Source organism: Sprattus sprattus (assembly GCF_963457725.1).
Source record: "Sprattus sprattus genome assembly, chromosome: 10".
NCBI classification, from domain to species: Eukaryota; Metazoa; Chordata; class Actinopteri; order Clupeiformes; family Clupeidae; genus Sprattus; species Sprattus sprattus.
The window spans coordinates 10390187-10533718 of NC_137908.1; the positions used below are offsets into that span (position 1 = coordinate 10390187).

The window sequence follows — 143532 nt, forward strand, 5'->3', positions numbered from 1 at the left end:
AGGAAGCTTAGGAGATGGCTCTGATTTCATCCAGCCATTGATGCCCATCTGTACCCATCTCCTGGGTTAGAACCCCATGGAACTGAGGGACCAGGATGTAATGGCTGTTGTGAGTTGCTCCTATTTACCCGTAGAGAGTAACTCCCCATCTGCTGATCAGGTCAAACTCAAGCTGTTCATCTTAACAGATAGAGCTTTTGCACCTGGGCTCATTTGATGGTCTGTGAATTCCCTTGGCAAGTCTGACGGTGACCATATGCAGCTGGTATTTATCTAGAAAACTCAAGTAATGAAGATTTAATTTGGTCTCGTAGAACGGCTGTGTCTCAGTTTCACAAGGCCAAACAGCATAAAACTTAAACTGTTAGTGGCTGTAAAGAAAAAAGTTAACTAGGCCAGATGGTATGGTGGCATAGACATTTACAAGAGTATAGTATTAACCAAATATATATGTATTAATGTTTATATGATCTACGTTTTTGGCTATAGAATAATACATATATATCCGTCAAACAATTATGATAAAATAGTGCAAGTGAATTGAGAAACTGTAATAAAGGGCAATGAAGTACCACCATGAGTGAAGCTACAGTGCTGAGATGTCAAAATAATATGTTGAGGAAAGTTGTTCTGTTGCTAATGACGTCTAAAGATGATCTTCAATATGCAGCATCTTGACCTGAAGCAAAAAATCTGACCCTTAACCCCAGAAGTAATGATGAAACAACTATCACCACTGGGTAAATTAGATTTTGGATAAATAAATAAATAACTACATAATGCTATTTATTATGACCACCGCATCAAAAAAAACATCCCTATTTTTTTCTAATGTTTTTTGGTCGACAATATCATATACTAAGACTTCACTAATCCACATGAAACCTGGCATGATTGTAGCCCCCCTGATGGCTCAATGTAAGGTGTGTGTCCCTAGGTGGGTGGGTCCTTTTGTGCTAGCTTCCCCTGAGGGGTAGGCTCAGAGCACTTTTTGGGGAATAGCTCAACACCAATAATTTGTAATGTAAAGGTTTGGAGGTCATGGAATTTGACACACTGCATCACTACCACGTACTTCACAAACTGCATGTCTCATTTCTGTCGGTGAAGACGCATTTTGCATATTGAATTTTCCAGCATGTTCAATTGTGTTCCCAAAGGGTTAGGGTTAGGGTTAGGGTCAAAATTCATTAGATGTGCATCCAGTGTCCTCTCTTGCACCAAGTGCTGTAACAAAATAATATCTCAGATGACATTATACATTCACAACCATCCTGTGTCCTCATCTTTGGACAAAACAAATATCTTTGAGATTTACTTCACATACACAGTGTTCTGAAATTCTTTATCTGCAACTGATTCAAATATTTCTCATAGTCAATACCACCAGTATGTATTCTCCCGCCAAATTGCTCTTTTCCACCCATTTTTCAAATTCTACTTTATGTGACTATACTTGTGTCAGCACTAAGTGTGCTAATTTTCAAGTAAGTGCTGGCACTGTGGTTGAATAACTCCATTAAATTAAGAAAAATTATGTAATTTGCCATGTCAATTCTATCACTTAATACAATTGAGAACCATCCATCATACTTTGAAAGGCCATTAGATAGTGTTCAGAATCTTTGTTTATTCAAAGTTAAAGTTACATTGAAGTCCATCAACCATTAGTTCATTTTTTTTCAGATTCTGAAAAGTTTCTGCTTCTATACAATGTCAAAGTTGGAATTTGTTCAAATTCAATGTGGCTGCCATGGAAACTGACATTTTGCAATGGTTAGTCGTAGTAGGCTACAGGGCTTCAGAAAAGATTTAGAAAAAAACATCCCTAAATGCTGTAAGAATGCTGACCAGCTCCATGTCTCAGTCTCTTAATGCGAAGCGGGTGGAGCTGCAAGTATTAATAAACCACCACTGTCTTTGAAGTGGAAGATATGAAGCGTCTTTTAAGTTGTATTATTATATTGGCTATCCTTTGATGTCCACATCTAAGTTCATGAGAATAAATATTGCTATTTATACATCTCTTTGAGCAAAAATAATGAAATTCTGCATACTAGCCTGCCCTTTTAACCAAATGCATGATGCAAGAATCTTCCTATTGTTTCATTATCTTTGCACAGTTTTGTCATACTTCTTTTGTGATGTTATAACGTATCACATGTAAGCATTCTTAAAAATGTTAAGGAAAGATCAATGAGTGCAAGCGATTGTTGTATTGTATATAAGGAATACCACATGAGGTATATGCCATTTACTATTATGATCTATATCTAAAGTATCTTTATAAAGGCCTGCCAGACACCTTACAAATCTATTGCAGGCTTTTAAAATAGACTATGTATACACAGTATGTGGTTCAAGTGTTATGTCTTCTAATGTATATCTATATATAATGTATATCTAATGTGTTTCTTTGGTTTGGCACATACTGTGATGGAGTTGGTTGGAGTCATTTAGCAGATGGGAGGATCATCACACCAGTGTATGAATCTACAGAAAAACTGTGGGGAAGTTGTACAATACCTTTTCTAAGGTAAAAAAAAAAAACAGAAAGAAGAGAAAATGTGCAGGCGTGAAACACAGAGAGACATCTGGTTTGATGTCTGGGAAATCAATGTGTCTTTTTTCACACTGCTATACAATGCTCAATAACACCTCAATGACAGTTTAGTTACTTTATCCGTACTGCAGTTTCTCTCTCTGACAGACACAGACGCCAAAGAGAATAATCAGAGACGTTCAGCGAAGCCTACTGTAGCGTGCTTGTATGAAACATGACAGGTATGAGTTCCCTTTTTTCCCTTTAAAATACAAATGTCTTCTCCTGTTGCAAGTTAGTATTGCTGGTGAGAACCTAGCCTAGAGCTAGTATGTGATAATGAAGATTACTGTTGCAAGTTAGTATTGCTGGTGAGGACCTAGCCTAGAGCTAGTATGTGATCATGAAGATTACTTTTGCAAGTTAGTATTGCTGGTGAGGACCTAGCCTAGAGCTAGTATGTGATCATGAAGATTAAAAAGTTTAATTTCATCTCATTAGTTTAGTTGGATTATCCATACAGAGTGAACAGTGCCAATAGCCCTGCTATCAGCACCAAAGTCATCGTTCAAACATCTATTTGCTTTCATTGTTCCGGTGTTTTCGTACATTTCCCAAAAGTATAGGAGGCCTCTTTGATGCTTTGTAAATATATTTAATAGTGTGGTCACTGGTCACTGGGTGGGGAAAATAAACTTGTGCAGGCTGTGTGGGCTGCTCTCACTGTCCAAGGTTCAGTGAGGCAGTAGATGGCGTGTTCGCTGTGCTCTACTGACCGGGTATGAAAGGCACTTGATGTGAAGACACTTTCAAACTGAAAGTGATATCAGAAAGGATCGAGGTAGACTGTATGCACACAATGACAGGCCTTGCAAAGCTTTGCACTGACCTTCGACTGAAGTGTCCAAAGAGAGCCTTCTCACTTGAGTCTCAAGTTTTAAACTTGTGTTTTAGATTGGGACTAAGATTAAGAAACTGGTCTTAATCTTTGAGAATTTGAGAAACCAGTCATTGATTTCTCTGTTAGTATCCCTCTGTTTGAAGTTATCCCCTCATCTAAATGCTAATGAGCGCAGATGGAGCTAGATGCTTGTGATCTTCCAAGCACCCATTATTTCACTGTAACATGAGAGAGAGAGACTACTGTAAAAGTTCCATATTCATAGAGTTCGCCATGACCCAAATAGCTAATTGTTGCATAATCCCCTGGGTGAATGTGAGGGGGTGGTGGCACAAGTATGGGACAGGAAGTCCTTTCAATTTATGACTGTACATTTTTTCATAACGACTTACAGTAGGAGTGCCTTGATTTACAGCATCCTCTCACAGCATCCACACATGCATGAAAGATGTCTGACTTTAGCAAAAGTGTGTGTATTCTGACATGTTTAGTTTCTCATCCCGGCTCTCTTATTAAAATGAGTCAACCTCTCAATATTGTAAGAGTTAGCAAAACACCCAATTAAAGCGTGCTCATAAATCATGTCAGACATGCTGTGTCAGCACATTACCTTCAGTAAAGCTTTAGTGTCTGAAATTAGATTAAGCTTGGTACCCTGAGTGAAAGGACATCTCAAAGAGCTCGGCGAAGATTAGACATGGGCTAAGATAAAGAAGAACAGTCTATCTCAGAAAAAAGCTTGTTTCCTTACTGATAAGCCAGACTCAACCCTCTAGACATGTTCATGTAGACTTGCTTTTGCAGGTCCAGAGGTCAGACAGTTGATTCAAATGAAGAACGCAAATGCAGAAATAAAGGTCAAGCGTTTATTTTTTGTTCGCACACATTCAGAGGCATTTCTGTTTCTCAGGATATACTATAGAAGATATTTAGAGCACTCTGCATCTATGCCCTAAGCTTGAATCCAGTCTTTGAAGTTGAACTGTCCTAGACATTCATCTTCTGCTTTCAATGAATCGGGCAAACAGACTGGCAAAATATTTACACAAAGCATACTAAAACACACACAAACACACATCTCACTATTCCAAACCACATATGTTTATGATGATATCATACCCAGTAGCAATGAAATTACAACATAGTATGCAGCAAAAGTCCAAGGATGCTGATACCAGGAAAAAAATATTGTCGTATTAATTAATCAGCATTAAAACTTCAGCAATAAAAAAGACAGCTGAAATGTTGTCTGACAACACTTAAGTAGTAGAGTTAAACCTACATATTCTGCCAAACGTCATAAAATAATTGATGAGGATGTTTTGCTGGCTGGAAGACTGACAATGAAGTGCTAATTGCTAATTGTTTTGAAGCTGCCTTGTGAAGGCCGAATTTTTCTCATCCTGGTATTAAGAAATGAGTCGTTGGTTGGCAAACAACCATAACAACAACAAAACTGTTGATTAGGTCCCACTGTTTGACATGCCGAAAGGGAGAAGTAGCCTATTGTTCTTTTCAGGCAATAATTGTTGTATTTAGAATGGATGACTGTCTTGTTGATTCAAAGGAAACGTAAATGTTTTTTTTTACTCTAGTAAACATACTATCTGGTATGTATCTGGTGACGGTTGCATCCTACAAACGATGCCACAACTGTAAATCAAACTGAAATGTTATCATCTGTCCAAACATGCTAGTTTGCTTGCTATCTTTTGTATGTATATATAACATCCACTCCCAGTAGGTGTGATCTTTGGCTGTAAGTGATGCCCCTCCACCAGTATCACATAGCAAAAAGGAGATAACAAAGACGTAGCAGCACTTGCTCTGGAGCAGAATGTGTTAAGTCTAAGCCTAAGTGTTATGGCCTTCAAACATGTCACAGAACTATTCTTACATGATTTACCATTATTTCACCTAACCCTACCCCAAGCTAGTGAGCACACTGTCACTACATCCATTTTTCCATCTTTAAATTACTCTGAAACTCATACTGCTTTACTTATCCCAAGTGGTTGGTAAGGAAACACATACACAAAAATAAGCAAGAACTCTTTCTTGTGTATGCTATGCATGGTGGACGTTTTTTTTTTTTTTTAACCACCTGTGAATATTCACTGTTAGTGACTGTCTGCCCCAAAGCGATCTCACTCTCTTATTTATGAATGAGGTGTTAATAGTTGTTATTGCTTTCATCATCCAGATGGGACACCTAACTTAGGTTCAGAATCCATTATTCTGAACCAGTTTTCCATTTTAAATCAAGCAACATGAGACAAGAGCAATGTCAATTTTAATACTGCAAACATCTTTTAAGCCTCACATTTTAATTTGGAAGACCGAAGCCAAAGCACCATTTTGGTCCAGCTTCAATAGAAATGTATTAGCTTTTAATATTTCTGGAGTGATTTTGACTTGTGTCCTCATGTCCAACATCTTCAGATAATATTACTACTACCCAAGTATTATTTCATGAACCTTGATATAACAGATTGTTGGTGTATGGCACAGTTTCACCAAACACAAACTCAACTGAGGCAACTGAGCTTGACACAATGCATTCCACTGGACTCATCAGCTGCCTGCCAAGTCAAAGCCATCCTCATGCCATTATATTGATGGGAGGCATATTCTGTGGCCTAAAATTATGGTTTGGAGAAAGTGCTCCATGGCTGAGGCAATACATATGGATGAGGCCAGGGGGATGTCCCTGACGAGCACCAAATCAAGGATAAGTGGATCCTCAGGTGCAGATTTTGGAGGCCAGTCTGATGGTCAGCCCAGGAATAACTCTTACTTTGCTCGAGGAATCTGTAAGTAGAAGAGAACATGCACCAGAAAATTCAAAAGTGGAATGCACCGTTGCTGTCCTTGGCGGAGATGAAAACCTTCCGGAAATATCCAGAAAGCCTTGGGCTGATTGGCTAGATTAAGCTCTCGCCTGTACTGTGGGCTAGACTCCAGCTACTCACACACACTGAGGGGAATGTGCTGCACATCAGGCTTCATTTAAATGGCCACTATCAATATCCTGTTGGACATTATGCTTCTCCTCACAAATACCAGACAGGTATGCCAGATTTAGAGTCAATGAAAAAGATTATTTTAGGGAGGTCCAGGTAAGGGTGCGGAAGAGTGCAAGCATACTATAAGAGACTACCAAATGTGCCCCAGCCACTGCATCACTTTCTATCCACCTCTCCCATTTGTCAATACCAATAACCATCTCTACTTTCAAGGGCATGTAAAAAGGAGGGTCATACACAGCCGTTGAACCTAATTATGCTGATGGTTGCGGGACGCTAAAAGCTGTGGGTCGTTAGCTTCCAGAAAGGCCACTGCACTGTCCCCTTGAGTGATGTGCTGTGGGCAATGAGATTGCATCTTGTGCATTTTTATCATATCAGGCTCAGAATGTAAGCATCCCATATGGAGAGAGAGAGAGAGAGAGAGAGAGAGAGAGAGATAGAGAGACGGTGAGCACATTAATTACATCTATCATTGCTTCATTGAAACACACAATATTTCCTTCTCCTGCAAACTGAGAGTTGGCTTTGCCTTCCAGGTTTATTTTCATGACATTGTTCCTTCGTTAAAATGCTTCTTCGTTTTTCCTACCATCACTTGTGCGCTTTGCGATGACATTTCCATCCGTATGTCGCTGTGAAGTTTTCTATTTGAGTGGATGCAAATAACTTTAATTGGTCTCATTGTCCTCACACAAACCATAAAGCTCCACAGTGGCATTAAAATTCTGCTCCCACTCAAGTGCTAACTGTTAGTCTATATGTTTTCTGCTTTACCCTGATTGGGGGCTGGCCCATCTCCTTGCACAGAGATAAAAAGCTGTTGTTTTATTTTCAGCCTTGGCTTTAGGAATGGCTTAACGAGATTCAAACTAGGATGCTGGCTCCCTTTCTTTGTTATCTGCTCAGGATTTTACAATTTTTTTCCCAAGTGCTCTAAAAAAAACCTGAGTAAGCTTCTGGTTGGCTTGTTTCCACCACAATGGGGAACCAGAGGAAGTAATCCAAGCATACAGTATACTGCATATAGTCACATGGGAACTGGTATAATCTTGCATGACTTACGCTAAGACAATATCAAACTTGGATGCTCAATATTGTCTGCTCAAGGTACAGTAGATGTGTGAGAGGAAAAAGGTACTATTTTAATATTATGGCAACAGACTGACACAATACTCCCAGCCTTCAAAATCTATGTGCACTGGATTGAAAGAGGACCCTGAATTGGCATCAATTAATCAAATATTCTCCATGAGGAAGCTGGAGAAATAAAGGGGTAATGTCTGCATGTTCCATGTGTTCTTTTGATATTTAATTTGCCATTGTCCTTAAGTACGTTGTCTCACCACCTCATAAATAAGGTATTGCTTCAGCAATGTGGCCTGAATTGGATTGCAGAGGACAAAGTGTCTTTTGAGTTGGGCTCTGTGGAATGTTGCAGTGTTTGACATGCATTCAGATTGGTTCTGGTTCCAGATATTCTGAGATTCCATGAATTGTGATTATCCAGAACACACCTGAGATAGCAATAAACAGCTGCGGGGTGAAAATGTGTAACTCTCTAAGGCCTATGCTGTGACCTTTCTGTATAGGAAATCAGCAAGTGTTTGAGGTCTAGAGAGAAGTGTGAAACTGTGAAAATTCATAGGAATAGAAAAAGGTCATCCAAGCCCATTTTAACAGAGAGAGGAAACGTAGACTACAAAATAACTACAATCGATTGAAAAAAAGATGTGGCTTCAATTAAAAAAATAAAGTCAAATGGTATGAATACTTACACATCATGTCAACGTGATGGTAGAGTTTTTATAATTAGTACTGTATGTCTTTTAAACAACGAGTGTCCTAAAATTCCAGAATAAATGGTTGGGGTAGGCTAAACAATCAACAAGAGTTATTTTACAGATTGCCACTTGTTTGTGTGCATTACCAGTCTGTGCACATATTTAGAGACATTTGAGGCTGGTTTTATTTTTGATAAGGCCGTGGGGGCACTGCAGATTCAAACTGTTTGAAACCTAGAAATCTAATTGTCTAATGCATCAAGAACATTGACCTTGCTGCTCATGTAAGCAAATCTGTGTCATCAGGCTCACTGAGGCACACAAACAAAATTATCAGATGTATATTTTTAGCGATGTTTTGTGGTAGACTGTGGGTTGAGCATGGTGCAGTGCATTAATTTGTTAAGACAGCGTGGAGATCATTCTGAATCTGTCAGATAGATCATCAGAGTAAATATAGAACACACATTCCTCTGCGCAAATGTATCCCCAGCTGTAGATGGGTCCATCCATTCATGATGGCTTATAAATGTGGCTTCTAAGGTTCATTAATTTCCAATTATCGATGGTTGTGAAAACCACATCATGTTCCCCATCAAATCATGCAGATGAACAATGAGACAGAGACACTGCCCTCTCATGTTCCTGGTCAGCTATGTAATCTCATAGCATTTTAAAGGGATCTTTGAGGGATTTTATTTGACTGTGGGGCCATTGTTGTGTAGTTATCTCTACAGTGTGACTTTCATAATTATTTGCAGTATTTCATTTTGATTCATCTCACTTTCAATCCCATAAATGTGTAAATCACCGTAGATATTCTTGCACTCTCTAGAAAATTGAAACTACTGAAAAACGTGAGCTTTTTAACTTCTATTTAACCAGGTCAGCACAAAAAAAAAAATGTTTTTTTGCCTTTTTAGAAGTTGTACTCACAGCAGCATTACGACCCTTGTCTCCACAAATGGGCCTCACCACTCCCACAGCCCACAGGTCAAATCTACTTAATAGTCTTCCCAAATGCACTGGAGCACATTACCAGAGCCTGTTTCAGCACTTTGCTTCTCCTAAAGGGCCTGGGAGGTCTGTGGTGTTAATGAATCAAGTGATCAAGGAATTCATTACAAAGGTGCATAGGACCTGAATTACACTGCATCAAATCCCCTCCGATGTTTTCTTATGGACTCTGCTGAGCGTGGAAATGTGCAGTTGAATGTGAACGGTAATGGTACAGTGACTGGATGTGTGGTGCTGTGTTTGTATGATCTCTCATGTGTTCAAGTCAAAAGGGGATACAATTAAGGATATACAAGATGTGTTCCCAAAGACAGTTATTAACTAGGAGTTTCTGCTGATTTTGAGAACTGGCTTTTTCACAGTTGTGGTCTGCGCCCTGCAGGATCACTTCATGGACTGCAGCCATGGTAACACCTTCAGCTGTAGGGTCTTCACCCTAGGACTGCAGCCATGGTAACACCTTCAGCTGTAGGGTCTTCACCCTAGGACTGCAGCCATGGTAACACCTTCAGCTGTAGGGTCTTCACCCTAGGACTGCAGCCATGGTAACACCTTCAGCTGTGGAGTCTTCACCCTAGGACTGCAGCCATGGTAACACCTTCAGCTGTAGGGTCTTCACCCTAGGACTGCAGCCATGGTAACACCTTCAGCTGTGGGGTCTTCACCCTAGGACTGCAGCCATGGTAACACCTTCAGCTGTGGAGTCTTCACCCTAGGACTGCAGCCAGGGTAACACTATCAGCTGTAGGGTCTTCACCCTAGGACTGCAGCCAGGGTAACACTATCAGCTGTGGGGTCTTCACCCTAGGAAGCAGCACTTGGTGTTTGAGCATGGTTATCCTAGGATGGAGTTCTAAGAATCATCCTTAGACCAGACACCATCCATCGCATCTTCAATGTTGAATTCACCTCCCCATCCTCCAAAAAAACTCTTCCCACTGGCCACTGGGGTATGTGTTCCTGCATATTTATCTGTTTGGTTAATTATGTATCAATTACTAATCAAACATTTAGTCAAGCAGTCACCGTCTTCCTCCTATGGGTGAGGGCATGATCATTTGACTGCATATGGGCCTCAGCTTCTCCGGCGAAGGGCTGATGTGAATTCTAGCTATACTCGTGCTCCAGCTTAAGTACCCAATAGTGGCCAAATCCCCCCGCAAAAAGCCAGAGCCAAAGTTGGTACTGCTTTTAAATATGTCTCAAAAAGGTCTTTCTCGACTGCCCTGTCAATCGCTTGTCTCTACATGAGCATCGTGGAGTGGATGGGTGCACTTTGAAGGATACAATTCAGATGGAAACCTGTCAAATACCTGAGTTTGAGTTAGACTGAAACCTACCCCAACACCACCAACCAATAACCCCACCACCCAACCCCACCCCCACCCGCATACACACTGAAAATGAATCTGTTCAGAACTCTACTGGACAGTAAGTCTGTAAAAATGAAAGACTTATAAAAGGCCATCATTGATGGTCTGAGGGAAGTGACTGAGTGGTGGAGTGAAATGGTAAATTGCTCTCAGCCTTGGCAGCCGACTCAATTCAGCCAAAAAATGTCAAAATATGGTCTTGCTTTATTGTTTCGCAAATAGAAAATGGAGCCCTTGGCTTTAGTCCAGTCATGACTTTTCTGTACAATCCAGAAAGACATTCAGTGCTCATATACTGTAATTGTGGCTGAATGTTCACCAGATTGCTTCTAGCATCTGCCAACTTAAAAGCTACACCTAAAGCTTCATAAAGCACTGTCTTTTAATACTGTATATGTGCAGCTCAGTGATAACACTGCACACAGGGCTGAGCCTATGAAAAACAATGAGACAGACAATGTGCATATGATCACATGTTATGCGTGGATAGGTTATCTTTGTCTTTCCTCAAAATAGATTATCATTAAATGGATCACTCGTGCCTGTACCATGGATGATTACTGCCCTTACCATTGTTTTCATCTCGTGCTTCTACTTCATGTTGCCTTTTGCTCCCACATACTCCTTACTGAAGGTGCCGGAATGCGCATGCTCCGTTTCATGAACATCATTGCTTGTGGATAATTTACCATTAGCACCAGCTCGTAACGTGGAATGACAGATGCAGTCGTGCTGATTATTCTGACAGATATCTATTAGGATATGAGATAATACCTGAATATTGATGAAAACACCATAACGTTTCGACACCTGCTTACTCAAAATGCTACGTGGGTTTCCTCATTGCCATGGCTACTGAGGCTAAGAGGGCTGTGTTTTCAAATAACAATGTCTCTTGAGAGGCATGCCTTACTAAAGTTGCTTACTTTTCTACACTTATCACTTTTCTACACTTATCGTGTTCTACAGTTTCTTTACAGTGTCTGAGGTAAACAGACAGTGATCTATCTCTGTAAGATCCTGCTTATGTTGTCAGACACTTATAATATAAACATTGCCTTCCATTGGCGAAAAGAACCAGTTTCCTTTCATGTCCTGCAGTGTCCTCTCTATTTCGTTTTTCTATTTCTTATGTAAAGTCGTATTTATTGTTACACTAGGTCTTTATTACTCGTAGCTTGTCTGTACGTCACTTTGGACAAAAACTTCTGCTAAATGACTAAATGTACATGTAAAATGTAAATAGAAGCTTGCATTTGCCAGTTGTACTGTTCAAACTCAATACTGGACCGATTTTGATTGTTAATTGTCCTTAAAAGTTTGTCCCCAAAAAGGTGTTAATATAGGGCCCAGGTTGAAAAATCACGAAGTTTTGAAATAGGATACTGTTGGAGCGTGTGTGTTGGAGAGTTGCAACCTAGCTACTTTTACCGTAGGGGAGACAGGTATCAGATAGTGGTTGGCTATTTTTTGTGTATTAGTGTAAGGAGCCCCACAACAGAAACAACTTTGAGGATTTCAAAGTTACATAACAGTATTGCACACAATGATTGAAGAATGTCTACTCATTCTAAAATCTGATTTATCTGCCAGGCCTGTCTGCATGTGTGGGATTGTCAGTGGTTCAGGGTTATGTTGTGATCAGTAATTTAGTTTACACTTAGTCTGAAGCTCACCTTTCTTTGGTAGCTTTTTCATGTTCATCAAACAAGTTCATCATGGGTGTAATGGCATTGTTAGATTGTGCTGAATTTCATATACTGAAATTTCATAAACTATTTCATATACTGTATATACCAAACCATATCAGACAGACCCCCACTCTCAGTTTGAATAACACCAAAGTTGGAGCCAGAGCCATTAGACTTGATTATTGACTTTTGCCTACAGCCATGACAAGATGGTTGGAGCCAAACATATTGGCATTTAAATGGCCCTGGTTAAACTAGAACCACCTTACCTGGCTAGATATTCAGATAGTCCTTGGTCAAGATAGACCTCCCCCTTGCCCAGCATTCACACCTACCTTGACCCCCAAACACACCCATCCCCCTTCCATATGCTTGTCATTGTTTAATATGTTAATTCTACCCTATTTGTACTTCAGTACAGTCATTTATGCGTGATTGCCTGTACAATCATGCGACTGTGCTTTCCAAGGTTACTGTGCTATGCGTCGGAATAAACTGATTCTTTCGCTAAAGCTGCCTTCCCAAGTGCCTTACTCTCTCCAAGCTTACTTGAACCAACTTTGGTGTTTCATTAAGGATTTACTTATGGTATTATTCTTATGGTAATGGAGTTGTCCCTATATTGTCCTAGGGTATCATAAGGTCTTGTCTGATTAGTTGGGTGTTACAGCTACCAATGTGATCATTTAAAATCTAACATCAACCCGAAGACAAATTACGAATTGCATACAATCTACGCCCATTGTACCAGCAGACTCACTGAGCAGACTTTGAGGAAGTCAATCTAAGTATCGTTGACATTCTTTACATTTAAAACATGGAGGATGGGTAGAATTCCAGAACACTTTAATTCAATTCAATTCAATTCAATTCAATTCAATTCAATTCAATTCAATTCAATTCAATTCAATTCAATTCAATTCAATTCCATTCAATTCCATTCAATTTATTTATATAGCGCCATAACAATACAATTGCCTCTTGGCGCTTAACAGAGCCAGAGCCTTGAGTGTAAATGAACAGATGATAAAATATTTGCCTTGATCTGGATACATTATGTAGCTTCCTGCTCACAGTAAATGAAGACTGTCAAGTCATTTTGAGTATTGTTTTATTAATCATGAGGCTGTATGATGTGCTGTATGATTCCATATTCACAGAGCTGTATAATCTAGAGTAATTTGCTGGGCAAAGGTAAGCGATCCACTACCGCTGCTGCGCAATCACGCATTTGTCGCTAGTTCTCTAGTTTACCCTTGCTGGTTTCTCCAACATTGCAAACCCAACCTTTAACTGTTGTTGTGTTAACTGAAGTGTTTTCAATGAAAACATTGGAAGAGGTATCAGCAGTAACATTACAAATGTGCTTATCATCATAACTTTGTATCTTTTCAATGTATCTTATCTGTGTTTGTAAAGGCCGCCATACTACAGAGCACAGAGATGCATGTATTGCAAAGGCCCAGACATCTCTTTGATTAGAGAAGAATAAATCAAATCTGTCATTGATTTGTATCAGTAGCAAGGCAGGCAGGGTGAGATTATAGTGCTGTATGCATTAGAGCACCTGCTTCCTTCACCCCGACCTCCCTCAGATAAAAGAGCACATTTGAAAGGGCCATTCACCATTCTAATAACTCATCACTACAGTCTACTTTATATGATAACCTCGACCACTTCAAACATCTCAGAGGGCCTTTAAAAAGAATATAATCCACCAGAAAAACCATTGCCTTTTGTCATTCAACTTAAACACCTTTCAAGTGTAGAAATAAACTGCTGATAAAAAGAATTAAAATAACAGCCCGCCAAGATTTACCAGACACTTTTCATATGTGTTCCCTTTAATCATGCTTTTAAACTTTTCTTTTACGTGGAACCTGGAGAGGAAATTGGTTTGAAAATCTTACCATTTCATAGGCTAATAAGAACCTGTGGACTTTAAATTATTATCTGCATGTAGCAATTAATTTAGAATTATGATGTCTTATCTGATTACCTGTCTCCCGCGCTGTTTACAGATTTGAAGTTCAAATCATCCATTTTTCTGATCTCAATGTGCTTCATCCTGGTAGTGTTATTGAAATAATGTTCTTTCATGTATCATGTTTTATATAAGTGATAGTATTACTGGAATCTTTATATTTAAAAAAAGTTTTAGCCCCATCGATGAGTAATAAAGGTATGACAGACCAGACTGCTTACACTGTTTGGTAAGGGGTGACAGGGGTGGAGTAGGTGAAAGAGTTATTGCCATTATATTAGAATGATACTGTCAGGAACTAGCAGTGAATGAATAATCAGTGTCGAAAAGGTATTTTTTATAGAATTTACCTCACTATAAGCAATAAAGCAAAACAAATATAGAAACACTTCACTTAAGAGAAACCAGGATGGCAGACTTCACTGGTAGGCCGCTGTTTGGTTTTGTCCAGATTGCTTAAACCCAATCCTTAATGTGAACACACTGTACTCCCAGAGAGAAACATAGATTGGTATACTGTATATATCCATGATTGATTAGATTAGTTTAGACTGTCATTTCACCTTGACAAGCAATTAGTTACCATGAATAAGTAATGTGATAATGATCTCTTACCTTGTTGGAGGAAAAGCTATTCAAGATAAATACAAATGACACTTTCAGAACCCATAGCCAGACGCATCTAATTAGTGAGTCCATCACCCCTCCCAGACAAGCACATAATGTCTGATTTGATATTGGAAAAGTTTAGATCAAAGTCAAACATGCCAACAACGTCATCACTTTCTTCTACAATTCTTAGAGAGTATTGCAGATGGCAGAATCGGTAATATATCTACAACTTAGCTCACCAACACTGAGCATGTTCCTTGTGTGCTCTTTTTCACACATTGACTTAGAGTATAGGTATTTCGACAGTGTGTGTATTCCCAGGGAACTGAACCCCTGAACTTGATGGCACTTTGCTGCACTGCTTGAGCTGAAAATAGCTCATTCTCTCTGGTTACATTCAGGCACTCTCAACAATGAAACAATTGACTTTGACAGGGTGCTCAATTAGTAGAAGTATTATGGTACAAAATTATCATTGGTTGGAAGATGTGGAAAGACCTGACATACAATCACAAAGAACACCAAACCTTTTGTAATCCTTATTTCCGTCTTCCATATATAAAAACATAAGCCTTATATTCTAAAGCTTAGCAACATTTTATATATGTTAATGGCTTGCCAATAGTCTTATGATTAAATATGTAGTCTTAAATATGTAATTCATTTCTGGACTTGGTGAGTATGGTGAGTATCTATGATGCTATATCAATTATATATCACTGTGACTTAAATTGATGCTACATAATTGATGTACACTATTATAGTCACCAGCAGTCAATATGTGAATTAAATGAAAGAAAATAACCCTTGTAACAGAATATGTGGTATGTTTGGGTGCACTGGTGGTGATGCATGTGTTGCTTTTTTAGCATTATCCATTTTGTTTCCTGGCCATGGATTTGTCCAAACTGATCAGAATTCCAATACTGTCCACAACAGACACTGCTGAAATCATGACCCCAGTAACACTGGGGCAAATCCACTTTTAAAGGGAGGTGAACTCACACTTGGAGAAGATATCTCTGCTGGTTATCTAAAGGATCATTCCGTACTGTGACTGATTTGGATGAATGGTATGAATTACCGAGAACTAAATTGCTTACTGAGTCACAGAGTGGGATAAGATTAAGGGTGGGATAGCTCACTAAATCACAGAGGATGGAGGTTGGATACGATATCCTCTCAGGAGAGTTCTAAACCAAATCAGAGAAACAGAATGGCTCATTGAATCATAAAACTCACCCCGGATCACAAGGCAGTGCTTTGAACATCACAAAGTGGCTGTCAGGGCACACATACAAAAATCACACGACTTGTCTGGAGGCTGAAAATGCTGGATGAGTGTTCTGGCTTTTTCATAGAAAATGTGCAGGTCATTGCATCTGCTTCTCTGGATGCCTCCCAGGAGGACTCCAGGGCATAAGCTCTGGATATGAGTAGGTGGACCTCATGTGTGTGTGTGTGTGTGTGTGTGTGTGTGTGTGTGTGTGTGTGTGTGTGTGTGTGTGTGTGTGTGTGTGTGTGTGTGTGTGTGTGTATGTGTGTTTGTGGGTGACTGAACGCATGGGTGTGTGTGTGTGTGTGTGTGTTTATGTGTGTGTGTGTGTGTGTGTGTGTGTGTGTGTGGGTGTGTGTGTGTGTGTGTCTGTCTGTGTGTGTGTGTGTGTGAGTGTGTGTGTGTGTGTGTGTGTGTGTGTGTGTTTGTGGGTGAGTGAACGCATGTGTGTTTGTGTGTGTGTGTGTGTGTGCGTGTGTGTGTGTGTGCGTGTGTGTGTGTGTGTGTGTGTGTGTGTGTGTGTGTGTGTGTGTGTGTGTGTGTGAAAGCATGTGTGTGTAAGTGTGTGTCTGTGTAGGAAGGGGGGGGGGGGCAGTGAAAGAAAGAGAAAGACAACGAAGGCCTGAGAAAGATGCAAGAGGCAGATGGCCAAACACACACTCAAAGAGACTACATGCATGCAGCAATCCTCAACAGCCCCACTGAGAACAGAGTAATTAAATGAGGAATTTAATCAGATTGCTCAAATTAAAGTCCAGCTGGGTGACTCTTCCACAGCCTCCTGCTGCTGGTGGTCCCCATGTTCCCATCCCTGGCTGTCACTGCTGTCAAGAGTGGCCTGTGTGCCGAACTCTCCACCAGGCTCTCAGCCACACAACCTGCTGCTGCCGATACCTGGGGGTGATAATTAGCGTTAAAGTATTCAGATCACAGCTTTGTCAGAGGGAGATGGAGGCAGCCATCTCGCCATTTAACTGTACTAAATCTTGAGGGGGGGATTATGTGACACAGTGGTCTTATGGGTTTTGTCTAACGCTGAGGTGTAAAGCTTGATTTACCACAGCAAAGGTGGAGGAGGTATGTGGCTGTCAAAGAAGTGATGCCTTCCAAAGATCTGATTAGCTGTCACGACATAAGGTTTTGTTTTTCTTTGTCAGGCTTTAGTACAAATGCAAATCATGTGCTGGCATAGCAACTGCAAATTCCATATAGGACAGTGATTTAAAAAGTCAGATTTGTGCTAACCATTGCTACTCACAGTACATTTATGACTGAATCTAACTATGCGTGCCATGTGTTGCCTCTTCACCCCAGTAATAGGGCAACAAAACCACACCCAGCCCCACTGTGTACTTGTGTGCATGAGTGATAAAAACGAGAGGGATTCACTATCATTGAGATGCTCATCGTTGATGAAACAGTGGTTGCATGAAATAGACAGTGACTACGTCACACTACTTGGGCATTAGGCTACTGTTACATGCAGACCACAACCACAATGGCTAACTAACTCTGTACAGGACCACGGACAGCTCCTGAAATTACCTGCTGTGTACCTAAAATGTCGACACAGACGTCAAGCAGTGGCTGGGGAGAAGAGGGACACCTGGGTGGTAGAGATATAATCTATTATTACACCTCTTTTACACTTATAATTACTCTACATGATGATGGTGGTTTTGTGACATTTGTGTGTTCCAGAAGAAAATAACTATAAGAAATAGATGACATTGTATGCAACAAAGCAGATGATTATTTGTCAGTCAACTCAACAAACTGCTCAAATGACATGCTTGAAATGAAGGCATGCAGGATATCAACACCTATGAGACATCAAGTCGAAATGGCATGCAAGCCAGTCAGTGGAAATATGGGAAAAGGTCAGTAAGGTCAGGCTACTGTTCGTTATTAGAGTCCAGGACTGTAATTTGTTCTGCCGATTGAACGGCGTGATTGAATGTTTTCTTGTCTTTCTCGGCGCTAGGATCCAGCGGGCTCTGAATCTCCTCCCATCTCGTGCTCTCTGTATTCCTAATTTTGCCACCAGAGCCCTAGCTCACATGTCGGTTACTTCCTGGCGGAGAAGCACTGTCAATGCAGGGTCCGCGACTCGCCGGCTGGGAGGACAGAGAACCTGCTCTATGTTTACCCATAGAACAGTGACAAGAAGCGAGTCAGTTGACCCTAACGGTCAGGAATATCTTGGGGTAATGTTAGAAAATCTAGTTTGCAAGGCAACACCAAGGGCTTAGTGTGTGCGTGGTGTACACTGAATGTCCCTCAGACTACAAGGCAGAATGAGTTGCGGCTCACCCCGCTAACAACTGATGCCGAGCCCGCTACAGCCGTGACAATTTCTCGGTCAAGTGCTTATATTTTTTGTTGACGTTAAATCTCACTTGTCAATGGCTTTTGCGCGCGGTGCTTATTCAGATATGCGAAGACCACTGGCATCCTGCCGATGCGGGATCTTGTGTTCGATTCTGTCGGCTCTCCTCGTTCTATCGGGCAATTGTGATCCCGGTAAGTCATCTTCTCCATGCTAAACAGTCCACATTAACTTTTCCATTTTCATGTCTTTACGTTGGTTTATTTCTTACAGTTATAATGAAAGACGTATACTTTTCTGTGAAATGAGTGAATAAAGACGTGTCATTATAGTTCGATTTTAACACTCCGGTCAAGGGAGGTGTCACCCTTTTTATGAATGAACAACCTATCTGACATATTTATGTTTGAGTCAAAGGGAACCGGACGGTTTTGTGACAGTTTAGGAGTTGTAAATGTGCTTAATATTTAAGATATCAGCGCCAATGAACTGAGACGTGAGCCTACATTCACAGAGAACGCAGTGTTACTAAAGAGTATTGGCGAAACGTGGTTCATCCACCAGTTTTGTAGATGTGGCTTAACCTGCCGGCTTGAGACGATCGAGATGAATGTCTGCTCGAAAGTAATTTTGGAACCAGATTCGAGGCACTGTGATAACAGGTGTCTCAACGATAGTCCTGACATCGAATTTCCTATAACGACTGGCCATTTTTAGACTCTTTAAAACCAACAGGACAACTGGGCTATGCATGATATTTGTTCTTGTTCATTTAAAAAAAAAAATCAGTCTGACCACAGCATCTCTGTGAAAATAACTAAATGGATTAAAAAATATCTACATAATGACATTTTTAACCATCAGTTACTCGGCAAAAGAGGGTTGGCCCAGGCAGCTATATTTCATGTAAATGACCTTGGGGGAAGAATTCTTACAGTTTTACAAATTAAATTCACTTCAGAGAAACAGGATGGCAGACTTTACTGATAGGCTGCTGTGGCTTTTTAAGTGTATTTTATCAATACTAATTATCCATACTAATACTAATTATCCATATTTTATGTTTTATAGGCTAAGACAGCTTGGTTGATTTAAACTATGTAGCTGATGATACAATCTTATGATTAATTATGCAACAACCAGGACAATGCCATACAAAAGAATAGCACATCCTTTGATTACTTTTCATGTATTCATTGTTTGCTATTCCCTTGTATGTATTCCCCAGTATGTTGATCAGAGGTGTACCTAGTTGTTGTTTAGATTACTGGTTTTACCTTTTCTGTCTTCCTTCCCTCTGGTTTAAAATCTCTGGTTGATATGTGCCGCTTGCCAGCTCCTCTTTGAGCTGATGGTTTGATACTGACAGAGGCTGTCAATCAAGTATGTGCGTCCTACTCTGGTTTTATTTTGATTCTGTCAACTGAATGGAGGTGCCTGTCTTAGTTTAAAGTCTGACAATACAGTTGCCTTCCTGGTTTTATTTTATTGAACAGATCGACTATAGATTTGAATGGCTTAGGTAAGAATGCATTGTCAAAGCTTTTACTTTGTCCTTATCTTAAATGGATGTTGGTAGTTAGTAATATTAATCAGTAACATAGCCCACTGGATAGGGTTTTCACATGCTAGCCATGTGTCAATAATAAACAGGTACTTGTATGATGGCTGGTATGATGAATGATGGGAATTAGTAACTTGCAAAGAGAGAAGTGCCACTCTCCCCCTTTCCCTTTTAGTAGATCTGTTTGCTTTATTTGATTTCTATTTATGATTATAGTGGTTCTGATAAATGGTATGTTCACCACTCAGGATGGGAGAGTGGAGCTGAGGTTGCAGGAGCACATGCATAAATCCAGTTATGATTTGGCCCAGGCTTTCATAAATGATGAGAAGTCTTAAGACTCCAGACTGTTTTTCCAGGACTGGACTCCTGGCCAAGCAGTGTAGTGTGGTGATGGTAATCTGTGCTGCTTTAGAATATTTTCCCATTGTTTTATCACAGGGCAACAAAATGAAGGCATGCTGAATTATTTACTTTAGGAAGGGCTGGGATTTCCCATGATATAAGTCTCTTTGTTTATGGAATTTTGTGTTTCAGTGTCAGCTTTGTGTGTGTGTGTGTGTGTGTGTGTGTGTGTGTGTGTGTGTATGGGTGTGTGTGTGTGTGTGTGTGTGTGTGTGTGTGTGTGTGTGTGTTTCCGTGTGTGTGTGTGTGTTTGCTTTTTTAAGTGCAGAAACCATATGTAGCTCCTTCACGTGATTCATGGCCAATGTAAATGTGCATGCATGTAAATGTAAATGAATTTCCACTATGTAAATGAGTGTGCATGTTTGTCCGTTCGTGTGTGTTTTTGAGTTTCTTGTTATGTGTGCGTGTGTGTGTGTGTGTATGTGTATGTCTGTGCCTGTATGTGTGTTTAGAATTTAATGAGAACGGCAGACCATGTTGTCTCATTCACCAGATACTCACAATGGTGGCATTGAATGCAACCCAAAGCAACCCTATCGGCCTTGCAAACAAACTGGAATCATTTGAAATAAGTGTCATGGATTTTATACCTCTATAAGTCAGTGCCAGTAGTATTAGACATAACATTATTTCTACTGTATGTCACAATGACTCTCAGTATCTCATCCCATGTATTTCCTAAGCAGTAATTTCATAGGGAGCAATTACTGTCTGGAAGTGCCGTGATCTATTTTCAACAGGTTAAGTGTGAAGTTAGACACTGTCTCCTATGTCTCTCTCTCTTAAATGGTTACGGATATTTCCAAACCCTGTTATATCGTTAATGAATGTTGCTCATTATGAATGGATTTAAATCTCAATTAGCTCTATTGTCTGCAACAAAAAGAGCATGTTGAAATTATATTATATAACCTGTTTTAAATCATTATTACAGGAAATTGAAATGCAATAGTAGTAGTAGAAGTAACAGAAGAGGCTGTAAGAGAAGTAGTCGCCTTTCAAGTAGCAGTAGCTTGCGAGAATAATGATCTACGAAAAATAAACTTTGTAAGACACTAACAGAACTGCTTGCTCTGCAGCTCCCCTGTCATCTTAGTGACAAGCTTCACTCTGGTTTTTGAACGAAACTGAAAGCTTGCCTTGGAGGAAAACACCATGGTGCAGGTTTATTTCTGGTCCTGCATATTCTCATCTCTGTTTACTCAGTCATCAGTTATTCTCTTCCATATGCATCACTAATCATTCGCATACAATCCAATCCACAATTTTATGGCAGAAATACAAATGTGTGAATGTGTGTGTCTGTGTGTGTGTGTATATTTAAGTGTGGGGTTATATATGCTTCTGTGTGTGTGTGTGTGTGTGTGTGTGTGTGTGTGTGTGTGTGTGTGTGTGTGTGTGTGTGTGTGTGTGTGTGGAGCTTGGGTATTTGTTCTACTGCCGTGTGCAAAAGCGTGATTCATGAGCTCCATGTGAACACACATACACATGCTTGTAGAGATCTAATAATGAGCGCAGGGTTCTGAGCTAGCTCGCTGACGACCAGGGTGCTGTGTGCATTGCGGGCCTGGGACAGCAACCTTCAACCTGACAGGTGATGAGCTTAGCAGGAAAGGGAAGGCCGACACAAAATGCATCTAGGGCCCCTTGTCAGAAGTTGTTGTGATTTTAATACTTTACTGTTCCTCATGCTCTCCAGTGGTCTCCCCAGTCATTCCTAATGAGGTCTGTGCTGCCGAGTGATTGAGAGGCCAGAGGTATAATGAAATCAGAGAGGGATCCCTCACCTATACCGCTTCTTCTCGGGCCGTCGGAAGAATCTGGCCTGAATACAAAGAGGCAGTAAATCATTTAATTGCAGCTAGAGAGAAAATCAATAACATGGAAGCATTAAAAGTAATGGAATGCATTGATCCGAATCCATATTTTAGATTGTAGATCAGGCTGTCTTTTTCCCCCTCTGCTATTCTTGAGTCATTGGGGTATGTGGAGGTTTTTCTTTTTGAAAGAGAGAGAGAGAAAACAAAGATTCTTCTATTGGAGAAGGATTTGACAGGCTCTGTCAGGAGAGCAAGTATGGTCTGGGGACGGTGGCTCACAGCGTGGTGTTGTTCAGCAGGACTTAATTCGATTCCAATGATCAGAGCCTGATTCCACTTAGCTCGTTGCTGTAGCTGAGGGCATGTTCGCATGATCCCTAATCCAACACCTGTGGAGCTTGTGTAGAGATCAGAACATTTTGGAGGAATAATGTTAGATACACGCAAGCTACTACAAGCATCCTCTAACCCAGTGGTTCTTAACCTGGGTTCGGTCGAACCCCAGGGGTTCGTTGAGTCACTCTCAGGGGTCAAGACACACACACAGTATAGCCCGGTTCACACTAGCAATGTCGGGCCGTGTTTATACATAACTACGTTTGAAGAAATCATATTTTATTTTTCAAATTACGAAGGGTTCGGTGAATGCACTGATGAAGCTTGCAGGGTTCAGTACCTTCAATAAGGTTAAGAACCACTGCTCTAACCTGTAGTCACAGAATTGAATGTGTTCAAATAGTCTTACGTTTAATATGAAGAGTGCCCACCCAGTGTCCTTCACCCAGTGCTGTACCTGACTGATTGACATTAGTCTCAGCGAGTTTAACATCCCAGGGTTTTGCAGAATAAAGTAACCTACTTTTACAGTTCAGTTTTACGGACAGCATATTTGCAAGCTTTTAGATGTGTTAATGCCCTGATCAGACACCCTTCAACCCAGATTAGCAGATATATAAATATATATAGCAGTATATGAGCAGGAAGAAAATGAGAGTTCATTTCACTCTGTTCACGTAGCATGCGTTCTCTCTCCACACTAGTGTAGAAAGAAGGTAATTCTTTCTCTACCACCGTCTCTGACGCCTCTAGGGAGCCACCACTGAAACCTAACAGAACATATTTTATACCCCCTGTTGTGAATCGCTTAAAAAATTAAACATATTTCCCCTTGTCCTGAAACTCTTCAGTCTGTCCGATTCTGTCATGCTTCATAATTTAATTCTCCCAGCCACCTTAGAGAGAGAGAGAAAGGGAGAGAGAAAGAGAGAGATAAAGATAGAGATAGAGGGAGAGAGAGGGGGGGGGGTCCTTTGTTTGTGTTGAATCTGGCACTGGACACTGTTGGTCAGGATTAGCAGTTGGTTACGTATGCTTGCATGAGTCACAGAGCAGGCCACCTCACTATTGAGGTGATCACCTTAGAAGCTCAGAAATCTGCCACCCCAGCAGCTTGGGAGCACCAGGAGACCAGGCAGGAAATGTGGACAGTCCATTTTGTTCACGCAGTAGGCCACCATGTAATCTGCCAGGGCTGGGCCCAGTATCCCGCGGCAAAGGCCATATGTGGGTCTGTTTTTATAAAAACTGTGATGACACAAGAGAGTATCTTTAAATGTGAGAGGTGTCTAATTATGTTCACCGGATCAGATGTCAGACACGAACAGCATGCACTTAATTTGTAGCTGGTGGGGAAAAAAAGATGATAATAGGTATCACATCACTCGCGACACTCCTTAAACATTTCAAACTACCCGTCATACGTAGGCACTCTGTGGAAGTATAACACCGCTTCAAGTTTCTGCTTTCTCTATTTAGACCTTAATGATGTATCAGCTTGCATCTGTCTGTCATCCGAGCATATCATACCTTAAGACCAGTCTAAACTACAAAAAAAAAAAAGGATTCTGAGAAACGTTTTAATGAGGTGCAGTCAATACGCTTATCGTCATAGGACACCTCAAGATGTGGCTGTGTGCTCTGATAAGGCATACCTGAAGACTAGCGTACCAAAGCATATGCTGACTTTGAGGGAGCCCACTGAGGTGTAGTTACTTACTCACATTTCTTCGCGGTGACCACTGCACCGTGTTTCCTGTCGTGCCTTGACACATTTTCAATAACCTGTCCAACAGAAAATCTAATTATTGTGAGACCAGGATTAATTACTTAATTCCATTATTGACTCAAGTGCCCACTGCATATAAGCAAATAAAGGTGGATATCAGTGAAACCTGTATTACAGTAAGAGCAACATGGATAAACCTGGTCTTGTGCTTGGATAAGCTTAATCCTGTATTCTGTGTTATGATTAAAGTTGGCAACATTACTCTGTGGTTACCCTATAAACACAGATGTGTTCATCAATTAAATCAATTAAAATGGCAGATGTTTTGCATTTTGCGTATTGCAAGTATGTCTAAAGTTTAGCTTCTTTTAAAAAAAACTAAAAAATAAATATGTGATTAATTTTTCAAACTTTTTCAGTTTTCCACAGACATGATTAATATTGGACTCTATTTGAGCTTCTTTGTGCAGTGTTATGCTTGATCTCTTGACCAGTGGAGATGAGAGTGGGCGCTGCATTGGTCCAGTGCCAGCCAGGTCTGCGCTGCATCACGTACTCTGTGTAGCGCTCACTTTATTTGGATGGTCCCCTATAGAGTCCGCAGATGCTCAGATTAAAAAGAATCTGTTCAAACTCTGTTAACTACAATGTATGGTTAGGGTTAGGGGTTGGGTTAAGGTGAGGTTTAGTGAACAATAAGAAAGACTGAACTTAAATGTTTCTAGGCGGACTATCCAAATAAATTGTTACCTTGTAATCCACATTCTTTTTTGTCTTTTCTACATGGATGATATTTTGTTTCATTTGGACAGTTGAAAAAAAAACGTTACCTCGCGAATTGCTACACTGGTATAAAGTGTTACAAATCTGCCGGATTAGACCCAAGAGATCCCCTCAAACAAGTACGCCGTTGAAGTGTCTTTAAACCTCTCAGCAAATGTTCTGTTCAGGGCACTTCGATGCTCAAGAAAGAGCAGCCTTGCATGTCTTTTCATTTCTGAGTAGAGGGAGGTAAATGCATGTGTCGTCACTTTCAGGGGACCAATTATAGAGGGCTCTTTGGGTGAGTTTTCCCACACTCTCTTTCACTGTAAACAAGTGTGAAAGGAGGAAGAGTCTCACTTCCCTGATTGCATTTTGCTTTGTGACAAATTGTGATTATTCTCCCTTGTGAGGGACACAATACATTCAATAACTGAATCCTGCCTTCTCACAAAGGATCTCTCTCGCTTACAACAAAAAATGCTGTGAATAGAATCGCTTGGATAAATAAGCATATTGATCAGAAACGCTGTTTTTTTTGTCATCAGCACAACAGTCTTTTTGTGTCTTTGAACCATGGGAGTGAGAGAGAGAGAGTGCTGAAGCTCTGAGAATGGAGCATGGAGTGCTGCTGTGATTTTATTTATAGCACGCATTTATTGCGGTTAAAGGTGGGAATTACTGATGTCAGAGTTATCACTGCAGCAAGCAGCAGCTCTCAGCCACTCCCCTTTAATATCTCAACTCTTACCTTTGTGTACAGTGTAGCAGCTCCGTGCACCAAACCTTTGGTCACAGCTCACACACACACACACACACACACACACACACACACACACACACACACACACACACACACACACACACACACGCATAATCACTCAGTCCTTCATAACCTGAAATTAACTCACAAGGAAAACAAGCCCTTCCTAAGGTGTAATAAAAACATAACAGATCTTATTAAATGTGTTATTCATATAGATAATAATTAATAGTGGAATAGCCGTGGTAATGTGGAGCTGTAGAATGTGAGAGCTAGGGAATTGCAATGCAATAGGCCTGAAGTAATTGGCAAGCGGTAGGAAATTGGACATAAACAGGGAGTGGTTGTGATTGGCAGTGATGGTTCACATTAGTGCCACATTCCATTGGAATATAAAACCACATGAATTATTACTCATTGTTATTTCATATACTAAAGAACCCAGTTCCATCATACACTGTCAATTTGCTCTAGCCCTCTCCTCCCACACAGCTGCCATGCGTACCATTCACCTATGTATAGGTAATTAGTGTGATCAAATGTGGAGTGTCTTCTGTTGTCCATGTATGTACTGTGCTGCAGAGTTTAACACACTGTACCGAAAACAAATACTATCTATCTATCAAAAACAATCTATCTATCTATTTATCTATCTATCTTTATATCTATCTATCTATCTATCTATCTATCTATATATCTCTCTATCTATCTATCTATCTATCAATCTATCTATCTGTCTATCTATGTGAAATGCTATGTAGAGCGCTGTGCACTGCACTGTGTGTGCATACTTCTGAGGACCCTCCTGCTGCTATTACAGATCTTTTGAGACTGAGAGAACAGTGAAAAAGCCCTCACTTAATGATGGTGCAAAGTCCCTGACAGTTGTTGTGGCATTAAGGCCATCAAAATGAAGCTCGTGCTGCTCTGATCATAATCACCTTAATTAAGAGACGACTCATTGTGACGTGCACATCCATTATTGAGCCGAGCCGTGTTATTTTAAGATGGAGAGGATAATATCTTAAGCTGTGATGATTGATAGGCAGGCTGATTGTGTGTGTGGGTGTGTGTGTGTGTGTGTGTGTGGGGGGGGGGGGGTAAAGCTCTGTTTCAAGTGCTCCTATCATCTTCAGCTTCACTCCCCTTTCAGGACTATCAAAGACACAACTCTACTCATGCATGAGAAAAAAAACTCGAGGCTCAATCTCTGTCTCTCTCGCTCACTCCTTCCCTTCCTCTCATTTTTCCTCTCTCTCTATCTTTCCATGGTAAATAAGAAAGGGAGAGGAGATTTCACACAGCCTCAAAATCATAGTTAGATGATGGATTCACGCATGAAACCCTATCAGTACTGAATCGTTTTCGCTGTCTTGGCATGGTTGTTTTGAATTGCATTTGTTCTGAAAACTGCTATCACAATTACACGTTCAATTCAGCTGTCATATTAAGGACAAAAAAATCGTACATATGTTCTCTTCTTACTTTACGTTTTATTTTAATGATCACATCTTCAAATTCAGACATATTCTTAACATAAATAGCATAGCACAGATTTACCTTGTTCTTTGTGTGGCCTAAGTACAGACAAGCTGCCCAAAGTACTGTGTGCTCTTTAATCAAACTTTGATTCATTATTTTGAATGGATTTACCTTAGCCCTTGATTGACTTAATCAGTGTTTTGGTAGACCATTAAGCTTTGTGAATCTGCTGAGTAGATTCACTGCAGTATACATAATGGCTGTGAGTCTCGGTGAGTCGTTTCGAGGCTGGGGGGGGGGGGGGTCCCTAATTGTAGCGTTGTAATGTATATGTGTAATAGAACATACATAGTCAGACATGCGCGCCAGGCTGAGTGACTCTTTCACCAGGCAGGAAGCTGATGGTTCCTGTGGAGCTTAAATAGAGTGCCGTGCCTCATTCAGCATTGACTTTCCCTCAGGAAGTCTTACAGTGAGGGGGGGGGGGGGGGGGGGGGGCATCTAAAATAGGTTAGATCTGTCGGCAGACAATGAAACAATGGGTCATCACTATTTCCATAAATACAGGATAAAGCCAGGATGTTAGTGTTTGGCGCACACAATGAATCTGGACTGCATACAGTGCTGAGCTCAGAGCAATTGTGTTGAAGGTTGAGGGCGTTGCCCCGGACAACCATCTTGTATATATAGTCTACTGAGCAATGCTGGCTGTACATTAATCAATTCTAGACTCTTAAGTGTTTACTGTTGGTTATGTATCAGAACTAACTCCTAATATCTAAGTACTTAATACCAGTTATTCTTTATTGTCATGATATTGGAAACACACTTAAAATAAACATGAGGAAGTAAGAGTTATCTCTAATAGTGAGTGACCTCTTTTGATCAGATTACTGTATATCTAAGTCATCAGTGTTACAGTTGCAGCAAGCAGATTCAACAGAGCTGAGCATCATGGCTTACTTCAGCTTTATTTATTTTTCTCCCAGATCCCAGAATCGTCTTTTCAAAAGCCACACGTGCTTTCTTGTGATCCTCTCATGTCGGACTTAAAAATCCATCCTGGTCTTATCTGTTTGCTGTTTGTCTCTGATTGGAAGATATGAGGGGTCAGTGTAAGGTCGTCCTTGTCTGTTAACAGCAGTTGTTCTGGATGCACTCCAGCACATGCCAGGAAGATGAGTCATTCTAACCAGCTCTTCTAGTCCATCCTTAATAATATTGTAGGATTGCTTCACAACAAAACAAAAATATTGAACTGTAAATATGGCCCTTGAAATATCTTACCCGATAAAATATTCAGTCTGAACAGTATTTAATGACAACACCATAATTTGCGGCTGCTTAGGAAGGATGCATGTCGCACACAGATGTGTATCGATCCTTCTCTAAGGCACGGATGACAATGGGAAAGTCTCCAGAAACATATGGCTTGAGTGTACCCATTGCAATTGGACAGATGCTAGTTTACCACATTGCCTGAATTGGTTCCACTTCATCTCCATATCATGTGCTTAAAATGCCCCCCCCCCCCCCCCCAGGTAATCAGTTCTCATGACAACTGCCTTGTATAAGTGAAAAGAAGTGAGGGAAGCCATCTGACCACTTCCCCCTTACTTACTGAGATCTGCAGGGCTTATCAAGCAGTGTGATACGACTGGAGGAGACAGCTATCCACTCCACCCCGTCCACCTGGCTGACAGCGGGTGTCACTGTGGAGTGACGGGTACCTGCAAGCTGTCTGAGCCACTGAGCACAATCATTTGTATCCTGGCTACAGAAGACTAATGTAGCCCATCAGGTACAGAAACCATGTCGGCTCCGTCTCTGCTTTCTTGAACATTGCGTTACAGTTCAAGAGACGAAATGTAAGAGAGAACTCACTCAGGCAACATTTTGTTTTGGTCAAGATACATATTTTTAGTAAGGTCAAGTTGCTGTGATATAGGCTGTCCTGAAAACCGGTCGTCCAGTCAGAACTTTCTGTATGCTCATTGAGTCCTCTCCATTTGACCTGTGCAGTATGAATGCAACAGATAAAGACTGTCTTTTTGTTTACTCCTGGAGACAAATTCCGATGTACAGGAAATCAGATTTTGGCCTTTCCTGTTTGTTACTAATCTATATCCCGGCATGCTGTCAAATCAAGAAGTCGCATGCTGCCTGAAGAGCAACAGCATCCTCTGCGTCCTGTACACAGCCCGCAACGCCAGACTCTCTGACCTTTTCTGATCGAATGTCTGCAAATGTGGTGAATGCCCTTTCAAACGGTGTGCTCTCGAACGCCGTGTAAATGTCTGCCTTGCTATTTGGGGATGTTTGTGCAGCGAATTTAGTACCTCTATCCGCGAAAGGGAGCGCAGAGCGCAGAGAGGCGAGCGATCATAAATGGGATGAGCGATGGGGGCTGTGTATGCATGGCTGGGCCGAGCTCTGAGCCCCTGTCCACTGTCGTTCACTCAACACGAGTTATAATACAGTGCAAGGTCAAATGGCCAGCAATGGCCAAAAATATGTTTACATATACAGAATCTATATCCTAATATCCAGATACACACACACACTTAAACACACAGACAGATATGCATGCATAGAATGCACATATTCACAGCTGCAACCTGACAAGAGTGAGATGTAATAGTTTATGCACAACAGGTAACAAACTGTTTACAGCCCCCTAATTTTTGTGTTAGCATGTTGTCCGTGTGCCGGTTGAATGTGTGAGTGTGTACCACTGTCAGTGGTGTGTTTGACTTTCACGCCATTGGAGGCTGTTTGTGAGGATGTTCGCACCATGGAGACCTCTAGCTTAATTAAAGCCATGACCTCCCCTGGTCATGTGAAAAGTGCTATTTTGAGGCTCCAGTCAGCAATACTGCTTGTTTGCAGGTGTTGCTGGATGCATAAGGCTGGCGGTGGAGGATCACATTTAGAGAGAATTCAGGGGTTTCGTATGGAACGGTTTTCAGTTGAGCCGCACAGGTAGATGCCTGGCTGGAATTTCTGTGATTCTCTCTTTATTTTCACGTTTATAGAACCTGTGTCCAGTGTGCTTATTAAATGCCAGCACAAAGCCCCTATGTAGCTGAAATGCACAGGCAGCTCTGCTGGCATTGCTTTGCGTTGTGTTCTGTGTGATCCGTGTCCACAGGTAGTCTCACCTGATCCTTTGTGTTGTGCTCAGTGTGGCTTTACAGGATCTAACCTAATCCCCCGGCTGCAGGGGGAGTGGTGACAGGACTGTAGACCATTACCATGCCGCTGTCTACTGCCCACTTTCATCAAAGTAACAGGGTTCTTCCAGTCACTCAAACTGTCTGTTAGAATCCCTCTAAACCCCCTTCATCTCCTATTCGCTCTCTCCAATCTCTGTCCCTCTCGTTCCCTCTCCCTGACCCTCTTTCCTCTCTCTTTCTCCCTCTACTTTTCTCTCCATCATTGTAAGAGAGATGGCAGTGCTTTTATTCTATATAACGCCAGCAAACAGACCTTCTCGAAGATTGGAAGGTTCCAGTCCATGTGGTTGTTTTGAATTAAAAGTCAGCTGTTTGTGTTGATGTGTGTTAAATCATATGCAAAGGTGGTTTGGTCGTCTATTTCGCATATGTATCTGGTGTGTACGTATGTGTGTGCGTGGGGGGAGATATGCACATTAATTAATTTCTCTCCTTTTGTTGTCACTGATTTGTACATAATTACTGAACGTGCATTTAATCTAAATAACTAATATTAGACCCAATGAAATGAAAGTGAATTAAAACAGGCACTCATTCACTCTAGTCACACGAGCCCATTATTTACCCTTACTCTTGACCGATGGATAAATTGCCATTGATGTTGGAGCTGCTCGCTGGCATTATCGAAAGGTCTAATAATTATTCTCATTTCAATAACGCTGTGCCTATGGCCACTGCAGTGCTGTCCTTAAACCTTTCAGTGTTAATGACTCAGGACAGGCAGCAGACAAATGGGAGTACTCTTAATTGTGGAGCTCGAATGAATCGACTTAGTGCGGCTGCTAATTAATCCCGCGCGTAATGATGCAACGGCTGGTAATTGCTGAGCAGATGATAGGAAAATGTGTTTGTGCAAGCATCTCATTCTTGTGTCCCTTAGCCCCAGCATGAGTACCTCAAGATGTGGACGCACCACACTAAAGAAGGAGACGACAAAAAAAAAAAAAAAAAAAAAAAACAGAAGAAATAAAAGGAGGAAACTCCCCTAGGCTTTGAAGAAAGTTCAAATTAATTTCCCACTGTTATCTGGAGTGGGGCGGCAGGGAAGCGGAGTCATGAATGTGCTCTCTCTCTCCGGGACGGGTGTACCGTTGCGTTACAAGCAGTCTTTGATTGAAGGTCCTTTTCTTCTGTTTTGGCGTCGCCCCCCTTTATTAGACACTTCTTGTTGAGTCCCGTCAAATGAATAGAAAAGCATATACTTCAAAAAGCGCCTGCCTGTGATTTCACAGAGCTAAATTGAGACACTGAGACTGGTGCCTCATAACGAAGCTTGAGTGATGGCTCCGGAAATTTCCTTGTGTGCCTTGAGTGTTGAGCTGTAAACAGCCATCATTACATCTGATTACCCCACTAGACAAAACACTGAGCCTTCCTCTACAACAGGGGTCTCAAACTCAGACCCGCGGGCCAATTCCGCCCCCCCCAGCGATTTTATCCGGCCCACAAAGTTCCATTGATTTTAAACAAAAAATACAGAAGTTCCATTGATTTAAATGGGCCACCCCAACGTTTACCGTTACAAATTTGGCCCCCCAATGACCAGAGTGGATTCTCATCGGCCCCGGGTAATTTGAGTTTGAGACCCCTTCTCTACAGCATCTTTATCTACAACAGCTCTCCAGCCAGCTCTGTGGTGCTCAGTTCAGTCCTTTCATCTAAATTCAGTTTTTCTGTATTTGGGGATATGCTGGACACGTGCACTAAAAGTGACTTAAGATAAATGTGAGTTTCTATGAATGTGCCAGTTGGTAATGAAACCAAATTATATACTGTGTGAGCTTATGTGCACAGATCACCAGACCTCTACATTTATTTATTTTTTTGTCCGCAGTACCGCCGGGACTAGGGCATCGTGGGAGTGTGGCAGAGCCCAGAGAAAGGAGGGCAGCAGGAGAGCCTTACTGGGCATACTCGGGTAAGTGTGAGTTGGCTCCTCAACCTGCCAGACATATCCGCAACTGTGTTCTCATACTTGACTCGCAAACACAGGTGAGGTGAAAAATGTCTGACATGAGAATCTTTTTTACTTTTATCTTTGTTTTCATCAGTCACCTGTGATTGTTTTATTCTGTTGTGGATGTGGATCTCAGTAGTGTTGTCTATAGTTAGGGGTCTGTTGAATTTTCGGTTTATTTAATGTTATTTCCTGACTGCTCGTTGGTCCACCAGTGAGTCATTGACTTGAATCACAACTTGCATAGATGAGTTGTAAAAGTTTTAATATTTTCTTTCTAACTGTGGCAGTGCCAAAGCAGAATGCTTGCATGAACACCACACACACACTTCTGAGAAACTAGCAGATGGAGACAGATGATATGGACTCTTTTAGCTCAGCCTGTTCCTTTGAAAGTTGGAAGCCTGGGTGTGCGGGTATTATGGCAGAATCTGTAGCAGTGAAGTCTAATCACTCGGATTTAAAATAGAGAGTCCCCTCGCCACATGTTAGTTTCGTGAAGGTGACAGAGAAGACATCCTTGTACTCTGCCTGAATGTTAATAGCCTCCTCACTATTCGTCCAAGCATCGTGTTTGGTTTGGTTTCGGGAATGGTTTTCCCCTCAAACCATGTGGGCTCACAACAGATGTGCCTCCTGTTCACTGCAGGCCACGGAGACCCAGACTATACCCAGACCGACCATTGTGTGGGCTGGTCAATAGCGCTTTTAGTTAAAGCGTTGGCGGGCCCAGCTAATTTGGTGACATTTGATGCATCCAAATTGGCAAGACTGTGGGTGTGTTTTGTGTATGAGCATACATGTGACTCTGTGAGTGTGTGTGAGTATGTCTATCTTTCCTGTTTTGGGGGAGTGTGCATGCGTTTTCCTTTCCATTACCATCTTCCATTGCAGGCGAGCCAGAGCGTGTTTGTACATTCTGAATTTCCGTAATCATTTCTGGCTTGGAGTGGCTCCACAGGCCATCTCTCTCTCTCTCCCTTTCTCTCCCTCTCCCTCTCTCTCTTTTTCTCTCTCTCTCATCTGGCCATTTAGCCATTATCTCTGGCTCCTGCCTCAGAGTGAGGAGGGTGGATTTGTTAGAGACATCAGGGACATGGCACAAACTGTGTGGTCTGTGCTGGGAAAACTCTATTGAAGCCCCACTCGGGAGGCCACTCTCCTCCTCCTCAAACTCTCTCTCTTTCTCTCTCCATCCCCACTCCGTCTGTTCCCTCTATCTCTCTGGCTCCATCTTTATATATTTCTCTCTCTCTCTCTCTCGCTCTCTCAGTCTCAGACTGTGTCCATCTCTCTGTTCCTGCTTCTTTCAGTTCTTATACTCCCAATCCCTCTCCACTCCCTCAATTTGCTCTCCAATTTTTTACTTATTTTCTGTCATTTGTTTCCAATTTTGGTTATTTCATTTCCAATTTTTTGTTATTCTCTCCCTCTCTGTCTCCCTCTATTTTCCTCTCTCTCTCTCTCTCTCACCACCATTCACGGGCCCATTCTCAGTGTTTCCCCACCCTTCCATCTTCCTAATTTGAGCTTTGATCTTAACTGCAAATTGAGATGGTTTCATCGCAGTCGGGGTCCCGCCTCCTCCACCGTGTTTAGTTTATGGTGTTTAAAGCGGCATTGTGTGTTGGTGCGTGGTAATAACACTCCAGGAGGAGACTCTGAATGGGCCTCTCTGAAGTAATGACTCTCTGCATCACCCTCCATGCAGATTTGATGTGTTTAGCAGGATATGGACCTTTTTTGGGGCGCCGGATGAGTTTGCAGCAGTTAAGTAGTCATAAACTGCACAGCAACGTCAAGCCAAATCCCACATTCTCCAAATCTAATTCAATTTTTATTTATTTTTTTAAATGTGGAGGCAGGCTATCTCTCATAAGAGGCAACTGATATTGCACCGCTGAGGCTCTGTGGGAGGTTTCCCCACGTACTGTTATTGCATCTCACTTTCTCATTTCACAGGATTTTCATTTTTCTTTACCGCTACATTGTTGTTGTCCTTCACTGTATGCAGTACATTCTCATTATTATTTGTGTGTTCTACCTTTCTCTACAGCTCAGCATGTCAGTAAATATTTATTTCACACTGACATGAAATGTCTCCTCTTTTAACAGTCTCCAGCATGGAGAGAGGATCCAAGAACATCAGTCATCTTACATTACTTTTTAAATATCCTGCCTATACACAAAAACATCTTCTTGAAAACAAAAGATAACTTTAATGGAAGCAGGTGTACAGTTCACAAGGTTTTTCTTCATGGCGTTTTTCTTTATAGTGTTGCTTGTATCCTGCACAGTGAACCACACTTATCGTGGAGGAGCTTTCAGATCAAATTTAGGTTACGATTTACAAAATGCCGCACGTCACACCGTTGAATGAGCTGAGTGTGCTCAAGTGTGACAGGAACACTGTGCACAGGACCTTCCATCATTACAAAAAAAAAGGAATTTCTTTTTCTTTTATGAAGTTTTTTTTTAAAAACATTTTAAGATTTGTTTTTGGCCTTTTATGCCTTTTAATGGATAGATTAGTGCAGAGTTGGACAGGAAATGAGAGGGAGAAGAGGTGGCGAGTGGACAGGAGAAATGGCATCGGGCCGGATTCAAACCCGTGACCTCCTTGAGCTTCAAGCCCAAATGTGGTCGAGGCTACTGTGTGAGATACAGTGCCCCCCCCCAAAAAGGAATTTCTTTAGCGTAATATTTGCTAATCTTGCCACATTGGGTGTAATGGCCACATGTCTGATTAGAGCCACAGGGGCATTGAAATGGCCAGAGCAACATACACAGCACTGCCAGGGCAGCCATCGCTGTACCCTACTGAGGTGACTGTGGCTGTTTATATGCTCTGAGGCATTAAGACATGGCATGAGTTATAGCTGTGCCAATGCCCGTGGAAGTCATATCTAGCATTATGATCCGCCACTTACTCTCTCCATCTGCCTCATTATTATTGACTCACTCACTGGTCATGGGTGTCGCTGAGCACAACACCTCAACTTTAGCCAATCAGGAGTGGCAGTCTCCAGTAGAGCCGGCGTTCAGTTTATGGACATTTTTGACTGGGCAAAAAAAATGCATACTATTCTGCATCAGTTTATACGAGGCTTGGTGAGACGCAAAATCTATCTTGGCTATCAGTTAAGGGTTTGATAGTGTGCTGGTGTGCTCTGATTGGCCTATTAATCACTGTCTTGAGCTACGACCTGATGGATGTGTCAAGATGGCCATGGCCAGGTAGGGTGGGAGGGAGAAGCCACCTCATAATTTGCTATGATGAATTGTTTTGGCAGGAACCAATTTGTGTGAGGAATTGAGTTCTTAATCATGGCTCTGGCTCCTTAATTCTGACAATATGTCCCCTTTCTCGCAGAAAACTAAACACATTAACTATGTAAATAAATTAGAGAGACAAGGGAATTTGGCTTGTAATCATTCTCTTTCATGGTCCAAAAAAGTCCCCTCAAAAAGCAAAATCCACACTTGGACAACTTTCACTGAGTCTGGCCAACCTGATTCAGATGAAAATCTAGAACTATACTTCTATATATAATTACATATATTATAAACTAATTATACGATACAAAACTAAACTTCTGATTCAACGGTTAAATGTTTTGTATATATCATATGTGATACAGTTAAGTATTGTGACTTTTCGCCAAACATGCGCCAAACAAACCATACGCACACAGCCCATGCATTTCCCCCTGTCTTCAAGCAGCGGTCAAAATAATGAAATCAAATCAGCATCAAACCTAACATGGTGTGATGCTGTTTCCAAGCAATAAGGAGAAGGAAAAACTGGAGGAGAGGGTGGTGAGGCTCCAGGCAATACCCCCCCCCCCCCCACCACCACCCCCCGCCGCCTTCTTGAGACCAGCAAAAGCTGGCCTCCCTCTATATTTCAGTGCATAATCAAACATGATATCCCTGTGAGGCATTAAGCATGCTTCTGTTTTATCTCTCTCTGGATTCTGCTCTTACTGAGATTACATAACACACTCAACTGCTACCATCAACACACAGCACAGCAACAGCACCTTTACGATTTTATGGAAACATCAAACGCAAGTATGTCAGCGACAGCCTCAGCCTCTGAGCGCAATGGAGGTCGCACTAAAGTAGGTTTATGAGATGAATGAAGTATGCACGGATAAATAGTTCTTGAGAATGCGATGTAGTAGAGCAATGGCCGCACCCCACAGCCACTGGACAATTTAATGGCACCAGAGATTTCAAAGCCCATTCTATTCACTGATCCACTTAGTTCCTTCACCCACCTCCTCCCTCCGCTACATAACTGCCTTCTTTCGGCTGGCTATCAATGAGACTAAACAAGAACGTCCTCACCCAGCTGCTTAGAACATTTGAGGTGGGGCTGCTTTCCTGTGGCAGCCATTAAAGTGCCTTTGGTCTGAATACATAGTGAACGTTATTTTGGAAGATTGTATCACGCCGTTTTGAGTCAGGAAGGGGAAATGTCTGTCTGGGGCTATGCCGTGAAACATGTATGTAGCATACATAGATTGGATAAAGAAGACTTCACAGGAATGCAGTGCTGCTATATGGGGCCCTGTTGTTTGTACTCCCCATTTAATGAAGGAATAAAAGCTCAGACAATCTATAACCTCTGATCAATATGGACAAAAGGTGTTATGGTTTTGGTTCGTCTTATTAAGTTCTGGATAAGTTACTGTCGCAAATCAGTACATCTAGGCAAACTTCTTTTTTTTTAAACTTGGTCAAATGGGCCAATGTATTTGTTCTCATTAGTATTGCGATGGTGGTCATCTCCGTGAGAAACACATTACTTGTTTTCCCACCTCCCCAGCCACCCATATATAAATGTATTGCTGAAAATAAATTGCTGTTTTGTCGCAGGCAAATATCTGTTCTCATCCGCACGGTATTGGTGCTTTTATCCGTGCCTTTCGCTTCGGGTTGTGTCCAAACAGAGAGCATGGAAAAGCCTTGTGTGCCGGTCTCACTGATGTGCCATATGTGCAACAAAGGTGTATCAAATGGATCTGTCAGCCCATCTGTTTGCTGGGCTCCCCACATGCTCACCAGAGTCCACCTGACCTTATACTGTTGAGAAAAGAACACTTGATGAAAGGATCATTTAAGGTTTGAAGTTACCGTCTGACATTGATGGAAGCATTTTCTTGTCTCATGGCTGAAATTGCGAGAAACACCAATCTTCTCAGTTTTTATAAAATGCCGCTCGTCATATTTCTTTAAATTAGCTGCGCACGTTTTAAAATGTACACACAAACTTAACCTCCTCCATTCATTCAGTGGAGTTTACACAACCTCCTGACCCAACATCCACCAACCCAAACTCTTTTAACCCCAAGCAAGGAAGTCACGTCACCCACTCAACATCCACCCCGCATTATCTCAGAGGCCTGTTTGAAGAACTCAGCAGAGAGGAAGGCACGCCAGGCTACACAATCAACAGGGCCGGGTACAGCCTGTCCAGCATATGTTCTCGGGCCAACTCCCTTCGCATGAGAACAGCTTCCTACCCCCACCCCCCCTAATCAAACGCTCCAAGATAATCGTAAGATATCGCAGCTTAGAGTCAGAGGCAATATTTTGCCTGGAGGTAATTTTGTGGACTTGGCGGCGGGCATTAGTTGTTATTTGATTTACTGTTTTCTCACCTTCCTTTCGTCACTGCCATGGACTTCAATGGAGTAATTAGGTGCTGAGATTAGAGCATGGAGTGTTAGATTAAAGAAGTGGTCTGTGACACTGCCCAGGAGAACTGGAGCTTTTTCCCAACTGTAGGAATTAGAGTAAGCAACTACGTGAAATGAAGTAAAATTCAATTCAATTTCAATTCAATTTTATTTGTATAGCGCCATAACAATACAATTGCCTCTAGGCGCTTAACAGAGCCCAGAGCCTAGACCCCACAGTAAATGCACAGTACCAGAACACATGCTGTTTGTGGTAAATATATAGTCACGGATATAAATGTATGTCTACTTATATGTCTTCAGTTCCTGTTCTGTATCTGGCTTCCTCGTTATCATACATTTTTTTTTAATGATCTGCTTCCTCATCAGAGTCTTTTAAATGTATTTCCCATATTTCATTCAAGGTCATCATGTACGCTGAATGCCAACCACATGCAAAGAGCCGCAGTAACATATGTGTTTCACACCTAATGCTTACTGATGACTTTTAGATGTAATTATTCTTGGCATGTTCATGCCCTTACTACTACATGCAAATTTTTGTGAAAAATGAATAATAATGAAAGCATTATATGAATACAGAATACAGATTCAGTGACATTCTGAATATTACACTTAGCCTTGACAGAAGACATTTAGCAGTAATAATTAAGAGCTTGGCAGGGTTTTGGATGTCTTTGAGAATCACTGAGAGCTCAGTTAAGAGCGCAGGTGGCTGCCTTACCCCTTTCTTTGCCGTCATTAATGCAATCATCAGTGGAAGGTTAATACTAGCTGTTCCTTCATTTCCACTCCAGGTGCTCACAAACTGATTGTAAGCTTTCAGTGATTGAGTAACACAGTTTTGTTCTGTGTAATACTGCCGCACTACTATAGAATTCAGGCTTGCTTTAAGCCTGTAGAGAGAGTCTGGTATATAATGTATCCACTCTGATATCCACCCCCTGTTTTCAGCACCGTACCGTAACTCTTAATGGAGGGAACCTCTCTATCAGCAGTCAGCAATGAAAAGTAATTATGTCAATCATCAAATGCACGGGGTATGATAACGCCGTGTCTCACAGAGTTAATGGGGTGAGTAACAGTCGGGCAAAACACTGCTCCTCCACGCTGCCCCAGGAAATGGGTGGAGGTCGGAAAAGGGCAATAACTCAATCTGAAAGGCTAGAATAAATAATGTGCCTCTTGTCTTATCACACAGACCAATGCTAGGGAAAGCTGTTACACAACGGTTCAAGTAGTTATATGCGGGGTGAAGTTTGATCATATTTTTAAAAAAGAGTTTAGTGATGCCAGGTTGAGTACATCCAAAATTTGCGGTCAGTCTTATCCAAGTTGAATAGGAAGGTCATTTATACTGTATGTTCATTTTGCAATGACACTAACACTGTTGCGAAGCATTAAGCAACAATCAGCTTTCTTGTTCAACGGCTTGTCTTTTTGGTTAACCATACAGTCATCTATGGCAGCCCGAAAGAAATAACCTACAAACTGAATTATTCTGAATCGGGCAGTCATGTTGTCACCAATCATTTTTATGTTGCAGGCGATCTAAAGAAGCAACACCGCACGTTGTTACTGGAGTTATTATCCTGACCTTCTTAGCCTAGAGTTGGAACAAAGGTGCGAGAGATGGTTCCAGATGTCCAGTGGAGATGCTCTTATTCAGCTCCTTTCATCTCCTTTTGTCCTTCTCCTCAAAGGACCTGGGTCTCTCTCATGTTTCTTGCCCGTGTTTACGGCTTTGAATGCTTGAACCCAGGGCATCATGTCTGTAGCACTCCTGCCAGTCTGAGAGTCTTCGGTGAATTAGGTTAGGTAGATGATTTCTAATACGAAGCGCTTCACCTCGTCTGTGATCACAGCTCGGGTTAGGCCGTGTCCAAGGGGATCATTAGTGCAATGCCGTGAAAGGAAACGCCACTGAGAATGCAGGGGGAAGAGGGTCTTTATTGTGCATAAATGACTTCAGTGTTTGAGAATTTATCCCACGAGGTGTGAAGAGTCAGGCAAGACAAGCCCGTTGCTGCATTACAGATCAGGAGTGAAAGGCAACCCACCGCTTCTATTCAATCAAAAGCCAAGAGAAAGTACAGCTGTGAGCCAGGGACATGTCAAGGGAATTCACAGCATGGCATCTAACCTGAATAATCCTTTCAGCCGCAGCATTTGCGATTTAACCGGCTTCGATTGTATTTTCTTTATTAGTGTGAGGCAGGTAGAACCAGGGTCATTTGGAAATAAACTCCAAAAACAAGCCAGATTGAGTTGAACAAGTTCTCCAGCGGAGGTTACGCAACTGCACTGAAATTATGAATCTTTAACCTGTCACAAGCTGTTTTGCCTCAAGAGGCTGAAATCACTGTCAATGCTGAAAGTTTTTGCAAATGAAATGCAAATATAAATGCAACCAGCAGTCATGTTGATAAAACTCAAAGTGCAAACATTTGTCAAAGTGTCAACATTACCACAAAGACTTGTGCTAGTTGCCATAGTGATGCATTAGATATTGTTAGACTTGTTGTGTGTACTTCTAGTTCAGTGAGTTACAGGGATGGCCTTGAGTGCAACCTTCAACACAGGATTTAATACATGTTTTTGACATTAAATACAATGTGTAACTTCTGAAAACCTCTTCTTCAGGGTCCACCATTGTTGTGGATGATCTTTCTACTTGACTACACAACCCCCCCCCCCCCCAACCCCCCCAACCCCCCACCTGCCAATACCTCACTGACTGGTTGCACTCTTTTACGTCAATGCAAATACCAACACGCATTACTCCTGAGTGGTAACTGAATGCTGCCTGTCCGTACCTTTAACAGAGTAGCTGTTGCCATTACTTACAGCCACAGCAGTTATTTGTAGGCCGTCATCCTTGCCCAGAGTCAAAGCCGGTGATGTGCTGATTGGAGTAGACTGGTGAGTATCCTTTTGCCAAATGTGTGAGAGCTGCCAAGCTGGGTGCAATGTGTACCCTTCCCCCGGGGGACAAAACGGAAATGACAAGGCAATCTCCACGCTGTCTCCATCCCCACGGCAACATGGACGAGGTTATTCATCCCCAAGGTTAATGGGATTGTGGCTCGTAACAAAGGTGCCAGATTGAGACAAACATGTGCCTGTTGTACTTCAGGGAGTATGACACGGAGCGGCTGATGTCACACAACACAACACTGCAAGTAGGCTTAACAGATGGCATCACACACAGAAAAAAATATACACACACAAAAGAAATGCGCACTAAGCCACAGGCACAGATGAGCTAACCACCCCCCCCCCCATTCACATACACACACACACACACACACACACACACACACACACACACACACACACACACACACACACACACACACACACACACACACAAACACACACACACACACTCAGTATCCTCACCGTAGTACTTACCCACTCCATCACAGCCTCAGTAGCCCACTTGGGTTCATTTTGACCAGGCTCATCCAGCCTCACAGTAAGTCGCCATAATTATGATTACCACCTTCAGATCTGTAAGGAAGAAAACAAAGACACCGCTCGCATGATCCGAATGAGGTTAATCAACGTGAGAGCACATTTCTGGAAAAGACTGCCCTGTGTGGTAGTGTCCTATGGTGTGGGCTGCTGGGATTGAGGGAGGGGTGAGGGAGTGGGCAGCTAACACCGCACAGTGAGGAGCTGTGTCTCTGCTCGGGATGCAGGTATCATTATACAAAAGAGGCAGGAGCACTCCGAGCCACCCTGACCTCTGCTCAGTGGTAGGAGCACATTATGCTGTGGGAGGTCAAGGTCACAGTCAGACCCCTAATTAGAACATGACTTCCACATAGAGGCTCAGGAAGGGAAAATGAGACCGTGATCGTCCGCCTTCGCATCCATTATACAAAAGGTATTCATTCAAGTTCATGATGCAAGATCATGTTCCCGGGAATGCATTTGTTGTAGGCACAAATGACTTGCTGCCACCCACTTTGAAGACACAGCTTAATGCTACACTATGCTCAGTGGTGTAGTCCAGGGTATACGCAGGTATACGGAGTATACCCACTTATTTTTCAGTCAGCATTGCGTATACCCACTTCTTAAAACAGGTGTTTATCCTGTGCTGTATGGGCTGCTTAAAAATAAATAAAGAGTATACCACTTCTCAAGGGACCACTACACCACTGACTATGCTAGACCTGCTAATCAAGCTGCTGCGTACCAGAAATCTAAAAACATTTCTGCTTAGACTCCACCATTTCTGATCAGCCCTTAAGGAAGCATTATGAGGCGCGTGTGTCGACATTGCAGGAATAATGGAACAATCTGGAGTCATTCTGATCTACCCAATGCATGTCAGGCGCAGAGAAATTGTGTCTGTGTGCTTTTGGTGTTTTCTAGTAAGCTTTTATCAAGGAAACCATATTTCTGTGCCATACTTCGTGTTTACGAGTGACTCAAAAATAGCCCTGTCTCTCGTCCCAGTGGAAGCGATGTCGTGAGGAGCAGCAGTTGGAAAGAAAACGGGGCTTTTTATAAAGAACTTTACATTTTTAAAAATGCATTCAAGGAGGAAGTGGAGTTTCAGGAAACTGCAGAGGAGACTATGTTGAGGCTTGTGGAGTTCACACCATCATGAATCAGTTCACTTTGGGAGTACCTTGAACATGACAGAAACAATATCCCTAAGCTTAATAATTGATGGGTCTTGGCTTAAAAAGATCTTGTTGGAGGTAGAGCTGTGAGAGAGCTGTCAGGTGAGCAAGGTCCAGGCTGCACCAGATAAATGTGATTGGAGCTGGCAAACAGATTATCAGTCTCATGTGCCAGGTCATGGTGAAACCTTGTCTGGTCTTCTTAATGGCCCATAACTCAGAATCTGGGCCCGCAGATGAAGCGTGTCACTTGCCCACTGCCAGCGTAGTCTTCGGGTTATATTAAACCCGACTCTGACCGTGTGCTGTAATGTTTAGATAGAAACACTGGCTAACAATTATCATGGATTTTCATTGGGTTTAAGAAAGAAGGGGGGGAGGGGGGTTCGGTTGCTCTGGATTTAATAATGCATGCCTCTCGGTGTACAGTGACGAGAGAATAAGACCAAGGTCTTTTTTTCAGTGATGAACTGGATTGTTTGGTTTTAATATAGAAGCTAGATAGACCTGGGTACACAGCTAAGGATATTAAAGCAAACATCGCACTGAAGATCAAGAGCCCTCTTATCACACATCAAATATGGAAAGGTTTTTAAAAGTTTGGATTAGTTGTATTATTCTGTCTTTTTTATTCAGAGAGCATAGTTGTGATTTGCATAAAATGCCCCATCTCAATGATTGCTTCTATTGTTTGAAGTCAATACCCAACTATAAAAAATACAGCTTACAAGTGACTATGTTTGCTTGCAATTCTTAAATTGCTTTTTCAGGTGAGGTAGACTATAAGGAGGGCAAGTTTTGTATACAAGACAAGACAAGAAAAATCATATGGCTCTGTTTGAAAAATAAGTGACCCACGCTGTCTGACCAGCAAGACAGCCGAAGCCTGGAGTTTATTTCCTGCAGGGTTGAAAGGGAGAGGTACATTTAGGTATTACTGCCATGGGTAGAGCTCTCACCTCTTGCTGGTATGTGTCAGCTGCGAACACACCAAACACCCATCCTTTTCATGAACTTACCAAATACAAACAGGTGAACGTATCATGAAGAGGAATCAGTGAGAGGGCAAACAAGCTGTGATCCATCTACTACACATCTGAAATTTCCTAGATGTTTGGAAGAACACGGGCAAGGAGGGGAGCAGATCTATTTAAAAAGGGCACGTACAGCAGACAAAGCAGGACATGAGATTTATTAAGCCGATACGTTGTTCCATCGAAGAATAATGGATGCTGTGCTTTTAATGTATTCTGTTGAGACTTTGTTACAACACCACTATCAACGCCATCATCTATAGGCAGGGAGATAATGAAGAGTGCTGCGAGTGAGAAAGGTAGGCTATTAAAATATGTATAGCTCAATAGGCCTGTCTGCCTTCTCAATAAACGAGGTAAGGCTGATAAGAGACCATTGTAAGACCTTTAAAGGAAGCCACATCATTATCCCCTCGCACTGAAAGGAAACCTGACCTTAATCTGTCAGAATCAAAAGAAACTTTACCCCCATCCCTTGAGTGCTCAACCCATGGTCCTGGCAATTTATACACTGGATTCCACACGTGCTGAGTTTCTAATGAGATCAGGGCCCTGTATTCACATAGCATTGTTATCTTGCCTCTAAGAATACTAGTTGCACTTAAGGTTTGAAAAGTTTGATCCTAAATCCGATTCACAAACCTCAACACAGTAAGAATCAACACGCACTTTTGAAAGGAAATTACATTGTATGATGAGACGTTTGTGTAGACAGGAGCTAGTTCCTTTTTTGTACAGTAATAATTAAAAGAACAATAATATTAATATTAATATAATTATAATAATAATTAAATAATTCAATTCCATTTCTCTACAAGTGGCTTGTTTTGGTTGGCTGGTGACGTATTGCATCCCTTACAAGCTCTATATCACCTCACGATTGAGATTATATTTTTTTCAGTAATTCTACGTCACATGGAATGATAGAAACTGCCGTTTTCCTCTTGATTGCTCGACTACTTCTTAGTTCCAAACTCCACACGTGATTTGACAACAGCGTTTTTCATTTGCTTTTTCAAAAAATATACACGTCCACATGACAACATTTTGAGAGCTCGTAAAATGTTGTCATGTGGACGTGTATAATTTTGAATAGTTGCTACAACATTGTATCTCAGAGAAAAAGTAAAGGTCCTGGTATTAGCCAATGGTGTTTTCCGTTCCTGCATGGTAATGAATCTTAACCACTCAAACATTCTAGAGTGAAACAAACTAGTTATTTGCACTGACTGAGAGAAAAAGGAGAATTCATGACTACCGGTACTATAGAGGGTAGTGAGGTTCCCCCATTACTGATGGCTAAATTACAGTGAGTAATCTCTGATACTTTCCTGAGCTGATGCTGAGAGTCCTGTTACCGTGAGGTAGGGTTTTGAGCGGTGTAGAGCATCACCTGGACAAGTTGGTTCCGGTAAAAGGTCAAAAGGTGTGACAAACTACACACTAATTAAACTTTTGAAAAAAATAATAACCTAAAAACAGAGCCTATTACAGTCAACCATGCTATCAATGTCACAGATCCTCTCACTTCAGAGGTCAATAACAGATTGTCTCTTCATAACCAGGACACTGGTAATAATACACAACACATCAGGAGTCAACTACAGTACGTAAATTAATAATAACACACAGAATACATTTGACATATATACAATTTTTTGTATACATTCCCTCACAGATCTGTGTATGATACATGCAGCATTTCATTAATAACACTTCAATCAAATCAAACTCAATTAAACAGCTTTACAGCTTTAAAACAGCCAGATCAACACTCACATCGTAATACATTAAAAACACCCCTATAGCTAATAGAGCAGTCTACTGTTTGTTGCACACTCACCAATAAGGAAGTAGACCCAGAGGTACTCTGCTTGGCAAGCGTCAGTTGCGTTAGAGGTAAGCACTGAGCTATTACTGGATTTATAAAATGTCACAATCATGTGCCAAAAACATCCTGGCTTGCAGCACTGCGCGCATCATGCTGTTCATCCAGTGATCTCCTTCACCAGCCCCCAAGATATGTTGATCAAAAAGTTTCCTGATATAAGTCACATTCCTTTTTATTCCATTAAATGCTCCTAATTGCGTGACCCATTTCCACATTGTCCATAAGCAGTACATTTGCCATTGTTCATGTTAAATGTCTATTCTTTTAGGAAAAGTACATTTATACACAGTCCATTTCGTGTATGTACCACCAGCATGATCCTTGTCTTTTGTTCACAAATAGCGAGAACCTCACTCAGTCGTAGTTACCATGGTAATCACATTATGGCAAGTTAAGGGGGAAATCAGACGTGCTTAAGGTTACTCGCTCTATATTTCACCGATTAGGGTTACTGATAGTAATTGGGTATGGGTATTTGTACAATCCGCCTATCTGCCTTTTCTCAGCTTCGTTCACTGTTTGCACCTCATATTCTGCTACTTTATGGTCTGAAGTCCTACCCTGACATGAGATTCACACAGAGATGGTATTGGAATGAAAAGACAGGAACTGTTTTGTCTATGATCAGCCAAGCGCCCCAGTATACGCCACACCAGATACTAAAAACAATTTGCATGCAACTACTCTGAGACAGAATCTTCTCAAGAACACTGATGCTGTTTGACAAAAAAACATGCCTCCGGCGTCCACCCATTGTTGATTCGGGTGCCTGTGGTTTGGTCCTCAATTTTTTTTTTTACGTTTTGCAGGGAGCCACGGGCCTGGGAGCTGGGCGTCGTCCTACCCCGAGTGTGCTGAGATGAATCAGTCACCGGTGGACATCTCCGACAAGGACGCCCGCGTCTCCAGCGAGTGCCAAGAACTGACGCTGGAAGGGTTTGAAGTTCCGTCCTCCAACAAGACCTCTATGAAGAACACAGGCAAGACAGGTCAGTGAGGAGGGATGCAGCCATGACGTTGAAACTCGTCAACCCTGATCATAACTGATCTATCATAACTCTGTGCAGGGCAGAATTGGCGCCTCATGTAGGCTTGACAGTGTTCTGATAAGCATAACAAGTGAGGGAGCTGGGGCTTAGATGTTAATCCTAATCAATATTAAAGCAGGCCATCCCATCAGTCCGACCGGCGTCTGTTTGTTTACTCTCATGTCTAATCACGTTTCGATGAGATCTCCTCCACCCAGTTAGCCACCAGCCCACTGGCGCAGACTGGCCAGAAGGCGCAGGCGACTCTGAGGCATGCCACTGATCAAGGACTTGACTTTTACTCAAACTGATTTGGCTGACTTGGCATGCTCTGATGCTGTGTAGTCTCTGTGGCTATTTTGACATGAGATCTCAGAATAGAGATGGAAGCTCCTACAAGTGACATTTCTTTTAAAGAGAAAAAAAAAACATCTGCTATGAAGATGGCATTAATATTTATCGTATTAGTTATGATAAAACATTCATTGACTCATGATCAGATAGTTGCTCTGCCCTGATACAGTGAGATTGGTGTGTATGTCGAGGTGTGGTCGTGTGCGCTGTTTACTGAGGGCTCAGACTTAAGGCTGATTTATGGTCAGAGACGTAAGCGTAAGCCCCTTGCGTGCCCCTTGCGCGCCCCTTGCGCGTCTTTTCACGTCTTGCATGCGTCGCCACCTTTTTCTAGACCCGCGCCATTTTTTACGCAACCCTATTGTTCTGGTGAATTGCTTGGCAACACCCGCAACCATTAAGGGAGCATGAATTGCTATGAGTAAATTTTGCACAACAATGTGACACCAAAGCAGAACCAAGCAGCCGCCTTAACCCTGTAAATCCATGGTGCTTTATATCTCCCCCTCTCCCTCGCTCTCCCTCGCTCTCTCTCTCTCTCTCTCTCTCTCTCTCTCTCTCTCTGTGCTCTGAGCTCCTTTAGCCCCTGCCAGGGGCAGATATATCTCCGACTCCCAACAGGCTCTCGCTTAGTCCTGCTTCCCCTGCGACTGCATTTGTCATGGTTCCTGCAAACAGCGGCTCGTTGCCTGTTCGTCCCAGTATGCTATCTCCTCTTCAGCTATTTGTTTGTGTTTATTTCTGCGTCATCCGCAGTACCAGCCCTGAGGTCAAAACATCCTGTCTGTTTGACAGTCTCGCCGAGTCTCTGTCACCAGCGTTCGATCAGTGACTGACCCAATCTCTGTTCAAATGCCAACCACGGAAATATAAGGAGGTTGTCAGCTTACGGTGTCTACATGTTCCTTCATTCAAATACAGAGAAGGCAAAATCTTGACATTTTGGGGCCTCTTGGACTGTGTTAGAGAGAGGAAGGTGAAGTAGAGGATGTGAGACGTAGCCTGGAGCTGTGTCTCAGATTGGCCTCCGCTGCGCGTGACAGAAGAGAACTCGGCAGGGGCTGCCTCCAAGAAGTGCTGCCCTTAACTTGTTCCATCCATACAACACCACGGACGCCATGGTTTCTGCAGAATACAGTCTGTTTGAGACCAGTTGCAAACTCTTGACGACGTGAAGTGTCTAAACTCAGACAGCGCTTTTTGCCAAATTGGAGTGGGAAAATAAATCCTAAGAGAACAGCGTCAGAGTGCTTTTGAAATGGCACTCTTTCTTGACTTCTTCCTGCCAGACGGCATTTTTTTTTTTTGCCGGACCAATAATTTTGAAGTGCCAAATTTGTCCCATAAAAGCCGTATTATTAATTGTTTGGGTCCATTTAAAAGGCAGTCTGTGTGACAGGCTGTATTTTTTCGAAGGCCTGGCTGGGTAATTAAAACTCCGAGGCCTAAGTACACTTTTTGAACATGGCTTAAAGTGCTTTGTTTGCTGGGGTTATTATCTTTAGAAGGGAGTTTAGAGGAAAGTCTGAAAGCTCTTTTGCAGACCGTTCATATTTCAACAGCATTTTAAGTAAGCATGCCATGGAAGGAAGCAAGGGAAATGAGACTACTTACAATGAGATTGAAAAGGCAAGGTTTTAAAAACTTTATTACAAAAAAGTATCAACTCAATAATATTCATCATTCATTTTGGACTTGGTATGGTCCAATTGTATATGGCGTACCTCTGCATAATGTTCCATAGTAAGTACATTATTTGCATAACTAGCACTTCACCGATAGTATTTAGTTACATTTCATTTCAATAGCTGAAAAAATGTATATATTGTGCTCCTGTCTTCATTGCATTACTGCAGTCTCCATCCTGCTGAAGAATGATTACTTTGTGAGGGGGGCAGGACTGCCTGGTCGCTTCAAAGCCGAGAAGATGGTGTTCCACTGGGGTCACAGCAACGGCTCGACGGGCTCTGAACACAGCATCAACGGTCGCAAGTTCCCTGTAGAGGTGAGAGATGTGGTCTTGTACACTGTGAAACATTTGCATTGAACTTGCATTGTAAACACCTAAAGGTGACCTCTGGAAGCAGTTATAAAGTCCAAAGGTCCGTTGTGTGGGTGTGTATTGAGACAATCAAGCTAACACTCTCAAGTTACTTATTATCGGCACTTTTTTTGGCACTTTTATTTTTTACTCTATACTGTATGTCTTTCTGAAATCTGGAACTCTTTGATGCTTCCAGCCTTCCCTTAAGGCTTGTAGTTTTTCAAGACTTACGTGTTTCGGTTTTGTGTAATTTTGTCTCTGCATACTTGTTGTCATCCTCTCCGTTAAACTGTGTAAAGAACATTAATTATAAGTGTAAGCTGCGCTCATGTCAACTTGAAGAAATACTGCGCTGCTTTGCATGTGTTTGTTCGGCACTTTTATTACCCGCAGCAGATTGAGGTGATTGGTGTCAGTGCGGTTATTTAAGAGACTACAGGTTTGCTCAGCCAAAGGAAATTAAGTAAATTAAGCTGATGCAAAGAAGCCGCAGTAATTGGCTAATATGGTTAAAAGCTCAGGATAAATGTCTAATGTTCCTCACCCTGAACACATGGACAGAGAACAAATGAACACAATTACGACATTGAATGAAAGGAATTTCAGAGTGAGAAGTTGATGAGCTTTGTAAGCAGCACTTTGCTTTGTTGCAGGTTCAAGCATTACAGGATTTATTTACTAAGTTCCTCCTCTCCCTCGCTGTCTGCTAATTCTCTTGGTGCTAGCCTTGCGGTCTTTATGTGTTACCAGGAGTCTGTGAGCCTGAAAAAGTCCAGAATGTTTTATACTGAGTCCTTAGCATCCTTATCATTGTAATATTGTGAAAAAGAAAATATTGACTGACCATATGTTGTTTGATTCAGCAATATGGCGGGTGTCATTGCACTTTCAGTATAGTTTGTTGGCAATTAAATTAAATGTTTTTCTTCTCTTAGTGAAGAAAATCATAAGCCTCTTTAAATGCAATGCGAAAACACTGTAAGGTCAATGCGTGATTCATTTCACCACAGCATGTGGGAAACAGTAAAACAAAACAAAAACATCATTAAATGGTGTCAAATGAAGAAAATCTCTTTAAAAAGTTAAACAACATCCTATATGAGCACCTATTAATATCATTATTGTTGTGTTCTGTATGATATAAATAAGTCTTCAGCAATTATCTGTGAGTGTTGATTCCAGGACAGGATTTTTGAAGTAGAAATTCTGTCCTATAATGGTTCAAATGCCGTCATGCATTTTAGTGCCTGCTGTCACATTTTACATGGTGCCTAGTTGGCATTTCGTAGAAATGGTGCCAGAGGTGATCGCCCATGGTCAGACATTTTTAAAGATGTCGGCGATCAGTTTGGATGCTAGTCTGAAGCTAGCCTTCCACATCCTGACCCCTGCGTGTTTTCCATAGACAGTAAAAGGTGTGTCTAAAAGGCACAGATGACCAACTCTCTTTTAAAGTCAACATCCATTACATTCCTCCAGATGTTAAAAAGCGCTACAATTGCATTTAATGTATACACATGAGGTTGTATATTATATAATATATCATCGATAAATCCTGATTAATTGATTACTCTGACTGTAAAAACCTATTGGTTAAGGTGAATAACATCATCATGTAGTACATTCAGTTGGCAGGCAAATACCTTAACAAATTTATAAAAACAGCCTCATGATATGTAGAAATGCTCAGCAGATCAGCGATGTGCTTGACACAATAAGGCAAAAAATGCTGTTGCTAACTTTTTAATTTATAATTTTTGCCATGTAATATTGGCCTAAATGTCCATGTCCACAGATCATGCTATAGGCTTCATTTCAGCAAGGCACATGAGCCGTAGGTACAGTGAGAGGGTGGCGCTCGGTCATGGGCCTCACTTAGGAGGACTGCCGGAGACATTTCCACTTACGCCAAGGGGCTGTTAATTGTATTTGCTGTCTAATTGGTCCGTACCTAGAAAGAAACTCCACAGATACTCTATTTAATAGTGCTTTGTCAAAAGATTGGCTTTCATCTAGTCTGTGAACGTAGTCATCAAGGCGCTGTGATGACGGTCAATCAAACTGTACAGACACAAAAAAACAAACTTACACAAAATTTGCAGATATGGTGAAAGCCACCTGGTGACATTGTGGCCACAAAGAAAAGAAAACAGAATCGACTAGGGGACAAAGTCTAGGTGTTTACGAGCCGAAAGGCAGAACACAAATGTTTCTTTTTCAGGCATTATTTATCGTATCGCTCAGCGATACATGCAGTCACCGCCCCCTTGTTCACAGAGCACAACAGTTTATTGTTTTTCCATCACCTGAAATGCGCTATACTTCACTGTTTAAAAACAAAATACTACTAAAATACAGTTCCCATACACTGTAAACCCAGACAGTTCTACTAACTCATTAACATTATGTATTCAGCACTTAAAACCTGGTATTTAGTTGACCCAACTTAAAATGTATTAGTTTTCTGAGCAAGTGCAGACGTTTTAATTGTATAGGAATGTATTTGTTTGAGTTAACATTGCCTGATAACTCAAACATTTTTAGTATCTGACGTCATCAACGTCGTTGAGAAGACCATTGCAAAGCTCTTGCGATGAGAGACGGACACAGCAGACTTAAGATAGAGGAGTCGTTTAGTAATCCAGAGGTTGGAAGGTTGCTAGTTCGATTCCCCACTCCTCCTTACCAAGTGTATAAGTGTCAACCCCTAAACTGCTCATGATCTATGAATGCAAAATTCCTTGTCAATCGCTTTGGATAAAAGCGTCTGCTAAATCACAGATGTAAATGCAGTGGAAGGCGGTCGACCAATGACAGTTCTCTCTACAGTAAGAGCTTGCGCAAGAACTTGGAACGTAAGGAAGATACCCTTTCAAAAACTTGTAAGGGTGTAATAACTAGTTTGAGAAAGACCCAGAGAAACACATATATCTGACGAGGCTAAAGCCTTTACGATTTTGGAATAATATGAGTTCAGAGAACTCAAAAATTATGAAAATGATAACACAAAAAAATCTGAATAGCCGATCTATAATTTTTGAGTTAAGTTTACTTAAAATGTACTCAAATTTTCTTATGTAATCGGTTACATCAAAAGTTTTGAGTTCTCTGAACTTGTTCAGGTTTACAGTGTAGGAACAAATCTCACTCCAAGCTGAACTCAAAGGTTGGCAGCCATGTATAGAAAAATGTTTATATTTAAATTGATTTCTTCTGCCGGTTTCTAAAAAAATGTCATGTCGGCCATGAACCTTCCACATAAGAGCCTCCGTTTCCTCTGGTGTAAACCGTTCTGTTTGTGACCAGAAACTTGTTTGCTCCATTGGAGGACAATTACTTTATTGCTCCATGTCGAATCATTGTGATTGGCTGATAAACAGTGACTTGATGGCCACACCCACTAATTGCTCATCTCATTTATGCCTGATTTTGTCCTTCCCTGTATCAATAAAAATGAGCAAATGTAGTTATCCCCGCCTATTCTCACTGCGTGCTTGCTGCTGTGCCGAGCCTGTTTGCTGTGCTCCTTGTGCTATGAAATTAAGGCCTGATCCGTCTAATAATCAATGTACCATGCATCAGTTAAGGTTAAAAAGTTGCTCTCTTCCCACACAGAAGATAGCCTTGAGTGTGTTCACAGCACTCAGATGCAGAGTTTGAATGTGGTTATTATTTTGAGGTGCCAAGACATCGAAATTAGATGATTTGTCCAGTGCAGCACATTTGGTGTGACCCATCTCTGATTTTGAGTGAGCTGCAAAAAAACAAGTCACTCCAAAGTGTTTTTCCATGTGCACTGGCCTTTGAGTAAACAGTTAAGGTCAGGACTGAATGTCCATCAGGAAATTCACTTAAAATGTATTTTAAAAATGCCATCAGACCAAACGGGGGGCAGTTATTATGGAGGTGATTTACAAGTACATGAGGAATGAAATGCTCCGGTCAGAGGAGAACAGTAATGACTGTAGCGAAGCATTGCAGGTACAATATGGTATACATTCAGTACAGTATGGTTATCATTCACTCCAATGTCATCTGTAGGGTACCATGAGTTCTGGAACCATGAGGTGTAAAAGGCAAACAAATCAGGAAATAAACGGTAGTGCAGGAAATGCTATAATGATCTCTCTTGTTAAGCTAATTTGCCATTTCGGAGACCGCTTATCTGTCCCGTCCATGCTTTCCATGAGAGCTATCTGTGGCGGTGTGTAGTGGACGCCAGTGAATGTGCTGTCTGCGCGGCGGGCTGAGGGTCTACTCCTTCCTCCGAGCTTCTCCGTGCTCCTCATTAGACAACTGCCTCTCCCCTTACACCCTCCACCATGCGACACATCAGCCTGCTCCTCTTCCATGTAGCTGGAGAGTTGATTGGTGTGTGTACTGTATGTATGTACTGTATGTATGTATGTGTGTGTGTGTGTGTGTGTGTGTGTGTGTGTGTGTGTGTGTGTGTGTGTGTGTGTGTGTGTGTGTGTGTGTGTGTGTGTGTGTGTGTGTGTGTGTGTGTGTGTGTGTGTACAAAAATGTGTATGTACGTATGTATGTTTGTATTTATGTGCGTGTGTGTGTGTGTGCGTGTGTGCGTGTGTGTGTCTATGTGCCTGTATGTGTGAGTGTGCTTCTACATTTTCTGGTACAGCAGCAATGCAAGGCATCGAAACTCAGCCAATTACATCAGCAGCCCTCACTCTGATGCATGCATGGCTCAGTGGCCACTCGTCAGATTAAAGGAAGATGGCAAAACGCAACAACAATGGGAGTGTGCCAGCATCAGTGTTATCTGCATGTAAGAGCTATAATTGGGTTAGTCTTAAGGATGGAGTTGGTTGTTGGCTCGGACGTGGTTGAACACACATTGCAAATCCTACAACAACCAATCTCTGCGTGACAAGCAGGACGAGACACAAGAAAAGATTCCAGTGGGGGGAAAAGTAATGATAAAGAATGAAACCGTTTATTAACTTGCTTCTTTTTTTTTTCTTTTTTTACCGTGGCACGGATGTGAGTAATTCTCGTGTGTATCTGTCTTGCCGTGCATCAGGGGAAATGTGCTAAGCCACACGAACACATTGTGTATAATGCTTGATTTGGAGGCTTTGGTTCAGACTGGGACGGTACATCCCTAAATCCCTTTGCACAGAGAAAGCATAATCCCTTATTTTCATGAATGTTAAAAAACCAGAAGCTGTTGGGTGGTCTGCAGATATGTGAGAGACATGCTTTGCATGTGTCTGTGAGCATGTGTGCTGCTGAGCATATGAGTGTGTCTGTGTATGTGTGTGTGTGTGTGTGTGTGTGTGTGTGTGTGTATGTATGTATGTATGTGCGTGTGTTTATGTCTGTGTGTGTGTTTATGTGTGTGTGTGTGTGTGTGTGTGTGTGTGTGTGTGTGTGTGTGTGTGTGTGTGTGTGTGTGTGTGTGTGTGTGTGTGTGTGTGTGTGTGTGTGTGTGTGTCTGTGTGTCTGTGAAAGTACCTGGGTGTGTATATGTGGCTGTAAAGCACGCAAGAGCAAAATCTCATTGACCCCTCCTGTGAACCCGCAAGCAGACCTGCCTCTATGGATTCAGGGCAACAGCGGTAATTTGTCGAAGCTCTCACCATACTGGTGCTGCACACAGTAGATACCCAGCATGCGTGCCTACAATCGCAGTACTACCCATGAAGCAGTCGCTTAAGACCACATTTGCATTCAGTGACCTGCTCCAATTGACGGGATAAATCTTTGAAAGAAATATGCTTTCCCTGTCGCCTGTATCAGAACCTAATTCACAGTCTGTTTTCTCCTCTCCTCTCCCCTTCGCTTGCAGTTGCAGATTTACTTGTACAACCCTGACGACTTTGACAGCCTGAGCGCAGCCATCCAGGAGAAGCGCATCATCGCTGCTATGTCTGTGTTCCTTCAGGTAGGAGCCATTATGCAGCTCTATGCTTGTTTTGATGCGCAAATGTAGTCACCCTTCACATAGAACACTGTGGTGCCATTGGGGGGAAAAATGATGTCCACTTAGATTGATTATGTACACACTATCAGTGCAATGCAGCTATTTCTTATACTTAATTCCATGTAGTCCATTGTTTGTTTTGAGTTAGTGTCTTTTGGTGACCTGCAAAATGATCCTTGCTTCTAGACCAATGGGACCCTTGGGATCTGTTTCTAGGTAACGGCGAGTGTTGAAACAGCTGGGAGTTATGATGTGTTTGTTCTCGGGGCTCTGTGCTTGTGATTGCAGATGATGGAGTCTGTGTTCCACTCTCTTTTCGTCAGTCTCCCGTGCATATGTGTGGACACACACACACACACACACACACACACAAATGCTGCCTATCTCTTAAATCCTCTAGAGGTTTCTCTCCAATTATCTGTATGGTTACAAATAAACATGCATGCTTAATATTTTCTCACTCCTAGTTTTCACCCTCCCTCTGTACTTTACACACACACACACACACACACACACACACACACACACACACACACACACACACACACACACACACACACACACACACACACACACAGACACACACACACACACACACACACAGACACACACACACACACACACACACACACACACACACACACACACACACACACACACACACACACAGTTTGGGGGTTAGATTTACTGGGGCTGACTATCTCCTTAGGGAGCCATTATGGTGTAGGAGATTCAACAGGTTAAAGAGCAAGGGCATCATCTGCTTCACTACCCTTAAACCATTATCTTCCTTCTCTGCAGACCAATTCCCACCGGACAAAATAACAAAAAAAACACTCCAGTTCTGCTAAAAATATTCAGCAGGCACAAAATGATATAAATGATGTGTTTCCATTTACAGTATGTCCTTCCTGATGTATGTTTGTGTGTGTGGGGGGGGGGGGAATAACATACTGTAACATACTGTATTTCAGTTGAGAATATTACATATTTGATTTTTCAATGACTTACTAATTTAGAGGCAGTGTTTCCATCTCTCCCTTCTCCTACCCTGAATACTTAAAGTCCTGCTGCACCAGCCTATAAATGCTATTCACGTCTGCTCCAACTGCTGCTGTGTGAGATTACCCTAAAATTGTTTCTATTCAGAGGAAATGGAGCCCATATCAAGCCTAGCAGGGGTAACTACACATGTAGGTTGAGTTTTAGTGTTATCGTCCACAGACTCAGGAGTGTGTGTGTGTGTGTGTGTGTGTATGTGTGTATAGTGAGTAGGAAGCGTTGAACACAGCAGTCTGTATTCACTACATACTGAAACATGGCTGCACATTATCTAGGGTGTGTGTGTGTGTGTGTGTGTGTGTGTGTGTGTGTGTGTGTGTGTGTGTGTGTGTGTGTGTGTGTGTGTGTGTGTGTGTTTCCACACACTGGTAAAATCACTGTGCTCAGCTCTGACTCATTCACACAGCACCCTTGTAGGACACAGCTATTGGATGTCGCTGACCTCCTCTCCATTCAGAATTCATGTTCACTGTCGATAGGTCGCTATTCCACATCTGCATTATAACAGTAACAGTGTGTGTGTGTGTGTGTGTGTGCCTGCCCTTTGGCGTTGTGGTCGTCACCTGTGTGAGAAATGGACTGTTTGCTTTCAGTGCTACAGCTACTCATGACTTACAGCTTTAGAAATCATGTGTACTGTCAGCATAAACAATAAGGCAGTGGAGTTAGTAAATAACATACTGAAGGCCACAGATTTAACATACTGAAGGCCACAGATTTTACTCTGTTGGGGTTTACTCTAGCTATACAACACACAAGCATGATTTTTCTCTCTCTCTCTCTCACTCACTCATACACACGCACGAACGTACACACGCACGCATGCACGGATGCACACACACACACACACACATACTCCCACTCTGACATTTCATAAAAGTTACTTCAGTTGACAGAATAGTGCAGAAGCCAACTTGTCTTTACAAAGGCTTCTAACACAGACACACACACACACACACACACACACACACACAAACACACACACACACACACACACACACACATACACACACACGCTGGCACACATCCCTAGAGTAATTCTTTATGTGAAAAAGTGGAACACAGGTGCTTCTCTATATAGGGCCGATTTTGGACATTGAAGAAACGTGCCAGAGAACGGACCCTAAACGTTTTCCGACCCGGCCTGACAGCATTATTGCTTATAGCTATTAGCACCGTAGTGCGCGAGGCGAACAGTGCTGTAGCAGTTGCCCGTGTTATAGAAGCACAAGCAGGATGTCTAATTGATGAGGCGCAAGCCTTCTTAGGGCTCCCGTGGGGTACATATTAGCTCTTCAATCGTATCAAACTTACACTAACATCAGCAAATCCGTGAGCAAATCTCTTTGCTTCGCCCTTGTTCATGATCTCTCCTTTAAAGGTGCCTCTTCAGTGCTATTTTTCCTCAACATAAATCGTAAACATTTAAAAGTACATTTGCTTAGCACTTCCAGGGAAGGGCAAAGCCAGTGGCAATACAGATGGCATTTTTTAATCTCACATTTTACATTTCAGTTGCCATGACCCCACAAACAACCGCGTAGGCTGTGACACTATATTCATACCAGAACTATTTTTATCGACATGTTCGACAAGTTTACTGTGTGTGCAAGGGTTATATATTACACAAATTGCCTGCCTCTCAAACAGTTCACAGGAATAAATATGAACCATATGGCTTCATCTGATAAGTAATGTATTTGGCTTCTTTTCTCTGTGATTTCACATGAGCCATGAGTGTTGTTTTTATAATGAACTCCTGACATGTGCAACCTTCTTCCTAGCTGTGAAGTGTTTGTAATTTTTTGATTTGACACGTTCACATCACAGGATTATGTAGAGGAGTCGTGTTTGTGCGTTAGCCTCTAAAACATAGTGTTTGGAAAGTTATGGTGTACCCTCACAGTCAGTCAGAAGTGTGGAGAAGGCAGTAATTAGATTAGAGTTGTTAATTATTTTCTAAAACTGAACTAAACTTTTCCCCTCAGCAATCGCATCTCTTGACTCACAATATAAGTAGCAACTTAAATTGATTGTAATGGTTCTCCATATCTGGGCTGTTCATAGGTGGGAAATAAGGACAATGTGGCAGTGGAGCCCATCATCACCGGCCTGAAGCGAGTGGTCCATCACGGTGAGTGGCTCTAAAACAGTTCATCTGTGAGCTTCATAATGCATCAGAAACACTACAACACCATCTGCCTAGCTGTGGATGATAGATGTGTTACAATATGGCTCTTGCCGAGACAACCCTTACTGGACAGAAAGAAGATGACAGACACCAAATAAGTGTAGAGGTGTTGTGCCAGAGGCATTACTGTCCATGAGAGGCTCTGGCAATAAGATGCCAGTGGTTTGAGGGATTGTCCATGTTTTGCCTACTACACTCCAGCGATAAACGCTTTAGAGGGGATAATCTCACAACAAGGCTGCGAGGAATAAAAGACTTAGATAGCCGGGGGGGGGGGGGGGGGGGGATAGACATCGCCAGCTCCAATCTGTCCACTCTCAGGTGACCTGTGCAAACCCCCCCCCCCTCCCCCCCACAGAAAAGGAGACGTTCCTTGGGCCGTTCATACTCCAAGAGCTGCTGCCGTCGTCGCTGGGCAGCTACTACCGCTACATGGGCTCCCTCACCACACCTCCGTGCAGCCGGGTGGTGGAGTGGATCGTCTTCAGCCGGCCCGTGTTCCTGTCCCACCAGCAGGTGAGTTGGCCCGCCTGTGATGCTAAAAGCAGTAAGCACCCAGCCTCAAGCTAAGCTCCTCCACACACCCCAGTACAGCCATTAATCTTGTCTAAAAGTCCAAGGTTAGCAAATACCCTTATGATTTTGCCCACAGTTTAACTCTCAGGCCTACAAGTTATTTTATCCGAGAATGCATAGGCTACTGGCTGGTGGTCTTATGGGCCTCCAGAGAAGCAGGCTTTTTCATGCCATATCCCAAACGACGTTGGTGTGATTTATTTTCAGGTGTGACCCATTACTTGTGCAAATCTCGCCTTGCAGTAGGTGTGCCAAGACACACGGGGCATGGATCTTAAAACAGAGAGGAAGAACCGTTTGCTCGTGCAGTCCGTTAACTAGCCTGTGCCTTTTACTGCCAGTCACAGATAATTTACTGCTAATTACATTAAAAAACTCCAATCAGACTAGTTGTCTTTGGGATGTGCAGATGAAAATGTTAGCGCTCTAAGCAGGCTGTGGCATGGAGCAGATTGAACTGCCTTCTTCAGTAAATATGGTCACGCTTAATTGGCCAATTGTATGAAATGCCAGGGTTTCATGTAATCAGGGTAATGTGAGGAGCTGTCATTGGTAGATCAGTAATGTGCTTTAGTTTCTTTGCAGTATAGCATATTTCTATCTGAAAAAAAGCATTGTCTAGAGTGACAGTAGTATGTTTTCATGTCAGTACATAATAACGTTAAATATAGCCTGTCAGTTTTCCTTCTGTAGTCCGGCCTGTCACTATCTGAAGCATGATGTACCATGACAAAATATATGGCACTGTTCTGTCCTCCTCTAGAGTTGTATTCCTCTTAGCACAAGTCAGGCTGTCAAAGCTGCAGAAGTTCTGATAGTAGCCTGGAATTCAGATGCTGTATGGAGAAACCCAGTTTCAGTCATCTTTATCTTGTGAAATATGCCCCTAGGTCTAGGCTGAATTCTAGGAAGAAAAGATTGACTGTACAACTAACCATATAACTAAATGGGTCTTAGGCCTAGCACAAACCAATTCATCATGAAAATGACAATTGATACAAGCACCTCCCAGCCTACAGAGTCTCTCTTATTCACGTCTCTAAGTGTGGTGCCACCTTTTGATCGACAGGGATATTCAGGCATATGCTTTTGAGCCTCTTTGCCGAAGATCAGGCAGAGTGCTCAATCTACCCAATCAGAGAGAAAACATTTTGTCATGGCGAAACGCTATTGTGTTCTCACCATCAACCAACCTGCATAGGAAGCCTCGAACAATGTTTACAGCAATCAGCCACATATAAAGACCAGCGTGAGCCGCTTCTCCTCTCCACAATAATAATCCTTCACTCTTAAAAAAAATCACCATCTTTTCTATCTTTTGAGAGTTGTAAAAGGACAAAAAGTAAAGGACAGCATCTCCTATGCGTCATAAGCAAGCCAGCTCTTTTCACAAACACCTGCTTTTCAAAGACACCCCCACTTCCTCCAAACTGTTCTTGCTGTCGTGCTTGTCATGTTTTGTACACACTGTTACTGGAAAACAAGATGTTTTTATTTTTGACTGCTGTGTGCAATTAAGCAGTTACTGGATTAGACTGTTGGGTAATGCTGCCTGAGGAGAATCTTTAGAAATTGTTTTGTTTAAATGTTTTTATATATTTTATTTTGTATCTTTAATTTCATGGTCATGCTTTAAGTAGGGGTAGGATATGTAAACATGTCTATCTCTAATGTATTTTTCACATTTAACAATAAACCTATAGTTTGTTACATTTTCATTCTCTCAGTTCAGACAGAGCCCTCTCTTTCACTCTTGGCAAGTCCTACCCTGACCAGCTTTGCCTATTTATTATAGCACAGTGTTTTTCTGCCCTCTGCTATCTAATAATAATAATAATACAAAAAAAAAAAAAAAAAAAAAACGTTTTGACGCACAAGATCCCTTTCAGACATTCAGATGTGCCCTTGTGACCTCAGCTTTCCAGCTTGCCTTTTTTGGTGTGACCATGTGTTGTGTTTTTTTGTTTTGTTTTGCCTTATTACTTCCCTTCTGTCCTCACAGCTGGAGGCCTTCTACTCCATCTTCACCACGGAGCAGCAGGACCACGTGAAATCGGTGGAGTACCTCAGGAATAACCACCGGCCCACGCAGGCCATGGACAACCGGGAGCTTTTCAAGTCGGCTGTGAAGGACGCCTGGGCCTCAGACCCCATGATGGACAGCTACAGTGGGCCGTCTGGCACGGAGGCCTCCAAGGGTAAGTTGGGGGTTGTGGCAAAATCATCTCGTGCTGTTGGCAAACCATCCTCAACACACACACTCAAACACGCAGATATGGTCTTGATTCAAGGACCTGTTTCTTAGAAAAGCTACAACTGCAGTTCTTAGTATTTGTCAGAACTGTATATCGTGCACAGACCTGTATGTGTGCAAAAACACTCATCTCACAATAATTTGACATTTTCATATTTTAGAATATATTTTCTTATATTTTTCAAGTGGTTTGATCAACTACATTGATGAAACAAATGGCCTTCCTCCATTTGAAAGAGAGGGTGCGAAAGTAGGTCAGTAAAATCAACCTGTGTGCACAGCACAGCAGCCAGGGACTTGGATAAGCTATTGAGCTAGGTGGTCGTGCTCCAGATTAAGAAGACAGCTGTACCTAAGGCGATGCGGATGGATGTTATAATACCAAGAGTGCAGAAGCTGCTCTCCAAGTAATGATGGATCGAAAACCTCTGTTTTTTCTCTACCTTTCCAAGACTTTCCAAAATACACTGGAAGGTTGAGCTAACAAAATGCACAGAACATAATTCTTTTTTAGTCCAACTCCAGTGATTGAGCTTAGTTTTCTCTCATTCCCTTGCTGGTCTGCTATGCTTTGTCTGAATGGATATGCGTCTGCTGTGATTTATAAACTAATGCAGAGCAGAGAGTTCTGTCTTGCTGTGCAACAATTCAGCCTCTCCTGGTGTGTAAATGTTGAAAGCTGTTGAAATATTGCCTGAGCATGCTGATCTCCTCTTTCTCGGACCACTCTACCTGCAGAGACAGGACAATATACCCAGCTCCATAACCGCAGAAAGCCAATTTAACAATGGCTCATGTGTAACATTAAACAAATCCGTGAACACATTTGGTAAATGTAGTCTTTGAAAGCAATTTTTTAACATCGTGGTTCTAGATGGCTAGATAGCACACTGTTTTTCTTCCACTGATCAGACCCGTTTCTCCTTTCCCTCCATTTCCCTTCATCCTCCTTTCTTTGCCAGGTGTCAGAGGTATTTGAACAAAAGCTCTTTTCTTTTCTTGTCTGGTTTTAAGCTGCCAGTGAGCCAGAGTGCACTCTCTACCCCTGTTCCTTAAAATGTTGAGCTTTTGGTCTCATCCTGAGCAGAAAGAATTGATTGTCAATGGTTATGATGAAGTGGAAAGCACTGTAATGGCACCCAAGAGGCACGGTAATCAGCATTAATATTCACACTAAAAATAAAACCCGTACAAATGGAAGCTGAGGTACAAAATTGCCATTGTGGCATTCTCACGTTGGCAGCAGCGCCCCGTTTTATTCCCCCCAAAAGCGTTCCCATGTTCCCTCCCTACCCCAACCTCCCCTCTTCTCTCTCTCTCTCTCTTTCTTCTACAGAAGAAAAAAAAGAATCACAAAACAAAATGGAGCTCTTTAGTGCGGAGCCTGATGGTTATCTCTGGCTTTATTGTTATCAGTGGAATAATCAGGATGATTATGATGCGCCGCTGATGAACTTGCTGGTGATTACAGGGACACTGATCATCTCTACTAACAGAGCCACTCCCGCTGAGTGAGCCTGTGACTGCAGGTGCCCTCGGCCTAATCACCCCAGCCCCACCTCCGCTCTTCTATTTATCTCTCTCTCTCCGCCCCTCTCTCTCCAACCCCAGCCATTTTACGCCTACGTGCGCTGTTACAGGGCACTGAAGACCCACCCAGACTCGTGCTCTAAACTGACCCTGGAGTGACCTTTTGTACGTGCATGTTCATCTGTACTGTGTATTGTTAGCCGCTTGTTATTGTTTCCAGTCCTGTGATACAACTGCGAGCAGTGCCTTCAATCAGTACTCCATCCATCACTATTGTGTTAGCGCTTCTAGTAGCCCTGCTGCCATAGTTCTGTTATCACCATATCATCAGAATAATTTCCCTCTTTTGTGCTGGCGCTCTCATTTCCTGACCACTTGTACCAACTGGAGAGATGGTGGTGTTATTGATGATAATGGTGGTGGTGAAGACATGGGTTATGATGTGTAAGGAAGGGGGGGGAATTGTGGGAATGGTTTTGTGATGTCCTGTCACAACCAGTGTCTGCTTTCGAGAGCTCATCCTGGAGGAAAGAGACACAGCAAGTCTCAGATCTGCACTGCCACCTAGAGGCCAAAAGGTGAAAGCACCTCTTCCTCCTTTACTCTGGTCTCGGCAGCAGCGAACCACACTGCAGAGAGGACGATGGCCTTGAGGCCGTTTTATATGAACTCATGTATTATTTTCCCACTTTTGACGTTCACTCCACTCGAAAAGCATTTTAGTGAGTCAGACCTCAATAAAAGATTTAGCTGTAGCTGTAGCTGAGGGCAACCCAGAGAGCTGTGCATCATACTTCTGGCACAGCTCTCGCTACAAGCGAGCGAACAAGACACGCTAATTCCCTTCATTTATCTCAGATGAGACGACCGCTTAATCGGATGAAGGGGGGGGTCTCTATCGCTCTCCCTGGCCACTGGTTGTCAAATTGGCATATGACTCATGCTTTTCTGTTGTTTTCCTCCCCCCCCCCCCTCTTTGTTCCCCTTCCTTCCAATTTCCTGCGATTTCTCTAGTGTGCAGTAGCACTCCGAGGAACATGAAGGTGTACTCCCTGAACCAAACAGCCCTGGTGGTGCACTGGGACCGGCCTGCCACTATCTACCACCCACCCATTGTCAGCTTCCTGGTATCCTACAGCTGGGTAAAGGATGACGTGGCCTACGAGAAGACCTTCACCAAGAGTGGGGACCATAACACGGTAAGGTCTCTCTTTCTTTATCCCTTCCTCCTTTCCTCCCTCTCGCTCCTTTCCTCTCTTTCTGCCTCCCTCTCGTTCTCTATCTCTCTCTCCCTTTCTCTATCCCTCTCACTCCCTCCTTCCCTCTCTCTCTCGCTCTCTCTTTCTCTATCCCTCTCACTCCCTCTTTTTCTCTCTCTCTTTTTCTCTTTCTCTTTCTCTCTTTCTCTACCCCTCTCACTCCCTCCTTTCCTCTCTCATAACACGGTAAGGAGGCATACAAGGGAGCTGCACGGCCATGTTGGTTGTAGTTTTTATGCTTTCGCTTTGTTTGTGCAAAGAAGATTTATGTCCCCTCATTTAGTGGCCGTCCCTTTGGAGGCCGCAGTCTTCAGTGTTGCGTTGCTGAATCAGCACTTTCTCTGCTCCACTCTTCCAAGAAATACCTGAAACTGCCACAGTTCAGTTATGTATTTGCAGACTATGAATATCATCTTTCTCTCTCTCCCTCTGTGGTATGTGTGTGTGTGTGTGTGTGTGTGTGTGTGTGTGTGTGTGTGTGTGTGTGTGTGTGTGTGTGTGTGTGTGTGTGTGTGTGTGTGTGTGTGTGTGTGTGTGTGTTCCTGCAGAGGGCAGTCATCACACATGTGTCTTCAGACTTCCTCTATCTATTCCGGGTGCAAGCAGTGTGTCTGAAGGATCTTCGTAGCGACTTCAGCAAAACATTGCTCTTCATAGGTAGTCATCTAACTATAAATTAACTATGTACTGTAGTTTAACAGTGTTATAAAGTAGGATTTGGCAGTACTAGATTAAAATGTGCACAATTTTTCCTGTAACATATGTTACAACATGCTCTTAAGTCCTTTTGCATTAACATACTGTATGTACTTTATATCCATATAAACAGTTCAGTGTTTCAAAAAAAAAGGCCTAGTGGCAACTTGTGAGTTTGGTTGTGTCTTTTTATCATATAAATGTGCCGTATGGTAATTTTAGGTTTTGTTATAGATAATACCACCAGGATGTTCGAAGGATCCAGAATAGTGAAAACTGGAATGGTATGTATGAACACATTTGAGTTTAATAATCCCTTCAGTTAGTCCTGTCAAGATGACTGGCACATCAACATACCTGAGTTTCTCTGTCTTCCCATCCCTTTCCCCCTTCTTCTTCTCTCTCTCTCTCTTCCTCTCTATCTCCCTCCCTCCCTCCCTCTATTTCTCGCTCTCTCCTGCACTCCCTCACTCTCTCTCTCTCTCTCTCTCCCTCCCTCTACCACGCTCTCTTCTATCACTCTATGTCCTGCCCTCCCTTCCTCCTTCTATCCCTTCTGCCATCTCTCTCTCCCCCCTCTCTCCTGCCCCCCCTTTCTCTCACCCTTTCCCTCTCTCTCTTTCTTTTTCCCTCTCCCTTCCTCCTTTCCTCTCTCCCTCCTTTCCTCTCTCTCTGCCTCCCTCTCTCTCTCCCTTTCTCTATCCCTCTCACTCCCTCCTTTCCACTCTCTCTCTCTCTTGCTCTATCCCTCTCACTCCCTCCTTTCTCTCTCTCTCTCTCCCTCGCTCTCTCTCTCTCTATCCCTCTCACACCCTCTTCCCCTTTCTCTCTTCCTCTCTCTCTCTCACACACTCTCTTTCTCTACCCCTCTCACTCCCTTCTTTTCTCTCTCTCTCTCTTTCTTTCTCTATCCCTCTCACTCCCTCCTTCCCTCTCTCTCTCCCTCCATCTCTCTCTCTCTCTCTCGGTCTCTCTCCCTCCTTCCCTCTCTCTCTCCCTCCTTCCATCTCTCTCTCTCCATCAGCCCACTGTCTCTCCAGCCTCCTCAGCAGACATGGCCCCCATCAGCTCAGGTTCCTCCACATGGACCTCCTCTGGCCTCCCTTTCTCTTTTGTCTCCATGGCGACTGGCATCGGCCCTCCGTCCAGCGGAGGGCAGGCCACCGTGGCGTCCGTGGTGACCAGCACCTTACTAGCAGGCCTGGGCTTCAGTGGTGGGGTCATATCCTCCCTCCCAGGATCCCTGTTTTCCACCCAGGCCCCACCATCCAGCCCCTCCCCGACACGCCAGGCAGCTAAGGCCTCTTCGGAGACTGCGGCATCTGACTCCAACGCCCTCCCAGCTGAGGGCAACAAGGTGCCAGCGCAGGACGAGCAGGAGAAAGAAGGTGACGAGGACAAGGACGAGGACGAGGACGAGGAGGGTGACGAGGAGAAAGGAGAAGATGACAGGAAAGAGAAGAACGAAGCTGACGCAGAACGGGACAAAACTAAGAGGAAACCCAGCAAGGGGAAAGAGACTGTCTCGCCTTTCCCGACCTCTAAAGAGCCTGAGCAGGGAGGCCCTGGAACTCAGGGCAACCCCTCACCAGCGCCCCCTAGTGGCCCAGAGGACCAGCTGGAGCAGGTTACCCTGAGCCCGCCGGTGGAGCACACCACACTCGCCATGTGGGAGGAGGAGGAGAACAGCACGGCCGAGATGCAGCTCCCCAGCAGCCCGACCCGTACGCCCCAGCTCATCAGCAGGGACCGCAAGGACTGGCCCTTCTCTGTTCACACTGGTAAGAGAGCCACTCCTCTCCTCTCCTCTCCTCTCCTGTCCTCTCCTCTCCTCTCCTCTCCTCTCCTCTCCAATCCTCTCCTCTCCTCTCCTCTCCAATCCTCTCCTCTCCTCTCCTCTCCTCTCCTCTCCAATCCTCTCGTCTCCTCTCCTCTTCCCTCGCTCTCTTCTGTGATGTCTACGTGGGTAACATATGCCGTACAGCTACCATTTAGGCTCTGGGAGTACCGGGGAGCAATTAGAGGTGTTAACGAGGCTCCTTCATTACGGTTTGCCCTTTGTGTTTAATGAACACAATGATTTATCTTGGAAAAGCGCACAAGCTTTTCTCACACGTGCACGCTCGCTGCCAGCTTTATTTGTTGTGATGAGGTGGCAGCATCTGCTGAAGTGCAGCATGTTAAACCTCTGAAGGGGATCATTATCAAAGCCCCCCCATCCAACCCCGTCACTATTTGCTGCCGTAGCTCACCTCCTGAGAAAGTTGTGGTGTTCTTCTCCAATGGCTTGTCTCTGACCCTTCTTTGCCTTTAATGCCAACTCTCCAGATGGGAGCAGCCTCTTAAACGTGACCAGGAACCATGTGTCCGTGTCGGGCATGATGGAGTGGATCATGCCCCTGATGGTGGTGTCTGTGCTCACGCTCTTCAGCCTCATTCTGCTGATGATGGTGCTGGTGTACTGGAGGTGAGTTTGTTTCTCTTAACAATAAGTTAAGTTCCTATTCATTCACAGCTCAGAGGCTATGGCCAATACATTGGGGAGTTTGGACGTTCCTGTACATGTCTGTGAAATGTACTCACGGTACGTTTCGATGGGTGGTTAAAACTTTGAACTGTGAGTCCCCTATAGCTTCTCATAATTCTTAATAATTATTGCTCGCAATAATTATGTAAGTACAGTACCATTGTTCTAACTATAAAATCCCTATCTATAGAAGTGGGATTCTTTTTTTATTTCATTTTTATTGAAAGTCCCCTGCCAGTCATGTCTTGATTGATTCATGATCCTTAACACCATACACAAGTCCGGCTGCACCTTCACCCTCTCTGAGGACACATCTCCAGCCCTCCTCACCCTGCACACAGAGCCCCAGAGGAGCTCCAGCACCATCTGCTCCCCACCCCTCACCCTCCCCTACTGTGCCCTCTCTCTTCCTGCGCCGGCCTCGTGGCTTCACAGCACGTTAAACACGCTAAGGTGCTCTGCTCAGTTTTAAAAAAAAAGTAATAATAATCTGAAAAAGGCCCACATGGCTGCCTCAGAGAGGGGAAAGGGCTCTAGGGTCCCAGCCACGTGATGGACAGAAAGAGGAAGGGAGAGGGAGGGATGGAGTGAGTGCCAGTAGAGCGGTAGAAAGGAGAGATGGAGAGAGAAGAGAGGTGGGTCAAAAAAAAACATAGGCAAGAAAGAAAGAGAGAAAGAACAACAGAAAATACACCACACCAACTGAAAAAGAAAAGAGGACAAAACGAAAGAGGGAGAGCGGAGCTGCTGTGCCAGCTGCAGCAATGAACTATTAGCCCAGGTCACTAAAGCCAGAGGTGCAGAATGCACAGGCAGACGTGCAGCCACTAACTATGGCCAGACACAATGGCCACAGTCCAGAGGCATGATTTACTAACTGCCTCCGTCTGATCCATCTCTGGGCATTTGATCTGGCCAAGCGATGGGCTGAGCATCACTTGATGGATGTCACATTATATCCATGGCAGCTAATGAAACGCCCTGCTAATAGAGTCTGTGGAGATGAATGAGAGGACATGGTGTTGAGACTTCATTCTCACTCAGTCACATGATTTATGCTCCACACAGCGTTATGTGACTCACTTTTTACCATCCATCCCTGCGGAGGTCTACTGTAGAGCGTATGCAGGGCCAGAAGTGAATGAGGGGCTGAGGATATAATCCAGTGACTAAGCTAACAGCTATGTGAGTCATCAAAAAAAAAGTCTGTCGGGTGGAAAACAAACATTAGAACACTTACATGTGGCTAGATATCTAAGCTGTGGCTATTGCCTCGTTGAATCAGTTCATGGCCATGCTAAGTTTGCATGCATGGGTGTCCTTCAGCTGAGTCTGTTAGTAGAAAAAGCGCTGCTGAGTCACAGATATCACCGGTCTCCTTGGTGGCCTCTCCACTAGTACATCCTCATAGTCAGGGACGTGCACAGGAATTTTGAAGGGCAGTTGCTCTGCCCTGGAAGAAAGGGGCAACACATTATTTTTTGTCACAGCCGCTGCCACGCCCCCGTCATCTGATCCGCAAATTTTGCCAATATCATTTTAAACTCTCACTAACCGCCGCTGCCACGCCCCCGTCATCTGATGGCAAATTTTGCCAATATCATTTTAAACTCTCACTAACAGTTGCTGCCACGCCCTCGTCCCCTGATCGCAAATATATTTCCTTCGAAGGGGCAACTTCAGTTGAGGACAGCAAACGGGCAGTTGCCCGAGCAACCTTAGCTCACTCCTGTGCACGTCCCTGCTCATAGTTGTAGAGATATGAAGATATTCTGTATTTATTAATAGTCACTGGTGAAGGAGAGCACGGGCACATGCCAATCTAGTTCACACAGTGTAACCTACATTTGATGTTGTTTGCTGCGAGAGCTTTCTGATAGAGTTTGAGTTTAATAAGGCAGTAAGAAGGCAGGGTTCCATCTGGATGGCTTGAAGGCTTGTGGAGTTCGGGCAAACTCCCAGATGCCAATTAGGGATCAGCAGCATGCCTTGCTCATTTCCACACATACACACACACCTACATACACACACAAACACGCATACACACACACACACACACACACACACACACACAAACACACACATACACATCACTTCAGTGCAGAGGACCGACCTCATTTTCACACAGAGAGAGAGAGAACAGAGAGAGAGAAAGAAAGAGAGAAAAGCTGCATCAGTGTCAAAAGTTGGAATGTCCCCAACATGGAAGCTCCACCCTCAGTAGCCCCTACTGTGTGAATGGAGGCCCACTAAGCCCACCCCCCTCTGCTGGAGACAGGAGGAGGCGGGCCCTCCCAGACAATCAGCCCAGCCGCCACCTATCCCCCATCCCAACCCCCACCTTCTCCCCATCAGCCACACTTCACAGGGGGTGGTGAGGGCAGCAGGAGGCAGGGATGTGATGTGTTCGAGAGGAGTCCCCCCCCCAGACACACACTCACGCTGTCCTTCCTCCTCCTCCTCCACCTCCTCAGTTCTCTCCTCCCTCAGTCACTCACTCTGAAGCTGGGCTCTGCAGGCTGCCACCGGCCCTCTCGCTGTGTCTTGCTCTCCCTCTCTGTGTGCTTCAGCCTTCTGACAGCCATGACAGGCATCTGCTCTCTGCTCTGCTTGAAGTACAGGTAGGGAAGGTGAGAGGAGGGATGGAAGGGGATGCATGGATGCTTTAATTAGCCCCGTTTGCCTAGGAGGAGGTGTAGGCGGTGATGTCTGTGCTGGTTAGTGTGGTATGTGGCTTGTGGAGGTATGGAGGACAAGCAGGCGTGTAGGCAACATCTGCTGGCATGTTATTGTGTGGGATCAGGAGAAGAGAGTTTGTTTCAGTGGAAAATAACTTGTTTGGTGGTTATGTGGGTGCACGTGCTTAGTTATATAGTCATATTTTAAGTATTTTTGTAACAGTTTTGTCTTGATTTTTAATGTTGTTACAGATTGGTCAAAGTATGCAGCTTTCAGCTGTATTGAATTGAATTAATTAAATGGGTTTGCGGATTGATATCTTTATTCTGAGAGTGGTAAAATGTGAGGTACTTTTGCGCACCTTGACAATGAGATTCATGCTCATGCACGTGGAGACACATGAGTCTGTGTAAGTCATTAAGAGTGATCAGTGAGACTTAATGGTTTTAAAGGGATATGTAATATTCTCAGGCATCATATAGTATTGCCAGGTATGTCATTATTTTGGTGTTAATCTGTCAGACTTTTTTCTTAACCTGTTTTTTTATTATAACTTGAGCAGTACTCCAGTCTAGTGGAGTTATTTCTATCCATTTCTAGCTGTGGTGCTTGACTAACATGTCTTTGAATGGGCTCTTGTGATGCTATCCAAATCTGCTGCCAGGAGGGCAATTAAAGAAGTTGTTTATCAGCCCTCAGACTAATGATGCTACTGCTTGTCTTTTGTCTCCACTGCGCCCAGGAGGTTTTTTCAGAGTGCTCATTTCTTTGTGGAGGACAGCGGCTCCCCCCGCCTCGTCTCGAGCGACAGCTTCCCAGTTTTATCTGTCCAAGGTGAGTCTGCTCCCTCTGCCCCCCCCCCCTTCCCCTCCTCCAAAGCCCCTCAACACACATCCCTCCAGAACACTTACCACTAGCAGCAGTGCACTGGGAATCCCAGCAATAATCACTGTTTTTAATCCAATTAGTTTGTAATCCAGTTGAATGTCAAGTTGTTTAATACTTAAGATGTATCACATTTTAACAGCTGATTTCAACCCACTGTCTTTGCCTCTAATATTCTCACTGTGTGCACTAACAGCAGAAATAGTTGCAACGTGTGTGTGATTAGGTGATTCAATTAGCTTAAGTTGTGTTTGCAGTTGAGCAATTAGCAGTGCTTTGCTGCATCCTGAAGCCCCCATACATTCCCATGTTGTTATAGCTCTTGGGTTAACTTGTGCCTTTCCTCCTATGTTGGTGTTTAAGATCCGTGGGCTATTTCACTGATTGCATATGCAATAATCTATCTGGGGGGCGCTGTATTGTGTGGACAAGCACCGTCCCAAACCGAACTCAAACCTGCAACCTAGCATTGCCATGCTAGCAAGGAGGCTAACCTTCTCCTAAGGTGTTGTGAAGTGAGGTTTACTCACTGCACAGCACTGTTCCTGCTGGCTACAGGGGGGTCGGTCTTGTGACTTTTCCATTAATTCCTGTGATGGCCCAGGCAACTCCCACAGCTGCTACCAGTATTGACTCCCCATCCACCCCCCTATTTCTATTGTTCTCGCCCGGCACCACCATCACTGAACAAACCACCGCTGCTTTGAGTGACAACTCTTTATATTACCGTGCCCCAGGGGGAAAAGGGCCCATTCAAATGTACCACTCAAGCCATACCTGGAGACACTTTAATGTGTTCTTGAGTGTTAAATTAACCAGTGCTTGGTGTTATATTAAAGGAGAAAACAGCTTTGAAAAAAGGGGGAGTGAAATTGCGCGGCTGCACAGAACTGCGCCTCTAAAAGGCTGGTTATTATGGCGGCTCCAAGAGCATTCAGGTGGAGGCCACTCTTCAGTCTGAAACATTTAAGCCTTAGCTTTTAAATCAGGCCTCTGATAAGCCTCATAAAGATTTATGAACCCCTCTGTCGGATCATTACGTGGAATTGTACCTTGCAACCCTTCTAGACACAAGCTCTTGCGTTTAAATATGCCTGATGGATTGATGCAAGCGCACTTCTGAAATGGACTGATTGTGAATGCAAATTATGGGAGGATTGGATGAGTGTTTGATCAAATAAACCCACACACGCACAAACACACTCGCACACACACACACACACACACACACAAACACACACAAACGCACGCGCACACACACGCACACACACACACACACACACGTGCACACACACACACACACACACACACATGTGCACAGTGCAGTAGAGGTCGCCTCCGAGACTCTGTGCAGTCTGACTGCCCCCGGTCCCAGCTGTGGGTGTGCGGCGTCTTTAATGAGGTGGAGTCCAGTGAGCGCAGACTCACCCAGGATACACTGCTACATCTCCTTGATTGATGTTGTCGCTACCTACCTAATGGGGGTTCACATCAGACAGATGCTACCCCTGTAAAAAACCCAAATTACTCCATGAGCCCACATGCTCTGTGTTACTTATACCGCAAAAAAAGCTTTTCTGCTCACATCTTGGGTAAAGATTGTAAAATCTGCGTGTGAAAAAAAGGAATGAAAATGTAACACATGTTCAGAGCCAAATTTGACCAATCCAGCATCACGAAGTGGTAGAGGTTTTTGTTGTGTAAGTCTTTCCCACCATTACCTAGAGCCGGAAGGATGCATGCTATCAAAAACAATGTAACAGTTTGGTTAACGGATCTATATTTATGCCTTTATTTACAGATGACCAGGAGGCCATCTCTATCAGCCAGTTCCTCAAACATATCATGGAGCTCTACTCAAACAACCAGCACGGCTTCACAGAGGAGTTCGAGGTGAGCAGGCTGCAAACTCTTTGGCGGCTGATAAATTGGAAATATGTTAACAAACAGTTAGCTCAGAAACGGGTGGGGGACAATGTGTGGAAACATACATGTTTGTGTGTTTTTGTGTGTGTGTGTGTTTGTGTGCTTAATGTCATATGTTTATGTGAGGGTATTTCTGATGACATGGGGCGCAGATGGTGGGGTGTAGGGATGGAGTCTCATTAAAACCTCGCCTCTTACTGGCTGGATGGCAGAGCAATTGGACTCTAGCCAGGTTGTGGCCCAGATCAAGAGTTTACTCCACCCAAAAGCATACGTCTCATGCAGACATGTTCAGAGGGATACACATGTAAACCCAAACTATATGCCTTATGTGTCCAGGCATGTGTCCTTAAACAACTTACTCAGTGTGTCGTCATATGCATGAGGTTGCGTATATGGCATATGCACCCTTCCTAGGTTAGTCCTTTTGATCATTTGTCCATTATTAATCAGAGAACCCCCCCCCCTCTTTCTCTCTCTCTCTCTGTATCTAAACCCATGCCAGGAGGTCCAGCAATGCACAGCGGACATGAAGCTGGTGTCAGAGCATTCCAATCACCTTGACAACAAGCACAAAAACCGATACATCAACATTGTTGCCTGTTAGTAGCAGTTAAAACTTGCCTGTTATCTTCCTGTTCCGACGTTTTATCTTTTGGGAGAGGCTGCTAAATTATTATTCTTGTAGCATTTGGACCTTGTAGCTGGTTTCAAAGCTGGAACATAACATTCCATTATGTATTACAACTTCTAAGAGATTCTATCTTTTATTTTTAATGATATTATCTGTTTCAACTTCTATCCTTCAGATGACCACAGCAGGGTGAAATTACAACCTTTGTCCGGAAAAGATTCCAAACACACTGACTACATCAACGCCAACTATATAGACGTGAGTGCAGCTCACCCCAACTCCGCTGTCTGTTGCGTGTCTGTGCACTGGTGTGCCTTTCCATTGCCCATGCAGACTACCTGCCCGTGTTCACGTTTGATTTAACCCCCTCTGTCAGGGATATAAAAGAACAAAGGCCTACATCGCAGCCCAGGGTCCCCTTAAGGCCACCTTTGAAGACTTCTGGAGAATGATCTGGGAGCAGAACACCAGGATCATCGTCATGATTACCAACCTCGTGGAGAAAGGCCGGGTATGCGAGCAGCGGTGTTTATTCAAGCAAATTCATGATTTTATTGTTAATGTGATGAGTCACCCACACATATGCACATGAAAGACAACACGTGCAAGGCTATAGTTACATTCACAAGGCATAAACAGGTGTGGTTCGCCCTCAAGATAAGATGTTCAGTGATGCTTAATATTGTAACTTCATTGACTATAGCAGCCTAAAACCTCTCCACAGACATAATTAACCGCACAGTGCGAACATGGCAGTCTTTTAGTCGCACTACACAGCAGGCAAATAGATTATATGCTATTGGGAGTGTAAATCCGTGAGATTTAGTGAGATCCCTGCGATTCAGTGGAACATATGTGATACATGAGAAATGTAGAAAATTCAGGAGTCTCATGGATAAAACTTGAGACTTGACAGGTATGGTCCTTGTCCAAGACGCAGAGTTCAGAGGGGAGAGCCAGAGGAACAACAACAAAGAGAGAAGGGAGTGTCTAATGCTGGCAAAATGTTGTTGCCGAGATAGTGAACATCAGTGCTCCTCCAGTGTGACTGATAGCAGTACATTAGCGTGTTTTAGCATGACGCTTGAATCAAACATTATCTCTGTTTTGGACCAGTATGTTTGCTTACTTCCATGGAGGTTGCACGGTGTGTTTGCGTTCTTATCTGACAACCCAGGGTGTCAAAATGATACTGGAGAAAAAGGCTAAGGGTGGAATCACACAGGACCCAAAAAACGAATAGATGTTCTGTGCTCCAGAACAGACATTTTAAAAGGAGAATATACTGGCTGTAGCACTGTTGTTGGAGAAATCAGTATTTCAGTTTAGCATGTTTTCTTAATCTCTGATGACATATCATGTTCATTTTATGATTTAGTACAGCAAATGTATAACATACTGGCCCCTAAGTGTAATGTGACAATGGACCTGTTACAATGTTAACATGCTCTTTGTCTTTACAGAGAAAATGTGACCAATACTGGCCCAATGAGAACAGTGAAGAGTATGGGAACATCGTGGTGACTCTGAAGAGCACTAAAGTGTGTGCCTGCTACACAATCAGACAGTTCCTTATACGAAACACTAAGGCGAAAAAGGTCAGTAGAAACTCCACATTTCTTCGTTTTAACTCTTATTCAAAAGTCATACTGATCCTCCCATTTCTAACGAGAATAGCTACGGGTTATTCTTAATGTACCACAACATTCCAGGGTATTTAGAATCTTTGCATGTATGTAAGAGCTGCTTCTTTTCTGTCCACTTATTTACATAGTCATAGACTCATATTTCGTCTCTCTCATGTGTGGGCATTTTTTAATGATGGTCACTTAATCGTGGTAATGTCACTTCCACCTCAGGGACCGAAAGGACGGCCTCACGAGCGCGCTGTGGTGCAGTATCATTACACGCAGTGGCCTGACATGGGGGTTCCAGAGTACACCCTCCCCGTCCTAACCTTCATCAGACGCTGCTCCATTGCCTGCACGTCCCGCACGGGCCCCGTCCTGGTGCACTGCAGGTACCCCTGTCAGCAATAACACTAGACTGGGCCTTGTCCCTGTACTGATAATATATATATATATATATTATATATATATATTCCCTTCTAGCGGATACTGCAGAGTTCTCTCTATGGCTTCAGTAATAATGACAATCTCCCTCTGTTGACTTATTTACTCTCACCTGGTGTAGAAACATCCACCCGGTTATGTTGCAGAATTTTTTTACCAAATGTTTGCTTTCTCCTGGTGTAAAAGCCTGCTAAATCAGAAATGCTCGTGGGCATTGTGCAGGAGCATCTGCTTCGGCTCAGTTAGAGTTCAGAGATCTCACAACCCAGAAATCTGAATAGATTTAGGAGAAGAAATTGGGGGGAAAAAAGACTGCATGGGTTGTTTATTATGATGGTGTTCCAACTAAGCATTGTGTTTATTTTCTTTGCTCTTGGCAGTGCTGGGGTTGGGCGAACTGGCACATACATCGTCATTGATAGCATGCTGAGGCAGATGAGAGACAAGGGCACCGTTAATGTCCATGGGTTCCTCAAACACATCCGCACCCAACGCAACTACCTAGTACAGACTGAGGTATGTGTGCTTGTGTTTCTGCATGGCATTGTACAGGTTCCCCTTGCCCTTTGTATGTTTCTAGGTGTGTGTGTGTGTGTGTGTGTGTGTGTGTGTGTGTGTGTGTGTGTGTGTGTGTGTGTGTGTGTGTGTGTGTGTGTGTGTGTGGAGGGGGCGGAGATTCAGTTTACAAGGAGAACACTTAAGTATACCAGGATTATGGACCTTATTGATAATATGAAGACAATATTTGAAGACGACAATTAAAACATTTCTATACACACACCCCTAAATGCTAAACTTACCAACTATACTTACATGCCAACCTACACACACCCTGTACTTGTTAAAAAATGCTGATCCTACCTGTTCTTCACAGGAGCAGTACATCTTCATCCATGACACACTGATGGAGGCCGTCTTGGCCACAGAGACAGAGGTGCCGATGTGGCAGCTTCCTGCCTACGTCGGTGGCCTCCTCACACCAGACATGAGCTACAGGTCCCAAATGGAGAGGCAGTTTAAGGTAAATGCACTCACACACACACACACAAACACACACACACACACACACACACTCTCACACACACACACACACACATACACACAGACACACACACACACACACACACACACACATGCACACACACAAGTTACTTAAACTTAATGATTTCAAATCTGTCATTTGCTTTGCACGTATCCAAGAACAGACAAGAAAATTCCACCTGATATCACGCCGATAATAATCATTTCAGTTGAAGTGTGGGCTTTAGCTTTATAGAACTGACACGGAAAATCGATTTATGTAGACTAGTATACAGACACTCATTAAATGTATGAAGCTGAAAGCTCTTCGCTGCTGACACATTGCATTGTCTTAAAGTGTTTTTTTTGTAAATGTATTCAATCAGCTGAATCAGACATGACAGGTTACCCTCGACCCTCGTGTAGGTGCCAGACAGATCCGTGCTCACTTAGTGTTATTTGAAATCTGGGTTTCAGACATTTGCCTTGGCAACCCTTTCTCATTAATGACAGGTTCTTTACATGAGGCAGAGACTCGCAGTGTGAGGGGGCTGACCGCTTTGAAATAAAACATGGGGGGGTGTCAGGAGGGAAACAGGAGGGTTATGAGAATGAGCAAAGAGGAGATGGCTGATCCTGGCATTTTTCCCCTGCAATGCTTAATGTTAGACAGAGACGCCCCAGGCTAACAAACTCCTTCTCTCCCCTCGCAGCTGGTGATGCAGTGTAATGCTCATTTTGTTGACTGCTTCAGTGCACAAAAGGACTACAACAAGGAGAAGAACCGCAACTCCTCTGTGGTGCCCTGTGAGTGGTCTTACCTCATTAACCTTTTTGCCAGCCTATGACGTTTTTCATCATATTCCCAGAAAACATGGAAAGTTTGGTGGTCCGGGTGGTGTTGGGGAGGGAAGGGAGAAATGCTATTAAGTGTAGCGAAATAGAAAAAGAAAAATGAAAGGGCCTGGACTTGTCTGGAGTTCAAATACGATGCTTTAGTGTTGTGTGAGATAACAGAAAACTTCAGCTGCAGTGGGCTCGCTATCTCTCTCACAGAGGGGAAGGGTTTTAATTGGTTTTGTGGTTCTCTTTTCTCCAAGCGGAGCGGGCTCGCGTTGGACTGGCACCTCTCCCTGGCATGAAGGGCACCGACTACATCAACGCCTCTTACATCATGGTACTTATGGCAGCACACAACACTCCATTTATTTGGGCTCATCACTCTTAGGCTTTAGCCTAATCCCCATTTGTTCACCGTATCATGTGTATACAGTGGATCATTTTAGAGACACAAGAAATAATCAGTGCAAAGTTAGTTTTGGTAACACACAGTTGTACAATTCACACATATGACATATGCTGATATACGTAGAGGAGTCAGGATAGTTGGCCCCATGTTCTCCCCTTACATGTTCTCTCCCCTTCCCTTGTTTATTCAAACAGGGTTATCGTCGTAGCAACGAGTTCATCATCACCCAACATCCTTTACCCCACACAACTATGGACTTCTGGAGGATGATCTGGGACCACAATGCTCAAGTCATTGTCATGCTTCCAGACAACCATGGCTTGGTGTGTGTAACATTGAATATATAGCAAATCTCTGTTGAGGAGCACCTCAACCTTGAGTCACGTATTTACACTTATTTTCTCGGAGCTGTGTTTGATAACAGCATGTATTATTTGTTTGATTTAAATTCCATTACTAAAAGGAGTTGGTTGGAGTGGTTTGTTCTAGTACCTGGAGCAGTCTTCCTGAGGTGATGTTTGTTTATGTCTGTCATTTCATTCCCCCCCCAGACTGAAGATGAGTTTGTTTACTGGCCCAGCCGGGAAGAGGCCATGAACTGTCTGGCGTTCACAGTCACCCTTATCAACAAAGACAGGCTGTGCCTTTCCAGTGGAGAGCAAATCATCATTCATGACTTCATCCTGGAGGCTACACAGGTACCCGAGTGGCTCCATTTTGACTGCCGCCGCACCCACCAGCACATTTTACACCGTAAAAGAAGACGAGAGGGAAATTAAAAAGACAAAAATAATATGGGTACTAAACATGTGTATTCACTTCTCCCTATGCGTCTGATGGGGGATGATACTTTCTTTTCCAGGACGACTATGTGTTGGAAGTGCGGCACTTCCAGTGTCCTAAATGGCCTGACCTGAATGCCCCCATTAGTAGCACATTGGAGCTGGTTAACATGATCAAGGAAGAGGCCCTTACTCGGGACGGACCTACTATTGTCCACGATGAGTGAGTATTGAGGAGGGCCTGCTCCATCTTGTTCTCCAATTATATTCAGTCACCAGAGCTGATCAGTGATCTTCGTCCAATAAACTTTGCATATATGTCAACGGGAATGGATGGAAAAGTGTTAGAATGAATCGTGATATCAGCCTGTATGTGTATTGGCATAGTCCTGTCAATAAGAGCTTGTTAAGGGTGCTATCTTAAAATACAAATACTCTGTCTGGGTGACTGATTGGTCTTGTTGCAGGTATGGGGCGTTTTCTGCCGGCCTGCTCTGTGCACTCACCACGCTGTCTGATCAGATGGAGAGCGAGAATGCTGTGGATGTGTATCAGGTGGCCAAAATGATCAACCTTATGAGGCCAGGCGTCTTTACGGACATTGTGAGTATGACTGCGCTGCTTTCGCCTTGAAACAGTGAAGATAAGATCTGTTTGAGTACCTTGCCTTTATTTACTTTAATAGTAATAATTGTGATCTGGGGGCGACAGTGGTACAGGAGGTAGAGAAGTCGTGTAGTAATCAGAAGGTTGCTAGTTCAAATTCCCTGTCGAAGCGTCCTTGAGCAAGAAACTGAACCCCTAATTGCTCCTGATGTGCTGTATAAAAATGTGGAAATGTAAAAATGTGTATACATCCTTGTAAGTCGCTTTGGATAAAAGTGTCTGCTAAATGACTAAATGGAAGATTTCTTCTTAAGTAGCAGCAATAATGCAAAGAATAATGCATATAGTGTTGTATGAAGATGTTTAAACAATGATTTCTGTGTTTTTTTTAGGAGCAGTATCAGTACCTTTACAAAGCTATGCTCAATATGGTCAGCTGCACAGAGAATGGACTCTGGCCAATATATGCAGAGAGGAATGGCATAGCAGTCATCACAGACCACCCTGCAGTGAGCATGGAATCACTTGTGTGAACAACAAACAAGAAAAGCATTTCTTGAGGCCTTTTTTTCTCCAGACTACTGGTCAAACAAAAAAAAACTAAACCCAGTGACTTTTTATACAGATTATACAGATGAAAGGAACTTTTTGATATTTATTTTTGCTGCTTTTTGTTATCCTGCTGATTGTCTGTATCTGTTGTACTGTTCACGAAACAAAATGCAGCTCTGTCTATTTTGCACTATACTGTCAGTGTTACTGCCTATACATGGTCAATTACAGACTATGACGTCCCAAAACATTGGATGAGTTCTGTCTGCCTGTTCATCTTTGGTAGTCGCTGACTGAAAGGAGTCAGTGCTGTCGAGTTTGACAAGAACAAGGATGACCATCCTCCCTCATCTCAAGCAACCCTCAGCACAGCACAGCTTAGCAGCAGAGCACAGCGTCTTCAGTATGCTACCGATCTGGCCCACCCGTGGGAGTCCCAGCGTTTTAGTTCAATGTTGTGTTTCGTCATCTAAATAGACTTTGAGATAAAATATGACCTGATATCATCGGAATGTACATTTCTCACTCTCCAACTAGGGAGCCAAAACACGCCCCTTAGGTTGGATAAGTGTTACTTTTGTCTTTCATTTTATTTTGATATTTATTTGAATAACATGTTTCATTTTATATCTAACTTATACATGTTTTTCTAATTAGTATTATAACACATAGTATGGACTTTACTGTTTTATGGAAAAAGTTCTGTTGTTTTGTAAATATAAATATATTGATCATGTCTACCTGTATTTTGTACATTTCAGCTGTGCTCTGTTCAACTATCAGTAATATATTTGATTGAAAACTGTGGCCTGCACTATTTTATCCATCTTTGTAGCTCTGTTCCAGCAGGTGGTGTTGGCAAATACATTATATGATGTACATTTCAAAGACACCATAAAAGGGTTTACCGACAATAAGGTCAACAAGTATTGTGAAAATGGTTCAACTTGAAATTCATTGATCATACATATTCAGTCTAAAAAACCTTATGATATAAACCAGTAAGATGCACAATGCAGTAAGGGCCCTTTCTCCCTTCTTTTTCCATGTGTCCTTGATGTCCTTGAGCGACAGTAGTCCTCCAGTTAATGCCACCATATTTTCCATGTATCCAAGACAGTTATTAGATTAGTCCTTCATACCAAAGATATGATTGGCTGCTTTCCGTGAGAGTGATTAACTGAAGATTATATTGCATTTTTGGTCAGGAATTTTCATGTAACCTTAAGTTGAGTAAAAACAACACATCTGCACACAGCACATTCTGCAAACATCACTGAAGAACATAGTTCTTGAAATTAAATTGTGCCTACCAAAGTAGCTACTAGAAAAGTATGCCTTTTATTCTGTCACCCTGCACAGCAGAGGATACACCATTGCAACACTGTTTTGAACCACAGATTGTGATGTTAATCCTCTTCATGATTTTCATGATACTGGAAGTTGGAAGACTGCTGCCCTCTAAAGACTAAAGCTGATGCCGAGGTAAATCAAGTGAGGAGCAGTGCATTTCACTACCCATTATAATGATTGTGATTTCACACAATGCCACAAAAGCTTTTTGTAGCTGTTGTTTCAAACCAGTGCTACAGAAAACCTGCCAATCAAAATGAAAATGGTCAGATACAGAACTATGATTTTTTTTAAAGCTGTTTCCATGAAGACAACTGATCTTTTTAAGTTCAATCAAATCAATTCCTCCAGCTGTATTGTGATAAGACAGTCAAACCTGATATAGGAATCGCTGAACAGGTAGGCTTAACAAAGAACACATAAGAAGCTAGGCAAACATCATACATACATCATTTGTTGGGCTGGTAAATTACTTTTGGCATTGCATTTGCAGTTTTAATTTAATTTAATAACACCCATAATGTTAAGCTGCCTAATGTGCCTCTTCTTCCGTGCTTATCAATAAACTGATACAAGTTCAGCAACATTTCCTATGATTTACCTGATACATTCTTGATGTCCTGCAGGTAATTGCTGTGTTTATTTCTTTTTGTTTTGTTTGATTCTTTGTTTGGCTCATCACCCATATACCATTAGTTTGGGTCATTGGTTTAATACAGCCTTTACATTAGGCTACAAGGCAAAATATTAATAAAATAATCTGAGCGTGAGAGAGACTACCTATATAGATTTATTATGTGAACAAAGTGGAGTGCTTCGTTCTAGCCTGTGGTCATTACACACCAAGAGAGTCACCTATCTTTAATTTTACAATAAAAAGTGCATGCCCAGTAAAATTGTGCCACCAACACTGTTTTTTGTTTTTGTTGTTTTAAAAAAACTGGGAATTGTTTTACTAAATTAAAAGTATTGCATGCATTTGATACATGCATTTAATGTATTTGTATTGATATATTTTTGACAGAATAGCCACAATTATGAGAAACGTTGCATACAAAAGCTCTGAAGATCAACATGTCCAAAAATGAATTTAAAGCAAATCAAAGTATGTCTCTCTGGTACATAAATTCCTATATTTTAAAACTGAAAAGTCATCAGCAATTTACATTGAAATGTCGTTATTACCTGTGGTCACTAAAACAAGGTAGATCATGTAGCTCAAATAACAGTAAATGCCAACATAAGAAAGATTGTGGGGAAAATCTACTGTACACCACCAGGGGAACCAGGGAGCTACAGGAAGTTACGATTTGGTTTTGGAAGCGGTTTCACCATTGCTCTTTAACAGGGGTTGCCATTTTGTTTGGGGGAAAAAAGTCGTTCTTCCATTATCCAAATATTTAAGGGTAATACATGTATTTTCATTCTTTTTGCTTTCATTGTTTACCATCTCAGAATTTTTTAAACGTCGGTAGTGTCTATGGAAATATATCATAGCTACATTATGATATGCGTCAACCCACGCCAGAAATGAGCTCTCCCAAACGATGACGTACTTCCTGGATGACTTAGATAATGCCATGTTTAGACAAATTACGGCTTGTACGGCGCACGGGACCTGATAATCCAAACAGTTTTTCGGATTGAAGTATCTCTTCTAGCTGTACCGACCTGAAGAGGAAATATAGGAAAGTTTATTTCTGGCTTTTGTGCATTTAATGCAGCATACGATAATTGAGATTTGATTGTAGCACGACGTAGTTTAGCATTAGCTAGCTAGCTCATTGATAGTGAACCACATTGTTAAAACGAGGTCGTCGCCGCCAGTGAATGAGCGTTTAGCTAAATTGCTAGCCAGTAAGCTAACAAAGGAATATATATATAGTCGGGGTTTTAGGGCCGTTGCTGATAAGCAAGACGTGCCTTGTGTGGTTTAAACTAAATCAAGGCCATAAGCACGTTTTTAACGCTACTTGGGTAATACTAAACTTGATTTGCCGTTGTTTGCGCAAGCGTGCCATTCTGCGCGGTTTCAGCGAACACGCCTCGCTGCTGTTAGGATTGCTAGGTAACCGATTCTGCTTGTAAGAAAAAGCCTTTTGATATTTAAAATGGCCGAATGTTATATTCGCGTGGCGGAAGATGAGAATGAGGAGCCCATGGAAATCCCCTCAGAGGAAGACGGCACCGTGTTGCTGTCGAGCGTCTCCGCACAGTTTCCAGGAGCTTGCGGCCTACGTTTCCGGAGCCCAGTGTCCCAGTGCATGCGAGGGGTCCGTTTGGTGGAAGGAATTCTTCATGCTCCCGAGAATGGATGGCAAAATCTGGCCTATGTCGTCAACTATCCTAAAGGTAAGTTCATATGTTAAGATTTTAGACAATTATTGTTTAAGAAAAGTCAGAGTAGACCAATAATGTTGATGAAGAACAAATGTATGCTAGCTAGCTTAGCCGCCATTGTGTTGAACACGTTCATTTCATTGATAGATGGCAGGAATGCTAGTTAAGTTTTTCTTAATTAATATGACCTGGTGGTTTAAGCTCATGGCACCTGAATTGGAGGTGTACATGGTCGCACTATTTATCCAGTCGGGTAATCTATCTGATTGCCGATTGTTCGGGTTCATATTAACACGATCCCCCTACTCATTTCCATCTGGGCCCTCGTGTGGTGTTACTGATGGTAAATTCGCAGGGTCGCCTTCGTTCCAATGATTTTTCCCTTTGTTGTTCTCTAACCCTGGGATGTTTGTGTTCTCCAGATAACAAAAGGAAGATGGATGAGATGGATGCTAACTTGGCCTCAAAAATGAAGCGAGAGGATTGCAAGACTTCAGACCTGATTGTGTTGGGGCTTCCATGGAAAACCTCTGAACAGGACCTGAAGGACTATTTCGCCACTTTTGGAGAAGTCATCATGGTCCAGGTAAGATACCTAATTTGCATGTCTTATTGTCCCTCTTCATTTCTTTTGATGGTTCATATGAGGCCTCATCCTTTGTTGAATGGAAATGCTGATGCTGAATATATTTCCAGGTCAAACGTGATGTGAAAACTGGGAACTCGAAGGGCTTTGGATTTGTGAGGTTCACAGAGTATGAAACTCAGAACAAAGTGATGTCACAGCGTCACATGATTGATGGAAGATGGTGTGACTGCAAGCTCCCAAATTCCAAGGTATTTTTATTAACGCTTCAAAATTAAATTTAACAGGGTTGCTAGACCAAGTTTTCGGAGTACATCAATTACTCCTTGAGAAAACAATGGCTTACCCAACCATATTTTGGGTAGGCCTTTAGTCCAACGGATTATATGTTTGACCAACAGGCCGGTCCTGACGAGCCCCAGAGGTGCAGGAAAGTGTTCGTTGGCCGATGCACAGAGGACATGACTGCCGATGACCTGAGGCAGTTCTTTATGCAGTATGGCGAGGTCACTGATGTGTTCATCCCAAAACCATTCCGTGCTTTTTCCTTTGTCACCTTTGCTGATGACCAGGTACGTTGGTAATGCTGACAGCCAGGAATACTCTGAGCTTAAGTGTGGTGTTTTTTTTTTTTTTTTGTAACATGACCTTCAGATAAATAATGCAATGATGTGTGCTTTGTTTCGCCAGGTTGCCGCAGCACTGTGTGGTGAGGACCTGATCGTCAAAGGAGTCAGCGTGCACATCTCCAATGCTGAGCCTAAGCATAACAATAGTAGGCAAATGATGGAGAGAGCAGGCCGCTTTGGCAATGGGTTTGGCCAGGGATTTGGCACTAGCACTAGGGGTATGACCGGCAGCAGCAGCTCTAGCACTATGGGTAATTTTGGTAACTTCAACCTCAACCCGGCCATGATGGCCGCGGCCCAAGCAGCTCTACAGAGCAGCTGGGGGATGATGGGTATGCTGGCCAGCCAGCAGGGTGGTCAGTCCGCTACCTCTGGCACCAGCACTAGTGGGCAGACCAGCTCCACTGGTCGGGGGGAAACCCAGGCATACAGTTCAGGCGGCAACAGTAACTACAGTACCAATTCAGCGAGCCTGGGGTGGGGCACCGGATCTAACTCCACAACTAGCGGGAGTGGGTTCACCTCTGGCTTTGGCTCCAGCATGGAGTCCAAGTCTTCAGGTTGGGGTATGTAATGGGATTTGAGTTGTTAAAAGTTTGTAGTGTGTGTGTGTGTGTGTGTGGTAAGTATACTGAGATTTCTTTTTTCTGTCCGGTGTATTTGAGATACAAAAAAAACCTTTTGAGGAGGGATATTGAATGTTTTGTACATTTGGACATGTTTGTCCAGGATTTCATTTAGAGTGTTTGAAGTGGATCATTGTTAACCAGGGGGTAAAAAAAACCACCTAGGGTGTCCTTTTTCTTTCTTTTTATTTTAACGTATTCTCCTTGGTTGTCATTTCAACTGGATTCTGAAATGCATGTGTTGTATAGTTATGGTTCTGAAAAATGCATGAGCAAGTTAACATCAAACCACATTCTTACATATGTTTTTTTCTTTCTTTATACTCTTGCAATGGAAAGAATCTAGTTGAAACTGAAAAGACTTACTTTTAAAGTTCAGATTTGTTTGCAGTCAAGTTTCTACGAAAAAAAAGCCTTCATCAAAAATCTCTTCTGCAGTTCACATCTCTCCCGCTTTCCTGGGAAGACGCCCCTGTTTGGCCGCAATGTGTGGCTGATGTCACTGTCAGTCGCCCTCTTCCCCATGTGTTAATGCTTTGCCACCACAGAACGGCTATCTCCTTCGCATGTGCCGACAAGACGGTGGGTGTTCCCTTTTTATCCACTTTTTTTGTTTTTCTTTTAAAAAAAACACAAATCAAATGGCAAGATCTGCGCAAGTGACATTGAGAGAACTCTTGAGTGCGATTGGGGATGATGGCTTGTTGGTGGCGAAGAATGACGCTGCGAATGAGAGAATGGAGAGAGAAAAAGAACGCGTGGAAGAGAGCGAGCGAAAAAAGACTGGTTGTGCGATGAGAGCGCGCCACATGTGACTGCGATGGGTGGTGGCTTTGGTGCGAGTGTGAATGGAAGCTGCAGATGCTACAAGCGCCTCCTTTATGACCCCTATGATGGACATTTTGTTAACTTGTACATCTCCCAGAACTCTTCCCTTTTCCATCCCCCCTTTAACCTGCTCCCCTATTGCTTTTTCCTCCTTTTAGTATACTGAAGTGCATAAACGGCACTGAGTTTAGTAGAATGTTGTGATTATATATTTTGTCTTGCTTCTATAACCCATCCTGAATGCTGTATGGTGTGTGTGCTTTATTTCCTTGTACTTGACCTGTAAGTGTGAACTTGATGTGGATGACAACTTCTGAGGACTCTTGAGGGGGACATGAGTGATGGTGTAAGTGAGACTTGTATGTGGAGTGCTGTGCGTGTCTCTTTGAATCCCTCGTAGATAATGTTGCTCAGTGTTTTATATGACATGTCAATGAAGGGAGTACTCTAATAAAAAAAAAATTGATTTGAAATGGGTATTTGCTCATCTGAAACTGGTTGACCCTTTTGTGTCATTGGTGAAATACCATCATAAAACTAATTGCATCCGCATATTTAGGAACCTTGGATACTGCTGACCGAGGTTTCCATCTGAGCCCAGAGTGGGAGATTGAGTTTTGTGAAGGATGAAGATGGAAGGGGTGGAGCCCCTGACTTCTGCTGGGGGTTCAGCAATATTTGTAGCGTCCCTGGATGGACTGGACAGGAAACTGGTAATGGCCTTTCTCAAGAGTCCTGAGCATAAGGCATTGCATCGTTAAATTGGCCTTAGTAGATGCTCCTAAAACTGAGAAACCAGTCTTGTAATTTAAACAGTTGAGCCTTAATATTTGTATTGCTAAGCCTTGATGTATGCTAGATACCAGTGGGTATTCTTGTATAAATTCAGATTCTTAAACACATTAAACTGTGAAATCTGAGTTAAGTTTGATGGAAAAAAAATTGAGTTGTCTTTTTTTTTTAATGTGACAGCTTTATTTATTTAAATTATTGTGATACAGGTTAAGTATAATTAGACCAATTGGCAATGAAAATGCTGTGTCCAACCCAACATTCCTTAGTTCCCTAAGCACTCACATAGTGGGTGCATGTTTTCCCCTTATTACAATAAAAATACATCTTCAAAAAGACATTTGTGTTTTGTTTGAATAGTAAACAAATGCTGCAATTGTGTTAAGTTACAGTCTGCCACCCAGTGTTTAACAAACCACACATGCCTGTACTGGCTCTCACTAACAGCCAAACTATTGATCCTGTATTCAGTCCTCATTCTGTCTAGTATCTCCTTCAGTGTCTTGATGCTTCCTCTTCACCGTGTTCTTTCTCCGCTTCTCTTTCTGCTCCTGGTGTGCACTGGCCAGTTCTTCGCTCTTCTCCTGTACATAAGTGGACTGTAGTGGGCAAGGAAACACTTAAATCAAATATTTTCGCAAAATGTCAAGGCGTTTTATCCATGCATTCCATTCTCACAAGCTTGGCTTACACTGGAAATGGATTAGTAAACTCCACCAAAGGCTGTAACATGCAGGCGTGCATTTAAACACACATTTAAAATGTTGATCACTGTTATCTCTGCATAGTTCCCTTTGGCATTTCCATTGACTTCTTGAGATCCGATACTCACATTGATACTCGCTCATTGAGTTTCTATCAACTACTGCTATCCCTGGGTTGCTAAATGAGCTCAGCAGACGCGCACTAATCTTACTGGTCAAGTAAATCCCACAACAGCCCAGGAATGCGTATTCACACATCCCCCTTTCTGCCACGAATTGAAATGATACACCCAGGTGGGGATAACTGGTTTAGTCAGCAGTATCAGTATGACTTAAGAAGCTTTGGATTATAGCAATATCAAGGAATCCATTAAACATTGAGAAGTAAGATTAACTGACAAGTGCAGTGCTTCGCCTTGAAACAAGTTTCACGTCGTCCATATTGATCGTGTTTCTTTTGGCGTGTCTGAAAAGAGCAGAAAACGCAGGTGACATCAAAGATCGTACAATGACGCTACTTGTTGAGGTGAAAGAACAGTCTTAACAACAATAAAATGTTACCTTGCAAACGCTTCCAGGTCTTTAGCAAACGTGTCTGGAATAGAAACAGTATAATTTAAGTTATGGTAGCTGAAGCTGCGTCTGAATTTACCTGAACTTAAAAACGCTCATTCAAGACTTACCACACTGTCGAAATGTAGTTTCAGCTATAGCAGCTATAGTTTGTCTGCTGAACTCCCTCCCACAATCGGCAGCAATTGTTTGACATATTTGTCCCGTGGTAAAATGGATTGCCGCTTTAAGTCTCTACAACATATAAAGGTGAATACATTATGGTACGATGCACTAAACGTTTTAGTGTAATTAAACACACGCGAAAGTTATGCTAATTAATATAAACGCCCTTACCTGAGTTTGAGCCAATGTATCATCCATATCAAAATTTAAGATTTCAAAGGTTACACGTTAGATTGCTGGTTTGCGTCAGATTACAAATATATAGTTATGCAAGAATTTCAACAACAACGTGAACTAGTGCTAAATCCAATGTGTTCCCCAACTGTTTACTCAGAGAAAATACCACACTTGATTTTTCTAAAAAATTTCGCGGTACATTGTTGCTTCTCTTGTCTGATTTAGGGCCATACGTTGTCATGCACAATACTGACACCTATTGAGCTGGAGTAGGTTAACGTAGCGATGCACATGTGTTCATCCAGTAACAACAGCATGATTTAAAGGTACTAGTTTTAAACAGTATACATAACATCAGTGTATTATACCAGTCATCATTAAAAGTAAGGACTGCTAACAGAAACTTTGTTTGTTGAGATGAAAATCAAAATAGCCTTTATGGTTTACATATTAATCAAGTATTAAAAAACTAAAACAGTAAATATGATTAAAAAAAATCCAGGCTGTGTATGTTTTATTTATTAAGATTTATTAGGCTTGGATACAAAATGCAATCATTTGATTATTAGACCATGTGAGAATTCAGGCACTCTTTTTGTAGACCTGCTTGCAAACCTTGCCCTCACATCGCATTTCCTGTAATAAAAAGACAGAGAAAGGGCACTGTAATCACAGCCAATAGTATACGTTCTGAGACTGTAAGGCATACATAAATTGCACATTACTTACAAGATGGAGATCCTCTCCTTCAAACCAGTGAGTCCACCCTCTGTCTTTCTTTTCCCCCTTCTGGACACAGACCAGTTTATCATTGTCCCAGCTGACAGTTGTCTGTTGACAGAAAAAAAAAAAAAATTAACATATACAGTGTTATTTACAGTGTTATTTAGTTGGTAGTATGTATTTATGTAAAATGTAACTGAACCTGGCATTTTCTGTTGTCCAAGCCTTTTGTGACCTCTTCATACTCTTCACCAATCTTAAATTCGCAGGTATAGTTTTTGAAAGTAGTTAATGTTTTGACTATGAAGGAGTCACCATCTTGTTCAATAACTTTCTGAGGCTTCAACATGCTTGCTGCCTTGCGAGTGACAAAGTCGATACCTGCATGACAAAAAAAGAGTGTGATTTCTTCATTAATAAACTTCCTAAATTCTCTCTACCATCCAGCCTTATATGCCCATATTTGACCATGTTTTCACAAAATGTTTTCCATATATTGGAACCAGCATAATGCAAGCTTTGCAAACTCAAGGAATGGTGATGTAAACGGATCTGCGGAGATTCATTCAGTAATCTAAGATACGAATTCAACTGTCTGAAAAAAAGAATATGTGGAGTTCACAGATGCAAGACACTCCTGTGCAACAATTCTGACTCATATTTGACTGACTTCTGACCAGTCCTTATATGTTGTGATAACTACAGTGGGTTCTCTCTTTGAAAATCTCAAAATTTGACATTGCCATTTGGGACTGAAAAGCATAATAACATAATCAAATATTTGAATAAGTAAAAATAGTGAAATAGTTTTGATAATGAATGAACGCTTCTTACTCACCAAGGGCAACCATGTAACCTTCAAAGTTTTCATTACTAACAATGTCCCAAATCCCAGCGTAGTTGGCAGGCATAATGAATCAAATGTGCCTCAGAGAGTATGTTGGTGCCTTTTAAATGTTGGAATGCTTCAGACAGCCTGTTACAGAGGTGTGGAGGAGTCGAATGAACCACTAGTGTGCTTAAGACCTCAATATGACATGTCCTCATGTATTTAGAAATATGGGGCAGGGGTGATTTCACCAGCACAAAGGCTATTTTGGAGGCAGAGTCGGAAGCTCTGCACTGCGGGCAGGACTGTAACTTTTCACACACTGGACATGGGGAAACAATACTTTCCTCATGGGATTTTAGGGGGAGGGGGGTAATTTATTAAACATATGATGTGTGAAATGGATCCCAGTACCTTTGCACAGACATCCTGTGAAATGGTTATTTCAGACTTCTTATTATACTTCTTATTATTCTTATTATATATATATCTTAGATTTTTTACGTATTTAGACGTTTCACATATGAAAAGGACACACATTACAAATAAAATATAATCACATTCATAAAAATGTACTCAGATATGTTTAATTAAATGTTAACTGACTTTTTTTCTCAGGGCATGTCAAGAGTCATATTGGTCATATAATTAATTTCGAAACACTGTTCATGACTTAAGAATGTATTAATCAAGTGCCTTGTATTAATGATTATCTTATATGAATCATGTGCTTATGTAAGCAGGAACATGGCTTTTCTGAGTTTCTGTGTGTGTGTAGCTAAGTTTATAAGGTGCTGACACCACTTAGTCTGCATATGTTTGGGTGAGCTCAAAGGTGATAAGAAGGGTCGAACTGTGCTTGTGCATAACTGACATTCTTGCATCACAGATAGCTTAGTTGCGATGACACAAAATTACTGTTAGCCGAGTGTGGCTATACTTGCTTATATTTGAAACATTCATGGCGTCAGAGTTAGATAAATCTCAAGCATATAAACCCTGTGCGTTGTTAATTGAAATTTCTTCACTTTCATCCTTGTGCTGTGATAGAGCCTGATTGCAATTGTTACTGAATAAATATACTGATCTACAACTCTGGAGTCCTCAGATAACTTGAGTGAACTTTCACCTAACAGTAGGCTGAGTTTTTTTTTCCATTATTATACATAGTCACCTCTTCCATAGATTATTCAGCTCATTGTATATTGTTCTCTAGAGGTGGTATGATGTGTTGAGGCTCACAGATTGCTTAGTGGCCCATAGGGCACAGATACCTCTGGTACAAGACACACAAAAAGACAAACAACGTTCTGTAATCTTGTAGAGCAGGGGTCTCAAATTAAAATGACCTGGGGGCCGATAAGCCTCCAGTCTGGTCAGTACGGGGCCAGGCAAGTGCACATATACAGTTAAAGGCAAGCTTTTGTCATGACACCAAAAACAAACTTTTGGCTTGCCTGTCACAATACTATACGACTTTTGATTTTGGCAAATTTACCATGTGTGATCAGTAGAACAATGGTTAGAAGTTGACCTGGGTTCAATTCCTGGGCAATGCAAGATGCTCTTTGTATAGAGGTGTTTGTTATAGTTGCATTTTTGGGTCACTTTGTCTCATTGATTGCCCATGACTTATGCAACAGTAAGAGTGGGATAATGTCTTCATTGACAACTACTATGTTTTGTTCTTCAGACCTGCACATTTCAAAGCAAATGCTGACTTGAATTAAGTTTCCGTTACCTTAAATGACTGGACTACTTGTGGAATGATATGAATTAGAAGCACAAAACCCGTTGCCAATAACATGTGTAAACGTTGGGGAGGCCCATTCAAGTCAATGGAACTTTTTGAAACATTCTGAGGAGCAGTTTAATAAAACTTGATATCAAGTGGCAGGCCGCATGAAATCAGTTGGAGTTTGAAAGCCCGGTTGTAGAGGCAGGCATTTCTACAGGAGATACCATGCTGGCATAATGTGCCTTTTGTGTGTGTGTGTGTAGATTCCAAAAACATTTGAATTAACTGGAAACACTTCAAATCGCCATATCTGAGCTACATCTGAGCAGCATCTGGGCCATATCTCAGAATTTAACAATGTGCATCATATCCATTGTTTAAGGGAATCTTACTCTGACTTTATTAAATATAGTTGGATATGAATACATGCCACTTGATAATTCACAATAGGGATATATTTTTAGTGGTGTTGTATTTTATGTGGATTTTCCCATTTGGCCCTCTTGGTACTGAAGTTAAATACTGAAGTTAAATATCTTGGTACTGAAGTAGCCCTTTATCCCTGGTTTAAGGAATAAAATGATGCGCTTCTCTGAACAGCCACTAGAGGAGGCTTTTCCTCCTGTAACACGCCACCATCATATCCACAGCTCTCCTGTTGCCTGTACTTCGCCAGGCTAAGAGACACATTTGTGGTACAACTCAAGGTGAGTATCACCTTTTAGTGAAACTAAAGTTGGTGTTCATCAGTGTTTTCATTTAGTGTTTGTGATGCAAGCTTCTGTTAAGGTATGTAAAGTTATCCCTAAGAAACCTCATGTTAAATATAACACCTGTATTTTCTAAAAAAAAAAAGCACCATTTCAAATATTTACAGTAATTGAATGTTTTGTTATGTTCTCTCCACATAATGTCCAGTGCAATTCAATGCTGACTGAGTCTCTCTGTGTATAGCTACCTGCAAACTTCCCAGGCCAATGTTTCATCACTTCTTGGCACACGTAGCGTTACTCTCCAGCAGATGGTTGCCGAGAGATCAGAGACTCCGATTGTAAGCACCAATGAGATATGGTGGTCTCAATGACTGCCTCCATTTGTAGATAATTCACTGCCTGACTGTTTATCCTGATGTTAAGTTTGAGTTTGAACTTCAACCATATGTTGTATGGCTCTTGCAGTCAGGTCATTCTGGTTACATTTGTGGTGGTTGTCCTTACCCCACAACTCTATGTTCTGACAAGGCAAGTACAAATACTTGTTGCAGTATATATTGGATTCAAATGTACTGCATTTTTGTTTTGTAAAGCTTCCTATCAGTAATCTGCAATTTTAATCCTCCCAGGCCTAGATCATCTCGATTTTGCCATCAGCCTCTCCTTAATAACCTTATAGTCTTCATCATCTTATCATTCATGGCTACAGGTGAACTTCAATGAATACAACCTTTAAACATTTGACATTTAGTAAACAAAAAATGGTAAACTTTCATTAACAGCATTTATTTTATGCAGTTTGAGATGGATATCATGCTAATAAATGGCAACCTATTTGTTTCAGGCTTTGCAGTAGCGCTCACACTCATAGACCCAGTGCCACAGAGTTTCAGCGTAGCCTTCCATCTGTTTGGGGTCATTTCATTTGCTCAAGGCCTGTGCACCACCCTTCTGACTCTACTAGCAGCTGACTGTGTGCGTAGCTCCTTCAGTTTCACAACTCATATCTTGTTACTGCTCTAAGCAGTAGATTGTCTGTACTTGGGTCTGTTTAATCAAACTCGTTAATTGGCGAAAAACCATGTGAAGGAGGCGGTTGTGTTCACATTCGACATGCTAGTTTCAGACTGGTGTCACATGTCAATGAACACAACTGCCATTTCTATTCAGCATATAGGCTTGTCTTATTGATTTTGGTGATCATGTTCCTTATTTGTGTGCCCATGTGCTTCTATAGGCATGGACAACGACAGAGCTCTACTACCTTTCCCTTGTTCTATCTTGGGCGTGTATTCTCTCCACAGGTAAATGTGTACTTTTCTTTTGAGGATATTACATAGACCTGAAGAGAATATTAATTTAGGCTTTTATCAGCTGCTTTATATGTATGTATGGGTCAGCTTTTAGACTGTGTAACCACTCTCAATTAAAACACACTGAGTCAAATACAAGGCTGGGACTTGTACAGTTATGCACACAACAATTGGAACTAATTTTGGTTTTGCCTCTCTCCTTCCAGCCTATTTCATTGCCAGAGGAGGGCTTTGGATGATCAGCAAAATGTGGCCAAACTGGGTCAAAGACAAGAGCTTCTGGAACAATGTTTGAGCCAAAGGCGTATTCACGTCCACGCTGGAGCCTCTTAATTATTTATGCTGTTTCCATGCCAGCGTGAGACCGGCACTCAGATAGGGAACAAAGATCCTATTACAGTCAAGCACTCTGAACACAGGGAAACAAGTCCTTTTTTCTCTTGGGCACCCATTCAGAGTTTTTGGTGTAACTTTGAATCACTGTTGAGGTAAAGATGATCACCTAATCAGTCGTACCTGATGTTCACTTGTTTATCCTTTTCCATTCATCACCATCGATCATCGAAAATCAGTTAATTTCCATTGTTTATAGTTAACAAGCCCATAACATTTTCTGAATTGGATTAAAATGGTATTCGATAGAATTAAATGTTTTGAGTATTTTTTATAAGACTGGGAACTACTAAGCAATACTAAGCAGTTTTATTTTAATCAATATTTACTATTCCCCTTGTGCTAGCCAATCCTCATTTTCAGTGAGGACAGCTGACAGTTCACATTGTGTTACATCTATAGTTCAGCCTGATCAGTCCCATGGCATTGTTATGCCCTGCTCAGACATCATGGGCATGCAGCTTTGTGTTGGACTCTGAGCTTTTATGTGCGCTTGATCCTCTCTGGAGCAGCAGTGGAGAGCAGGAGATACTATTCTGTCAATTCAGCTCTTACCTAAACATGTCTGTTTGCACTTTTTTCCCACCCCAAGTCTGCCATCTAGCAGGTTGTAAAATATAGCATTTTGGTCCAACGAAAGTGAAGGTGCAATATATGATGAACAATCAGCAGCACCAATGAATTTGATATGTCATTTGTGTATAATCCTTTTATCATAGGTTTTACTATAGGTGTATTCCTATTCTTCAAAAAGTAATTCAGTTGATTCAGTTGTTCAATATATGATATACGTATGTCTTTACAAAAATAAACACATTACTTATTTGAAAATCACTTTTAATGTTATATAGTAAGCTCTGATCACAACCAATAAAAGAGAGTATCAAAATGTAATTGATTATTAACCAATAGGTATTCCAATAGAATAAGATATTCCAAGGGTGAAATCAAGCATAAGGCAAAGCATGCACCCTAAGAAATCTTGGATATTGTTAAGTTTCAAAAGGCACTTTTCTGAGGTATTGCTGTTGAAGAATCTAATCAAAATTTGCAACATTATGTTCCCTTTCCCTACAGCTGTGAGTAACATAAATAGAACAAATTCACAGTATTTCACATGACTGTAACTGAGAAATGAGTGGAATTATAACCATGAAATACTATGAGTAGCTACAGCAATAATGAAAGCCTTTGTTCAACTAACCATTTTATCCTTACTTCATCTTTTGCTTCAATCAAGTGCACTAAACATCTTAGACTTAGATGGTTCTGAAATCATAATAGAATTGCATATAATGCTCTGTGTATACACATCGATTTCCAACATTTCATTTGACATACATAGAAGTGATTGCTTTTTCGGATCATGACAGGCATTTTGGTCCTTCTTCAAAAGGCAGAACAAAGATGATAGAGAACAAAAATAAAAACACTTTGCAGTCCTGACTGATTATGTATAACTGATGTTTGTAAAGGGTTCTTGAGATTTGGCACATTTTACAGATATGCATTAAAACCACACATAAAGATGTCTGTATCCAGCATTAGTACATAACTAAGTTTTTTTTTTAAAGCACATATGAATGGACCTATGTTTTAAAAAAACATACAAAAAGAAATCTAACCCTCCCAAACATTCCCTTCCTGAGTCTAAAATGTGAACAGTACATACGCTGACCAGACACACTAAGCATTAACGTTGAGTGTAGAGGGAATTATTCAACAGTAGCTACTGAAGACTACAGCTGATGAGTAGATGGGTGTGGTGCAGCTGAAGTATGTTTGACATGGGAATAAACACTCACTACTTCAGTCCCACTTAGTTACATATTCACCTTAGTGCAAACAATAAGAAAACATTATCAAGAGTTATCAATCAATTAAAAGCAAACAAAACTCACTCAGAATACAAAACCATTACATTCTCAATACAGCATTTGACACATGGTAGGAGAATTATTGTCACTGGCCCAACAGTGCGTCGTAGTCTATATACCATACAAGCTTTCCGTTTCCTGGCTGGATCTTTGTGATGGGCCACCTGTCTGGGGTGTCCTTGATTCGGCTGAGCTGGGTAACGAGTTCGTGTTTGCCCTTCCCCATGATGAGCACGCTCACCCTTCGTGCGCGGTTGATTGCCCCGAAAGTCAGGCTCATTCGCTGGTGAGGTTTGAGCGGGCTCTCGGTGAGCGCCACTAGCCTCTCCCCACTGGTGTCCAGCCTGTTACCGGGGAAGAGCGAGGCTGTATGCCCGTCGAAACCCACACCCAGGAGGACATAGCTGAAGCTGGAGGCGTTGATGAGCCGGGCGATGTCCCGCTCATAGACGAGCGCGCCGCCGTCCTCCTCCACACACAGCCGCTGGTTGAGTTGCACGGGCATCGGGTGGATGTTGAAGTAGGGCAGGCGCACGTGCTGTAGGAGGTGGTCGTGGATTGTGCGGAAGTTGGACTCGGCCTCGTTGGGTGGCACACAGCGCTCGTCCGCCATCCACACGTGCGTGTTCCACCAGGGGAAGGCGTAGTGGTGCTGCGACAGCTGCTTGAAGAGCGCCAGTGGGCTGGAGCCGCCTGACAGCGCCAGGTGGAAGGGCGTGCCCTCCTGCACCGCCTCCTCGGCCGCCTCCTGGAGGTCGTGGGCAAGCCGCTCCACCAGCTCCTTGGACCAGGCCGACACCATGTCGGCACTGCGGTACTTGCCCTGCATCACCTGGAAGCTCTCCGTCTGCTCCTGGGGGATCATGTTCACCAGGGCCTCGCTGCAGAACCTTACCTCCCGTCCCTGTAACTGGAAGTCCAGGAGGTTGGCGTTGGCGGCGCCACCGGGGTAAGGCCGGGGAAACGTGTGCTTCAGGCTGTTCAGCAGAGGTGTCCAGAATTTCCATGAGGCCAGGAGGCTTTCAGCACTAACAAAGTGGTCCCTACGCCCACGGAAAACTTGCGAGATTAACTCTGTGTAAGCCTCTTGCTGGACTACTGGTGTCTGAATGTAATAGTCTGACATGGGGATCCCGAACAAGAGAGTATCATCATTCTCAGTGACTTCCTTCCAACCATTATTTACCAGGGCTGGCTTGAAAAGATTCTTACTTACAAGTATTGCTGGGTACTGAAGTTGCCCATGGCCGATGTAAAACACAATCTGCTTTGGCTTACATGTAATACTGGTCGGGTCCTGCACACAGAACACATTGTTCTTAAAAATGATGCGGGCGTACCCAACCCTCTCGTCTAGGAGTTTACCCGAGACCAGGAATATGGGCACTCCATCATACTGTGGCATGGAAGTGTGGACTGCAATACCTGAACACAGAATAAAAAGCTTTTTCAATTAAACACAATCAGTCAACGGTTTCATTCAGTGCATCAGTATTTAGATGAGTCATGTTTTTCACTACTGTTTCTCAATATAAATGTATACAATAATTGAACAAAAAATAGAATCAATGAAATCAATGAAATTAAATATAGAATCAATTCAACTATGACACATCTACAGTTACACACAACATTTTAGGCCAACCTACCTGCATATGTCGGAGAAAGGCTGAAGTGATCTTTGGTCTTGTTGAGTTCATGCTGGACTTCAGAATTGTATGTCTGGTACTGTCCAATCACAGCACTGGGCATATCAAGCTGATGGAGAGCATTGAAGACTTTGAGCTTGTTCCGATTGATTTCTTTACAATCCGTCAGGTTTTTTGGGACGCTCATGGTCAAAAGGGTCATGACTTCGGTCAAGTGATTTTGGATCACATCCCTGATGACTCCATACTGGTCATAAAAGGAGATACGCCCTGCAGTGAAATGAAAGACAGATAGCATACTGCTTGACATGAATAGCCAGCTGAAGTGCTTTGGCATTTGACTGGTTTCCATCTCTAGGTTTAAGTACAATTAGTGAGGTAAAATGCATTGTTACGGTCACACTCAATACCTTTGGCATCTAGAGTTTCCTTGAGCACAATCTCCATTCTGTCAATATGGTGTTTATTCCAGATTGATTTTAGGAGTTTCCTGTTCCCTTTTCTAAATGGTAATATCTGGGAAACAACCTTTTGGGAGATAGAATAATAAATGAACTGCCATTAGAAAACTGATCTGTGCGTTACCTGTTATTTAAATGACATATTTCTTGGGTAATTTCATTTAGTACTGAGCACTGGGATAACATGTTTTATTATTTCCCGAAGTATTTCTAAACAGAGCAAAGCAAGGCATATAAATCTGTCCCGTGAAGCAAAATTGAACTACTTGCACAATACACTGACCACTTACTAACAGGCTAATTGAGCAACTCTGCATATTTCTTGCCACCACTATCTCATTTCTAGGAATTTTTAATAAAGGATAAAGCTGTTCCAAGTATTGCAACATCACACCAACAACTGTGTAGGGAAATATTAAAGTCATCTATTGTAACAAGACTGTTAGTTTCACTTACAAAAATCTTACCCATTATATTTTATGAGGTGTTAGATTGGATCTGAAGAGAATTCTTTTTAAAAAGGCTCACAAATAATCATTGCATGTTCCTTTTTCATGTCATGTACCCAAGACTGGCTACACAGGGGTCTTCTCAACACTTATCCTGGAGTTTCTGTTACACTACAAAACACTACAAAGTACTACAAAACCCTCATTGCTTTGCTAAATGGAAAAACAGTTCATATTTGCAGTGAGTACCTGCTTCCCGAGGTAGTGGTCGATTCTGAACATCTCGTCTTCTTTTAGAGAGCTGGCCAGCTGTGTGGCGAGCTCCTGTGCGCTGTTGGAGTCGTGGCCGAAGGGTTTCTCCACCACCACCCTGAGCCAGGCAGTCCCTGGTGGCCGGCAGCTTCGGTTCACACGCTGGGCGATGTCGGCGTAGGCAAAGGCCGGCACGGAGAGGTAGAAGAGTCGTCCGGCTTCCACAATGCCCTCCTGCTTGAGCTGAGTCTCGATGTGCTCGCCCAGGGCCTGATAATCCTCCTCCGTCTTTAGCTGCCGGTACTGGGCTAGCCGCAGGAATTGCTCCCTCACCAGGGCGCAGCGCTCATCAGACACATCCACAGGGCAGTCCTGGCTCTTGAGGATTTCGAAGAGTAGCGGGGTGCCCCTGCTGTCTGGGGACAGCCCACCTCCGTAGAAGGAGAAGCTGTAGCCCTTGCCCACCTGGCTAGCGTACAGGTTGAAGAAGCCCTGCCAAAGGTACTTCTTGGCAAGGTCACCTGTGCTACCTACTACCACCACTGACACGTGGCCCCTGCGTAAAGGGCCCTTCTGGTCTCCATCTTGGTTCTGGCCACTCTGATCACAGGTGGCTGCACAGGCCAGCAGAAGCAGCAGTCCCAACGTTGCCTTCCGCATGGTCCAGCCCCAATCACACCAGTCTCCTACAAAAACAAAAAAACTGACAAAAAGACAGGAGGTTTTACGGGCTACATCGGGATTAAATATCTAGCCAAACTTGTTGGATTACACATCCTGAATTCACATCTGTGCAAAATGACAACTGGTACTATTTGTGTACATCTGTACATCTTAAAAAACATCCCTGACAGTAGGCCACTCCTATTATCTTATTCTGTACTGTCCATCAGTCTTCACTTAACAGAGTAATCCCTTTCTCCAGAAAAGAAGTTAAACTTGTTTAAGCATGTGTTAAAAAAAGTGCTTATTAAAAAACAGCCATTATACTTTTCCTTTTCCCATACCCTTTCACCTTTCGAGTCCTCCTAACATAAATCAATCTCACCCCACATAGCCTTCTTGCCATTAATGTACAGCCGATAATATAATTATTCTCACTCTGACAAGCGATCCTTGTTTACAAGACAGGATAAAGGCTATGGACATTACTGGAAAACTTCTATTCTGTTTCATAACATCCTATACAATCATTACATTTTCAGAACATCGACAAGATAACCATAAAACAGATTCCCAGTATATCCTTCCTGTTCAGATAAAGCAAACATTACAATGTGTACATTGCTATTACAGCCAGGTGTTACACAACGTATTACGAGATGTAGTGACTAGCGGGTCATCGCTGCTATCTTCAAAGATAAACACGGAGTTTGATCTACTGAAAATGTTTGCAACTGAAACATTTCTTTTCCCAGACTTGTTGCAAGGGTGGACAGATTTTAAGTCCGTACTTGTTTAATACTGACTAACAGCTTAAATCAGCAAACTTGTGCATTTTTGGAGGTCTGCAAATTCCTCAACACAATCCTTATTGTCTTTGTTTCAGTCTATATTAAAATATCTCACTGGACACATGCGGACATTAAAATCATGAAGACTATCAGACTACTGTAAAATACTATTTGCCAAAATGACCATTCAAAATAGACTGTGTAACCTCAACACATCTAAACCACATAATGTTCCTGTGACAACCTGGGACCTCTGTACCTTAGGGGGGTACTCCTTTGTCCGACCTCACAAACAGGGATAAATAAAAGAGTGTATGCTACTGAGTGCATTGTAATGGACATGCACGAGAATGGAGTTCACCCCTCATGTCAAACCACAGTAATGCGCGTTAGTGGGCCTCTCTTTTTCAACTCAAGATGACTATTATTATCATTACCTCAATAATGATGATTTAATGCACAGAACAGTCACATAATATCCCTTTAAACCATCAACAATATTAATCATAAAACCATCATCGTGAGATAGCAATGCAAATACATTTGGTAACACATTACAAACAAAACATAGCTTTATCAGAGTTGGCAATCTTGGATGGCGATTTCTGGTGATGCTGTTCAGTTAGCCCACGAAGCACAGTACAGTTGGGCATTCCATTCCGCACAACGTGCGATTCTCATAACACATTAGGCTATTTCTCCTGACAAACAAAATGACTGAGCAATCGCAATCAGACACAACTGGGCAGTTTGTGAAAGCATTTGTCAACAAGGAATGTCAGAGGAAATCGGTTTAGAGCACGATAACCAGTGGTATACCGCGGGTCATCACAGGGAACGTTCATAGCCAACTAATTCACCTGCCCACAAGCACGCTGAATGATGTCCAGTGTGCTATGTTGTTGATACAGCAGAATAACCCAGTAACGGAACAAATGCAGTCTGTCATTGGTAACACTTCTCTTTCGCACGCCACGCTTCAGAGTCAGCTCATTAAAACTAAAACTAAACAAAAAGACCAAAAATGTGTAGACAACTTATGTCCTACCTGTGTTGGTCTGTCAGTGCATAAAAGTGGACTGAAGTCGGCTGTCAACTATCTTATATGGGGCTTCCTACACTTATACCACGTGACCAGTATATCCGGATCAGAGAAACTACAAGGAAGCAGGTGTCTTGCCGAAGCTACTACCTGACCTATTCCGACTTGCATGCGCCTGTCTTACCCATTTAAACAAAAGCAACATACAGGTCGTTTTAAAGGTAGCCTTCACTAAAGAATGCAATTTTGGCTGAGTTTCAGCCTTCTGAAAAGTAACAGCAACCATGATTTTAGATAGGCTCCGCCTATTAAACATATTTTGGCAATGACCCTGACTGTAAATTAACTGAGAGTAAGTGGTAAACCTCCTAAAAGAAGAGCCCTATGAGTTCGTTTTGCTAGGAGAATTAAGTCATAGGAGTATTATATTAGGAAGTTTACCACGACTAAAGGCATGTGTAGTGTAAAATAGTAACTTGACACAATGTCGAAAGATTCAAAAGATTATAGGCTAAACAACTAGGCTTCTTACCTTTCGTACATAAAATTAAGAATAATGCAGTAAAAGACTGAAGCAGACAAACGGGATAGGCTTCACGAATAACAATTCTGAGAAACCATGTCTTCCAGTCATGCAGATTACAAGAAACATAATGTTTTTGGCCCTCTCCTAAATTATCATAAGTGTAACTTACTATATATACCCTAATGTTGCAACAAGAATATCTTTAAGGCATGCTGTGTATTTCCTTAAGTGAAATTATAAATCTGCTATCTTGCACTGTGCTTGGCTTTTGACGCAGTTCTGGTAATAAATATATTGTTGTTAAAAAAAATTGATATAAATCGGTGCTGCATATATCAGGAACCAAGTTCTTCTTGGCGAAGACAGTATTGTTCGGGTAAGTAAACTGTGGCTGGTTTAGTTTATGTGGCCACCAGGGGGCTCCCTAGAGGGCTGAGGCAAGAGAACAAAGAGGAAGCAGATGTCTCATCTGATATCTCAAGCAATAGCTCTGTAATGGATCAGTAAGCTACTGTTGATGCTTTTTTGCTGTTAGGTCTGTTAAAGACAAGGCTGAGCTGGCTGAATTAGCAGAAGCCAATTGCAAATGGTCTGCCTGTATGGAAAACTGATAAGTTAATAATGGCTTTCAAATAGAGTGTATCTGTCCCCTCTAGTAAGAGCCAATTAAAAAAATTAAAGCATCATTCATAATGTTGTTTGTATTTAGTTGACCTGTAAATGATTATTATGGATTAATGTTATGCAAATAGGTATTTGATTATTACTTCAGAACTCAGATAGATGTCTGTATATCCCACCAGTGTCTCTTCAGAGACATTTTTAGATATTCATAAACATTAAGTTATTAGTTCATCACTACAGTATATGCAAGATATACAGTATATGCAAGATGCAATTAAATTAAATTAAATTAAATCTAAACTCTTACCACATCTATGACACTACAAGTACTTGACCAGCAGAGGGTGGAAGTGTGTTTGAATTCATGTTAAACCTCAAATTGCAGCTTCTCCTACATCAAATCAAACTTTATTTGTACGGCGCATTTCATACCAGGAGATTACACAATGCGCCTCACAGAAGGAAAACAAATTGTAAAGAGACACAGATTTTCCAGAGATAAGTAAACAGATACATGTTACAGCGAGTGATAGGATTAAAGAGGTATGTCTTAAGTGCACGTTTGAAGGTTTCCACCGTTTCAGCCATTCTAAGGTATCCTGGCAGAGTATTCCAAAAGCTGTGTGCATAGAAACTAAAAGCTGCTTTCCCTTGTCTCTTTGCCCTGGCTGTTGCAACTGTTAGGAGTTCAGTGCCAGATGTCCTCAGGTATGTACTGGGTGTGTACCTTGAGAGCATTCATTTTTTTTATTATTCAGGTGTATGACTATGGAGTGATTTATAGACTAGTACAATAATCTTGCAATTTGTGTGCACTAGATTAAAAGAATCTCTCTTTTTTCTGACTTTTATCACAAGTTAATCTTACTCAGCTGCAGTGACTTATGGTAAAGTGTCAGGGATGCATGCAGGGGGTCTGGTGAGGGGTCTGGTTGATGTAGTCCTACACTGAAGAATCCTTCCTGGACCCATTTTATTCTAAATACTGCTACTTCCTTCAAATATGTAGTAGGACACACATTATTTGTCCTACTTAAGGTCCAATCCCAAGGGCAGTGATAGGTAAAGATGATTGCAGTGCTCATTTCGAATGAAGTGATACATTTATTTATTTATTTATTTAAATGCATATGTGCCCACTGTCTGTAAATGCAAAGCAATGAGGCCATGAGGCAGATGTGCACAGGCAGGTCCATTGTTCAGGTGCCAGCAGATCTGGCTGTTGCAACTGTTAGGAGTTCAGTGCCAGATGTCCTCGGGGATCTACTGTGTACCTTGAGAGCATTCATTTTTTATTATTATTCAGGTGTATGACTATTAAAAGACTAGTAAAATAATCTTGAAATTTATTTTGAAACTAACAGGTAACCTCTAGCCACACGGCATAGCATTATGACTGAAGGATCATCAGTTCAGTGGACGTGGAGGGTATGCAGTTTCAGAGGAAGTTACACTTATTCAATAGTTGCATGGTTTTCTTGTTCATCAATATAATTATTACAGTGCATAAGAAAGTATTGTGGCAAGCTAGCCTGGAAGAAGGAAGGAGAGATGTTGGAGAGCATTGGAGAAGGACCTAGCACTGTCTCAAGCTCTGACAATGAATGAAGCTCGTGGAACCGTGGAGTGCACGAAAAGAGCCTCTTCAGACATGGCAAAGTCCCTGAAGTGTTGGGGAGGCTGATGTAGTTGCCAAGCTCACTCCAGGGAGGCTGTCCCGGTTGTCAAGGCAATGCCACCAGCAGTAGCAGGCCCTGGTCTCTGGATCGGGGATCGGAAAGATGCCGTGGACACCTGTTGATTGGCAGCGGCGACATGGAGAACCCTCTGGCTGACAGCGATGGCACGGAGAACACCCAGGTGGCAGTGGCGGCAATGCGGCCCCTGAGCTGGCTGCAGTGACGCAGAAAGGATGCCAGGAAAATGGTAGACCCGGGCAGGGTTGGCAGGTCAGTTACAGTCCTTTAGTGTGACCCAGCCAGCCAACCTGTGTGCATCGGCCTGGAGGGGAGCTCCAGTGCTGGTGCTGGAAGATGCAGGCTATGCACTGCGGGAATTGTGGGTAATGCAGCTTCACATCTGTGGTGAAGGTGCCCAGGCTCTCTCCTTTTTTTAAAATTTCTTTATTTATTATTTTATGCCTTTAATCGATAGTTTTAGTGAACATTGGGACAGGAAATGAGAGGGAGAAGAGATGGGGAGTGGACAGGAGAAATGACATCAGGCCGGAATCGAACCTGTATCCTCCACGGGCATCAAGCCCGAATGAGGTAGGGGCTACTGTTTGCGCCACAGTGCCCCTTGGCTCTCTCCTTTTTGACGGCGGTGGCTGGCTCGCTGCTTTCTGCTCTGATCAGTAAAAAGTAGCAACCAGAGTTGCCTTTCCACTACTCCGGTCAGGGCCTGGAGGTCCTGTTGCTCTGCAGGGGGCCGAAACCAGGTCCAGAAGAACCTGCAGTGCTTTCCCCTGCAGTGCCAGGACCAGGTGGGTGGCAGCTTCCTCGTCGGTCCAGACGCTCTGCCACACCCCTAGCTGGACTTCTGAGGGGTATGGGTCTAGCTCTGCTACACCGTTGAACCTGGGCAGCTTGGTGGGTGTTATAGGTTGTTGTGCAGGACGCAACAGGCTGTGCGAGGGAACCAGTGGTGGTGGCTTATTGACAGCAATGGCAGCAGTGGCTCAGCATCTGTAGCGGGCTGTAGGTTGAGCCTGGCAGTAGCTCTAGTTGTCGGTGGGCCGTCAGTGGGCCGTCAGTGGCTCTGGACAGCAGGCATTCTCCTGTAGTGCGACCCTGGTCTCTAAATGGCAATGAGGTTGCTGTACGCTGGAACCATCAGGGCAGACTTGGAACTTTCATATCTAGAGGTCTCCATCTTCCCCGATGACAGGATACGAAGGGACAGCAAATCTGCTCAATGTCTTGTTCCAGATCTCTCTCTTCACTCTTCAGCATAGCACTCTTTCCCATTTCTGACACCAATGTGGTAGCCTGGATACCAGCCTGAACTCCGCCCACAAAATTTTTGGTCTGGGAGATTCAGTCTGGAATCGAGTTAGTTGGGAGAGATTTAACGTTTCAAAAAGGTTGAAACGCAATCTAAACCAATCAAATTGTAAGGGCGGGCTTTATACGTTGATGGACAGATATAGATAGAATATACCGGAATATACATCGAACAAAGATGGCGCCGTCTCGGGAGCTTAGTGGGACATATTTTATATGATTTAAGCTATCTACACGACTTTTTTATGTCTACATTGACTCGGTTAGTTGTGTATACGCAAAACGAGTGTTGCCGAGGATTTTAGGTCCTAACTAAAGCACTCTAGACCATTATTGATCGGTTATGCTAACGCGTTGGCCAAAAAAATCATTGAAACTGATGGTAGCTTCTAGCCTTGAGTGCTAATTAAGTAACGTGAGCAGGCATATCTCAGCAGATATTGACAGCGCATTAATTTTGAAAGAGGAACAGAGAAACGCGATCAAGGCATTTGTCGATTGAAAAGATGTTTTTGCCGTCCTTCCTACGGGAGCAGGTAAAAGTTTAATCTGTCAGATGGTAATACTACGTTGCTCTGATTGGTTCTAGGTATCCAATTCAGCGAAGAGGAATTTTCTTTCCTGGTTCGTTGAAACACGCCCCATAATCACAGCCCAATTGTCCGGTCTCAGACTCATATTCTGACTAGAATTATGAGTATGACATCGTCAGGCTACCAATGTGGTGTACTAGAGTGGAAAAACGCCCAGCTAAACAGAGACCACAATTTTCGAGGTGGCTCCTGTAACCCATGCCCCACGCAATCCCAGCAATACCCTGTATATACTTTCGTAACTGCTATCACACATGCATCCATACATGAGAACTCACTGACCCATACCGTATGGCGAAACACGAGACAGGTCTTAAATCACACTGACACTCACGCTAACTGATACACAACCTGAAAGGTAACAAGTAATTCCAGCGGTCCAGCTCCAAGGCGTGCTGGGAGGCTTCTCAACAGTCCCACGTGGTTCTTCTAGCTCGGCCCCATCACGCCACAGCAATTTATGTGCACTAGATTAAAAGAATCTCCCTTTTTTCGGAATTTAGGGGCTTTGATCATCTTACTGAGCTGCAGTGACTTATGGTGAAATGTCAGGGATGCAGCCAAAGTGGTGAGGGGTCTGGTTGATGTAGTCCTACACTGAAGAATCCTTCCTGGACCCATTTTATTCTAAATACTGCTACTTCATTCAAATAGGACACACATTGTTTGTCTTACTTAAGGTCCAATCCCAAGGACAGTGATAAGTAAAGATGATTGCAGTGCTCAATTCGAATGAAGTGATACATGATACGATGTATTTATTAATTTAAATGCATATGTGCCTACTGTCTGTAAATGCAAAGCAATGAGGCCATGAGGCAGATGTGCACAGGCAGGTCCATTGTTCAGGTGCCAGCAGATCTATCAACATGTTCAACTGTCACATTCCCTTCTATCTGCCCTGGTGTGGTAGTCGCATAGCAACTGTAGAGAGTTAATGTACTGACTGAGTCATATCACTTTATTTCCAAGCAATCTGCAGTATGACCACCATAGTTGCAGCCTGGGGGCTTTTGGTCTCTGAGGACATTCCTTACACGCCATATGTACACAGGTGTCATTTTGCGTTGTCTGACTTGAACTTGGCAACGCCATCAAGACTGATCCAGTTGCAATATTTGTCATACCTCTAAGTGTTAACAGGACTGTTCCTCGTAAACTGAATTTGGCTCAGACGAACTCAGAACTGACGTAGTCACGGGCAAACTCAGCTATACGCCCCTCGCTCACTATATGGCTTGTACAGATTGTTCTGAGAGTGCCGACGGAAAATATATCGAGAAGGGCACACAGTCACGTCGTGACTAAAAAGACCTTTCTCTCAGAGCTTCACGCATCTGCATGTCACCTCGGTATTGTAGATTTCCAGGGACAGTGAGGCTTTCTTCTGCGCCGCCAAAGAGTGCGACATGTTTATCAGAGTATGGAAGGAGACGATGTGACTCTCCGCGAACAGCTTTTCCATGACCGTGTCCGCGAGACCATAGTAAGTACACCTTGTTCTCTTAAGTCACTCATTTGTATTAACCTTTAGCGAGAGTGTGCCTTAAAGTGTACTAGCTGTTGACATCTATTAAGGAAAGGATAACCAAATGCGTAAAATCATTTTCATTGAACGGCTGCAAAGGTTTGTACCCCTACGCAAGTGACACACTGCAGCTTTAATGTGTTAGTTTATTTATGTACTCATTTTAGTATATAACATTAATTCATTTTTGACCTAATAGCAAGTGTTTTCTCCTCTCGTTTTCTGGTCTTAATCCCTCGTGATTTTGTGTGTCTCGGTTTAGGGAGAAAATTGTTTAATCCGATTTACCTCTATGTGGGAAAAACGTGCAGAGGTCATATGCAGCGGCTAAAATACCTACCCCGTTGCAGACATCCACCAAAAATCAGTCCAGAATTGTCTTTACTCCTGAAGTTAAATCCATGCAATACTCTCAAGGAATGGTCCATCACTGAAATATAGCCTACATTGAACAGTGGTCTTATATGTAGCCTTCATAACTTGTAATTCCTGGCTTCAGACAGGTTGAATAGAAAAACAAATAAATAATGTGAATAAGTTACACTACACTATAAAAGAAGAACGGGCCTAATATTTAATTTCATATTGTATTGGCATTAAACAGACATGGGGGTTGCATGGTGGGTGGTATGTGGGATGCCTGTGGAATGTTTCCTTGTTTCTATGTGATTCTGCACTCTGACTAAATGAGCTTCACTGTAACAAGGCATTTGGGCATGTTAAAGATGTATTGTCATGACTATGTATGTTTCCTTTTGTTTTGTTTTGTTATGTGAAGTGTAGGACAGGGCAGGCATGCCACTTTACCTCAGATGCATATTTTGTCCTGATCCTGAGCCCGCATTCATAGGGTCTTTTAACCTGGTCAAACGTCAACGCTGTTCAGGCCTAATGACAACTACTGAACATCTGCGAATTTCTCCATTTTATCTCCCATTCAGGCTTATTGCATTTGTGTTGATGTCATGCATTACTATGTCATCAACTGAGAATTAACCAGGTTCTATCTGACACGTCAACAAATTGTTGCACGTTGATATATAATAATATAACATACCACTGAAATAATACGAAAATGGTGGTTATTTGTTTCTGGCTTTTCAGTTGTCTTTCGCAAAAGTGCACTTGGACCTTGTTAATTCTCAGCTGACGATGTGTGTGCACACTTCAGCATATAGCATTTTACTACAGTTTGTGATGAGGATGTTCAGTAGGACAGTTTGTTTGTGAACGGAGCTGTAGTGATTTCAGATACATTCCAACCATGGGGGAAAACTCATGGAGCTCAGGGTGTTAGATTATTGACCGCCTGTTTGTGTGTGTGTGAGTGTATGAATGTATGCATGCACAAGGCCATAATCATCCAGTTTTATGTACAAACATGTGTGTTAAAAGCCATTTAGGCATGGAAGCTGGGACTGTGGTGTTATTATCCCCAATTGAGAGGCTGATCAGGTCATGACCACTCACTGTGACCTAAATCTGCACAAGTCTAACTTATATTTCAGTTCAAAGACAACCTTTATACAACCTATATACATTTCAAAATAATGAACACTACTATTTTTGTGTAAAATAGTTTACCTAGTTTAAGGGCTTGAGAGTAATCCACTGCCACTGGCATGTGTAGCGCTGCAATGTAGCCAATGTTCTGGATTGTGGGCCATTGAGTTCTCTGCTGTCCTATTTAGTGGGGCATCATTAGTCGCTGTAGGCTGTTACCGCCATTGTCGTTTCATTTGTGCCACTCAGAATAGCTGCATCTGGTTCACACAGGCTGGAGTCTTGGGTCGATCGGGCATCAGTCCACGTCTGCCATGCACCAGCTGTTGCCAGTTTAGCGGAGCGCCTTTGTGATGGGAGACATTAGTGGGTGCTGTGGGCATTACCGGGCATTTGAACAGGCTGTTAGCTGCATTGTGTATCCCCCCTGCTGAACTTGTAGGCCTTTTTTTGTGGTTTATACATTCTGATTTTCTGAACCCTAATCCCTCTCAAGCCAAACATGCAATATCCCTACCCCCAGCCCCACTCCCAGTTTGATCCTTATCGCCAGAGCTGACCAGGAGTCTGCATGACTGGTCATCTGAGTTTAGAGTCAGTGTTCTTGGTTGGTTGACCTCATACTGTCTGTTTCACCAAGCTGCTAAATTGTGTTCATAAGTGTGAGCCACTTTAAAACAGGGAGGATATACAACCCTGTGAACTATGTGAATGAGCTGTGTGTAAAGCCACTGATCTGTAAGAAGGAAACATTCCTAATGTATAGATCAGTGCTTTAAACACTTCCTGGTTTGTATGCAATAATTTACACATGAAACAGTAACCCTGGGTGCTCGTATCCCATTCTACAAAACTGTTTGAATAAACCTCCCATACCACTGATAAAGTTCTGTGCACAGATGAGGTACGTGTTGAGTGATATGCAATATCTTGTAAGTGGGATTGATTGAGATAAGTGGATGACGCAAAACCAAGATTAGGGTATAGACAGATGGATCATATTGACGGTGTCATTTTCAGTTGACTCACTGGTCTGCTTGGAGGTCACGTATTCTGTTTCAGCAGTGAACATTTCCATATGTATGGTTAGAGAGATGATTATAGTTATGGTTGGAGACTTATACAATGCAAATCCGCTGACATCATGCTTTTCTCCCCATACTATATCTCTAATACCAAACCTCTGAAGGTGTCAGACTGTTATATCTATTTTTAGGGATTGGCATCTTTGAACATATGTTTGAAGAGTACAAAATCTTTCAACAACTATAGACTTTCACTTGAAGTAAAACATGCCATTTTTCACGCTGTAGATTATACAAATATATCTTGATTTAGAATATCTCAGTATAGTGCAGGTGGCCTCCTGGTAGCCTTATAAGATAGAACCAAAAATAGTACATGTCATATCTGTTCTGTAGGCTTCAGTGTGTTAAGGGTGTGGAGGTTTACTTTTGAAGCTTACCTCATCTATTTAAGAAAAATGTTGATAATCAAGGAAATGTATAACTGGTTAGCACTTTTTCCAAATATCATGTTGTTAAGTAGGAATGGTATAGTCAATTTCTGTTGACATTTTGTGACTAATTCAAAATTGTGTGTGTTTCTGAAGTCTGAAAAGAAAATATTTTTCTACCTCCAAAATTGTGTTTCCATAACCTTTGAAAGCTTGATTGTTTATATCAGACTGTTGGAGAAACAAACTGCACACACAGTAATATTTGGATATAACAGTTATATTTGGATTTGGAGACAGCTTTTGTAACATCTGTATTTTACCCCAATCATTTTTATTTTCATGGTGTTTCGTTTGACAATACATGTTTTCACCAAGCATGCAAGCTTGCGTTAATGCAGTTCAAGCATTACGTGTTTACAGCAGGTATTATATATCAGGGGAATACTGAAATAGCATCATAATAATGTATTCCTGAGAAGTGATCTCTGTTATGTAATATGTTCATCTCCGTAGCCATGCCACAATTTGTTAATCTCTTCAAAACAGAATTTTCAATGATGCCCGCAGAATATACCTTTAGAGGTTGTGTGAAAACAGGAACTGTGTGATGTTGGTTTGTGGGGTCCATGTTGCTTTTAGTTTAATCTGTGATTCCATCTTGTCCATCCCTGTCTGACATTCGGTTTTGGATGTTGCATAATCTGCTAATCCTCCCTGACCTTGTCGCGTCTATGTCCATCTTTTCTGGCCTTTCTCCATCTCACTCCTAACTAGGCATTCATCAGTATCTCTGCTTCTTTTTCTCGCTGTCACACACACACACACACACACACACACACACACACACACACACACACACACACACACACACACACACACACACACACACACACACACAGACACACACTCAGATCTCCAGTGTTTTCCAGTATGAGCGTTATGCATGTTCTATAAATGCATCCAATTCTGTGTATTTTCAGCTGTTAAAGTCTGGTCTATCTAGTAATGTGGTGTTAACAGCAACACAAGTAAAAAATATATATATATATATATATATATATATATAACTGCTGCACCGACAAAAGCAACACACTTCCACTTGACCTGTATTCCATATCTGAGACTGGCTGTTGTGTATCCACTTTACAAACTAGTTCTTACTGGTCGGTTTTGCTGTTAATGTTGCATTTGTGCAATAACAACTTGAACTGATGGTATTCAGTATACAAATAACAGACTACATTCAAAATTAACAATTTTGTGTATTTTCAGCTGTGCCTAGACTTAAAGTCTGGTCTATCATGAGATATCATGGCTTTGTTGCCTCAAAAGCACACAAATAGCATGTACAGGTTGCCCTCCCTAAATTGTACATTATTTAGATCAATGCTAAGTTAACAAATGTAAAGTTATGTATGTGTGTTTCTGTCAAAAATGGGCCGAGCAATATCGAAGACATGTCTTTGTGTGTTGTTTTTTTTATCCAGGTGTGCATACCCTGTCTAAAGTTTACTGTGTAGTCATGCTTTTTGGGTTCCCATCTGTATATACATAAATTGAAATTCTATGTGACCACAACCTCAAAAGGACGATGAACCAAGGGGTATCCCTTTAAGATCCAGAGTGTCAAGAAAATGATATAGTGCAAGGTTTTCTTATTCAATTAACAGTTTTATTAACAGTCAACTCTCTCTTCTCTCTTTCTGTCTTCCCTTACAGATTTGTGTTCTCCTCTTCTCATCCCTCTACATAATTTGCTACCTCATTGTCACACACTACAGGAAGAATGCAGAGTTTTCCACCGGTAGGTACAACAGAATGAAATAATCCGGAATGTTCAGTACAAAAACATCATCATTGATTAGCCTTATGAGGCACGCTTTTGTCATTTTTGCCTTGTTTATTTTACTTTAATTGCAAGCAACCACCAGTCATCTATTTCAAATACAGATATTTGATCTAATCCTGTAATTCCTCCAACTTTGTAATATCTACTTGGTGTAAAAATAGGACTCTTGCCTTGTGTGGATTGATTTTACCCAGTTCATGTTATACTATACCAACACACTCCATAACAGAGCACAGTTGATGAAAAGGTAGAAACAAAGGCCAATTGTTCTTGAGCCCTGTCTTTAGGGGGAGGGGGGGGGGGGGGGGCCAGAAGGGAGAATTCCGTTGGCTAGCTGAGGTGCTGTGGTGTCATATTACAGGATTATACTGAACTAAGTTTGGTGTTTAAACCTGCTGCTGTTGTTGTTCCTGGGCCACGTGAAGTTAATTTATGTGGGTCATTAAGGGGTGAGGGTATACGAAAAAACCTTGCCTCACGCCTGTTGCACGTGTGGGTTCTTAAATCGAAAAGGAGAAGCCAGTTTTGGCAAGGCAGACTGGATACCCTCCAAGATACAAAGATACGCCCAGACAGTTATGCAACAAAATCCCCCCCCCCCCCCCCCCCAAATACTCCCAGTCCCCGACTCCCAGCGCCCAGGCCCCATGTCTGTCAATGAGAGAAGGTGGTTTGGAATGTTCTAGTCAGATAATAATACCCCTGGACAGCAGGAAGAACAACTATCTGCACACTGTCACTCACACACTGTCACTCTCTCTCACACACACACACACACACACGCGCGTGTACAGCCTTGCACATGTACACAAACACATGTTCTTCATACTTTTTCTGACCACGGAGTCAGTTAGCAAACCAGACCAGGCATGCTGCTTTCATTTGTGGGGCAATTTTGGGGAATGGGAAAAATGTTGTGTGTGTGTTTGTTTGGGGAGGGGTTTCGAGCTTTTGACGTCTTTGTGACGAGATATATTGTGCAGTATTGGAACAAGATGCGGGTCAAAATGCTGCGATTTCTGAAAAATGCAATCATTGTATTATTCCTGCTATTTCTGAACTCTAATCAGTGTTGTTGTCAAAGATGTGGATGTGTTAAATCATCTACATTAACATTTCACTGTATTTCCAGTATGCACTATAGCTGAAATATGGTTAATCCTGAATTGTTCACTTGAAATAGCTATGCTTTTATCTTGTAAACCTTGCATACACTCACTTCTTTCTTGTGTTGACACATGATAAAATGGCAGGTTGCCTTAAAATAAATTATGTGATTGGCTTTATTGAACTGACTCAAGCAGTTGCTCACTGTGACCATTCTGATGGGATGCACTGTAACATACACATATATGTAGGGTGTTGGTTGCTGAAATACAAGAAGCATGAAATCAATTCCAGATTTGTAATTTGTAACATTATCCCTGCCTTTCTTACATAACTGTCAAATATGTGTGTGTGTGTATGTGTGTATGTGTGCGTGTGTGTGTGTGTATGTGTGTATGTGTGTGTGTGTGTGTGTGTGTGTGTGTGTGTGTGTGTGTGTGTTTTCTCTGTGCATATGCAGTTCTATGCGATTTTTATCTCTATGCATATGCAGATTTACCTTCACTTAACCCTTTATCTTGTAGGTGTGTGTGCATGCTCAACTTGTTTCAGTTGTTTTTGCTTTTGTGAGAAGTTCTGTATCTGATTAGCCATTGGTAAGAGAAAGCAGCACAACCAGTTCTCTCTGTCAATAATGATGAATGTTTGGTTCCCAAAGGCATGATGCCCAAGCTCCTCTCTCTCTCACACACACACACACACACACACACACACACACATCCAAACAATGACACATACATGCAAATGTGAAGAACACCAAAGTAAAGAATTAACAATGACGTGTCTGTTCTTGACACAGAAAAGCCTGTTTATTCTATTAGCCATATTCCTCAATGTCTGACATTCTGAATGGGCTTCACCACTTTTCTTTTGTCTTCACTCGCTCATTGAAGCATTCATCCTTTTTTTCTTGCTAATTTGGTGGCATCCTTCATCTTTCATAGGAGTATTTACAGTATAAATGTGCCTTTCCCATTCTATCTGTGAGAAAAACATCAAATCACGCTTTGCCTCAAATAGTTACTACACATCGAGGCATGACTGATTACAGAAAAAACGAACTCTAAGGTTGCCAGGGAGCAAAATGTGACGACAACACAGAAAAAATATATTGTTTGTATGTATGGATGTATTGTATCACATGTCTGGTGTGGGGTGTGGTGAGTTTGTTTAATACGTACAACATGTTTTCATCTTTGTCACTTGGATCCTTTTCAGATAACGACGAGGATGCCACTGTCAACAAAATTGCGTAAGTCAATAATGCCACAAACAATATCACCTCAGCGTAACATGAAAGCATCAGCCAGCACTAGATGCAGAAGGTGCACCAATGTAAAGGTATTGTGATCTCTTTTCGGCTCCCTGTCTAGACTGTGGCTCTGCACGTTCTCGCTGTCGGTGTCGGTGGGCGCAGTGCTGCTTCTCCCTATCGCCATCCTGTCCAATGAGGTTTTGCTCACCTTCCCACAGAGCTACTACGTGCAGTGGCTGAATGGATCCCTCATTCATGGTACGCCACGTTACACACAATCAGTCTCAGCTACACACACATTCTCACACGTGCCCTCACATCCATCCAAACTCACACTTGCTTGTTATTTTCCCTATGAATGTGATACTTCATTTTGTCGTGCAGTGTTACTAAAGAGCTATGCATCTGGTGAAATAGGAACGGGGATCCTGCTTTTGGATGTTGCAGCGCCCCCTGAAGGATGCAATAGGCACACCTCAGCTCACTGCAACGCTCCATATGCTCATTTTGTTGTTGGACCACACATCTTGTTTGAGGCCTGAAGGGAGTTTTTGGCATTACAGAGAATGTGTTGTGTCTCTCTCCTTGCAGGACTGTGGAATTTGGTCTTCCTCTTTTCCAACCTTTCGTTGGTGTTCTTCCTACCCTTTGCCTACTTCTTCACCGAGTCTGAGGGGTTCGCTGGATCCAAGAAGGTACATTAGAGGCAGTTTGTTTGCACTAGATAGCATACGACCTCTACCAAAAGTCTATCAGTCTTTGAACTTACATATGTGTGTGTGTGTGTGTGTGTGTGTGTGTGTGTGTAATGTCTGGCAGGGTGTGATGGCGCGTGTGTATGAGACTGCCGTGGTGTTAGTCCTGCTGACCCTGCTGGTGTTGGGCGTGGTCTGGGTGGCTTCGGCTCTCCTGAATGACACCTCAGCCAGAGAGAGCCTATATGGTGAGCCACTTGCCCTCCCTCTCTCTCTCCTCCTCTCAGGATTTTCACAGCTGCTGTACATATACTGTAGGTCTTAATTAAAACAGTGTTTTAATATATCATCACCTTTCCCTGTCACTCAGACCTATGGAAGTATTACCTGCCATATATGTCCTCCTTTATCTCCCTGTCTGGAGTACTTCTGCTGTTGTGTGAGTATAATGCACAGATCATCAATAATCAGCTCATTGTTAACTTTTGGACTGTACGATTATAGTTTCCATGTGATGGATGTAAGTTGTGTATGTACACATGTACTGCCTAGGTAGTTCATGTGGTAGCTGTATTTGTTTTATCTTTCATTTTCACTGAATAGTATGCTGTGTGTGCTACCTATGGACTTGTGTTTGCATTTGTCTACGTGGTCGTGTAAATGTTTATGGAGAAGTTTGAAAGCACTCTTTCTGTGCTCCCTCAGTGTGTACACCCCTAGGCGTGTCCCGCATGTTCAGTGTCACTGGGAGGCTTCTTGTAAAGCCAGGGGTAAGTCTGTGTGTGTGTGTGTGTGTGTGTGTGTATTATCTCCATTTGCATGTTCTTGTTTATCAACCTATAGCTATGTTCAAGAAATATGCATGTAATTGTTTATTGTAATTGGTGTGAATCTACAGTCTCTCTCTCTCTTTCTCTATCTCTCTCTCACACACACACACACACACACACACACACACACACACACACACACACACTCACTCTTTCTGTTTTATGTTTCTTCTCTATAGCTGCTAGAAGATGTGGATGACTCTGTGAGTTGTGCCATCTTTGAGGAGGCTGCTCTCTCCCGGAAGCTCAACAGTAAATCCCTCTTTACATACGAAGCACTATTATTTCAATGCTACGATGTCTGTTGTTGGCAGTGTCTCTTACCATCTATCTACCTTTGCCGCTTTCTGTTTTTGTCCTTTCCAGTGGAAACATCTTGTTGGGTGAATGTGAGAGTAGAGGTCCTAAAGAACCAGTACCTCACCATTCGGGCACGACGGATCGCTCTTGGTAAAACATGCACACATACAGACGCACAAATGGATACACACGCACACGCACACACGCACACACACACACACACACACACACACACACACACACACACACACACACACACACACACACACACACACACACAAACCTTAGCGTTCTTTGAAGTGAAGTGTAGATAGATTCAAGGCACTGGGGCTAGCCAATAATTTTCAGTTTCCGTTGCCCAGCTGCCCTCATCAAATGATTCGCATGGACACCCACAGTCTGCCGAGAAAGTGCTGTTCTAACATAATCTTGCTGTTCTGTCTCCTTAGAGATGCGGAGGAGAGCATCACCATGGCAGCGTTACCTTGGGTACCCTATTGCCATGCTCCTTCTGCTTGCTCTGACGGTATGCAATAGAGAATAGACAGACAATAATCTTCCCCCCCCCCCTTTTTAATTGTATTATATTTCTTTGTTTTGTTATGTGTATATTGTAGTAAAAAGTAGTACACACACCACACATTGTATTAAATATAGCTAATGTGTCTCCTTCTCTTTCTCTCTGCCTCTCTCAGGTGGTGTGTGTTTTAATAGTGTGTTTCCACGTATTGGAGCTGTTGTTTGACGAGACAGCTTTGCCCAGAGGGATGGAGGTATGAATGATATATCCTCTAGAGAAGCATGAATACACAGGCGTTCTTCAGTCAAAAGCAGCTGTGCAGCAGTTATCAGCATGCTGTTGGGATAGTGTTTGAGGTGGTTTTATGTTTGTTTTATGTTTGTTTGTTTTTTTCATAGGATCCTCTATTCGGAGCTGCCTCTTTCTCTGTGTTTGGATCCCTGGGTGCAGCTGTGCAAGTCATCCTCATCCTGTATCCTTTCCTATGACACTCTCTCGCTCTCCCTCTCTCTCTATATATATACAGCCGCGGAAAAAATTAAGAGACCACTTCAAAATTATCAGTTTCTCTGGTTTTACTATTTATTGGTATGTGTTTAAGTAAAATGTACATTTTAGTTTTATTCTATAACCTACTGGCAACATTCCTACCAAATTTCAAATACAAATATTGTCATTTAGATAATTTATTTGCAGAAAAATGACAATTGGTCAAAATAGCAAAAAAGATGCAGTGTCTTCAGATCTCGAATAATGCAAAGAAAACAAGCTCATATTCATTTTTAAACTACACAATACTAATGCTTTAACTTAGGAAGAGTTCAGAAATCAATATTTGGTGGAATAACCTTGATTTAAAATCACAACTTTCATGTGTCTTGGCATGCTCTCCACCAGTCTTTCACATTGCCGTTGGGTGACTTTATGCTACTCCTGGCGCAAGAATTCAAGCAGCTCGGCTTCTTTTCATGGCTTGTGACCATCCATCTTCCTCTTGATCACATTTCAGAGTTTTTTTTATGGGATTCAGGTCTCGAAATTGGGCTGGCCATGACAGGGTCCTGATCTGGTGATACTCCATCCACACCTTTACTGGCCTGGCTGTGTGGCATGGAGCATTGCCCTGCTGGAAAAAACACTTCTCAGAGATGGGGAACATTGTCAGAGCAAAAGGAAGCAAGTTTTTCTTCCGGGACAACGTTGTACTTTGCCTGGCTGAGGTTTGTAAAAGACCATAAGGATTGAACCAAAGCGGACTGGAGGGTCTCCTAGTTCGTCTTCTCTGATGAGTCCAATTTTCAGCTTTGCCCAACACATGGTCGTCTGATGGTTAGACGGAGACCTGGAGAGGCCTACAAGCCACAGAGTCTTGCACCTACTGTGAAATTGGACTCATCAGAGAAGACGAACTAGGAGACCCTCCAGTCGGCTTTGGTTCAATCCTTATGGTCTTTTACAAACCTCAGCCAGGCAAAGTACAACGTTGTCCCGGAAGAAAAACTTGCTTCCTTTTGCTCTGACAATGTTCCCCAACTCTGAGAAGTGTTTTTTCCAGCAGGGCAATGCTCCATGTCACACAGCCAGGCCAGTAAAGGTGTGGATGGAGTATCACCAGATCAGGACCCTGTCATGGCCAGCCCAATTTCGAGACCTGAATCCCATAAAAAAAACTCTGAAATGTGATCAAGAGGAAGATGGATGGTCACAAGCCATGAAAAGAAGCCGAGCTGCTTGAATTCTTGCGCCAGGAGTAGCATAAAGTCACCCAACGGCAATGTGAAAGACTGGTGGAGAGCATGCCAAGACACATGAAAGTTGTGATTTTAAATCAAGGTTATTCCACCAAATATTGATTTCTGAACTCTTCCTAAGTTAAAGCATTAGTATTGTGTAGTTTAAAAATGAATATGAGCTTGTTTTCTTTGCTTTATTCGAGATCTGAAGACACTGCATCTTTTTTGCTATTTTGACCAATTGTCATTTTTCTGCAAATAAATGATCTAAATGACAATATTTGTATTTGAAATTTGGTAGGAATGTTGCCAGTAGGTTATAGAATAAAACTAAAATGTACATTTTACTTTAACACATACCAATAAATAGTAAAACCAGAGAAACTGATAATTTTGAAGTGGTCTCTTAATTTTTTCCACGGCTGTATATATATATATATACTGTATATATTCTGTATATATATATATATTTATTGTTTGTGTGTGTGTGTGTGTGTTTCATACTTTTTAAGTTTTGTATATGTGTGCTCTGTGGAAATGTAGAGACCCATATTTACCTTGACCTAGCACACAGGTATCTTATGGTCTCCTCTGTGGTGGGTTTCTACTGCTCGCCACTCTTTGCCAATCTGCTGCCCAGAGCTCGGGACACAACCTTAACGCAGGTTGGTTAATGCATGTTTTCTCTCTTTCTCTTTCTCTTTTTCGTACACACACACTCAGATACACCCAAATACAAATGTTGCTTAATCACAGACTTGCTCCAAATGCTCTATTTACAGATTATTGGAAACTGTGCCTGTCTGCTGGTACTGAGTTCAGCTCTGCCTGTGTTTTCCAGGACTCTTGGTAAGGCAGAGAAAGTTCTGTTGTCTTTACTGTGTCTGCCGTGTTCTCACAAGGTGTGTTTTGAGGGATTGCATTATCTGTCATCTGTTTGGTCATAGGCATCACTCGTTTCGATCTGCTGGGGGACTTTGGTCGGTACAACTGGCTGGGGAACTTCCACATTGTGTTCCTGTACAACGTTCTGTTTGTTGGACTCACATCTGCCTGTCTCATCAATACACTCACGTGGGCCGTGCAGAGAGAACTCATACGGGCATTCGGTGAGATACACACAGACAAACACACACACGCATGCATTCACAGATGCACTCTACAACAATGCCTTATCAATCTCCACTCACACAGAGAGATGCGGAGGAGATCAATCTCCACTCAGACTTAGAGATGCGGAGGAGAGCATCACCATGGCAGTATATTAAGATGCAAAACATGACACCACTAGCATACAAACACAGGGATGTGAGTGACAAAATATAAGCAGTAACTCACTGTTCATGTCCGTTTTCCCACAGGCCTGCATAAACTGCCATTGACAGTTTCACGCTCAGCCATCCCTCTCAAGCTTCTTTTAGCAAACGGGCTCTCAAAAATTCAGTGATGATTCAGTGGGATGTCCATCCTCGTTCAAACTAGTTGCCTCCTTCCAAAGACTCCACACCTTATTGAAGTTCTCGGAAGCTGGATCCTTCAATTCCTCAAAGACGTTTTACAGTTGGTCAGTTTGATGACACGTTTGATGGACCTTTCATCACAATCAGGCGAGCTTCAGTGCCAGCTGAGAATTTGACGAGTACTGTACCAAATATGCAATATCCTGTACAGCAGGGACCAATCGAACGTTTTGCCCTGATTAAAGGGATGGCAACTGGATGCAGTTAATGCTGCACTTAATGACTGTTTTGCCAAAAAAAGATTAATGAATGTGTAAGTGAAATTCCGAATTCAGATGTGATGTGGTATAAAGGGATAATTGCCAATGTTGTTTGTTCATCTGATACACTGCTTAAAGTTTCACTTGTTCACCATTCTCTCGATGAGTGAGATCTATGCAAGGACAGAGAGCATGAACTGACTTAGGTCCTGAAGTAAAATGTTGGAGGCACCCCTGCTAAGCATCGGTAGGAAAAGATAACAGGGAATGGAAGAGAGTGATGTAGAGGTAGAAGATTTAAGTCTCCTAACAAGAGCAGGAGTTCAATTACACATACTCCTCTCAGCCTTTTGTTGCATCCTATATTGCATAATTGATTTAAAATGTTGGTTTTGAGAATATCTATACTGTGGCTTCTAGAGTTTTTGGCGTACTTAAACGGTCCATTTGACTGCTATAAAAATAGGTATAGAAATAGATAGCTCTGACAGAATGCCTTTTTAATCACAGATGAACATGCCAATGTCCATTTAGGTTACTAAACAGTTTGTACACCAGCCTCAATATTTTTGTGATTTTCTGACATTTTTATTTTTTCAAATCACTCTTTTACAACCATTTTATCTTATTTTTATTTTTCAGACTATTGTAATCTGTTTTCAGAAGTGTGTTGAGAATAATGAACAGGTGTGAACAATCAGAAATATTCTTACTGTGAATGCCTTTACCAGTGATATTATTTGCCTACATTTGATCATAATAATATATTTCACTGTTCAGTGAGTGTAAAAAAGGAGTCTCGAGACCAGAAATTGAAGACCAAGTGAAACTATAAAAACGTTTACAATTTGTGTGGGTATGTAGAAGGTTTCTCTGTATAGTTTTTTATTTGTGTTTACGTGCCCCTATTACTCTATATGTATAGAGTAAACAGTATGTGTATGTATGTGCTCTTATATGTATATGTTAGTATGTGTCTCTGTGCGGACATAACTATGTGCAATACCATTTCATACCATAGTGACAATCAATATTTAGTGCGTGCCAAAGGAAGCAGTTACTTTTGTTCTATGAACCTCGACCTTTCTTTCATGCATTTATTTAGATCTCTAAAGGTACACTCCTTTTTTCTACTGAGCCTTTTGTTTGTGAGTTAATCTATGCATTTGTGTATTTATTGGTAATCATGTCTATTAATTTGTTATGAATGCGAGTTTAATGATTATAATGGAAACTATAATCTATCGCCTCACCAAAGAACAGTTGTGTGACTGTGTAAATACTAGATACCTAGTATACCTAGATACTGTTGCTCCATACATTACTAGTGTAAATGTAAACAGCTCTTCATGTAGGAAATATTCAAAATGAAAAATCCTCACATATCAAACAAACCTATAGGAATTTACACATTATATATATATATATATATATATATATATATATACGTGTTTGTCTGTGAGGTGACCTATGGAACAGTGTGTTTTGGATTGTAACTGTTCCATAAGACAATCGTCCAATTGAACTGTCTTTGATCAATAATGTGCTAAAACACATCATATGTTATCTACGGGCTCTCACTGGTTTAGCCATAGCAAAAGAAAATTGTCCAAATGTGATCTTTTGGGCTTCTTGCATAAGCGAGAGTTAATGTTTAATGTTTATGGCTCCAGATATAGCCTACATAATGTTGAAGGTTCAACTATCTCAATATGTTTGTGCAGGCTTTGGCATTGTAGTTAAAACACAACTGTGGGCAATAATTTTGGGTAGTATTTAAGTTTTTAGGATTTGAAATTACATCCATCCTGTCAAGAAAGTGTTTCACTTGTTGCTGTATGATTTTCCAAATGCTCTGTTTGCTTAGAATGATGAATGGGAATGACCCTGTAGAAAATGTGAATAATTTGTCTGTTGTCTTTGGATATATATTAAAAGTTGGAAAAAAAACCTCTTTCAATGTTCATTAACCACCCTTTTAATGCTCTCTCTTCCTGTCTCTCTCTCGCACCATTGGTCTAACCTGCAAGGAATTATTCCTGTAAGAACATTATTACATCTTTTAAGACTTAAAAGTCTGAATGCACAGACCACTTTTGTCTCAATTAGTGTAACTTATCTACAGTTGCACATTAACCTTAATCTTAAAGACATTTTGTATAAAGCTGAATATGCAGGCTATAGAGCACAGCAGGCTAAGTCTAAAATACAGGTAAGTGTGATCATCTTTTATATTTCTACACTTACATAGTGTTTTTTTCCCTTCAAATCTGCTTATTTCTTTGTGTTGTAAACTACAATACAACCAACTTTTATGAACCTTACCACCTATAAAACCTACAATTATGTGATAATTGAATGTATTTCATTTTCGCTGTATTCTCAGAGAGAAAAGGGTGGAGTGGACAAAGTGCAAGAAGTGTAAAGCACACTGTTCTCTTTTGATGTCTTCAGCCTTCTTCATTAATAGTGAAACGTTTTACATTCACAACGAAGGAGTAAAAAGTCCTGTGTTTTGTTGCATATTCAAACTACTTGTGTAGTCTGCTGTAACTAGGTGTGGGGTGCGTGAACTAAGGAACTGACTGAGAAAGTAGCTTTGCAAAATAATTGGCAAATGAAGATTCACAAAAAGTAGCTGAACAATGACTGAACAGACTCATGGAGCGTTATACAAAGTAGCGAATCAAATAGTGGTAGGCTACAACTTGTACTGTCCCACCCCCAAAGCAAACTTTCTGTTGCACAAAGGTGTCTGGTCTTATATGGCAAGCTATTTTAACAATTATTAACCAGACTGAATATACAGTATGTTGTGATTTATGTAATTAAATTCTTCCTAGTCAAACAAAACCATTTCATATCCACAACATCATTCTTCCTAGGACAAATTACATCAGTTTTGCCATCCATTTTTCCATATCAGATATCCACAACTGCATTTTTGACATCCAGAATGAATATTCTGGATATCTGCAATAGAATTCTTACAAGGAAAAACTCCCATTTAGGATATCTACAATCTGATTGTTACAAGTCATAATTTTTATGTCAGATATGAAAATGAAAAAAACTTTCCAGATTTCAATAATAATAATGCCCAAAATATTTTGTGACTAAAATTGCAATTTTATATTCACAAATGTTACTGTGCATATCTGTGGACGGGTAGGCTATAGGACACTGTTTTGACATAAAAAGGGTTTGAAAACTATCCTTAGTTATATTTGGATATCCACAACAGCATTTCTGCTAGACAAAATTATATTCTTATTAGTCAAAATGGTAATTACAGACATCCACAACTGCATTCTTTCTAGTAGAAACTATCAGGCAATGTAGGACTAGACAGGGCAGCCATTTCAATATGCCTACTACAACGCTGCCACTCTGACGACATCAGGCGCACTCCTCCTGTACACAGGTCCACCATCCACTTGACTACTCTTGCAAATTAGATTTTTATCTTCCCTTCCAAGTCACTCATTATCTAACCATCCACACTTTACAAAATATATGTAGGTTATTTTAACGAGGTCCTAGCACCCCCGCCGAGTCCTACATTTGTCTCTAAATTTCCTAATCTTCTGAATAATACAGAAAATAATCGAAACTTTGGATATTTTCACAACATTTTCTGTTACTCGAAATATTAATTTGTGATCTGAATATTGAACCGATAAGCATGACATAGACAGTTTTGATAACAAATGCAATTGTGGATATCAGATATTGAAAGCCCAATATGCATGAATGGCAAAAGTGACGTCATTTCTACCCTTTTTAAAAGCACCCAGTGCAACTTTCGAGGCTTAAAAATACACATTCAATTTCTAGTCTTTTTTACACATAGTAATTTTCAATAACTCCATACCATTACATACTGACATTCAAGCAGCAAAGATGAGACGTCGTTGTGTGGTGAGAACTGATAGAAAATCGATAACAGCAACAATCGCCGCCATTTTCTTTATTTTTTGTAACCTACAATAAATAAAGCAGGCTTCCAGTCAATGGAAAAATGGCTTCTCCCCACCGGCGATTGTTGTTGTTTACGATTTTCTATCAGTTCTCACCACACAGGGACATCTCATCTTTGCTCCTTGAATGTCGATATGTAATGGTATGGAGTTATTGAAACTTACTACGTGTATAAAAGACTAGAAATTGAATGTTTATTTTTCATTGAATGTTTACATAAAGTTGCACTGGGTGCCTTTAAGGGTTTCGTGGTTTTCACCAGTGGACCTAGGGTTAGGTTATCTTGAAATAAAATGTCCACTAGTGTTAAGAGTTACCATTAGCATTCTGACCAGTGAGAATACAATTTTGACCTTGATAAATGCTATTATGGATCGAAAATGTACTTACAGATAGGAGTGTGGTTCGATTAAATGTGAAAACGGCTTGCCATAGGTCTCAACTTTACTCTACAACGGCGCGTCTGACGTAGATTCTTTTACGACGGCGTGCCGTGTCTAGTCTAATGCCCATTTTTCGACAGTGTGTCTCGAAAGCGCCACGGCAGTGAATAAGCCGTTTTTTGTTTAGGTCAAAAGTATTGAAAAGCAAGAGCAAGTTGCTCAAATATCAGAACTCTTAGTGTATAGCTGCATCAAATATTAATATTCGATCGATATCGTTCAAAATTCAAGTTTTAACGCGCCACTTCTTCAAGTCAAGCTCAAGGCCCGGCGGACAGCTAGCTCGAGCGGCCTGGAAAAGTTTGTTGTTGTCACGTGACAAGATACGAATGTGGCGATAAAAGTTTTTCTTTCAGTATTAAAGCATCGGAAATACTTGATATCGTTTTACATACTCTATTTTCAAACAATGCCTCAACCGAAACACAGGAAGATTGCTGTGTTGGGGTATAGGTCTGTTGGTGAGTAACAGTTGGAATAGTGTGGTCTGCTAGCAAGCTAGTCTTTGTTTTTGTTTGCATAGCAATGCTAGCTAGCTAACGTTAACATTACCTTTAACAACTCAAGTGTAATGAACTGCAGTCACAATAGATCTATTTCATTGACATATTTTAGACAATGCGTTTAACCATCGCTCATATATTTAGCTGAAAGTGTCTTTATAAGCAATGTAAGTCACTTTATGAATAATAATTTTATCAACTTCAGCTAGCTCGCTAGTAAGCTAATCTTTAAGTTAACTCTGGCACATGCGAAAGTTGTGGTAGCCAGCTAAAGGTAAGGCAGCTGTTACAACAGTAAGGTTAACGAATGTAGCTAGCTAGCTAGCCGGGCCAGGCACGGTTTGCTTTTGTGTTTTAGTTTGTCACCTATAATAAATTGCACGTTTTCAACATATGCTTATTCAGGCTGTTGGCTGTTACGTGATTGTAGGAGCTCCCTTTGTGTATTTATAATATTGTTACCTGTTGAAAACTGTAAGGCAAGTTTATTTGAGGTTTGCCCCCATGACCGTATTAGGATATATACGTGTTGACATGCGTTATTGCAACGGTGGGAAATGTCAAATGTATCACTAATTGACCAAATTTCCTCTGTAACAGGCAAGTCCTCTCTAACTATACAGTTCGTGGAAGGACAGTTTGTAGATTCATATGACCCTACTATTGAAAACAGTAAGTTTGTGCACTTAATCCCCCCGTTTATATGTTGTTTATCAGGTTTGAACATTAAGATTTTATAGGATATTTTTATTTAATAGCAATCATTCATTCATTCTTAAATTATTCTGTTAGCTCATGTGCAGAGTTGTCATGTGCAAGCAGTCATTTGGATTAAATACAACTATTATTGTATTGTAGCTGTTTTTAAAAATGGTACAAATAAGCACTCGTCATAGTCAGATTTAGAAACGTTTTATTGCCAAGTAAGTTAACACCTTCCAGGAATTTTCTATGGTGTAGTGTGACTCACAGCAGTAATAGGTTTATCAGTGTGGTGTTACATATTCCACCATTGTTACTGACATGATTCTCCTATCCTTTTGATTTTACACAGCTTTTAATAAAATGGTATCTGTGAACGGCCAGGACTTTAATCTTCAGCTTGTGGACACTGCTGGTCAGGTACTATTTACATGTGGTGTTGCAGTCGTTAATCCATAGGAGTTAGTTAATACCAGTCAGTGAACTTGTTTGGATGGTACTTTTTATGTGCAGATACAAATGCCTTATATGTCGCTGTATTTTTTTAATAATTAGAAAAGTGTGTGTCTGCTATAGCAAATTTAACGGCATTCTGTCTCCCATTTACATAAGTTCTTCACAGTTTCTACATAAATCTCACCTGCTTTCAATTGTTTTTCCAGGACGAGTATTCCATTTTCCCGCAATCTCACTCAATGGACATTCATGGTTATGTCCTTGTCTACGCCGTCACCTCAATGAAAAGGTGGGTGTCATAGTGCCCTAGTATTTCACTGAGGCAAGCACAGACGGCTCGGTAAGATGGGAGTGCATGGAAGAATCTAGATGTTTTCATTTACAAAAATGATAATGTAAAACAATGTATTTTTAAATCACCTACGAGCAGCTGAGCTGAACACTGAGGAATATTTTCCATTTGAAAATAGACAGATGCTGATTATGTTCTAGTTGATCCTTCCTAATGATGTTATAGTTAGCTAGTCTCTTTACTGCAGTGAGTCAGAGAGGGTGTTCAAAGTTGTAGTGCTCATTGTAATACTGGCAAATGTACTCTGGTAAAACTAGACTTGATGTGTCTGTGTAAGGCCCTTGTTATGGCTGTATCTGCGTCAGCACTACTTCACTGAAATGAATGTGTTAATTACTGTGAAATATGAGAGCAACATAATCATCTGTACATGTCCTCGGCCAAAACCTATTTTAGTGCCTGGTGGTTTTTAATCTCGGCGGAGAGTGCACAGCCAGGAACAATGGCAGTGCAGATGCATACTTGAGATAACTGTCCCGTCCTTTATTGACCTTGCTGCTCTGCTCAGCTCTACTCTGCTGTATGTGTGTTGGCCATATCTGACAGTCCTGGCCCTTAAACCAATATACATTAACAACCCCCTCTTTTTTTTTCTCTAACTTTTATTTCTTCCTTTCTTTTTCTTTCGTTTTCCCCTTTCTTTTTCAGTTTTGAAGTTGTTCAGGTTCTACACGACAAGCTGCTGGATATGGTTGGAAAGATTCAGTACGTTTTCTATTGCAAAGCTTTTTAATCTTTCATTGCGTTTGCTGTTGTGGGGCGCGGGTGATATCAGTTGATGTTAGCTACTACACAAATGTAGAACTACACTAAAATAGCTGTGGTGTTCATCTTAGGGTGCCTACTGTTCTGGTCGGGAACAAAAAAGATCTTCACATGGAGAGGTAAGAACAATGAAACAGCATGGCTGGCGAATCAGAACTGCATTGGTTTTACAAATTCCTCAGTAATGTCCTTTATAGAAGACACTGTAAACCCAATGCCCTCCCAGTCGTATGTTAGTGTATGTCACAAGAAAGTTTTACTGAACACTACTGAACACTAAAGATGGTTTCATTAATTCATTTATTGTCTTGGCACTAATGTGTCTTCATGCTAAAGGTAATTTGGAGTGTGGATGAATCCAGTCAGATCCGCCAGCCAGTGCTGTTGAATCTTAATGCAATTTGCGGGAGAAATGTCTAGACTGAATTCTTTTGTGGCACAAATAAAACCAGCTTTAGCGTCATTCCATAATTTAGTTTCTCTGTGTTGTCTATCCTGTCTGTGTGTGCTCCCATGTCCCCAGAGTGATTAAGCCAGAGGAGGGCAAAAAGCTGGCTGACTCTTGGGGTGCTGCTTTCATGGAGTCCTCTGCTAAAGAAAACCAGGTGGAGTAAACGTCCTTTGTACTGGGCATCTTCAGCAGTACAAATAGAGTCTGACGACTGGTGTGTCAGAAACTACTGAAGAAAAGTCAGCACACAAACTTTTACCCCATGAGTTAAATTATTTATTTGTTAATGCCGCACAACCAGTGTTTCGACCTTCTCAGGTCTTCATCAGGTTATCCTGGTTCATATGGGGGGGGGGGGGGGGACACTCTTGAGGAAGTAAAACTTTGTTTGCAAACCTTGATTCAGTAGTTTTTTGTATTTACCCTGTCTTGCACCTGAGATATGTGCACTGACTTCCCTCTAAATACTGGTGTGTCAACATTGTTTATGTACATCAGTCCTCCAAAATCAACAAATCTCACTTTTCTAAGATATATTAGACATTCAAATGTTTAATGCATGACACATTTCAGCTTGAAGATTTTATAAGTGATGTTAACATTTTTTGCTTACTTGCGCAAGAGTACTGTATTAGTCATTCCTTTCTTACTTATGTGTGGTGCACTTGCAAAATAATTGCCTGCTTCTGTGGGAGTGTCCTGATTGGTCAATATATCTAGATCATTTAGAAATTTGACTTGCTGATTACAGAATCCAAACCAGTCCTACTCTTTGTTTTCTCAAAGTATCTATTTCCGAAAGTACCATGAAGTGTGCCTGAAAGCAGCTTGAACTACTATAAAAATGTTCTGCTTGGTGTTGAAAGGGGAAGGGTGCCATTAGGAACTAATCAGTTAAAAAATACTGAGATGTCTGATTTATCTCTCTGGCACAGACGGCCGTGGAGGTTTTCAAGAGAATTATCCTGGAGATGGAAAAAGCAGATGGAAACGGCCCCTCAGAGGAAAAGAAGTGCGCGGTGATGTAGGCGGGTCCAGGCAGACACAAGCAGTGGGCTAATTGGCCTATGCCAGGAGACACAACATCACCAGCCAGCCAATTGTAACCTATCAAACCACAGAGTTATAGGTCAAGGCCCCCCCCATAGCAGCAAAGAACTGCCGCACTCTGTCCCCATACGATTCTGTATAGTTCTTTTCACAGCTCCACAGTGTTCTGAGGCCAACTGAACATAACATCGCATTCTATTTATTCTTTCTTTTTAATATATCAAACGTATATGAATGAAAAAAGAGGTATGGAATTCACTTAACAAAGTATTCCCAGTGTGATTAAATAAGACATGTAAAGTAATGCGGAGACAAAAGTCTTGCTGTGAAAAGTACTGTAGTCTGTTAGGTTGGTTGGCCTCAGTCAAGCAACACTTGGGAAAAGTACGTTTAAGAAAGCTGCCAAATATAAACTGAATAGCCACATGCTTAATTTTAATGTTTTCAGCGCTACATTTTTAATGTGATATAACACATGTTCATTTTCACAGCCTTACATTCATTGGACACTAGTAATCAACTTTACACGTCTAGCCATTTATCAGAAGTGGGTGGTGTGACTCAAGTGTCTCTGTCCACTGTCATTGGCTGTCTCTGCCTTAGACACCACTTAGGCCAACCAATCGCTGGTGCCTAACATAAGTACTCAGTCTATTTTCTCAGGTTGTTCATAGATTCCAGCCAATCCGTTGTGGCTTTTTTTTCTGTCAAAAAGTCTCTTACAATCCTTACCAGCTTGTCCTTGTCTCCCTTCTTCACTGACTGAGGTAAAAGGGGTTTGGGGGGTCTGTGCAAAAAAGCGCAAAGCTTTCCCCTGCCCAGTCCTCGTAAGTCAGTGCTAAGTCAGGAGTGGGATGTCTGGAGAAGTGATAGGATAGGATAGGATAGGATGGAGGATGCATTGGTCCATTGACAGGAGTCTCTTTTTCAACTGCTGTAACTGCCTTTCATTAGCTGTCAATAATTTCTGGGTTTATGTGGGGTTTAACCCCCTCCCCTCAGCCCCCAGATCTTTTTTCAGACTATCTGCAGGTACACAACTGTGTGCCTCTGATGAGAATATTGCAGCAGCAGCATATTTCTTTATAATACTGTAAATCATGTTTTTTTTTTTCATTTTTCTTATCTCTCTTTCTCCTTTTTGATTAGAATTTTTCATCTTTGAAACGTTGTTGACCGCTTAGGGTTTTGAAATATCTACTACTGAAATTAAACACGCCCCCCCCCCCCCCCCCCCCCCGCAAACTTAGCTGTATTCCTTGTACAGCTTTAATTGGTTTCCCTTCCAGATATTACTTTGTTTATAGAATTGTTTGAAAGCATCACCTGGGGTAATTGAAAAATCTTGATTGATTTATTGATTTGGTTGGTTGGTTAAGTTTGTAATTGAGTGGTAGTGTAAAAGAAGCTGTGCTGGTGATGCTGTGTCACGTGCCTTAAGCCCCCCAACCCCCCCATTATATGACTCATGTCCCCTCTTTCTCCCCAAAATTCATCTACACACATATACACAGACCATTCACCTCTGCCCAGACTGATTTAAGGTGCTCTCTAGGGTTTCTCTACTCTGTAGACTCGACTCCCACATTGCTTTTGGGGAAATCCAGTGGTGTTGTTGCACCTCAACACCCAATACCCCACGTGGGGGATTAGTTGATACAGAAAATCTTGCTGTAAACAGTTTTGTATATAAATGAAATAAATCCTTTACTCTTGAATGTGTTGTCTCTTATTTCGGTTGGTGCGATTATGTGTGGCAGTTTAAACGCGGCGTCGTTCACACATGCGCAGTTTATAGCTTCACCGGAAATAAACAAGGGGGAGGCCGCTTCAGAGCATAGACAGTAAATAGACCACCCTATCCACGTATCGCTTTATTTGTACAGTATATCGCGTCCTTGGAAAGGCTCAAGGGAGAAACGGTCATACTTCTGACTTGAGGAGTCAGTAAACGGGGCATGGAGTGTGTGAGTACATTTATGTAACTATCTGCTTAAGTGAGCAAGCTATGCAGCGTCTTAGCTACCGATAATGTAAAGAAAGCCAACAGCTGCTAACCAGCTAGGCTAGAACAAATATCCCAGTCAGTAAACGTTACTAATATTGGTTATGTCTTGGAGAAATGTGTCAGCTGAGAGGTTACACCACGATGTACTAAACAGAAAGTCTTAGGCAAGTCCACGTAAAATCCAGTCATGAAACCAGTCATCTTAGTTGACACTACCTCACTGAACTCGCTAGCCAAGTGTTGGCAATTGGCTATGCTTCCTGTCACTAGCTAGTTTTGCAGTTAAACTTTCTAGCAAGCTGAACAGCCGGTCAGTGTGGATGGGGATTATCAATTAGCTTAAATGGTATTCCCTTGCTAGCTACTGAGTGTGGTCTTTCGGTGCTAGGCTGTCAATGTACACTACTAAATAAGTATTTTTTCTATCTAGTATAGAACGCTTAATGGCAGCCAAATTGTTTGGCGCGTCACATATCTTGTCTGCCCAGTTAGCGATAATGGATAATTCCATAGGGATCGGGTACATAACATAAATATTTGTAACACACTGGGACAATATTATGTAGCGCTAAAACTGGGTGGGCGTTCTAGTTATCACTGTTACAAGCTATCGCTAAGTAATTTCCGAAGTTATTGTTGCTAGCGGATACCAAAGTACTTGAAGTTGCCCAAACATGTCTATTAGACCTTTGAGGAAATATTCTCAATAAAATGAGCTATAAAGCAAGCAAGTTACTCCATGGAAAAACATCAGGGAGGCAAAGAGAAAGGGTGCAGGCGTCCAACAAGTTTGCAACGATGTGTGACGGCTGAATTTGTAGTTCTCAGTATGTTTTAAGTGGTCACCAACTACAATTTATTTGGTGCAACATAAAATGGCTTATTTCTTTAAAACAATCCCTTTTGTTATTCAAATGTTATGACTTGATGTTAAGACCTGTATCTGACCGATTAGACTTTGTCATACTCCACATATCTCTGGTTCGCTGACATCATGTAATGTCTAACCACAAAAACCAGTGCTGCAAATTATAACTCCGGGCATAACTTATTTATCTATTTATTCACAAGTCTCGTCATTATGGTACGAAAACACATCTTGCTGTGGTACTCAGCACATCAAAAGTTGCTGATGTGTGATATTTGATGAGTACAGCTTAATATTTCAGCAATACTTTACAATGTACTGTGGGCTCAGCAGACTAAGAACTTGCATACCATACAGTTAGAACAGGTGAGGTTTAGTGGGCTGTTATCATGTTTTAAGCCATATCTCTCTCCAGCTTACATTTGCAGTTTTAAGATAACAAAGACATTGGAAGGGCAAGTTGCGGTGTGTATGTGTGTCCATCCCTGTGTGTGTGTGTGTGTGTGTGTGTGTAATAGTCCAGGTTGTGTCACAAATGGATGTCATCTTTAATTGATTTAATCCCACTAGAATTATTCCTAGTACTAGTGATGTTTACAAAACAAGTGATCTGTGTTGTAGGTTACAGATTCATTTGATGATGTAGGCCAAGAGGTGAAAAAGGAGCCTGTTGTAGAAGGTGAGGCAGCCCAGCATGCAGGTATGTGCTTTTCCTTTCAGTTTGACCTAATGGAATGGTGTGTGTTGAAGTGTGTGTGTGTGTGTGTGCGTGTGTGTGTGTGTGTGTGTGTGTGTGTGTGTGTGTGTGTGTGTGTGTGTGTGTGTGTGTGTGTGTGTGTGTGTGTGTGTGTGTGTGTGTGTGTGTGTGTGTGTGTGTGTGTGTTCGTTCGTTCACCTGGGTAAAACCAATCTTCATCACCCCAGAAACAAAAGTAAACTCTTAAATGAACAAGGTAGAATGTAACTTAAAGTGTTGGATAGCTTGTAATGATGTTACAGTAGATCACTTTGTGATTTTGACTCGGTCAGAGTGAAATATGAATACTCAGTAAGCACTGAGATTCACTGTAGGGTGCGTAGGAACACACAAGGTTGAACACACTTGTGCACACACACACACACACTCACACACACACACTTAAACACACACACACACACACTCAAACACACACACACACACACACACACACACACACACACACCACACACACATGCACGCACGCACACACACAGTATGTCACACTTCCTCATTCAAACCTTTGAAAAAGAAAGTTTAAGTTGCTCTTTATTTTGCCAGAAATGTTTTTTTTTATTTCCCTCCCCAGATCCAGAACATAATGTTTACACACGGTTCATGAAGTCACATCGATGCTATGACCTGGTGCCAACCAGCTCCAAACTGGTTGTGTTTGATACCTCGCTTCAAGTAAGTGGGGGTCTTACACTATACCCTCTTCACAACTATACACATTTCCAGATAAACGTAAAGGCACTTTCCCACCCTCTTTCCTTCACACACACGTACATTCTTCCTATAAGCTTCCATGCAGCTGTTCTCTGTGACAAATAGAACATACTATCTTGCCTAATTATATACAATAGCGTTTTGATAATAAAGCATACATTATAATATTGTGTTTTCATCTACCCTATAAGGTGAAGAAGGCATTTTTTGCACTAGTGTCAAATGGGGTCAGGGCAGCTCCACTTTGGGACTGTAAGAAGCAGTGTTTTGTCGGTGAGTAATGGCTTTAATTTATTGTTATAATTGCAATATATCCCCAGGCATGTGGACTTATGTCTATACCCTTCTCCAACAGGTATGCTGACCATAACTGACTTCATCAACATCCTCCATCGTTACTACAAATCACCCTTGGTATGTATCCAGCTATTGGTGTAAAGTGGCTGGCCCCAGAAGTGCCCTTCAACAAAGGCATTATATTTTCCTTCCTCAAGGCGCAAAGAGTGTCAAATAATTTGATTATGGCTGTACTTCAGGCTATTGTGATTGCACAGCGCTGCACACACAGATTCTCCCCTGTAAAAATGTCACAGTTGTCACCTAACTTCTCAGTCTGTGTTATGGCTGAGAGGGATGCTCACATAAAGTAGAAAAAAACCCAAATCGTTTTAATTTTGGAAGTAGAGCGCGCCTATCCGACAAAAAAAAGTGATGCTCACATGACATTTTTGGGTTTTGTCCTCAGGTGCAGATCTACGAGTTGGAAGAGCACAAAATTGAGACCTGGAGAGGTAAGAAATGCAGTGCGCTCAGTTGAGGGTCAGTGTTTTGAGAGTTTCTTAAAGTCAGGGATTGACATGTCTCTTTTGGTCTCTGTCGTTGTTTAACAGAAGTGTACCTTCAGGACTCCTTCAAGCCTCTCGTCAGCATCTCTCCAAACGCAAGGTACTTCAGGTTCACTCTTATTCCTTCTCAGAATCAGTTTTTGTTGTTGTTGTTGTTGTTATTTTGTGGAGATGTCTTTTTAGTGCTGATCTATACTTGGGTCCTCTCTTTAAAGACAGATAGTGTGGCTTTTCGGTCACTTTTTTTTTCAGGCCTAATGTTTATATGAGGAACAATACCTGCATATGTTACGATTAGCTTTTTTGTCCTTCTCTCTCTGTCTCTGTTTCATTCATAGTCTATATGATGCTGTAGCGTCTCTGGTCAAGCACAAAATCCACAGGTTGCCTGTAATAGACCCTTTGACTGGGAACACGCTCTACATTCTCACACACAAGCGGATCCTCAAGTTCCTCAAACTTTTTGTGAGTGCCAGTCATACAAGCTCCTCCACATGTTCAGACACAACCTGCACTGACTTGCTCCTTCCATGCTCTGCTGACCAGGGGGAAACCTTGATGTTTATTTTTTTTTTTAAAGTACTTGAGAGGTTTTAATGTTCTCTCTGTCTCTGTGTCTGTGTCTGTGTCTGTGTCTGTGTCTGCCCTCTGTCTCCTCGTTTCAGATTTCTGAGATGCCCAAGCCAGCTTTCATGACTCGGAAGCTGGAGGAGTTGAGTATAGGAACGTTTGACAACATAGCGGTGGTGCGCTCTGACACGCCACTGTACACAGCGCTGGGTATCTTTGTGGAGCAGAGGGTTTCTGCTCTGCCTGTTTTAGATGACAAAGGTGAGGGATGGCTGTTACAACAATAATGAATGTACAGTATATTTTTTTGCCATTTGCCATGATTGTAAATTCAATTCCTTCCAGTCTTTGTCGGTCATGTGACTGATCATGTCCCTGCCCCTTTCTCTTTCCTCCTTCTAGGACGTGTTGTGGATATTTACTCAAAGTTTGACGTCATAGTAAGTCCCCCTAAAGCTGTTTGTTTGTGCCTGTGCTTGTGTTTGTGTGTGTGTGTGTGTGTGTGTGTGTGTGTGTGTGTGTGCGTGTGTGACAAAAACATAAACGATCAATGATCATCCCTTTTTTTAATACAACTCTTCACTAGCATATGGCATATGGTAGCATTCACTAGTATATTGTAGCATTTACTTACATTCGCTAGCATCCACTAACATTCTTCAGCGTTGACTAGCATTCGCTGGCGTACAGTACAGCCCAAGGGTCAGCCTTGTAATGCCACTGGGTCTATAAGAGCACAGGAAATAAAACTCCTACTGGGATGGAGGAGTGTTGCTTTCTTGGTCTTAAACCTCTCTTATTTTAGTTGTTGCCTGAATAAGACACTAACACACACACTATTTATGTCGCTATGCTTGGACGTGTGGGTTTGTATGCAAGCTCTAGCCTTGCTATTGATGTGACCATGAGAGGTCAATATCCACCAGTCCCTTAGTGCGGGAGCAGCGGTATCAGGAAATCCAGCCGCCGACTATTCTGCTGCTTTAAATAGAGCCACTGGCTGCCCGCAGGCTCAGTGTGAACTCATTCACCATGGCCTCCCCGTGCTCCTGTCCCTCAGCAAGGTTGGCCTCCGTGGGCTGTTTGGACACGATCGGTGCAAGGGTGTGAGAATATGTGTTTCACTGTGGTGAATAGAAGGCACAGAGCCTTTTTTTAGTGTTGTGAATGGGTTGTGTGTGTGTGTGTGTGTGTGTGTGTGTGTGTGCGTGTGCGTCTCTGTGTGTGCGTGTGCGAGTGGAAGCAGGTTTTTTTTGGCACACTGATATTTATATCTGTTGATGTGTGAATGTGTTCCGTAGGTTTTTCACAAGGATGTGTGTGTGTGTGTGTGTGTGTGTGTGCGCGTGCGCGCATATAAGCAGGTTTTTCTGGCACCTCCTGATCTGTGTGTGTGTGTGTGTGTGTGTGTGTGTGTGTGTGTGTGTGTGTGTGAATGTTGTGCGTTTCTGCGTTTGTGCATCTGATCTTGCTAATATGTCTATGCCCTATGGTGTAAGTGTGTGTGCGTGTGTGTGTGTGTTTGTGTGTGTGGTCCTCCTGTACTGAGTGATTCTCTCTCTCTCTCTCCAGAACCTGGCAGCTGAGAAAACCTACAACAACTTGGACGTGACTGTCACTAAGGCCCTGCAGCATCGCTCGCAGTACTTCGAGGGCGTGCTGACCTGCTACAAACACGAGACTCTGGAGACTATCATCAATAGACTGGTGGAGGCCGAGGTGACATTTCCTCTCCATTTCCTACCTAATGGGACTCATTTCCATTAGTTCACTTTGCTTCTTATATGTAATGAGATGATTTGCTATGAAAGGGATGATTAGATGAAAGTGCAGCTACCTGTACCAAGCAATGACTGTAAAAAAACATAGACAGTGTTCGCTCATGTCAAAAGTGAAGCCACCATAGGAACTGATGGTGGAGATTTAACCGAATATGGTCAGTCCTGGGCAGACCTGACCTTTTTTCTGCTTACTAAGCATGCTGTGGCTGTAAAAAGCACTTACTGCACAGACTCTCGATGCAATTTTGCAAATATGGCCAACCAATTATGGCTTAATTTCTTCATAACATAAAGTGCTTGATTTTCACAGTCATTGGTACCAACCCAAGAGTGAATCCGCATGTACTTGCAAGCAAGCTATCCAGACAAAACCTAGACTGCAGGACATATTACAAGATATTTGGCTATAATTGGGTGCATTTACATCTTAGTGTTCATGAATGTACAGAAATTGTCAGTGCCCAGGTCTCATCCCTCTTTTGTGCTCCAGGTGCACAGGTTAGTGGTGGTGGATGATCAGGAGGTGGCACAGGGCATTGTCTCCCTGTCGGATATCCTCCAGGCGCTGGTGCTCACTGGTGGGGAAGAGGGTAAGCTCGTGCCCATGCTCTGTGTGAACTCCCTGTCGTTGCAAGAGTAGTCCTCCTGAAAGTTGTCTTTCTTAACTCCTTTGCATGTCCGCACATGTAAACCCATATGGAACAATAAAATACAACAGTGTGTTATTCCTTTCAGTAAACATAGAAAACATATATGTTTTATGTATGACCTGCCTTGCACTTTGAATGGCATTTAGGCTATTTTAGTATGAATTGTATATGCAAGCTCGTTACCACAGGCAAGTTTTGTACATACAAGTGTGAATTCTATGTTTTTTACAGACCTTTTTCATGTGGGAAGACACCACAGACTGACAAAAAGTAATTTGTTGTTTTAGGGACGGCTCGATAATCTGGTGGGAGAGAGGAAGGAGCTTTTGTTCCTTTGTCTCTGTCTGTGAGGGAATGGCTGGACGATTGGCCCGAAGGGAAGACCCTGAAGAGAAAGTGTGAGAGAGGGATGGGGTTTCAGGAAGAGAGAGGAGTCTTCTTAAAAATACTCCTCTTACGGTTGATCACCCACCTGTGAAAACGGATTTCTTTCTCTCTCTCTTTCTCTCTTTCTTTGTCTTTCCATTCTATTTCTCTGTCTTTCTTTCTCTTTGTCTCTTTCATCGTGAGCACATGAAAGATTTCAGTTACACATTGAATCCAGCAATACATATAGGCACTATAAGGGATGGACAGCACAAACATTGAAATCATGCCAAAATTTCAAACCAAACACACATCCCACCAAAATTGCCTCTGGCAGGGGATCAGCCTGTTGGTGGCACCACTTCCTTCTGGTTTTTTTTACATCAGGAGCTCAGGTGTAAATTATGCAGTTAAACCATTTTTTTTTCACGCTATGAAGGGAGCCACTCAAGTATTGTGTGTGTTAGAGCAAGATGACACTGACTTCATAAAAGAGCCTGGCCTCGGAAGTCCACAGTTGAATGCACACGTGCCGGCCAGAGGTTTCGATTTGTGCCCCACAAACGTAGGTCAAAACAGATCGGTGTGAGAAGTCAGAGCTACGTCTGAAATATTCCAAAAAGCCCTCTTTTGCGGCCCCACACTGCGGTTCGAACCTCGTGAGCCTCTCCGCCGGGAGTTGTCAGCAGCCAGGCAAGACATTCTCAGTCAGTGGTGTTAGCTGCTGTGGTCATGGGTAAAAAAAAAACACATATTCCATAGCTGGAAGATTCTCTCTGTTGAGAGTCACATAAACCCCTTGCCTACAGAGTATTTGTATTTGAGGCCAAAATCACCTATGGTCTCAATCTCTGCCTGGTCTACGGACCTGAATTTTGAAATGCAGACCCAGACTTGAAAATGGAAACCTTTTCTGAATGACCCATTAGCCCTTGTAATGTGAAGTCTGCTGTGGAGAAAAAAAATGATTGCTGTTCTAAGAGCTTGTATTCATTTATATAAACATATGGACACTGAATATTTATGACATAATCATGGTTTTCGTATGTATTTTGAAATTTCACACTCTCAGTTCTGTTGTCATGTAGCTGATGAAATTGACACAGTGTTTGCATTCATTTGAATGGTCAGTAAGGAGGACTTTTGAGTTCTATGAACAGGTGTACTGAAGGTCACTTAAATCACTTGAAAAGGCATTTTTCTTTTTTTTTTTACTCCTTTGAGCTTATTTAGAAATGGAGATGAGGAGATAGGCTCTCATCTATTGGCCATAGGCCGCTGTCTTTCCCTAAGCAATCACTGTACTTTCAAAACGTGCTGAAAAGAGCAAATAAGCACACTGGCCTTAAAATTAGTGCACAGACGCAACACATTTGTGTTCCCTGTTTTAGCCAAGGTAAAAAAAAACTGCAGCCATCTTCATTTTGAGGAGAAGTCTTGTAACTCTTCATTTATTCCACAACTCGGTGTCCCGGTGACCTGCTCTGTTCGGAGGTGTGTGTGTGTGTGCGCTGCATCAAAGGATCATTCTAGCATAACGGGAGTCCTTCCTTCGCATCGGTTTCCTACTGGTCAGCAGTCTGGCCTTGTCTCTTAGCAGCACAGTCCACTGAGCTTTCCCTCCTTGTCAGCATTTTCGCTTCAAAAAGCCCCAGCGACTCTGGAACTTGACCCAGGTGGCAACCCTGTCACCCTGACCAAATGGACCAATCACAGGTCATTGTGAATAGAGGGCGTCCATCAACTGAATGATCGCTTGGTGATATTCTGACCTCGAGTTCTTTAACCATGTTTCACATTGTTTGTCCTCCAAATGTGGTCCCTCCTGAAAGGGATTTGTAAAGCCATTCCATCATGATATCATTTCCTTTATTACAAATCGCATTCTATATATCTTCAATACGCGTATGAGATTATTTTTCAACATACAGATCAATGCCCAATGCATCATGTATGTAAATACCCCAAGTTTTGTACAATGCATAGTATGTCCATGTAATTTCTAACTTAATGCATGCACAATATAAATATTTTAGTTTTCTTCATTTTTATGTTGTGTCTGGGTTTTGTGTGGGGCCAGTGTTTATGTGTGCATGTAAGAATGCATAGACAAATCTGGACACTACTGATGGTTTATGGAGAAAAATGTAATAATGTCTTGTGTTTTGCTATCTTCTATAAAAATGGAACAAACTATTTGCATTCAGATGCTTGTGGATGTGTTTTGTCATCAAACAAAGATGTTCTCCAAGGCTATGTGAAACTATAATACAGTAGTTTGGTAATGACACAGGGTCAGTCCTAAGTCTGTAATCAGCAAACTCACTCCCACCACGCTGAGGACAGGTCTCTGTCATATTCCTGCTGACTGTTGTGCAACATTTCACCAACGCCACCAAGCCTGGTATTACCATGTGGCCTTCAACTAGAAGAGTTCTTTTGTGGTGGTTTTACCGGTAATCAAAAACTTCAATTCAAAAGGGCACGCCCTGAACATGGCAATGACTGTGGAAATAAGTTAACACAGAACACTTGGGAGTAGGAAATATTGAATTTATTTTCTGTATAATATTACCCTATTTACAAGTTTGGAAGAAAAAAAAACTTATCAGCAGGATTTCATCCTAATCCCCACAATACGTTTAGGTACAGGGTCATGATTCAAAGTTTATATTCATGATTGTAAATCTTGACATGTGATTGTTGAGAGAAGGGAGTGGATCTGACAGGCTTCTGTGCTAATGGCTAACAGAGATCAAGGGGGAAAGAGGACTCAGGCAGGCATCAACAACCTTTGGGTAAAACAGGCAGGTGAGGTGCTACTCTTTCCTTATAAGGGAAGGAAGTGACGGGAACATCTAAACAAAAAACTAAAAAAAAAACTATGTATACCCCAAAAGCCCTTAGCAGCAGTATTTCAGAAAATCTATGTATATATACATAGAACCCTTCTGCCCTTAAAACATTACACACACACACAAAAATAAAATTAACACCCAATGTTTAAAGAACAGAAAACAAACAGTGTAGGGGATCTCAGTAGTGTTTGCAAGGTTGGATCTATTCAGTGGTATATATTCATGAGCAGTGGACATTCAATAATAAAATATGTAAGTGACATGGATCCTCACTACAGGAGGCTAAATAACTTCCAATCAAAGGTTTGGGTTATCGCTCTGATGTGCTTGGCTTAGTTACGCTAAAGATGCCCAGTCTGATGCATCAGGACATCAAATATTTCACCCGGGCATAATACAAAAATGCAGTTTTTCCACAATTTCTTGAAATAATTGAAACCATACATTTTTTTCAGTGCAGTTTTAAAAATCCAGCTTATTCTGACGTGGGAACAATGCAGGATAGACTTGCCAACCCCGGGCTCAAAGCATCTGCATGTGGGCTAAAGGGACTTCTGATTTAGAGAATTGAATGTGGAATAGTTGAGTTTATGTGGCGGGTGTCAACCTTTAACCACACAGGCAGGATTAAGGGATGGCAGATTGGAATGAGTATCAGCTCAGAAGTAGTCGTACCTTACAGTTTGTGATTCATCACTAAGCAGGGTTGAAAAATAACCATACCTACAAAAACCGTATTTTAAGAAGTGAACTTGCCGTTTTCTCTGAGAAGAGCCAAACTCAATAAATACAAAAAGCCACCCTCAAAAACACCATAAATCATTCAATATATTTACAACTTGCATATCAATGAGGGTAAATGAGATGAAAATTAGTCGTCAATCCTGTAGCCGTCATGTTCAAATGATGGTCAGTAGGAGTCAATCAAACACTATAACTTGAGCCACTCAGTGCTCAACAATGCTTTAGAGTATCCATTAACTAACTTTTATTTCAACTTGCTCTGCTCACCACATTCAACCGGCTGCATTTTTTGTAAGTCAGCACGGACAAGCCATTAACGAGTTACAAATTAAACACTTAACAACAATATTAACGACTTTAAGTCATTAACCTCTACTTGGACTGAGGAATCAGACATAGAGTGGGAGTGCTGTGTCAATATATTCTCATAGGGACTTTGACTTGGTTGTGTCAAGTCCAACTACTTCCCAGAGATCCTGGGTCAACATTACTCACGATCTGGAAAAACCGAACTGAACTTGTCCTTTGTGTGAAATAAAGCAGTCAATCATGCTAGTTCATGGATACTTCATGTAAATCATTATCTAAACCTCTATGCCCTCATTTCTTCCCAAAGCACCTAGACATTTACCAGTGTTCCTCTTTAACCTTCCATGTGCATTAGTCAGTGACTTACATAGTGAGAGGGCCTTCCCTCCTCCAGTGACCATAGACCAGTGCATAATCAGGACCAACAAAGTCCTTTGTGATGCCAACAGCTTACTTACGAGCGTTTCCAAACAAACAAACTCCCAAGTGATAATAACTTAGCTAAGAATCAGAGACAAAAAAATCATTAGATAAAATATATATACAATGCCGTACCTTTAAAAAATAAATTTTATGTACATCAGTTTTCTTGAATTGTAACACTCCAGAAAGAAATACAATGGTTTCCTAGACAAGGCTTGGCCAAAGAGTTGGACTAACTTTACAATCGGCGCAATCGTTTCCTAGAATCACCTCAAACATTTAATTTAATTCCATGGCCAAATGTAATCCTTGTCAAAGAACGACTCCAGAGTTGGGAGTGTTGAACACAATAATATTAATAGATGTACCGTTCCTTGGTGTGCAGTGTGTTGACTACAGTGTAGTGTGATCCTAACAAAAACATCAGGGCTGTGGTCTCGTGAGAACATCAGTGCTTCATCAAAGTGCTCTTCAGAAACTGAATGGCGTGCCAACCATCAGCTGATTGCCATTTATCAACACCAGGGAACCTTGTCGCCAACCAACTCAGTGCCACTTTACATCAGCTGCAAATGCTACATTATCCCACCTGATGCAGTGCACACTAATGCCCCCCCCCCCATTCCAACCCCCACCCCCACCCCCAACCCTCCACTATAAAAGGTTTACAAAGGACTGTTTCATTATTGGGCTTTTGTTTGACTGTTTCAATATTGGGCTACAGTTTCCTATGGTCAATACTTATGAGGTTCTCGAGGACTCAAACAAAGAGGCATCTATGCATGAGGTTTAGTGCCCAGTCTGCTTACAGACAGTATCGTTTGTCCTTTATGGAAAAGTGCTAGTCTTTGCCGGCAGCTTGTGCCCTGGTCCGTGCGGGTCGCGAGGCTCCTCTTTTTAATCTCTCGCTCCCTCCGTCATTCTTGCAACCCCCTTGCCATCTTTGATTGTGAGTGGGTGTATGCGGCGGCGGGCCTCCAGATTAGGCTAAGCGCTACAGATTAGCGGTCTGCTCTGAGCCGTGCTCACTGCTGAGCGGTGTTAGTCTACTAACCTCTGACCCACAGCATCCCGCGCCAAACAATAACCCGAGAAAAGAAAAAGAAAAAAAAAGACATACTAACTGCAAACACAGCACTGACTACGCTGAGAAAGATGGAGAGAGTAGAAGAGGGGCAGACGCTTCTGCTCGTGTGCATAAAAAAGGGCCCAGTGAATCCAAACACTAGAGGGTTCTTTAAAAACATCCTAACAGAACCTCTGTGCCAATATTAGCTATTTACCACGGGTCAAA

At 42.1% G+C, this 143532-nt stretch overlaps 9 protein-coding genes across 12 annotated transcripts in view; 5 read left to right on the forward strand and 4 right to left on the reverse strand.

The window, feature by feature from the left end:
* Positions 1–18301: 18301 nt before the first annotated feature.
* Positions 18302–80393, forward strand: ca16b (carbonic anhydrase XVI b). 2 transcript variants are annotated; one of them, XM_080846475.1, is made up of 29 exons: positions 18302–18729; positions 32470–32553; positions 46675–46854; positions 49104–49252; positions 55101–55196; positions 58365–58431; positions 58847–59004; positions 61067–61262; positions 63863–64047; positions 64656–64764; positions 65038–65087; positions 65828–66584; positions 67132–67270; positions 70752–70843; positions 72696–72787; positions 73326–73422; positions 73630–73712; positions 73831–73965; positions 74918–75052; positions 75314–75474; positions 75907–76042; positions 76401–76547; positions 77260–77353; positions 77647–77723; positions 77990–78118; positions 78347–78493; positions 78658–78800; positions 79045–79180; positions 79576–80393. In XM_080846475.1, exons 1-29 carry the CDS (start codon positions 18612–18614, stop codon positions 79714–79716), a joined length of 4233 nt encoding a protein of 1410 aa, XP_080702601.1. In that variant the 5' UTR covers positions 18302–18611; the 3' UTR covers positions 79717–80393. The 2 variants fall into 2 exon arrangements, with proteins under 2 accessions (XP_080702601.1, XP_080702602.1); XM_080846476.1 differs by lacking the exon at positions 18302–18729 and adding an exon at positions 30262–30381.
* Positions 80394–82675: 2282 nt separating this feature from the next.
* Positions 82676–87142, forward strand: tardbpb (TAR DNA binding protein b). 2 transcript variants are annotated; one of them, XR_013968796.1, is made up of 7 exons: positions 82676–83440; positions 83851–84014; positions 84125–84265; positions 84416–84586; positions 84705–85209; positions 85708–85851; positions 86657–87142. XR_013968796.1 is itself a non-coding variant. In XM_080846036.1 (6 exons), exons 1-6 carry the CDS (start codon positions 83200–83202, stop codon positions 85764–85766), a joined length of 1281 nt encoding a protein of 426 aa, XP_080702162.1. In that variant the 5' UTR covers positions 82676–83199; the 3' UTR covers positions 85767–86643. The 2 variants fall into 2 exon arrangements, 1 of the variants encoding a protein (XP_080702162.1); XM_080846036.1 differs by lacking the exon at positions 86657–87142 and having other exon boundaries at positions 85708–86643.
* Positions 87143–87343: 201 nt separating this feature from the next.
* cenps (centromere protein S) lies at positions 87344–88886 on the reverse strand. Its single transcript, XM_080846038.1, has 5 exons — positions 88503–88886; positions 88277–88400; positions 88155–88188; positions 87993–88059; positions 87344–87488 (listed from the first exon to the last, which is right to left on the reverse strand). Exons 1-5 carry the CDS (start codon positions 88527–88529, stop codon positions 87357–87359), a joined length of 384 nt encoding a protein of 127 aa, XP_080702164.1. The 5' UTR covers positions 88530–88886; the 3' UTR covers positions 87344–87356.
* Positions 88887–88997: 111 nt separating this feature from the next.
* Positions 88998–90238, reverse strand: rbp7b (retinol binding protein 7b, cellular). The gene is made up of 4 exons (XM_080846037.1): positions 90070–90238; positions 89434–89612; positions 89238–89339; positions 88998–89144 (listed from the first exon to the last, which is right to left on the reverse strand). Exons 1-4 carry the CDS (start codon positions 90140–90142, stop codon positions 89091–89093), a joined length of 408 nt encoding a protein of 135 aa, XP_080702163.1. The 5' UTR covers positions 90143–90238; the 3' UTR covers positions 88998–89090.
* A 5031-nt stretch (positions 90239–95269) lies between these two features.
* h6pd (hexose-6-phosphate dehydrogenase (glucose 1-dehydrogenase)) lies at positions 95270–99960 on the reverse strand (the record flags this gene model as incomplete). Its single annotated transcript, XM_080846773.1, has 5 exons — positions 95270–97519; positions 97744–98013; positions 98154–98271; positions 98903–99591; positions 99954–99960. 5 exons carry the CDS (start codon positions 99958–99960, stop codon positions 96180–96182), a joined length of 2424 nt encoding a protein of 807 aa, XP_080702899.1. The 3' UTR covers positions 95270–96179.
* Positions 99961–107572: 7612 nt separating this feature from the next.
* On the forward strand, positions 107573–120375 carry LOC308370862 (limb region 1 homolog-like protein; the record flags this gene model as incomplete). Its single annotated transcript, XM_080845588.1, has 17 exons — positions 107573–107635; positions 112359–112443; positions 114814–114847; positions 114969–115108; positions 115442–115545; positions 115670–115793; positions 115916–115984; positions 116251–116315; positions 116555–116627; positions 116742–116825; positions 117125–117201; positions 117371–117448; positions 117594–117667; positions 119503–119593; positions 119711–119777; positions 119876–120037; positions 120290–120375. The coding sequence occupies 17 exons, from the start codon at positions 107573–107575 to the stop codon at positions 120373–120375; spliced, it is 1476 nt and encodes a 491-aa protein (XP_080701714.1).
* Positions 120376–125146: 4771 nt separating this feature from the next.
* On the forward strand, positions 125147–130567 carry rhebl1 (Ras homolog, mTORC1 binding like 1). The gene is made up of 8 exons (XM_080846858.1): positions 125147–125533; positions 126176–126247; positions 126630–126697; positions 126940–127022; positions 127734–127790; positions 127922–127969; positions 128374–128455; positions 129237–130567. Exons 1-8 carry the CDS (start codon positions 125482–125484, stop codon positions 129327–129329), a joined length of 555 nt encoding a protein of 184 aa, XP_080702984.1. The 5' UTR covers positions 125147–125481; the 3' UTR covers positions 129330–130567.
* On the forward strand, positions 130561–140110 carry prkag1 (protein kinase, AMP-activated, gamma 1 non-catalytic subunit). 2 transcript variants are annotated; one of them, XM_080846856.1, is made up of 13 exons: positions 130561–131318; positions 132849–132927; positions 133553–133653; positions 133884–133965; positions 134048–134106; positions 134438–134483; positions 134583–134637; positions 134876–135002; positions 135203–135368; positions 135510–135547; positions 136680–136826; positions 137379–137478; positions 137826–140110. In XM_080846856.1, exons 1-13 carry the CDS (start codon positions 131310–131312, stop codon positions 137837–137839), a joined length of 1023 nt encoding a protein of 340 aa, XP_080702982.1. In that variant the 5' UTR covers positions 130561–131309; the 3' UTR covers positions 137840–140110. The 2 variants fall into 2 exon arrangements, with proteins under 2 accessions (XP_080702982.1, XP_080702983.1); XM_080846857.1 differs by having other exon boundaries at positions 132849–132906.
* A 2805-nt stretch (positions 140111–142915) lies between these two features.
* The window catches only part of acvr1bb (activin A receptor type 1Bb), a 13089-nt gene continuing 12472 nt past the window's right edge, over positions 142916–143532 (reverse strand). Inside the window, exon 9 of the mRNA XM_080846605.1 lies at positions 142916–143532. This exon is cut by the window's right edge and continues 565 nt beyond it. The gene's annotated coding sequence lies outside the window, so the exon portion shown is untranslated.

Excerpts from the sequence above, each read along its gene's own strand:
- ca16b (XM_080846475.1), top strand. The coding sequence starts at position 18,612 with ATGGCTTTTGCGCGCGGTGCTTATTCAGATATGCGAAGACCACTGGCA. Across the intron at positions 55,197-58,364 it reads CTATGTCTGTGTTCCTTCAG|GTGGGAAATAAGGACAATGT; the intron begins GTAGGAGCCATT and ends GGCTGTTCATAG. Across the intron at positions 66,585-67,131 it reads GCCCTTCTCTGTTCACACTG|ATGGGAGCAGCCTCTTAAAC; the intron begins GTAAGAGAGCCA and ends CCAACTCTCCAG.
- tardbpb (XM_080846036.1), top strand. The coding sequence starts at position 83,200 with ATGGCCGAATGTTATATTCGCGTGGCGGAAGATGAGAATGAGGAGCCC. Across the intron at positions 84,015-84,124 it reads GAGAAGTCATCATGGTCCAG|GTCAAACGTGATGTGAAAAC; the intron begins GTAAGATACCTA and ends ATATATTTCCAG. Across the intron at positions 85,210-85,707 it reads GTCCAAGTCTTCAGGTTGGG|TTCACATCTCTCCCGCTTTC; the intron begins GTATGTAATGGG and ends TCTCTTCTGCAG.
- cenps (XM_080846038.1), bottom strand. The coding sequence starts at position 88,529 with ATGGATGATACATTGGCTCAAACTCAG. Across the intron at positions 88,401-88,502 it reads ATACATTGGCTCAAACTCAG|AGACTTAAAGCGGCAATCCA; the intron begins GTAAGGGCGTTT and ends TATATGTTGTAG. Across the intron at positions 88,060-88,154 it reads GACCTGGAAGCGTTTGCAAG|ACACGCCAAAAGAAACACGA; the intron begins GTAACATTTTAT and ends TGCTCTTTTCAG.
- rbp7b (XM_080846037.1), bottom strand. The coding sequence starts at position 90,142 with ATGCCTGCCAACTACGCTGGGATTTGGGACATTGTTAGTAATGAAAAC. Across the intron at positions 89,613-90,069 it reads AGGTTACATGGTTGCCCTTG|GTATCGACTTTGTCACTCGC; the intron begins GTGAGTAAGAAG and ends TTTGTCATGCAG. Across the intron at positions 89,340-89,433 it reads TGGACAACAGAAAATGCCAG|ACAACTGTCAGCTGGGACAA; the intron begins GTTCAGTTACAT and ends TTCTGTCAACAG.
- rhebl1 (XM_080846858.1), top strand. The coding sequence starts at position 125,482 with ATGCCTCAACCGAAACACAGGAAGATTGCTGTGTTGGGGTATAGGTCT. Across the intron at positions 127,970-128,373 it reads AAAGATCTTCACATGGAGAG|AGTGATTAAGCCAGAGGAGG; the intron begins GTAAGAACAATG and ends CCATGTCCCCAG. Across the intron at positions 128,456-129,236 it reads CCTCTGCTAAAGAAAACCAG|ACGGCCGTGGAGGTTTTCAA; the intron begins GTGGAGTAAACG and ends TCTCTGGCACAG.
- prkag1 (XM_080846856.1), top strand. Across the intron at positions 132,928-133,552 it reads TGAGGCAGCCCAGCATGCAG|ATCCAGAACATAATGTTTAC; the intron begins GTATGTGCTTTT and ends TTCCCTCCCCAG. Across the intron at positions 133,966-134,047 it reads TAAGAAGCAGTGTTTTGTCG|GTATGCTGACCATAACTGAC; the intron begins GTGAGTAATGGC and ends CTTCTCCAACAG.